Raw genomic sequence first — 144,179 nt, 5'->3', positions numbered from 1 at the left:
AATATGACCTCTGTTTCTAAGAGATGGCTGGACCGATTTGCACAAAGTTAGTCTCAAATGAAAGGTACAACCTTCCCATCGGCTGCAATTGAATTTTTATTGATTGGACTTCCGGTTCCGGGGTTACGAGTTGAAGAGTGCAATCACGCAGCAAATTCCCATATAAACTGAAATGAAATATTTTCAAAATCAAATTTGTATTTTTGATGCCAAATGACTTTAAAATGCATGAAACATTGATATGTTTGACAAAAATTGACTTTTTAGACTTTGGTACATGCTTGGTTGGTTTACGCAATCACTCTAAAAATCTTCAATTATACCGGACCGAAAGGGGTATGCAGTGAGGGGTTGCTACTTTAAAATTAAAACTAGTTTAAAATTTCTTAACAAGTTGAAAATTTTCGGCAGGACCTGGACCTCCCGGATCATTCTCCATGATCCGCCGCTGGTTTCAAGCGATGTTTCAGTATCACATAGTATCTCAAGATCGTGGCTGTCGATCCGTTGTATGTATGTGCAAATCGTACTGAACATGTAATATTCATTTCCACCATTGTATTGAATATAGCCAGCCATGGAATCGTAGTTTCGACAAATGAGAAAAGCACAATTGCACCACTAGGTGGATTAAAACAGGTTTTTATTGTGGGAATGCGTCGAGTTGAGACGAAAACGTAATATGATTAATAACGAGGATAACACTTTCCGAAAATTTATGAAAAATAACGATTTCCATTCGACTCTAGCAGGTTCTGATCGATTTTGATGAGCATTTGATTTTTGTTGTATGACCAATTATATGTATAGGTCAAATGTTTAAAAACAGTAATTTAAGGTCAAGATAGCATCATTTTGAAACCGCCAATTTCGGAGGTGTAGTATCTTCAATGAATTTTACAAACGTTAAACAGCGCATCATTTGATAAAATAATTTTGACGGTATATCGTCCAAGAAGTATTGCCTTTCTCAATAGAAAGGTATTGCAATTGCTCTGAAAACCGACTTTTTAACGGAGGCCCGGAGGGCCGAGTGACATATACCATTCGATTCAGTTCGTCGAGTTCGGCAAATGTCTCTGTGTGTATATATGTGTGTATGTATGTATGTGTGTGTGTATGTGCGTATGTGTGTGTATGTGACCAAAAAAGTCACTCATTTTTCTCAGAGATGGCTGAACCGATTTTGACAAACTTAGTCTCAAATGAAAGGTGCAACGTTCCCATAGGCTGCTATTGAATTTCTAACGTATCCGACTTCCGGTTCCGGAATTACAGGGTGATGAGTACGAACACGCAGAAAATGTCGATTTTAAGAAATTCTGCAATGAATGTATAATGGTGAAAATTTTTCCAAAATGTGACCACAACTGCTTCGATTTGCAGTACTAGGTCATTAATAGCCATTCAAAGTCTCTTTGGTCACATTGGCCACCATCATCGGTTCCGGAAGCCCCGGCGGAGGTATCCAAATTCAGACTAACAGTCACATCGGTTTCTCGGAGGTGGCTAGACCGAATCAACCAAACTTAGTCTCAAATGAAAGATGTTGCGTCCCCGTAAATGGCTATTAAATTTTATCCCCAACCGACTTCCGGTTCCGGAGTTACGGGTTGTGGCGTGTCTGGTAGCTTTTGGCTACCTTTTGGTTTTTTCGAAGGTAAGGATTGCTCGTCCCTAAGGTAAGACTAAGAATGTTTTTTTATTAATTCCCAAGGCTTATTTTATATGCGCTGGCATGTTGCGCGACATGTTTGTATATTTTGGTTATTCTGAGTAAAGCCAATTGGAGAGAGACAGAGAGGCTACCTAGAATTGGTCGCTACTCGGGCAGAGGGTGTGTGCCCATAGATAGCACTGGACGTAGGGAAAAACGCTTGTAAAGCGAAAGGTTCTATCAATAAACAATTGAATATATTTTGCTTTAGCTGGGTGTTTCTCGGCGTTCACGACACATGCGAACCATATGGACGGTTTCGCTAAGGCGTGTACCGAGCCGAGGTAGTTAATTTGAATGAGCTAGAGATAGGTGATTAGATGTATTACACCACCCTCCTTTTGGAAGAATAATGTAACTAAGTGAAATTATTCGAAAAAAACTTGTAGCTTTTGCTTCTCTCCAGATAGCTTTTATATTTTGGATGTACATTTGTGGTATGTGGTTTTTTTTTTTTTTTTTTTTTTTTTTTATAATCTGATTATCCTGTTTTTATGAACAATTTTGGATATTTTGGATGTACATTTGTGGTATGTGGTTTTTTTTTTTATAATCTGATTATCCTGTTTTTATGAACAATTTGTTTTAAACCTGTGGTATCTTCTTGTATGGTAATATTTGGATGCTGAATTGAAATAACTGTGTACGGGCCTTGGTATACTTTATCTAACTTTCTTCTATTTTCGTTCTGCAACATTACCTTATCTAGAGGTTTTACATCAATTGGGTTACTTATTTTCTCTTGACTTAAGTTTCGTATTTGCTTTGTATTATCTAATATTGCTTTTGTTTTTTGTGCTGCTAAGTGTAGTTTGTATTTTAGTTCTGCGTGGTATTGGTCAAAATTGTATATGGGTTGTGTGTGAGTGTTTTCGGAATACATGAGATTTTGTGGGATGTTTGCCTGTTTACCAAATACTAATTCAAATGGTGTGTATTGGTGGTTTGTGTGAGGTGTCGTGTTATAACAGAACGCATAGTAAGGCAGCCAATCATCCCAGTCCGTTTGGGTGTGATTGATAAACTGTCTTACGTATTCATTCAGACAACGGTGATTCCTCTCTAAACCTCCAATTGTTTCTGGATGGTATGCTGTAGAAAACTGATGGTTGAGATTTAACAATTTATTCATGTGTAAGAATACTTCATTTTTGTACTCTGTTCCCTGATCTGTTCTAATTAATTTGGGTGCGCCATATACAAGGATACAATTTTCGACAAGTGCCTTTGCTAGCGTATTTGCTTGTTTATCAGTAATCGCTTGGATTATTACATATTTTGACAGATCGCATTGTATTGTTATGGCATATCGGTTACCACTGTTTGATTTTGAAAATGGACCGATTGTGTCTACTGAGATACTATCTAGTGCTTTAGTAGGTGTAGGAGTATGTATGAGGTTTTCTTTAGTTTTGTAAGTATGTTTATTCTGTTTACATTTTAGGCAATTTTTTACATATTCTCTTATGTGTATTTTCATTTTTGGCCAATAGTATTGGCAACGAAGTTTTTTATATAATCGATATGATCCAACATGACCGCCTATCGGTGTGTCATGGTTGGCTTTGATAATTGCTTTTTGTTTTTCAGGATTTTCTATTATTTGCTGGCGAGTATATAGAATTATTGATACATTCTTCAATATTTGTTGGCCTTTATCTTTAAATTCTTGAATATTCATATCCTTAAGAATCTCACTATTTAGCGCTAGAGCTAAAGTGGTAATTTTTTTATTGTTTGCCAGTAATTCCACATTTTGTAAAATGTGACCTAGGTTTTTTGATAGCTTGCTAGGGACTGTTAACGCTGGAGTCAATTCCCTCTTGTAGCTTTTATCCATGATTTGTATATGGATTTTGTTGTTTTCTTGTGTTAACATTAATTTTGGGAGGTTATATGCCTCTTCATTGTTTAGCGACTCGTAGATTTTGAGTTGATCGGGCTCAGCATCATTCGATATCGCGTCTATATTTGAATTTGTTTGTTTGCGAGTATTTGCTCTAGTTTGCACCACGTATAAATTTAATTGTTTTAATTTTTCAGAGTCGATATTTATTCTAGAAAGAGCATCAGCACCTACATTCATTTTACCTTGTACATATTGTACCGTAAAACTGAATTCCTCTAGGTCTAGTCTCATTCTAGTTAATTTAGATGATGGTTCTTTCATTGAAAAAAGATAGACCAACGGTCGATGATCAGTTTTAACAGTGAATTTTCGTCCGTATAAATATGGTCGGAAATAGTTAATAGCCCAATGTATGGCTGTTAACTCTTGTTCTACAGTAGATTTATTTGCTTCGCCTCTCGTGAAGGTTCTGCTGGCAAATGCTACTGGTAATTCAATATTGTCATATGTTTGTGCTAGGATAGCACCACATGCAATTTTGGAAGCATCTGTTATTAGAACAAATTCTTTGTTAAAATCAGGAAATTGTAAAATTGTTGGGGAAATTAGTTGATTTTTAAGCATATCAAATGCATTTTGGCATTCAATATTCCAAACGAAGGTAGTGTTTTTCCTTAATAATTTGTTCAAAGGGTTTGCTATCTGAGCAAAATTTTTTATAAAACGCCTGTAATAATTACAGAACGCGACGAATCGTCGTACGTCATCTGCATTTTTAGGTATAGGGTAGTTGCAGATCGTATCAAATTTGGATTTATCTGGCTGAATTCCTTTTTCAGAAATGTGGTGACCTAAATAAGTTACGTCAGCTCGAAAAAAATTACATTTGGATGGATTTAATTTTAAATTGTGGTTTCTTAATTTCTGAAAAACTTTTTCCAAGTTTGCAAGATGATGGTTGATTGAACAACCGATGACTATGATGTCGTCAATATAGAGAAATGCGCACTCGGGACCTAGTCCGCTAAGTGCGATTGACATCATGCGTTGAAAGCTATTCGGGCTAATATTGAGTCCGAATGGCAATCGTTTAAATTGAAAATGTCCGCGTTCCTGTAAGGAGAATGCGGTGAATTCTCTAGATTTTTTCTCGATTTCTATTTGGTGGAAACCGGACTGTAGATCTAGAGTAGAGAAATACTTTGCTCTGCCAAGTTGGTCAAGAATGTCGTCAATTCTTGGTAGAGGAAATTTGTCGGCTAGTAATTTTTTATTTAGTTGCCGAAAATCTACAACTAGTCTCCATTTCTTTTCTGTGCTAGTTGTTTTCTTTGGAACAAGCATAATGGGTGAATTATAATTAGAAACAGATGGTTCTATCACATCATTTTTGATTAAGTCGTCCACTTGACGGCACATTTCTTCACGCTGGCTATGCGCGTTTCTATAATTTTTTATATATACTGGTGATTTGTCACTCAGGTGTATTTTTTGTTTATAGAAATTGTTTGCAGATAGTGTGTCGTCCTTTAGGTGGAAGATATCGTTATACTTATTGCATAATTTAATAAGGCTATCTTTTGCAGATGCCGAAAATTTTTTTAAATTGAGCTCCTCTTGGAGAGCATCATTTCGTTTAATATTCCGAGAATCAGTTTCGCTGATCGTCGCCAATTGAAAATTGGTTAAATGTTCATATTGTGGTAACAAATGTTTGATTAAAACGGGTTCGTTATTGGTATTTACAATCTTTATATAAGGAGATTCTTTATTTACAATTGCGTTGCTGCTAAATACTCCAGGAGCGATCTCTGAGGCAATTAACACAACGTCTCCTTCTGGATTAAAATTATTAATTATTCTATATGTTTCTGCTCTAGCTGGTAACCAGGTTGAGCCACCTAGATTATTGTGTATAGGTATATCTATATTTATGTTATGTACATGCATTGACAGCAACCATGCATCATAATTTATCGAGCATCGGTATGTTGCCAAAAAATCTCTTCCAATAATACCATCGGTTGGTATAGGAAAATCATCGTTAATTATATGCAGAGTACCCTCAATAGGTGTGTCTTGCATGTAAAAGATGCATTTGGTAATTCCATGGCTCTGCAGTTCACCAGGAATAATCCCTTTTAGTTTGTATTTGCGAGTTGTATCTATGCTTGTACCTGGCAAGATACATTCGCTTTTAATGAGTGATATGTCAGCTCCTGAGTCGACCAGGAAAGTGCACATCTTGCTCGAATTGTTCAATTTGAGCTTTATGAAATTCGAGGCAGCTACGTTTAATGTGTAGACTGCCCGTTTCCTAAAAAAAGATGGTTGGGCGGTGGTTGGATTCGGTCCGCTGTTGGTTGATCAGGTAGGCTGCTTGGTGCTGAGTCAGTGACATATATATATCGTCCCTGACCTTGCTTACTGCGGTAATTGTTATGCTGAGGAGTCGAATTATTTCTTCCTCGTCCTCTGTTATTGTTTTGGTAAAATTGCTGCGTGTCCCCGTTTGTGCTAAATCGGTTAGCTTGTGTATTATTAGGAGTATAGTGCTGCATGTTACCATATGTGTTATATCGGTTAGTTTGTGCATTGGGACGTCGCCTATCAAAATCTCTAACACGTGTATTGCCACGATAATTTCGTGTGTTGTCAACACGATCGTAGTGTTGACGGTGCCGGAAATGCATAATTTGTGCATTTGGTACGCTGTGGCTTTCGTGCTCCGAGTTCTCCAATACTTTTTGTGTGGCTATTTTTATTGAGGAAAAATTTCCTGCTTTAAGTATAGTACGTGTTTCATGGTTTTTTAAACCGTGAATTAGGGCATTAACTCCAGCTTTTGTAGCCATTGAAGCTGCTACATCACCTGGAATTTGCCTTTCTATATAAGTGTTTTGCAGTTGAAGTGTTAATTCTTCTACTTCATCACAAAATTTGTTGAGAGGTCCTCGCTGTTGTGAAAATTTCAATTTAGCGAGAACTTCATCTGGGGTTTTGATTGATGCACAGCGGGCTTTTACATCCGCTGTAAGTGCATCAATTGATACTAAGTTAATGGGTAGGCCAAGTCTTGCCTTACCCGTTAATCTAGTTCTAAGGAATTTTATTGCCATCGGCATATGTTCTGCCGATGTCATTTCTTTTAGTAACTGAGCCGAGTCGATAAATGCCTCCAACTCGTCAGCAGTTCCATCGTACTTTTGTACGATGGCTGTCGCAGTTTTAATATCAAAGTCAGGCATTTTTGGTTTACCTGCCGATAGCCGTCTGCAAAATATGGCTGTTTTAGCTAGAGTTTTTAAAGTAGTTTTCTTTAATATTGTTGTTGTATCCAAGATCTCTAATGATGCTTGGTACTTTGTTTTTAAATTTAGAAACTTATCGCATTCGATGTTCCACTCTTCGTGCGATATCCGATGTTTTAATTTATTTAATTTGCTTTTGTATTCATTATAGAGATCGGAAATTTCTTCCTTTTTCTCTAGAATACCTTGTAGGGTTCTAGCCCTGCCCTTGCTCTTATTTAAATTTAGCTGTATCCTGCAAAGGTGCGAGTCTATTTCTCGTAACCTTTGCATGAGCATGCAAAAACAAATGCGTATGTTAACTTGTCTATCTGTTAGTCTGTTTTATCTCTAATTTATGTGCATTCTAAATTTGGTCTATACTTGCAAGCGATTTCCTTGCCTTCTTAAATGCTTGGCGCTTGACGTATCTTGTGTACGTTTGATAAATTGTGAATATCAGTTGTATGGAACAAATGGTCAGTAATAACCAGTACTTCGTATCTTGGTTATCTTGCCAATTTGCGTGCTGTTCCAAGCTATTAATTATATTTATTTGCGGATCTCCGCTTACTGTCGGGGATTTACTTGTTCTAGACCCCATTTTTTTTTGAAATTTAATGTATTAGTATCTAATAATTAAAATTTAACATACAGTATATAATAATTTAATATCCATACATTCGGTGAACAGGTTGTGGTGAAACATTTTTGGGAGGAATTTGTTTTTGCAATCCCGACTATATCTCATGTCTTAAGAGCAATTTGGAAAATGGAAGGATCAAAATACATTATTTGGATTGTAATGTATCTTTAATAGATCTGCTTTGTAGTGTATCAATTTTGATAGACTATCTGATTTTGGTATAAATTACACTGAATAAGAACAAAAGCTAAAATAGAATCCTGACTTTATTTTCGTCGGATTATTGTACTATTCCTCAACAGAACAACATAGTGTAAATGTATTGTCAAATCAAAATAATTTTAACTAAAATCTTCCAAAATATGATTGTTTTCAAGATGACTTAAGTTTTGTTTAAAGGAAAAAAAAATCGTTAAGGTATGTCCTTTTTCTAAGTTATTCGTTTTTTTTGTTTTTAAAATGCGCATAAAATTTTCTGTCACTTTTCTGTTGACGTCAGGGCGATATTCTGAACCGTTTGAAAACTACACGAAATAAAAATATACAAATTATTCATTTTTGTTTGGTTTTTGACGTAAGTTCAACAATGCTGTTAAAATGAATCTTGATTTGCATCTTCTCCGGTGACATCTGTATTTCATGCATTGGAAAGAAAACAGCGTTTTCTGTTCATCGAACTCTTACCTCCGGATTCTGCTGCTGTTGCTAGTATCACCGTTACTCTCCGACAGTCATGCACCCAAACCGTCCGAGTAGGGAGAGGTACTGCTACGTGTCGAATTAATTTGTAACAACTCGTGGGCCTGTGGCGGGTGTGTAGGCATGTAGGCTGGTTCGGTCTGCCTGTGCGTTGCCCGGTTCTCGATCCGCCACCGGCGCAGCTGGTTTCAGTGACGACGGGGCCATCATCGGCGGCGGTGGTGGTGGCATAGTTACCAAACTGTTGCCGTACAGCTGCTTCACTTCCTCATGGTGTTATGCGGGTGTCTCCGTTTCCTTGGTTCTACGTGGCACTAGTTCTCTGTGTGGCACTAATTCTTCTTCGGTGTGGATGATTTCACACGTTTGTTTCATTGCCAAAAGCAAACTTGCATGCTTATCGATCACCAATCAGTAGTCTGAATTTGTTGCCACTGTCAAACACTTGAATGTCCTTATCCAGGTATAACCAGTTATTTCAAAACGTCACTTGTTCGGAATCGAACTTTTCTCGATTCATAGTTCAAAAGGAATGACATCAACAAACCGATCACGTTCAGGATCAACTTTAACTTCTCGTAAACATCCTTATAACGAACTTTTATCACTCCTGTTCAAAATTGATACATTCACATTTCCAAGTATATTATTCAGTTAGAGGCTATTTTTCTGTGGCACCCTTGCTCGATTTCATGCAACTGAGTTTTTCGTTTGTTGGTTTGCACCGTTTTCACTTTTTCTTTTTCACGGTCGCCATCTGGTAGCTTTTGGCTACCTTTTGGTTTTTTCGAAGGTAAGGATTGCTCGTCCCTAAGGTAAGACTAAGAATGTTTTTTTATTAATTCCCAAGGCTTATTTTATATGCGCTGGCATGTTGCGCGACATGTTTGTATATTTTGGTTATTCTGAGTAAAGCCAATTGGAGAGAGACAGAGAGGCTACCTAGAATTGGTCGCTACTCGGGCAGAGGGTGTGTGCCCATAGATAGCACTGGACGTAGGGAAAAACGCTTGTAAAGCGAAAGGTTCTATCAATAAACAATTGAATATATTTTGCTTTAGCTGGGTGTTTCTCGGCGTTCACGACACATGCGAACCATATGGACGGTTTCGCTAAGGCGTGTACCGAGCCGAGGTAGTTAATTTGAATGAGCTAGAGATAGGTGATTAGATGTATTACACGTGCGATCACATAGCAAATTGTGATTCAAACCGATACCCCGATGGAAGCAAAAAAGGTAAAAATTTCGCTAAAATGTCTCTCAAATAACTTAACTTTGCAGTTCTAGGTCACCGACGGCCAAACAAACTTTCGTTGACTACATGACCACCATAGACGGTTCCGGAAGTGCCCGGGAAAAGATGATGATGATGATGATGGTCCCACCTCATACCCCCACAAAGGTGTGAGCTGAACGAGTTATCTAGAAGATAATTAATATTTTAAATCATGACAAGACCAGTTAACAAAAAAAACGGACTGGTTCAATTTACAGACATAGCCTTTCCTTCAAAAGAACGTAACCAGATATATTTCGAATATTCCATCAACAACCAGGGTCCATCAAGAAAATTTCCATTCCGGGAAGATACTTGATAGAATCGGGAATTGAACCCAATAGCTTCCATTTCTGATAATTCTCTGTAAGACTCCTCCCGCCTGACCAAGACATTGGTACTACCACCTGCTAAGGTGAGAAGTGACGAGCCTAGTGGCAGTGCAGAGTCTAATCGAGTTATATCATCCACATCAGGCCCCTTTATTGAAAGTTGCGTACCACGAACCCAAGGCAACCCAGGGATATTCCTTTCCGGGAATACCCTGGATTGATCAGGAATTGAACCCGATATCTTGTTTTATCAGAAGAAATCACCAAGCCCCCCACTCAACGAACCAACTCCGTTATTGCCGCTATGGCAGCAATAACCGAAATTAACTCTATTGTCGAGCAAAGCCAACAAAGCAACTCCATCATCAAATCAGACCCTGATCACAACAAAAGTCTAAAAGCTTCAATTCAACCCGATGAGCTCTTAGTATTGGTCACCATGTTCGATTTCAAGTTAGTCTCTATCTGTTTATCGCGCGCGTGGCTCAGACTTCTGTAGACATCTCATTATTTTTAAAAACTATAATAAACAATTAACAAAAATCCATCATCATCATAGCGAATATAATAACTTAGTGTGACTAAATGCAAATAATAGAAGAGAAAAAAAAAATACAATCTTCGTGGTATTACATAGTTATTCAAATAACTCCAAAATATGAAAATTCAACAAATCTGTCTACAAAGCAGATTTTACGTGTGAAATACATAGTGTTTTGAACTCCGCTAATGTTGCCGCACGTTTAATATGTCTAGGCATCGAATTGAAAAAACTTATTCCTTTGTACAACAAGGAGTTCTGTGATCTACTAAATAAAAAGTTAGGTGTTCTTGCATCAGACGCGTTTCTAGTGTTGTACCTATGCACATCACTTCCTCTTTCAATTCGATCACACAAATATCGAGGTAGCATTCCATTAATAATTTTAAAAATGAACACCATTGTTAAGTAATAAATTCTTTGCTTCACAGAGAGCCATTGTAATGCGCTTAGCATGAAACTAGAGGAAGTGTATCTGTTACATTTTAAAATTAATCGCATGATTCTATTTTGCAATCGCTGTAACCTCAATATTTGTGTTTGATTGGCAAGAAACAAAATGGACGGGCAGAAGTCAATATGTGGTGAAACAATAGATTTATATAATAAAATTTTACTACTAATTGTTAAATCATTTTTCAGACGACACAATATACCATACTTTTTAGCAATCTTTTTGATGACATTGTCGATGTGAGACTTAAAGGTTAACTTATCATCAATGATTATTCCAAGATATTTTAATTCACTAACGCGATCAATAGTCTCACCATTTATTTTAACGTTAACGTCAGGCCTAGTATTAGCCGAAGAGATAATCATATATTTAGTTTTAGCAACATTTAACTTTAATTGTTTAAATTTTAACCAACGAGCAAGGGAATGCAAATCTTCGTTCAAATGCGCCACGGCTTCATCTATATCCTTAGCTGCAATGAACAGAACAGTGTCGTCAGCAAACAAATTTAGGTCACAAAATCGTAAAACTCGCCTAATGTCATTTATATACATAATAAATAAAATAGGACCCAAGACACTACCTTGCGGCACTCCAAGAGGATTGTCGAGAGGACTAGATACAAAATCGTTAAAACTAGTTTTCTGAGTTCTATCACATAGATAGTTTTCAAACCACTTATGTGCTATCCCTCCGATACCAAATCGCTCTAAAGTTTTCAAAAGTAAAGGTCTCGAAATTGTCTCAAAAGCGCGTTTCAGATCCAAAAATACAGCAAATATAGTCTCTTTAACCTCGATTTTCTCTTTCCATTTTGCTAACACTAGATTCAAAGCGGTTTCGCAAGAGTGTCCCTCTCGGTATCCCGATTGCTCCGGAATTAGCAAATTATTATTATTCAAATAACTCATCAGCTGGCCCTTAACAACAAGTTCTAAAATTTTCTCTAATGTGTGCAACATGTTAATGGGGCGGTACTCTTCGGCTTTATCCGTCCCAGTAACTTTGGGAATAGGAATCACAAGTGACTCCTTCCAAACTGTCGGCACGTGCCCAGTTTGTAGCGATTCATTTACAAGATCCAGCAGATCGTGTCCGATGACATGAAAGCAATCCTGTATCACTTTTGCATTGACATTATCGATACCAGCCGATTTTCCCAAAGAAAAACAAATATCTTTCAATTGTTCAAAAGTGATTGGGTGAAATCCGTCAAATCTACAGTTAGTATTAATCGGCTGTGTTATTTCCACAGGTTCACTGACCAGCTCAATACTTTGATTGATCAGTTGGACACTGTTAACGAAATAACTGTTCAATTTTTCAGCTATTATTTGTTCAGATTGTTCTTCTATCCCGTTAAAAGTTATGGACTGCGAGGAACTACGTTTAGGTTTAATTAAATTCTTTAGGATTTTCCATAACTCTTTGCTGTTGTTTTGATGTTGATCGATCTTCCTTTGAATATATTCACATTTGGTCTTCTTCAAGGCCCGTGAATAAATATTTCGCGCGTGTGTGTACCCATTCCAAAGACGTTCACTATTAGTTCTGCAAAATTTCTTGTACTTTTTATCCCTTTTACGTTTAAGACGCAAAAGATCTAAAGAGTACCAGCTGTTCGATTTATTTGAATTAACAAACTTTTGAGAAACTAAACTATTTGTACACTCTTTTAACACGTTAGTTAGAACAGCTGCCTTGTTATCCAAATTTCCATTCAATTCCGTAAAATCCATGCTTCTCGAAACCAGTTGAGACATAGCTTGTTTCGAATATCTTTTCCAGCACTTGATTTTAACTTTATCCTCTTCATGGTTAGGTTCATTCTCCAGTAAAATTGAAATTGTCTCATGGTCTGAAATTTTACAATCGGCCTCTACATACGAATGAACCCCATCAAAATTGGAATACACGTGATCTATCAATGTTCTACTGTGTCTGGAAATTCTTGTAAACTCACTAACCGTTTGCTTGAAATTGAAAAACTCTGCCAACTGCTTCAACTGATTCGAATTTTGATCATTGAGCCAATCAATATTGAAATCGCCCGAAATTACATTAAGTTTACTTAAGTCAACGAAATTCTCCCACCAGTTTTCTAAAATTTCTAAAAACCGTCGATCGCTTGAACTAGGAGAATGGTATACTACTGCAAAATTTCCCATCTGCATGCCTCTTTCAACTGATATACCCAAGAACCAATTATTATCAACTGCTTCGTTTAACCGAACGTTGAATTTAATCGATTCTTTGGCGTAAATAGCAACTCCACCGGTATGTCTGGAATGAGATAGGCAAAAAGCAACTTTATAACCCGGAATGCTATACTGATCAAATGCATCAGCATCAACAATATGTGTTTCTGATATTAAAACCAACAATGGACGTTTGTTTTCTACAAGATGTCGCATTGCGACAAAGTTTGTAGATAACCCAGCTATATTTAAATACAATGTTTCAGACAACCTCTCGTTTGTTAGTTGCTATTCACTTGACCAAACGTTGCTTTTTTTCAATTCTAGCAGTCTCCGATATACTGAACACTGCTTACTAAATGCCGCATGATTTACGTCCAAATTCATTTTACGTTCATTATTCTTTTTAATACAATTAACGCATTTAAAATCCGTTGACGAGCATTCAGATGTTCTATGTGCTCCATTACATCTGGAGCATGTTTCTTTATTCACGCATCCCGTGCTCTTATGACCATATTCTCCACAGTTGAAGCAGCGCAGCACGTTAAAGGCCTCAAAAACAGAACACCTATCCCAACCAATGTTTACCGCACGGGCTGACATCAGGCTGCTATAAGTGTCCTTATCAACTTCAATTATAACATTGTATTTGTTATATTTGAAGCGTGGATTTTGGAAATTGGCAACAACTTTAACATATTCAAACGGAATACCCTCATTCTGACTCTTCAATAAGTCAATGAAGACTTCTTCAGAGTATCGATCACTCATCCCCATTATTTTTATCTTCGGTTTACCGGGTATCGGTATAACAGCATTATACTTTTCACCCAGATTGCTTACAATGTTTTCTTTCACCGACTCAATATTATCCCGAGTTGCACACTCCACAATAATCGAGCCATCTTTACCGTTTTTAAAGTTGCTAATTTTGTGCACCTTTGGATCTAATTTATTTTTTAATTCATTCCTCGTGTCGTCACTCGATTGCAACGGTTCGACTGGTTTAATCACAATGACCGGGCGAGCCTTACGTTTCGTTTGACTTCTAGTTCTAATTTTATTCGTCCCTGTAGCTCCCGACAAAACATTCGCATAAGTAATTCTACTATTTTTATCAAAAACCTCGTCATTATTTCCATCATCGTCTATTTCAATTAACATCGGTTCATCTTCTTTATTCGTCAAAATTTTTCGTTTTCTACTGGGATTCCCGTCCGATTCAGAATGAACCTTCGTATTACTAAAATTCCTCTTTCTGTTCATTCCAACTAATTCAATTTCACGCTTAACATTTTCATTAAAACAACTTTTAAAATCTTCCAACTTTTTGGCAACACTGTTTTCCAATTTACTCTCGAGAGAGTTGTTGAAAGACCTGATCAGTTTTTCTATTCCGTTTTCTACTGCGATGTTTATCTGTGCATCGATGTTTTTTCGGGCATCAGTGAGAGATTCAGAAATGCAAAGACTTGCATTATCAGCCACCCAATTTACCATGGCCTTTGTTAACCCGGAACATTTTTGATGGTATTTATCGCCGCAAAAAAGGCATAGTACAAGACCTTCGGCGAGACTCACCGTGCCTGTACACTTTGCACACAGGCCACTCATTATAGGCAAATTAAACAACAGCTGGAGAAGCGGGACAAAACAAAAAAATATAACACTGCGTCACCTCGCTGCTGGGAAACGTACAAAGCCAGCCGATGCAGCGAAATGAAATCCGAAAATCACAGAACAATAATAGTCTGTATGACTACACACTATACTTATCTGAATGATATTCCGATTAGCGATTAGCGCCCACAAAGTTTTCAACGAAAAGCAAAGTATTTCTCACAAATTTAAGCGATTGCTTCCTGCACTATGTACACACAAGTTACCATATTCACTTTCACAAAAGCAAAAAGCGGCCATCTTTCATAACTAGCAAACTCATATCAGTTTCTCGGAAATGGTTGGGCCGATTTTCACAAACTTAGTCCCAAATGATAGCTATATTATCCCCACAGAGGTCTGTAAAATTTCGCACGGACCTCTTGTATGGTTCCGGAAATATAGACTGAACGGTCCGGTCACACATGAAATTCCCATATAAGCCGGAACTCAAAAAAATTTTCAAAGGGGGGACCCCATGAATTCGTATTTTTGATGCCAAACATCTTTAAAATGCATGAAACGTCGAGATTTTATGTTATCTCGAATTTTTTTTTTTAAATCTACTTTTGAGACTTTGCCGATTTCACACCTTTTTTCAGTTCAATATTACCGTGGCTGTTTTTTCTTTTTCAAAATTTTAGAACTCGAATAATGATTTATTTTCCTGTATATAGTTGTCATGTGATGTATAATAATAAAATGTAATATATGCATTTAAAAGTTTTTAATGAATATAAACAACGCACACATTCTCGTGATTCATGATTGAGAAAGGCACAATTGCACCGCTAGGTGGATTAAAATAGGTTTTTCAGTTCAACATTACCGTGGCTGTTTTATCTTTTTCAAAATTTTAGAACTCGAATAATGATTCATTTTCCTGTATATAATTGTCATGTGATGTACAATAATAAAATGTAATATATGCATTTAAAAGCTTTTAATGAATATAAACAACGCACACATTCTCGTGATTCATGATTGAGAAAGGCACAATTGCTCCGCTAGGTGGATTAAAATAGGTTTTTATGGTGAATTTTCTCAGGTTAATCTTCATGACTACAATAAAGTCTCAACAAATTCGCTAAAGACACGAACTCTGTTACTATTTTCTGAAAAAATAATTCTGCATAATTTTAAAACTCAAAAATTACGGTTTCGGAATTATGCCGTTTGGACAGTATGATTGATTTTCACCAAACCCCCACCAAACCGAATTTCCGGCTACGCCGCTGACTTCAAGTAAGTAGAAACAAAGTCGTTCTACACTCGTTCACAAGAAACTTCTTCGAACGCTGAATATCTATTATAATACATTGAAACCCCGATTTTATCAGCCAAATATGAACATATGTTTGATGGGCTCTAGCAGACGAACAAGACTGAATTCGAGTAAATCCTTTCTTGAGCATGTTTTCCTTATCATGAAAATGGAAATATGCAAAAATAAAAAGTTCATCATAATGTGATTTTTAATAAATAGTGACCCTCGCTTCACAACGTAGTCTATTTTTCATGGCTTGCGGTGAGCACGATCTCTCGAATTGCTGAACTGAAAATTATGGAATAGAAATTAATTTTTAGTATTCTTTACAGATTAAACTCGCCGCGCAGATAGCTCTGAATTAGACCCGCTGGTGCCCTAAGACGATTTCGCTAGATTTTCAGAGCACTGTGCACCCAGTGCATTAACGCAAGTGACGGAAGGTTATCGAAAAGTTTCGTGAAAATGAAAATTCCAGTAATGATGATGATTTTCCCAAACGGTTCGTTTTCGAGAGGTTTTTTATTTGTTCTTTGACATTAGGATTAACGATAATAATTCAAATCAAGGATACTACTGGGAAGTCACCTTTAGAAAAAGTTGATGTCAAAGTAAAATTTGTAACTATGCACGCATGCACTTCAGAGATAGCGTGATATCAGGAGCTGCGATTTCATTTCAACGCTTTTTTGTGAAAAGGGCGATACTTACAAATGTAAACATAAGGCTTTTTCATACATGCGAATGAGGGCTTTGAAACGCAACAAATTAACCTAAAAAAATTGATTCTACGATATTGCTTTCTTAAACTACAGCAAAAAATACAACGGGCGAAACTGTATTTTTGTTGGTTTATTTAAAGTTTCGCCCTCCACGCTCCATGAAAACAAACAGGGCGATACTTTTTTGCTAGCAGTTTAGAGGCGAAACTGTTATTTTCGTATTTTTTTTAGGATTATCAAGCTGGTACCAGCTGTAAATAGTAACAATGATCGCTATTGAAAAAACACGGACGAAATCGGTGGTGTAGAACGGTAATTATTGTAAAAAAAACGTAAGGGCGATACTTCAATGGTGATAGGTGGGACCGAAAAAGTAAACAATCGCCAAAGGGGCGATACTATCATTTTGTCAATTTCAATAGCAAAAACAAATTTCAATTTAATAATTTCAAATACTTTATGAAGTTTTAGGTTTCGATCACTGAATCATGCAATCTAGGATGTAAAAAACACAATAGTTCTTAAATAGGAAATAAAACTGGAAATATTCACTGTTGATTTTTTTTGAATGGTATCACTGCTAGTATCGCCCTTTTCAAGAAAAAGCGTTGATTTCTTAGTTCTCAGTCGCGTTGGAAATTTGAGTAAAGTATAAACTTCAAATCGATTCAAAAAAAATTCGATTTTTTTGGCTCAGTACAATATATAACCCCTTTAGGAAAATTCAGTTTTCCCACCACAATTTAGATATTTTATTAACAGAGCATTAACAATAATTCGTTGGTATGTCTCTTTTTTGTCCATTTTTTCGCTTTCCCATTGGTTTGAGATTTCTAGCACTGATGTTGTCCTATGCTGATTTGAGCGATTCTCTCAGTCCTGCCACTATCCCATGTAGTATGTGTTAACAAAAACATCGCGAAGCATCAAGTTCTAAATGTTCTCAAACGATATAATATCCGAAGAGAGTGATAAGAGTTATAAGAAATGTTTCATCACACTGTTAGGCGGATTAAAAGTGTTTTTGATTTTCATAAGGCCGTCTTATGAAAATAATAAGGGTAGGTTTTGGCAAACTTCCCCTCCATATCATGAGACAATATTATAAATTTCATTTATTATCCCCATGTCTGAAAGTCAAATCTTTTGTACGGAATTTCACAGTATATTTTTGTGGGTGTAGATTACACCCAAGTTTCACGGTTAAAAAATTATGCCCATTATTGCGTATTCTAATCCCCATCTCCGACAAAACTGGGAAAACTCATTTATTGGGTAAACATGACATACCCAATAAAGAATACCACCAGTATACGTCAAAAATTGGGTGAATTTTTAGCCAGTTGTTTTTAAATTAATTGAAAATGGGTAAAATAACTAATTTGAAGAACTATAAGTTTGAATAGTAAAAAATAAGAGTTTCGTCTAACAATTTATTATTTTCTTCAAGCATTATATATACAAATTAGGAGCTCTTTTGTCCCTTCCATTATCATCAACTTCATATACCTAACCGCGATCCATCTTTGCCTTGTACGCATTCCTCTTCTCAGATTCGGAAGTCAACGTTATCGTCATGATACGTCGCCTTATCACTGAATCTCGCTCCGTTGTCATTTCGTCGTTTTTGCATCCATTGCACTTTTTCCATACCTAAATGGTCAGTATAAAAGTTGACATCATATTTCTAAACAACTTTTATGCTATTTTCAGACTAACCTGAATATCTACTCATTGGCTCAAACCACGCACGTAGAGCTGGCTTGTTCCGTTACTGATCGCAATAGAACCATTCACTATCCGGGTATTAATTTAATCCGCTTTTATCGTCACATGCACTGGTAAACATTAAAGATGCTGAATCCCTCTGGATAGACTCGCCAACTCTATCTTATTCTTATTATTTATCAGTAAGTGTCATTCCAATCGAGCACGAGACCTGTCAAAAACCTCAATCCGAAGAAAATCGCTTCAAATCCTTCTAGAATGAGGGCCATTGACAGGTCTCGTGCTCGATTGGAATGACACTGACAGATAAATGGGGCAGCCCTAAGTTTGCGCCGCTAAAACAACAAAAATGATCCATAAAAAATTGAAAAACGATCCATAAAAAAGTTGTCCATGTTCCATAAAACAAAACTGAAAATTCATAAAACAGTGTGAATGATCCATAAAAAGGGGTGATTTGATCCATAGATTATGTAAAATTGTAAAATAAACCATAAAATGGTAGTAAAGGAGCACTAAAATAGTAATTAAAATCAACAATTAAAATCAACTAATGCCCCATAAAAATATTGGAAATGTTCCATAAAATGATACATTTTGCGCCATAAATTTACTGACATTGATCCATAGAATATTAACAATGTACATTAAAACACGTCGATATGTTCCATAATATCGACCAAAATGTTCCACGGTATTACAAAATGGAGCAATAAAATGTCAGAAAAAGTTCCATAAATTTGATAAAAATGTTTGCTAAATAATTTTTCTTGGTCGATAGAAGATGTAAAAATGAACATTCGAAACGATTCATATATCGAACGTTAAATTATGGTTCATGGATATTTACAAAACGATCCATAGGAAAAGAAAATGTAAAACGATCCATTAATATGTGCTTATGCACCAGAAAAATTAAATTTAATGGATTCATGCGAAATTGTTGCTATTCGAACTAATAATAAAGTTTATTACATTTGGTTGTAATATCAAAGTACAACAAACAATGCATACATTATAGTTAAACTTCAGCTTCCGTATCCCACTAGTCAGCTAACTGACCTTAGCTAACCTGAAATCATTATGGCAACTCTTTAAACGTCAGAGTATTTATGATATTAGAGCGCTGAGAGTTATTAGACCACTGATACAGGCTGGCATGAGTCGCTAATACTATCTGAATAACTATCTGAAACGAAAACGGACACTTTATACACGAACACTGACTAATGTGGCTACGCCACATCGCTTTCTAGTGCACTGTCCGACTTCGCTGCCGCTCAGTCGGCTTTTAACTAGCTATAGCCCCTATGTTTAAGTAAACCGGGCAAACGAGAGGACCACAGGTTTGCTTGCAATTCCAGCTACGGGTTAATCAATGCCTCGTCAAACGGATCCTCAGCGGCTTTGCGCCGCTTCGGATCCTTGGCCTCGGATATGCGGCCAAGCCGCATCACACTAGCTCCCAGTATAAGCTCACTTGTTAAAACACTGTCACTGTTATGAGAATTGTTAAGCACAACTTATTTTTTCAGTTTACCATAAAATTTCGCATGAATTCATTAAATTTATTTTTTCTAGTTGATAAGCACAAATTAATGGATCGTTTTACATTTTCTTTTCTTATGGATCGTTTTGTAAATATCCATGAACCATAATTTAACGTTCGATATATGAATCATTTCTAATGTTCATTTTTACATCTTCTATGAACCAAGACAAATTATTTAGCAAACATTTTCATGAAATTTATGGAACTTTTCTGACATTTTATTGCTCCATTTTGTAATACCGTGGAACATTTTTGTCGATATTATGGAACATATCGACGTGTTTTATTGTACATTGTTAATATTCTATGGATCAATGTCAGTTAATTTATGGCGCAAAATGTATCATTTTATGGAACATTTCCAATATTTTTATGGGGCATTGGTTGAATTTAATTGCTCTTTTATTACTATTTTAGTGCTCTTTTGCGACCATTTTATGGTTCAATTTTGCATAATCTACCCTCTAAGAACGGTTGGTTTCAAAAATGTCCAATGAAGGACGTTCGTTGGACCAATTTGGACAACGTCCAAATAACCGTTCAACAAACGTCCATCGTTGGACCCGTGTTGAACGATTTTGAAACAATTTTTTGGACGTCTCAGTGGGTATGGATCAAATCACCCCTTTTTATGGATCATTTACACTGTTTTATGGATTTTGAATTTTGTTTTATGGAACATGGACAACTTTTTTATGGATCGTTTTACAATTCTTTATGGATTATTTTAAATATTTTATATGCAAAAGTACATTTTCCCGATAAATGGTAAACAAACGATTGACGTGTCGAGTCTTTATCCAGAGGGATTCAGCATCTTTAGTAAACATAAACTTAAAAACCGCAAAGTGTTTTTCAACCATTTATGAGTAATCTTTCACTCATTTCTCTCTTCGAATAGAATTATTAAGATGGATAATTTTTATCCATATATTCGAAAAAGTACCCAATTCTCGACAAACATATGATTACGGCCTAAAAGCCAACTGTCAAAATCCATTTTGAATGGAAATTCCAGACAAACCGTTACTAGTCGAACACAGTTCACAACAGTTTATGAAAGAAAAAACGTTTCTCTTTCGTTTACTACCAACATCTCTGATTGGCGTGCGACGGTTTGTCCGGAATTTCCATTCAAAGTGGATTTTGACAGTTGGCTTTTAGGCCGTAATCAAATGTTTGTCGAGAATTGGTGACAGCTGAAATTAAACTGAAATAGGTAGTTCTGGTACTCATTCCTTTTTTTAAGTGTTGAATAGGTCCTAATAAAATTCTACCGGCAGTGAGCCGGAATTCTGGCTGGTTCTAGTTTGAATTTCAGCTCCAGTGACACAAACGATTCTATAGTTGGCCAGCCAGAATTCCGGTTCATTTTCCAGCTGATTTTTACTGGGGTGTAACACCGACTGCATCGGTGTAGTGCACTGTCAAAGACGAAAATGCCACTAATCTTTATGCAACGTTTTCATTTTTATCTCTTGAAAAATTGGCGATATAAATTATTAAATTTTAAAGTCGCCACCGTAGTTTATTACAAAAAATATAGGTTTTCTAATTATGTGCTAGTACCGAGTTAAGCTCAGCCGGAAATGAATCGGAATTCTGGCTGGTTCCAGTTCGCATTCCGGCTCCAGTGACACAACCGATTCTAGTTAGAATCGGTTGTGTCACTGGAGCCGGAATACTGGAACCAGCCAAAATACCAGCTCATTTCCGACTGAACTTTACTGTGTAGCGAGACCAAATTGCCGACTGAAAATTGTAACCTAAACAATAGGTTATGTTCTGACAAAAACACGCATATCTCAGAAAGTATGGGTTTTTGTTGAAAACACGTTAGCCGTTAATATTGGATCAGACATTGATGAAATAATTACACAAGATTAGTGAACATACATACAGACATACACATACAATTGAGGGAATCATACACATTTCCTTTATAAAAATATTGCAAAAATGAGTAAAATATGCAAAATAATCATTAATACTCACTAAATTATTTTAGCTGAAATAAACTAATGCTAGTCCCTCAACAATAATCGTTAACTTATATTTTCACACAACACTTTAAAGCAACGAGTAACGAGCATAAAAACGTGGCAATTATGAACGGTAACGACCAGAGATGATATATGCGCGAAGAGACACAAAAAGTTCCAATCGAACCCAAAGACGATGTTTAAATATAAAGACCCGCGGAGAGGAAAAAAGTATCCAGTCAAAAAAAGCGGACGAACATGGTCAGGCGATTTAAACAGTTTGACGTTTGACTCAACTCGCCTGTGCTAATTGCCCCTAGGAACAAATGCAATTTGTGAATGCGATTTAAAGGCAATTTCAAACTTAGACAAATTTACTGGCGGCTGAAATGGACTTGGTTGTTTTTCGCGTTTTTCTAACATGGCGGTTCATGTTTGGCTTAAGCTTACAATTGTTTTTTAAACGATTGGCGTGTTTTCGCTTGTATTTTGTAAGTCTAGTGCACTTCATTCAGCTAACGAATGTGGGAAATTGTGGAATCGTGTGTAAGTGTAGGAGAACAAGACCTTTGAGATTTTACCTTATGCCACCCAAGGGTATCAAAGAGCTCTTTGGGCCCGACTACACCATACTTTTCAGATCCCTAGGGACCTATACTAAACATCTAAACACCTGGTATTTCATTTCTACTGCGCCGACAAATTCCCTGGTCACTTCTTATGAACGATTTCTACATGCAAAGGGAAAAGCATTTTACCTTACGCCTCCCAATGGTATCAAAGAGCTCTTTGGTCCCGACTAAACTATACATTTCAGATCCCTATAGACCTATACTAAACATCTAAAAACTTGCTATTTCATTTCTACTGCGCCGACAAATTCCCTGGTCACTTCTTATGAACGATTTCTACATACAAAGGGAAAAGCATTTTACGTTATGCCACCCAAGGGTATCAAAGAGCTCTTTGGGCCCGACTACACCATACTATTTAGATCCCTAGGGACCTATACTAAATATCTAAACACTTGTTATTTCATTTCTACTGCGCCGACAAATTCCCTGGTCACTTCTTATGAACGATTTCTACATGCAATTGGAAAAGCATTTTACCTTATGCCACCCAAGGATATCAAAGAGCTCTTTGGGCCCGACTACACCATACTTTTCAGATCCCTAGGGACCTATACTAAATATCTAAACACTTGGTAGTTCATTTCTACTGCGCCGACAAATTCCCTGGGCACTTCTTATGAACGATTTCTACATGCAATTGGAAAAGCATTTTACCTTATGCCACCCAAGGGTATCAAAGAGCTCTTTGGGCCCGACTAAACTATACTTTTCAGATCCCTAGGAACCTATACTAAACATCTAAACACTTGGTAGTTCATTTCTACTGCGCCGACAAATTCCCTGGGCACTTCTTATGAACGATTTCTACATGCAAAGGGAAAAGCATTTTACCTTATGCCACCCAAGGGTATCAAAGAGCTCTTTGGGCCCGACTAAACTATACTTTTCAGATCCCTAGGAACCTATACTAAACATCTAAACACTTGGTAGTTCATTTCTACTGCGCCGACAAATTCCCTGGGCACTTCTTATGAACGATTTCTACATGCAAAGGGAAAAGCATTTTACCTTATGCCACCCAAGGGTATCAAAGAGCTCTTTGGGCCCGACTACACCATACTTTTCAGATCCCTAGGGACCTATACTAAATATCTAAACACTTGGTAGTTCATTTCTACTGCGCCGACAAATTCCCTGGTCACTTCTTATGAACGATTTCTACATGCAATTGGAAAAGCATTTTACCTTATGCCACCCAAGGATATCAAAGAGCTCTTTGGGCCCGACTAAACTATACTTTTCAGATCCCTAGGAACCTATACTAAACATCTAAACACTTGGTAGTTCATTTCTACTGCGCCGACAAATTCCCTGGGCACTTCTTATGAACGATTTCTACATGCAAAGGGAAAAGCATTTTACCTTATGCCACCCAAGGGTATCAAAGAGCTCTTTGGGCCCGACTAAACTATACTTTTCAGATCCCTAGGAACCTATATTAAACATCTAAACACTTGGTAGTTCATTTCTACTGCGCCGACAAATTCCCTGGGCACTTCTTATGAACGATTTCTACATGCAAAGGGAAAAGCATTTTACCTTATGCCACCCAAGGGTATCAAAGAGCTCTTTGGGCCCGACTACACCATACTTTTCAGATCCCTAGGGACCTATACTAAATATCTAAACACTTGGTAGTTCATTTCTACTGCGCCGACAAATTCCCTGATCACTTTTTATGAACGATTTCTACATGCAATTGGAAAAGCATTTTACCTTATGCCACCCAAGAGTATCACAGAGCTCTTTGGGCCCGACTACACCATACTTTTCAGATCCCTAGGTACCTATACTAAACATCTAATCACCTGGTATTTCATTTCTACTGCGCCGACAAATTCCCTGGTCACTTCTTATGAAGGATTTCTACATGCAAAGGGAAAAGCATTTTACCTTACGCTTCCCAAGGGTATCAAAGAGCTCTTTGGGCCCGACTAAACTATGCTTTTCAGATCCCTATAGACCTATACTAAACATCTAAACACTTGTTATTTCATTTCTACTGCGCCGACAAATTCCCTGGTCACTTCTTATGAACGATTTCTACATGCAAAGGGAAAAGCATTTTACCTTACGCCTCCCAATGGTATCAAAGAGCTCTTTGGTCCCGACTAAACTATACTTTTCAGATCCCTATAGACCTATACTAAACATCTAAACACTTGCTATTTCATTTCTACTGCGCCGACAAATTCCCTGGTCACTTCTTATGAACGATTTCTACATGCAAAGGGAAAAGCATTTTACGTTATGCCACCCAAGGGTATCAAAGAGCTCTTTGGGCCCGACTACACCATACTTTTCAGATCCCTAGGGACCTATACTAAATATCTAAACACTTGTTATTTCATTTCTACTGCGCCGACAAATTCCCTGGTCACTTCTTATGAACGATTTCTACATGCAATTGGAAAAGCATTTTACCTTATGCCACCCAAGGATATCCAAGAGCTCTTTGGGCCCGACTACACCATACTTTTCAGATCCCTAGGGACCTATACTAAATATCTAAACACTTGGTAGTTCATTTCTACTGCGCCGACAAATTCCCTGGGCACTTCTTATGAACGATTTCTACATGCAAAGGGAAAACATTTTACCTTATCCCACCCAAGGGTATCAAAGAGCTCTTCGGGCCCGACTACACCATACTTTTTAGATCCCTAGGGACCTATACTAAATATCTAAACACTTGTTATTTCATTTCTACTGCGCCGACAAATTCCCTGGTCACTTCTTATGAACGATTTCTACATGCAAAGGGAAAAGCGTTTTACCTTATTCCACCCAAGGGTATCAAAGAGCTCTTTGGGCCCGACTACACCATACTTTTTAGATCCCTAGGGACCTATACTAAATATCTAAACACTTGTTATTTCATTTCTACTGCGCCGACAAATTCCCTGGTCACTTCTTATGAACGATTTCTACATGCAAAGGGAAAAGCATTTTACCTTATCCCACCCAAGGGTATCAAAGAGCTCTTTGGGCCCGACTACACCATACTTTTCAGATCCCTAGGGACCTATACTAAATATCTAAACACTTGGTAGTTCATTTCTACTGCGCCGACAAATTCCCTGGTCACTTCTTATGAACGATTTCTACATGCAAAGGGAAAAGCATTTTACCTTACGCCTCCCAATGGTATCAAAGAGCTCTTTGGTCCCGACTAAACTATACTTTTCAGATCCCTTTAGACCTATACTAAACATCTAAACACTTGTTATTTCATTTCTACTGCGCCGACAAATTCCCTGATCACTTCTTATGAACGATTTCTACATGCAAAGGGAAAAGCATTTTACCTTATGCCACCCAAGGGTATCAAAGAGCTCTTTGGGCCCGACTACACCATACTTTTCAGATCCCTAGGGACCTATACTAAACATCTAAACACCTGGTATTTCATTTCTACTGCGCCGACAAATTCCCTGGTCACTTCTTATGAACGATTTCTACATGCAAAGGGAAAAGCATTTTACCTTACGCCTCCCAATGGTATCAAAGAGCTCTTTGGTCCCGACTAAACTATACTTTTCAGATCCCTATAGACCTATACTAAACATCTAAATACTTGCTATTTCATTTCTACTGCGCCGACAAATTCCCTGGTCACTTCTTATGAACGATTTCTACATGCAAAGGGAAAAGCATTTTACGTTATGCCACCCAAGGGTATCAAAGAGCTCTTTGGGCCCGACTACACCATACTATTTAGATCCCTAGGGACCTATACTAAATATCTAAACACTTGTTATTTCATTTCTACTGCGCCGACAAATTCCCTGGTCACTTCTTATGAACGATTTCTACATTCAATTGGAAAAGCATTTTACCTTATGCCACCCAAGGGTATCAAAGAGCTCTTTGGGCCCGACTACACCATACTTTTCAGATCCCTAGGGACCTATACTAAATATCTAAACACTTGGTAGTTCATTTCTACTGCGCCGACAAATTCCCTGGTCACTTCTTATGAACGATTTCTACATGCAATTGGAAAAGCATTTTACCTTATGCCACCCAAGGATATCAAAGAGCTCTTTGGGCCCGACTAAACTATACTTTTCAGATCCCTAGGAACCTATACTAAACATCTAAACACTTGGTAGTTCATTTCTACTGCGCCGACAAATTCCCTGGGCACTTCTTATGAACGATTTCTACATGCAAAGGGAAAAGCATTTTACCTTATGCCACCCAAGGGTATCAAAGAACTCTTTGGGCCCGACTAAACTATACTTTTCAGATCCCTAGGAACCTATACTAAACATCTAAACACTTGGTAGTTCATTTCTACTGCGCCGACAAATTCCCTGGGCACTTCTTATGAACGATTTCTACATGCAAAGGGAAAAGCATTTTACCTTATGCCACCCAAGAGTATCACAGAGCTCTTTGGGCCCGACTACACCATACTTTTCAGATCCCTAGGTACCTATACTAAACATCTAATCACCTGGTATTTCATTTCTACTGCGCCGACAAATTCCCTGGTCACTTCTTATGAAGGATTTCTACATGCAAAGGGAAAAGCATTTTACCTTACGCTTCCCAAGGGTATCAAAGAGCTCTTTGGGCCCGACTAAACTATGCTTTTCAGATCCCTATAGACCTATACTAAACATCTAAACACTTGTTATTTCATTTCTACTGCGCCGACAAATTCCCTGGTCACTTCTTATGAACGATTTCTACATGCAAAGGGAAAAGCATTTTACCTTACGCCTCCCAATGGTATCAAAGAGCTCTTTGGTCCCGACTAAACTATACTTTTCAGATCCCTATAGACCTATACTAAACATCTAAACACTTGTTATTTCATTTCTACTGCGCCGACAAATTCCCTGGTCACTTCTTATGAACGATTTCTACATGCAATTGGAAAAGCATTTTACCTTATGCCACCCAAGGATATCAAAGAGCTCTTTGGGCCCGACTACACCATACTTTTCAGATCCCTAGGGACCTATACTAAATATCTAAACACTTGGTATTTCATTTCTACTGCGCCGACAAATTCCCTGGGCACTTCTTATGAACGATTTCTACATGCAAAGGGAAAAGCATTTTACCTTATTCCACCCAAGGGTATCAAAGAGCTCTTTGGGCCCGACTACACCATACTTTTTAGATCCCTAGGGACCTATACTAAATATCTAAACACTTGTTATTTCATTTCTACTGCGCCGACAAATTCCCTGGTCACTTCTTATGAACGATTTCTACATGCAAAGGGAAAAGCATTTTACCTTATCCCACCCAAGGGTATCAAAGAGCTCTTTGGGCCCGACTACACCATACTTTTCAGATCCCTAGGGACCTATACTAAATATCTAAACACTTGGTAGTTCATTTCTACTGCGCCGACAAATTCCCTGGTCACTTCTTATGAACGATTTCTACATGCAAAGGGAAAAGCATTTTACCTTATGCCACCCAAGGGTATCAAAGAGCTCTTTGGGCCCGACTACACCATACTTTTCAGATCCCTAGGGACCTATACTAAATATCTAAACACTTGTTATTTCATTTCTACTGCGCCGACAAATTCCCTGGTCACTTCTTATGAACGATTTCTACATGCAATTGGAAAAGCATTTTACCTTATGCCACCCAAGGGTATCAAAGAGCTCTTTGGGCCCGACTACACCATACTTTTCAGATCCCTAGGGACCTATACTAAATATCTAAACACTTGTTATTTCATTTCTACTGCGCCGACAAATTCCCTGGTCACTTCTTATGAACGATTTCTACATGCAAAGGGAAAAGCATTTTACCTTATGCCACCCAAGGATATCAAAGAGCTCTTTGGGCCCGACTACACCATACTTTTCAGATCCCTAGGGACCTATACTAAATATCTAAACACTTGGTAGTTCATTTCTACTGCGCCGACAAATTCCCTGATCACTTTTTATGAACGATTTCTACATGCAATTGGAAAAGCATTTTACCTTATGCCACCCAAGGGTATCAAAGAGCTCTTTGGGCCCGACTACACCATACTTTTCAGATCCCTAGGGACCTATACTAAACATCTAAATACTTGGTATTTCATTTCTACTGCGCCGACAAATTCCCTGGTCACTTCTTATGAACGATTCCTACATGCAAAGGGAAAAGCATTTTACCTTATGCCACCCAAGGGTATCAAAGAGCTCTTTGGGCCCGACTAAACTGTACTTTTCAGATCCCTAGGAACCTATACTAAATATCTAAATACTTGGTAGTTCATTTCTACTGCGCCGACAAATTCGCTGGGCACTTTTTATGAACGATTTCTACATGCAAAGGGAAAAGCATTTTACCTTATGCCACCCAAGGATATCAAAGAGCTCTTTGGGCCCGACTACACCATACTTTTCAGATCCCTAGGGACCTATACTAAATATCTAAACACTTGGTAGTTCATTTCTACTGCGCCGACAAATTCCCTGATCACTTTTTATGAACGATTTCTACATGCAATTGGAAAAGCATTTTACCTTATGCCACCCAAGGGTATCAAAGAGCTCTTTGGGCCCGACTACACCATACTTTTCAGATCCCTAGGGACCTATACTAAACATCTAAATACTTGGCATTTCATTTCTACTGCGCCGACAAATTCCCTGGTCACTTCTTATGAACGATTCCTACATGCAAAGGGAAAAGCATTTTACCTTATGCCACCCAAGGGTATCAAAGAGCTCTTTGGGCCCGACTAAACTGTACTTTTCAGATCCCTAGGAACCTATACTAAACATCTAAATACTTGGTAGTTCATTTCTACTGCGCCGACAAATTCGCTGGGCACTTTTTATGAACGATTTCTACATGCAAAGGGAAAAGCATTTTACCTTATGCCACCCAAGGGTATCAAAGAGCTTTTTGGGCCCAACTACACCATACTTTTCAGATCCCTAGGGACCTATACTAAATATCTAAACACTTGGTAGTTCATTTCTACTGCGCCGACAAATTCCCTGATCACTTTTTATGAACGATTTCTACATGCAATTGGAAAAGCATTTTACCTTATGCCACCCAAGGGTATCAAAGAGCTCTTTGGGCCCGACTACACCATACTTTTCAGATCCCTAGGGACCTATACTAAATATCTAAACACTTGTTATTTCATTTCTACTGCGCCGACAAATTCCCTGGTCACTTCTTATGAACGATTTCTACATGCAATTGGAAAAGCATTTTACCTTATGCCACCCAAGGATATCAAAAAGCTCTTTGGGCCCGACTACACCATACTTTTCAGATCCCTAGGGACCTATACTAAATATCTAAACACTTGGTAGTTCATTTCTACTGCGCCGACAAATTCCCTGGGCACTTCTTATGAACGATTTCTACATGCAAAGGGAAAAGCATTTTACCTTATGCCACCCAAGGGTATCAAAGAGCTCTTTGGGCCCGACTACACTATACTTTTCAGATCCCTAGGGACCTATACTAAATATCTAAATACTTGGTAGTTCATTTCTACTGCGCCAACAAATTCCCTGGTCACTTCTTATGAAGGATTTCTACATGCAAAGGGAAAAGCATTTTACCTTATGCCACCCAAGGGTATCAAAGAGCTCTTTGGGCCCGACTACACCATACTTTTCAGATCCCTAGGGACCTATACTAAATATCTAAACACTTGGTAGTTCATTTCTACTGCGCCGACAGATTCCCTGGTCACTTCTTATGAAGGATTTCTACATGCAAAGGGAAAAGCATTTTACCTTACGCTTCCCAAGGGTATCAAAGAGCTCTTTGGGCCCGCCTACACTATACTTTTCAGATCCCTAGGAACCTATGCTAAATATCTAAACACTTGTGATTTCATTTCTACTGCGCCGACAAATTCTTTAGTCACTTTTTATGAACGATTTGTACATGTAAAGGGAAAAGCATTTTACCTTATGCCACCCAAGGGTATCAAAGAGCTCTTTGGGCCCGACTACACCATACTTTTCAGATCCCTAGGGACCTATACTAAATATCGAAACACTTGGTAGTTCATTTCTACTGCGCCGACAAATTCCCTGGTCACTTCTTATGAACGATTTCTACATGCAAAGGGAAAAGCATTTTACCTTATGCCACCCAAGGGTATCAAAGAGCTCTTTGGGCCCGACTACACTATACTTTTTAGATCCCTGGGGACCTATACTAAATATCTAAACACTTGGTAGTTCATTTCTACTGCGCCGACAGATTCTCTGGTCACTTCTTATGAAGGATTTCTACATGCAAAGGGAAAAGCATTTTACCTTATACCACCCAAGGGTATCAAAGAGCTCTTTGGGTCCGACTAAACCATACTTTTAAGATCCCTAGGAACCTATGCTAAATATCTAAACACCTCTGACTTCATTTCTACTGCGCCGACAAATTCCCTGGGCACTTCTTATGAACGATTTCTACATGCAAAGGGAAAAGCATTTTACCTTATGCCACCCAAGGGTATCAAAGAGTTCTTTGGGCCCGACTACACCATACTTTTCAGATCCCTAGGGACCTATACTAAATATCGAAACACTTGGTAGTTCATTTCTACTGCGCCGACAGATTCCCTGGTCACTTCTTATGAAGGATTTCTACATGCAAAGGGAAAAGCATTTTACCTTATGCCACCCAAGGGTATCAAAGAGCTCTTTGGGCCCGACTAAATTATACTTTTCAGATCCCTAGGGACCTATACTAAACATCTAAACGCTTGTTGTTTCATTTCTACTGCGCCGACAAATTCCTTGGTCACTTCTTATGAACGATTTCTACATGCAAAGAGAAAGCATTGTACCTTATGCAAACCAGCTACACCATATTTTTCAGATCCCCGGGGGCTTATGCTATGCTCTTACGGCCCGACTGCGTTGTGTTTTTTAGATTTGCAGTGATCTATTCTAGACATCTCAGTACATGTATTTTCATTTCTACTGTTCTGTTTACATATCTATGGTTTTATATATTTTGTAGGCCGCTGACAATAAAATTGTAATTTTGTGATATTTAAACTAGTTTCTCATTGGATTTAATAAAAAAAAAGTTGCCATTGCTTTATTATTTTTATTAAAATTGAATTTTTAAAAAATTGGTGGTTAGATTTTTGTGGTTTAATTCACAAGCTTACATATCTGAAATACAGGTGGCGCTGTTTTAGTTTAGCTATTTACCGCTAGATGTCGCTACTAGTACCTCTAAAATATTTTGGCGGATGGATTTTTTGGTGGTTAGTTTCACCCAAGTATTTCAGTTCAGTACTAATTATCCAGCCGTAGATTATAGAAGTGCTCTGTGTTCCACGGAAAAGTTTTATAGCGTTTATATTACGGCGAGCATATTCTGACCAGAAGTTCGTTTTGTGTATTCCAACTTAGTAGTTCCATTCGCAGTAACGCTTTGTGATGTCTTGGTACTACACCGTAAGTAAACTATATAAAAAAACATCAAGCTAACATGATATTAATTACGCATTTAATGTTCGGTTATGTGGCAGCCTCGCCCTACCGTGTATCCCGCGGAAGAGTTCGACGCTGCGGCAGATGCGGCTGCTCTGCGAAAGGCAATGAAGGGGTTCGGCACTGATGAACAGGCGATCATCGATATCTTGTGTGCGAGAAGCAACCAACAGCGTCAGGAGATTACGGAAGCTTTCACTAGAGAATTAGGCCGGGTATGCTCGCTTATCGTACTCGGACTGTTATGGTCTGATGACTAAACCAGTGACTTCTTTTCCAGGATCTAATTGAAGATTTGAAGTCGGAACTCGGTGGAAAGTTCGAAGATGTTATTGTTGGCCTCATGTTACCACCGGAGAAATATCTCTGTAAACAACTGCACAAAGCAATGGATGGAGTCGGTACCAATGAAAAGGCCCTTATCGAGATTCTTTGCTCGTTGAATAACGAACAAATCAAAGGGGTTGTCGACTGCTACGAACAAATGTACGATCGCCCCCTGGCCGAGCATTTGTGCAGTGAAACATCCGGCAGCTTTCGGCGATTGCTTACGATGGTCATTGTTGGGTCTCGTGATCCGCAGGGAACGGTAGATCCGGATTTGGCTGTCGAACAAGCTAATCAATTGTATAATGCTGGCGAAGGTAAACTTGGAACGGACGAGCAGGTATTTTACAAGATTCTTGCTCACGCCAGCTTCGATCAGCTAGAGCTAGTGTTCGAAGAGTACAAAAGTTTGACGGGTCGCACCATTGAACAAGCTCTTAAGACAGAGCTTAGCGGGGAGTTGTACGATGCCCTGAGTGCCATTGTCGAATGCGTACAGATGGCACCGCATTTCTTCGCTAAACGTTTACATAAGGCTATGGACGGAGTAGGAACTGATGATGCGACACTGATTCGAATTATTGTGGGACGCGCTGAAATTGATTTGCAGAACATCAAGGATGAATTCGAGCAAATGTACAATAAATCATTGCATAGCGTCGTTAAGGTTAATTGAATTGATAGTTGATAGTACGATTAGGCAACTAAAAGTTTATTTTTTCATTTTAGGACGAAACATCTGGCGACTACAAACGTGCCCTTCTAGCATTGATCGGTAATGCCTAAAAAGGGTCAACCAGTTTGCCTAGTAGTGCTAAAAGCGACGCCAGGAAGATTTTTCTATATGCATGCTGTAAGCCTGTATTTTGAGGGCGTAGCGCTCTCTACATAACTTTCTCTGTGCAAAAATCTATATGAACAAAACCCATCAAATTAACTGCCAAATCCGGGGATAAATCGGAACAAAAGGCCTTGAATCTCAAAAAGATACAAAACGCTCTAACTTATATATTTGTGTTAGTTTAAAAAAAAGATCATTGCGCAGCTTGCAAAATAAATGTAATACATGCCTGCATGTGTGCTTAAATAAAGACGCACTCTATTTCAGTGCGGAAACATAAACATGCCACCAAGGATGACAAATAAACGAACTGTTTGTTCCAATGGGTGCAATAAATTTTCATATGTATTTGCATGCAGAGTAGTGACGCGTGTTTCAGAATGTGAGTGATGGATTGCAGTGCACGCTGATTCCAACTGTACATCTATACTATTGAATCGATTGTTTGCACTTTGTTGCTGATCTAATTTCTCACATTTAGGTAGTAAAAGATGAATTATATGTTGCACGATGGAAGCTTTTAGAACATACACCTACTGAGTAGTCAACACTTGAAATACTCACCAGAAGGCGTTAGTGTTCTAATATACGGTATAAGTCGTAAACTTACAACTCGGGAAATGGGTCACGGCATTTGTGCCAGAATTTAATCAGGGAAAATTTTCCACCAAGATCTCTCCAAGCTGTCAAACTCATTAGAAGATAATTTTAATAGTCAAAAGAAATGACTATATTCTGTACTATATATATTCTGCTTGCCAGACATTGGTCCAATATTAAACCTTCATTCTGTCCGAAATTTTATTTTATATTCACCAAATTTTCATTTCCTAGTGCATTCACGACAAAATTTCACAGCTAACGTGAAGTACTTTGTGGAAGCACTACCAGTTAGTAACTCACCAGTATTTATTTTATATTTATAAAAATGAAATTACGCGTGATAATTTTTTAACAAAATTACACTGCTATAAAATGCACCCATGACTTTGTTAAGTTAGAATTTGTGGCCTTCACGTACAAGGAGTGGTTTCACAGAAAATTTCCCCCCTGGGGAGAAATTTTGGTGTTTACCCAATGTTTCCTCCTTAGGGGTGAATATAGCATAATGCTTTCGCATTGGCCTGCTAAACCAAGACAAGTTTCGGCTTCACTGTGTCTCATCGGCATAAACAGAGCTTCATCACGTTCAACCAGTCGTTCGATTGAAATACAAAGTGTGTTTCCGTTTTAGGGATTTAGCGTCAAGCCGGGGCTAATCTATTCCGACAATAAGTTAGTGCCGGTTTCTGATGAGACGAAGTCAAAACGTACCCAAGACTTTGCTAGGTTAGGATTTGTGCCCTTTACGTACAAAGAGTGGTTTCACCGAAAATTTTCCCCCTGGGGAGAAATTTTGATGTTTTTGGTGTTTGGTGGTGTTTTTTCTTCCTTAGGGAAGAATATAGCATAATGTGAAACATGCTACTAAATTACTTGTTCGCAGATAACATACAAGCAGTGTATAGTGCATAAATGAAAAATTCGCGATTGTTTCATGACTGTAGTCTGTAACATCATTGCAGTAGTGAAAAACGGGAATAGATCATAATCTACTACATTCGATTTTAGTACAAATCATGTGTGATACATTACTACCACCATCACCAGTGCTAAACCTCACGTATCACATAACAAGGGTTATGATATCGGTATGACGACTGTAGCACCGGTTTTTTTCAAATACACATGCACAAAAAGCAAAAGAAGAGAGAGAAATATGCCAGCTCACAACTTCCACTACTCTCTCGTGGCAGTTAAACGTTTTTAGTTTGGAATGTCGTATTTAGTATAGGATTCTACGTCTTGTTCATCAGATCGACGGCTTGATTCGGCTTGCGGCAACTGAATACATCAGAAACCGTAATTAAAAAATTATTGCTGGTGTTTAGTCATCCGAATTCCAAGTAACTAAGTTACTCGTAATAGCTTGTAATCTCGAAAGTCGTTCCCAAAAGCGATACTAAAACGATGTCGTGGTACTATACTGTAAGTATTCCAATTATTTTCCCTCGAAAAACTCTTGGAGGTGTGTCGATGATGACCAAATTTATCGATCACCTCTCTTTTTCCCCGCCGACTGGTGGTGGGATGGAAAAATAACTGTAAACTCGATTACAAATTTTCAGCCCAAACCAACCGTACTCCCGGCGGAGGGATTCGACGCCTCGGCGGATGCGAATGCGCTAAGGGCTGCGATGAAAGGTATGGGAACCGATGAACAGGCCATCATCGAAATTTTATGCGCCCGAAGCAATGCCCAGCGGATGCAAATTATCGACACGTATAGTGGTGAGCTGGGACGGGTAAGTGAACACATACCTACTAGGCATTATTATTATTTAATAAGGGTAGGAGTGTAGTTCTAGCGTTATGGCCTTGGTGTCTTTTTTCTGTTTATGATGCGATGATGAGTCATGCGAATGAATCTTAATCGTAGGCAAAAATAGTACAAACATGATATCACGCAGAGTGGAGCATAAATGGATTCTACTAAACGTGTGGAGTAAATTTCTCAGATACCACATTCATCGTTTCTCGCATTTTTCCTTGATTGATGCTTTTTGGATCGCACTGTTTTCTTTATTTTTGTTTGTCGGTTGCTAAATTAGTTAATGGCTTTTATCCATACTTCCATACTTAACTCTTTGCTGCACAAAATTTTATTTTGTTCAACAATGCAATTTTATATGACTTTTGTAATGAGAAAACTGAAAAACATATTGCCACTTCACGTAAGTTACGAATTTTTCATTTATTCCTCAAAATTTCCCAATACCGCCAACTGAAGGGTTAAGATTTTTTTCTAATAACTAATTTGTAGCGCATTCACGACAAAATTTCACAGGAGATGAATCACCGGCAGACTGGAAGTCCGACGATGCTGACGAAGATGATGTTGAAATAGATCTGTCCTATGATGGGGAGGCCAAAGGCTGACTTCCCGTAAACGTCAATGTGGCAGAATTTCTGTCTTCGGGCAAATATTAAACTGAAGACTATTCAGTTAACGTTGAATGGTTATACTGTTTCCATTCGTTCAGCAGGATGTCGATCAGTAACTGGTTCAGTTGCTGTTTCCTTAATTCAAATCCTGACGCAGATTGGGCCCTCAACTGGTTGATGTAGGACCGAATCAGCTTCTTGTTGTTAACCAATACGTTATACATCACTTGACCGATTTTCTCGACAATAACTCCTGATTGCCAAGTCCACTTGTGGTTTGCGTAGATCTTTGAGTGAATAGCATCATTCGGTTGGAACGACCTCGGTTGACTAGCAATGGTTTGACTAGCTGTTGATACAGGATTGCAAGGCGCTCGAAGAAGCTCTAGGGAAGTACGTAATGACCGATTGTACATCGCTTCGGCCGGCGTTGTTCCGTCTGGTACATTTGGGTTGGGCATAGTTCGATAGGTGAGTAGAAATATGTCCAACGTTTCTTGATTGATTGTGTTCTCTCCCTCTTTAATCTTTTTGATCGCTCGTTTGAATGTATCAACAAACCTTCGTTTCGTTTGACTGCGGATAAAAAGGGACCGTATTAAGATGCTTCCTCGCTACAAAACTGACTGAACTCTGTACTTTTGAACTGTGTTCCGTTGTCTGTGACGAGAAGCTCAGGCATTCCCTTGTTGGCGAAGACCAAACGAAATAGGTTGATGGTTGCTGCCGTCGTGATTCGTCGAGTTGCGAAGACTTCCAGCCATTTGGTATATGCATCGATGATCACGAGGTAGTTTTCACCGTCTATACTTACCTTACCGTTCAGGCTAGAACCTTGTTGTCTCTTGCTGTATGCAGAAGCCGTGGCCACTCCACTCGATCCATTGCTGCTTGTCGCCAGCCTCGCAGTCTTCGAAGGGTCCGCAGGTCGTCCTCTATCTGGTCGATCCACCGTGCTCGCTGTGCACCCTATCTTCTTGTTCCTGTGGGGTCGCCCTCAAGAACCATCTTCACCGGGTCGTCGTCCGACATTCTTACGACGTTTCCAGCCCACCGCAAACGTCCTATTTTTGCGATGTATGGTTCTTCCAGCAGCTGATGCAACTCATTATTCATTCGCCTGTGCCTGGTCTTCCAACTGCACGACACCATAGATGGTACGCAACACTTGTCGTTCGAAAACTCCGAAGGCGCGTTGGTCCTCCACGAGCATAGTCCAGGTCTCGTGGCCGTAGAGGACCACCGGTCAAATCAGCGTCTTCTAGATAATTAACTACGTGCGGCGGCGAATTTTGTTCGACCGGAGCGTCTGTCGGAGTCCAAAGTAGGCACGATTTCCCGCCAAGATCCGTCTCTGAATTTCTCTGCTGATCATTGTCAGCGGTTACCAGTGAGCCCAAATACACAAATTCGTCGACCATCTCGATTTCGTCACCGTCAATCCGAACTCGGGATGGGAGGTTCACATTGTCATCTCTAGAACCCCTTCCTCTCATGTATTTTGTTTTCGAAACGTTGATGGCAAGTCCAATTCTGCTGGCTTAATCTTTCAGTCTGATGTACGTTTCCGACATCGCCTCAAAGTTCCGTGCCATTATGTCAATGTCGTCGGCGAAGCCAAGAAGCTGGACGGACTTCCTGAAGATCGTGCAACTCGTGTCTATTCCCGCTCTCCTGATTACACCTTCTAACGCGACGTTGAATAGCAGGCACGATAGTATTCACCGTCTATCGTTCCCGCACAATCTGCATGAACACGTTGCCATGGACCAGTAGTTGACGGCCAAGATTCTGGTGTTGCTTTAGGCGGGGACCGTGCAACGGACGCACAGTGATGACATGCCCTTACGAAACTGACTATCATCTCATCCAATCCTTTCCAGTTCACATAGCTGCGTATGACTGCTTTCATTCAGTGTACTCCCGGATGGCCCTAGAGGAGTTGATTCAAGCTTTTCTTCCGATAGAGCTCGGTAATGACGATCCTGTCCCGAACATAATGCAGCATTGGACGATCGACAAATCGTCGCAGCTCCCAATCGTACGCCTTGAATTTGGCCAGCCGTCATGGATGAAGTGGTACCCCTTCCGAATAGCTGAATCGGACTTGATAATCTCCTTGATCATGCTGAAACTAAGAGGTAAATGTTTGACGTTACTGACCGCTACTGACCTCAAGTCTTCTTGCAGGGTGGTACAGGCTACGACGAAGTCTTCGTCTGGCTTGGCATGCTGGTTGATGTGTCGGGAAAGAACATCGGCATTCCCGAGCTTGGTTTTTGAGACGTATTCCACGGAGAAATCGTATCAGAACAATGTTTGGGGCCAACGCTGAAGCCGGTTGGCAGTGTAGACTGTTTGAAGTTGGAACCGCCTCCCAAAAGAAACTTGTAAAATTTTGTCACAGCATAGAGTTTCGCCAATCCTTCGCGATCTGGCTGAGCATATCGTTGTTCTCTGGCTGTGAGCGACCGAGACGCATGCTGAATCAACTTGATCTTGCCGTCGAGTGCTTATGGCTTATTGTCGTTCCAATTCCAATGGATGATGCATCTGCAGACACTATCATCTCTAGATTTGGATCATAATGGATCAGTAAAAGATCGGAGACAGAATCGATTTGAACTTGTCGAAGGTCTGCTGGCATTCTGGAGTCCACTGGAATGTCGAACTGGTTTTGAGTAATTCGTCTTAGTAGATATTGAAGAGTCCTCATGTTTGGAACGAATGTCCCGTAATAGTTTATAGCGCCGAGAAAGGAACGCACGCCGGTGAAGTCCTTTGGAGGTGAATATTCCTGTTGGCCTCAACCTTCGCTGTATTTGGACGGAGGGCGTAACGATCCAAACGAAAACATCTCTGGTCGTATGGTGAAGCTGTAGCCTTGAATCCGCTGTAAAACCTCTTGTAGATTCTGTTGGTGCTCTTCAGCGTCCTTGCCTCCAACGATTACATCGTCTACATAACCCGCAATACCTGCTAACATGGTGTCGATTAGCTGCTGAAGTACTCCTGGTGCAGCCTGTTGTATTGATACAAGCCCCGGTGGGCGTTGATTGTCAACCAACCCTATTCTGCATTACGACGGATAACATTTTCGAATGAATGTGGTTCGATCGAAGCAGACTTGTTTTTGGTTTTGCTGTCGTTAATGTAAAAGCAAATCATATTCATTCGAAAAAGCGATCCGTCGTAATGCGGAATAAGGCGGGACATTTTTCGACAACTTTCGTCTACTTCCACTTGTAAAAAGGCATCCAATAAATCTATGTCCTGCGGTAACGGGAGCGGGTATTGATGCGACTGAATCTGCTTGTTAAGACCGGTGGAATAATCACCACAAATGCGTATGCTGCGTTTGGTGGAAAATCTACCTGCGTTTCGGTGGAAAATCTACCTCCTCCCTGTCTCAACGGTTTGGATGACCGTTTTGCGCTCGAGCAGTAGCCCTCCTTATGGCCAAACTGCTTACACTCGACACATCAATGACTATGGAAACTGCAGTATTTTGAAAAGTGCATTCCACCACAATTCCAGCAAGGTGTTACAAGTCCCTTTTTGCCGTTTTGTAGCCTCTTCGAAACCTTTCGCTGCTCCTTTGATCGTCTTCCTAACTACGACTGTTGGAGCAGCCCACTCTGAAAAGTCAACTGGGGAAATAATTTGAAGCCGTTCTAAGCGATCGAGCTCTTGATCAACCGTCGCTAGAATGGCGTAGGAGACTGCCCAAGTAACAATTGAAGCTTTATAGCACGCTACAAGTGCAATCTAAGTTTTATGAGTGGCTACAAAACTACCATAAAACCTTGATTGTTACTAGGGTGGTCTTCATGGACGGGAAACAGGCCGACATGACTCCTGCAGGACTATTTGACCTTGGCCTTTTAACACAGTCCCAATGTGCTGCTAAAGAACTTGGGGTACGCTTTCTGCAGAGTTGGCATCGACCGAAACTCTGCTGACATCATTACAAAAGTTGGTAACGACCAAAGGTTGAATTTGTCGATGAAATCGATTCCGAGAAGATTGAGCAGACGCTTCGATACGAAAAGTCGTCCCTGGTGTGCTGAGCCGTTGAATAATACTTCACAGGCAAACTCGACTTGTTCACCTGACGCTGATTTAGCAATTTGCATCGCCGGAACTAAGCTGGGCTTCCGAGCTGCTTCCACACTCGCTCGGAAACTATGGTGGTGGTCGACGCTGTGTCCAAATGCAGGCGTACTGGGACGCTGTTGATTTCCACCCGTACGAAGTGTCGTTTGCTCTGAACACTTCCGACGGAAAGAGCTATTGTTTTGGTGGAAAATCTACCTCCTCGCTGTCTCAACGGTTTGGATGACCGTTTTGCGCTCGAGCAGTAGCTATCCTTATGTTCAAACTGCTTACACTCGACACATCGATGACTCCGGAAACTGCAGTATTTTGAAAAATGCATTCCACCACAGTTCCCTTTTTACAGTCTTGTAGCCTCTCTGAAACCTTTTGCCGCTCCTTCTATCGCTTCCGAAACTTCCTCTGCGGAGATGGACCTCCCTTTTATCGCTTGGACTTGTCCTGATGGACCATCATCGCCGTGTCGTTTTTTAAATTGATCAGACGCTGACAGTCTTCGATCATTTCCTCCAGGGTCACGTCATTGTTGTCTTCTATTTTTAACAGCAATATTTTTGACAGTAACAGTAACGAGTATCAGCCGTCGGAGTAACAATCTGACTTTCGCTCCATCGTCGAGTCTTTGCGCGTCTCTGGCGAAAAGGTTCTCATATCGCTCATACCAAGCAGCAATAGTGCAATGGTTTTCCGGTTCATACTGGAACTCTTTACCAGCTAATGAATCCAGAATAGCTTCCGGATTGGGCGGAACACTGATATGGATTAATGAAATCGCATTTCGAAACACCGTCTCCTGCTGCTGAAGAAATCGCTGCTGCTGCTGCTGGGTGGATTCACGCTGCTGTTTAAGTGGCTGGTTGGTGACAGCCTGTTGCTGCTGGAGCTGCTACAAAATTTGCACAATGATTGCATCTGTTGGCAGCTGGTGCTGCTGCTGCTGGAGAGGAACCGACTGCTGTTGCTGTGTTTGGAGTGAATGTCCATTCGTATGCTGATTTCGACCGGGTGCATTGTTTCCTTGAGCCGGATCCGCGTGGTTTTGTCCGTCCATTGTGCTGAAAATGTGATTCCTTCTTTTGTTCGTCGGCGGCGTGGTTAGGTTTTTTTTATCGCTGTTTTATAACACGAAATTTGCCCGCGAAACTAATCGAAGCACCAAGAAAAAACGAAAATGCTATTAGACTAGTTACCTTCAGCGATAGACTTAGACACAATCTTATAGCGTTTTCGTTTTTATCTGGTGCTTTAATTGTGATTCTCGTCAAGTAAAAGTCAAATGCTGTAGCAACTCTATTAAAAATTCGCTGAATTCCGGTAACTGCGCTTCGACGACCGTAGTAGTTGGTTCTCCTAAAACCTAGATGCAGAAGAAAGTTAAAGATCCAGTCGATCTGTTCTCTGTGACTAAATTAATGTTGCTTCTCAGTTTTGCACGACCCAGGGGGAACTTGGCCTTAAACCCACTGCTCTGTCACCGATGTTACGTGATATTTGTTATATAATATTGTTTGTTTGGGGGCCATTCATGAACAATGTCTAGCAGAAAAAAGTCCAACTGTCAATACGCCCCTTGGTGCTATCTTTAAAGCAGACAATCCAATGAAAAATAGGATTGACAGGATTTTAGTGCGCTTTTAGCACCTTGTGTGTTTATGTTATGCATAAGAAGAATATCGAATCATGTGATGTTATGACCGGAAGATTAGAGAAGAAACTCCCCCTTCCCCACTACACTAACACTAAATTAGGAATATTATGAATATTATATTTCCTTCTGTAATTTACTCACACCAACAGGACCTGATCGAAGACCTCAAGTCCGAACTGGGCGGAAAGTGTGAAGATGTCATCGTCGCTCTGATGTTGCCACCGGAAAAATACCTCTGCAAGCAACTGCACAAGGCCATGGATGGTATCGGTACGAACGAGGCTACCCTGATCGAGATCCTTGCTCCGCAAACCAACGAAGAAGTGAAGAAGTTGGTTGATTGCTACGAGGAAATGTACAACCGGCCACTGGCCGAACATTTGTGCAGCGAGACGGACGGTAGCTTCCGACGGTTGCTCACTATGATCATTGTGGGTGCGAGAGATCCCCAAGGAACGGTCGATGCGGATCTTGCTGTCGAACAAGCCAACCAGCTGTACAATGCAGGCGAAGGAAAACTGGGCACCGACGAGGAAGTGTTCTACAAGATCTTGGCCCACGCCAGCTTCGATCAGCTGGAGATAGTATTCGAGGAGTACAAGAAATTATCCGGCCGCACGATCGAGCAGGCCATGAAGGACGAACTCAGTGGCGAACTTTACGATGCGTTGAGTGCTATCGTCGAATGTGTTCAAATGGCGCCGCATTTCTTTGCCAAGCGCTTGCACAAGGCAATGGACGGCGCTGGAACGGACGATGCCAGCATGATACGGATCATCGTCTCTCGCTCGGAGATCGATCTTCAAAATGTAAAGGACGAGTACGAGCAGATGTACAACAAAACGCTGCTGAGCGCTGTTCGGGTAAGTCATATTGATAATTGATCTTGCTTAAGTAGAAGTACAGCCAGCGTACATGTGTGAGTGTTAATGAGCAATAGTTTAACAGAATATTTCTATGTTTTGTTTCTTCGTTTCTTTTCACTTCATTAACACACTCTCCACGAACAATGATTGTCGATTCGGAATGTTACGTGGATCATACCTCTCTCGGACGACAGGAGGTAATAATTAAATGTTTCTTTTGTGTAACTAACTCATTTAAGGCCATTGTTGAAAAGAATCAAAAGGGGCTGATTAGAGAACAATTTTACAATGCACAGAATCTCTAGTGCTCTGGGTATGCATTCTAGCAGTTTAGTGTCTTCGCAAAGTACCTCTGATAAAGTTCATATTTTCATAAGTTAGGTTTTGTTCTATATAAGTTTAAGCAAATTTAGATCCGCTCAGTCCTAGAAAACATTTTGTGAAAAAGTTGTTTGTTTTGAGTATCCTCATAGCGACCACCAGGCGATTTGTTACCGCATCGGTCAATTGATCCCTGCTACCGCACAGAGAAGGACGACCGGCAAGCAAAGTGGAAGACGAAAGTCTTCAACAAAAACCTCTTTGTTGAGTCACTTCGGCGAACAGCGGTATCAAGTACGTTGATGCGGCTGATCTAACAAGAAGGATTGTGACGCCTTGTGACGTTACAATGCCACGAAAACTGGAGCCATGCAGTAGACGCACAGCTTACTGGTTAAATGAGTAGCTCAATAACGCGCTGCTTGTCTCAGAGCCAGAAGGCGGGCTCAGAGCGCAAGATCGGAGAGTGAGCGAGAAGCGCAAGCGACGTATCTAGAAGGTAGGGACTCTTTAAAACGGGAGATCGAGCTTAGCAAGCCAATTGCCATAAGTAGCTGTGCTGAGAAATAAACGCCAATCCCTGGGGGACGCGTACTGAGTCGTCATGACGAAGACGAGGGTCCGTCGACACCAGCTGAAATATGCCCGAGTAAACTAAAGATAATCGTTGAGGGTCTCTTCCCGAAGCACTATCCAACTACCTGGTCACCGACACCGTACCACGAAGAAGGCGCGAACACAACCGAGTGGCAAGCGACTAACGACGAGCTCAAAGATGCGTCGATGCGACTAAAATCAAAGAAAACCAATCGAATACCAATCGTGGCACTGAAAGTTGGGATCCTGGCATATCCGGACATGTTCAGCAAGCTACTGCAGAAGTGTTTAAATGATGGCAATTTCCTCGAAATGTGAAAGGTACAGAAGCTGATGTTGCTGCCCAAGCCAAGGAAGTAGCCGGGCCAATGCCGCAGCGCATTGAAGAAGAATGAGCCAGATCCTGAAGAGCTACTTTCAGAGTAGAGCACTGCTGTAGGAGACGAACGAAAGGCAGAAGGCAATGCAAGTCGCAGAAGGCGTTTCTCAGGGCTCCATTCTAGCTCCAACTCTTTGGAACGGGATGGACGATGGGGTCTTAGCACAGCGACTGCCTGGGAAAGTGAAAATCGTGCGTTTCGCGTATGACGTACCACTAACAGTGATGAGTGAGACACTTGGAGAAGTGGAGAAGTCGGTGACGGAGACAATAGACGCGATCGAGAGCTGGATGAACGGAGTCAAGCTGCAAATAGCTCACCACAAGATGGGTATGTTGTTGGTCAGCAACTGTTAAAGCGGTTAAGCGGATACAGATTACCGTCGAAGGGCACGTGTTTGCTCTGAAGCGTGTACCGAATCAATTGGGAGTGATAATCGACGACCGGTTGAGCTTTAACAACCACGTTGATTACACCAAGCGAAAAGTCGGCCTGTTATCTAGTGTTTCGTCATCGATACTGCGATATGGGGTTCCCGCCTTGGGAGCGGCGCTGATTGCGTACAGAATAATATCTTCGGCGACAGCATGCGTTATCCCGAGACGATCCCCATCTGCATCACCCTTGTGGAGGATATCAAGTGCTACAATCAATGAAATGCCAGAAATGTGAGGAAGATGATGAGGATCGTTTCGATGGTGACGTGACAGCAGCAATTGGACAATACGCAGAAAGGAAGGTGGACCTACCAGCTCATCCCAAACCTGTCGACGTGGATCAATAGAAAGCACGGAGATGACCTTCCACCTGAAACTGCTCCCGGACATCAACCAGGATAATGTAGGCAACAGAATGACAAGCGACGTAAAGACGTGGAACGTCGACAGTTATGATGTAGATCATGACCGTCTTACAGCGGCAACGGTTTCGGGAGAGCAATCACCGCCATGGATCTTTCCGCAGGAATAAGCTAGATCCACCAACGAGGACTAGACGAGTAGACTGCAACAGAGCACCGAATATGGGTCGTCGAAACGCCATCGAACCGGACGCCACGCTCCATCCGGAATCGCCAGACCGACCACGGCACCCCACCTGTTTTTCCGATAGAAATATAGCGAAAACCAAAGGAGAATCGGTTTTGCCAGGGAAGACTTCAGCGCCAGCGAAAGCTAGATTCACCGCTGGGGACTAGACTGCGTAGACCGCGACAAGACACCACCAGTCGTTGATCATCGGGGCACCAGTGAACGCCGTGCTTCACCGGAATCGCCGAACCTACCTCGGCATCTAGCTCGCTGGGGAACTCTCTGTCGGAGTAGGTCAGGTCAATCGTCGGGGACTAGACCGAGTAGTTCGCGAACAAGTCGGGGAGCTGAATGGCTTATCAAGGAAGTAGTACTAAATGGCACAAGAGAGGAACTAAAGCGCTGAAAGGAATTTCGGCGCTAAATGGCATCGAACACGGAGCCAAAGGGCTCAAGAAGTTGTGGTACTGAAACCAAAGAAGAATCGGTATCGGGAGAACTTCTTTCGCCGGGGAGTTCTCCGTCAGCGTATAGTCAGATTCACCGCCGGGAACTAGACTAAGTAGACCGCGACGAGACACCACCAAAGGCTCCAGCAAACCGAACGCCGTACTCCACCGGAATCGTCGAACTGACCTCGGCACCTGGCTGGTTGGCTCGCTTTCGAACTTCTCTCGCTGGGGAACTCTTCGTCGAAGAAGGCTAGATTCATCGTCGGGGACTAAACCGACTAGTTTGCGAACAGCTCGGAAGCTCAATGGCACAAGGGAACCGAAGGGCTCAGTAAATTAGATAGTCTGAAGTTTGCCGCCCAGATTGTCCTCGTATGGAAGAGCACTTATTCTAGGCCCAAGGTTAGCTTTCCTACTACCATACCGAAATTGCAACGTTGTGTGGAGGTCGAAAACTGGTAGTGTGTCAAGGATGGGTATTGTAACCCTATTGAAAGAACTAACTACCAAGTAGTTGGATAGGAGTGTGTGCTGTGCATATAAAAAACCTCTTCCCGAAGTGAAACCGGGGAGAATCAAGTTCCGTGCAAGAGTAGTTGTATTAGCGGGTCGGGTCACTACCGAAACCTGTTCCCTGAGTTGTTGATTTTTGTACATGTTTTTCCTGTACAGATTGTTTTTGAGGATTTTACTCCCTAAGACTTTCATTTCCCCCCGAAAAAATTTTCTTTCTATGAAACTGCATAATGGGTTCTTGCCAACCATCGTATCCAATCAGGAAAGTGAACTACGTTTTGCTTGTCCGGTGTTCAGGCAATTAAGCATTTAGTCGCATCTAATAGTTAACAAACTTCTAGTTCAAGTTTGTCATTCGTTTGGACACTACCGTTTGCGTAATGCAAACTAAATAACATTTTTTTCCAATTCTGCTACCTACTCTTCAACCGAACATCGGGTCGCGACTGCTTCGAACACAGATTTCAAGCAAGCCGCCGATACCTTTTGGTCTGTTGATTATTATGTTGATTAGTTTTTTTTAGAACACCAGTTCACATGTACCTAAAATGGTAACCCTCTTTATGTGTTGTTTTATGCTTTTAGTTGCGTTTGTTGTTTGATTAAATACTAACACCTCCCCGGTGGATTTATGTTTTAACACAAACTAATACGTATTTTACTATTTGCAGGGCGAATGTTCCGGTGATTATAAACGTGCACTCTGTGCTCTCATCGGCGAGGCTTAAACCGAAGAATACATATGTTGCTGAAGAAAATACTATATACCGAAAACTAAAATACTGAGTGTTAAATTCAATATCTATATATGTCATACATAAGTGTTGCAGCTCCGAAAATAGGCATTTAATTGTAAATTCATGAATTAGGTTATACCTGGTTATACTAGTAATACTATTAGTCACACGATTTTGTTTAATTTATCTAAGTTTATAGTACTTCCAACAATCCGATTGGAGACAATAGAATCAACAATATGAATCTCAAAGGAGCTTTATTTTAGCATCCATTCCACAACCGATATTTTCAGCCTTGCAGTTCGGCAAGATATATTTATATTGTAATTGGAAGTGCGATTAGCTAAAAGCAGAAGGCCTTAATAACAGACGAATTTTAAATTGCAATAGATACTAAAGTACCGCACAGTTTTACCGAATGTTATGCATCAGATGAAAAATAAAAAACAAGCAAAGGCTTTGTTTCTAGGCTACCTCGATTTCTTTCTTTTCTATCCCTACACAACAGATGAATCCATAAAGCCAAATAGTTTTATTGGCAAATATTAACCATTAAATAAATAACACGAAAAACATGCACTTACCACACTAACTGTGGATCCAGTTGCTTCGGCTACCCACGCTTCCGGACCGTTTCTTGTGGCGCTCCGCCGCAGTATCCTTCCGACCCAATACCGGACTGCCGCCAGAGCTGATATTCTTGATAAGTGACTTTAATCCTCGTGCCTGCGATTCAGCTGCATTGCCGATGTTGTTCGACTCCTGAGCAATAATGTAGAAATCATCGACGATGTGGGTCGGTGGAGGAATGTCGAACGGAATGACGTCGTTGAGCGACTGTCCGGTACCGGCTGACCGCACGGTATAACGCGTTTTACCATCGACGGTATACTTTTGATCGTTGAAGGTCGACAACCTGGACTGATGAGTAGTACTGGTAGCCGATGATGCGGCAATAGCCTGCTGCTGGATATTCTGCAGTTTACAGCGAAGTTGAGCATTTTCTTCCTGCAATTTCCGAAGTAGACTACTTTCGGCTTCCACTTTGGAGATGGTTGGTTGTGGCATGCACTGGTAAATTGTGGAAAAAAAGTTGTGTAAAGAAATAAGCAGAGTATCCTGCCACTGTTTCGTGAAGCAAACGGCGAACGCGGAATGCTCTTCCGGATTTTTGCAAAACGGAAAAACTATAGGGAAACGATTAGAAGAGCACAAAAGTGTGAACTCAAATATACTCACAGAACCATTCCTTCCATTCGTTTTGAGAAACTAATTCTGAAGATAGCTTGGTGAAAAATTCATTTATTTTGTCCGGTTTGTTAGACATGTAAGCAATTACCAAGTAAAATTTCAGAATGGACTGCTCCAACTTCATCACAGCTGCAAAAATCACAAATTAGTGGCTCTAGTCCTATTATTTGTAGAAAAAAACTTACCACCAGTGAAACTATGTTCCAAATTACGGAACAGATGATTGTTCATATGAGCCCATAAATCGCGCAGGCCTTGCAGATCTTGCGTTTGGATCAGTTGCATTAACTGATCAATAATTTTGTCCACACGAAAGCTTTTGTCTTTGTCATTTTTCAACTCGGTATCGAACGATTTGAGCGTATTGGAAAAACCCCGGAAGAGCACATATTCGCGCACCAACCCGTCCGTGTATTGAATGTGGGCCATTGTCACCAGTGAGAAAAAAATCTGAACGAAAAAATGATATTGCACAACGTTTCACCAAAAAAAAATAAAATTATAAACGTCGAATCCAATTCCAAATCAAATTTTGTTTTGTTTTCCAAGTTTCAAGAGGTGGGCGTATCAAAACTCAAGGTGCGGGCGAATAGTGAGAAGAGTTTCGAACTGTCAAGCAAACACGCTAAAAATTACACTCGAAGGCTGCTCGCAAAGCTGATGATGTATTCTATATGGACAGTAGATACAGAACACTAGATTAGGATTGTCGCTGGTGTTCCCATTGTTTCCGCCTCGGAACATGTTTGTTTTGCTTCCAGTATATATCTGTCAAAGTATCGAAAGTCTCTCTAGTAATCTTTGGTTCGCGCTTTTGGTACACGCAGAAAAATATGGCCTGCTTTTAACCACTAACCGTTTAGTTGAACTTCAAATTGAGTTTGCCTATTTTTCAATTCAGTCTCGTTTATTCTGCTGTGATTTTTATGCATTCAAGACCGAAAACGTCCAATGTATAAAATTTGCAACAGAATAAACGAGAGGCAAACAGAAAAATGATGTGATATCTGCTATGTAACAAATTTATTTGTGGCATACTATTATAATATCATTAATTTTCACATGATATCTGTGCGTGACAGGTAATGTTTATCTGCTACTACAAATTGCAAAAAATTATGTGTGAAATCAATATATTCAATATAACGAATTTTCTCGGTGTAAATTTTCGACTGTTATTGTTATGAAATGAAAGAGTTTGTATATACCGCACAAGGAAATGAAAATTTATCAAAATTCAGCACAAGTTTAGACAATTTGTGCATTCTAATTAGTGAAAACACATAAGCCAAGAATGGCCATTGTTTTGCTGGCTAAAAGAAACAAAAATGATTAGTCGCTATGAAGCGACGATAGAGGATTATTTTTTTTATTTGGCCCATTTGACAGGTGTATCCCGGAATCAAAACAATGATGTTCCTACCACTGATGCCAGCGACAATCCTAATCTAGTGCTCGGTATCTACTACATGAACTGTTCTATTTTACATCACCGACTAAAAGCAAGTTTACAGTTCGGGAAATGGGTCACGGGATTTGTGTCGGGATTGGATCAGGGAAAATTTTCCGCCGAGATCTCTCCAAACTGTCAAAACAAAACTGTCATTTTTGTGTAGACTAATTTCCTGTCACGGGATTTAAAATCCCAAATTCCATTTAAAATACACAGGGTCCCAAATCCCGTGACACGTTTTCCGAACTGTGAACTAGCCTTTACCACTAATTTTTTTTACTTGATGAAAACCGGTTTTCGCTGAAAGCCAATTTTTGGATAGCTGGGGAGCAATTAGTCGAAGACCGGTTTTCAGCGAAAACTGGTTTTCATCCAAGTGTAGAAATTGGTCAACGGATTTGTTTTTCTACAGCTATCACGTGACCCAATTGAAACCGTTAAATGAGATCGCATAAAGCATAATGGTGTTGAAATACTGTGTGCCCCCTATAAAACTTATGTCGGAGACGTAAAATACCGCAAATCCGACCAATGCTGTTTTCGCTTTGTTTCCCTTCACCCATCAGAACATTATGACAGATGGAGGAAAACAAATCGGTAATCCAACTTACGCAGTTACAGATTGGAATATACTCTATAATGTGAATCCAACCTCAACTTTTGGTTGTTTCATTTAACTGTGTAGAGATTACCTTGAATGTGTTTACACAACTCGATGTCTACACGGAAACGAAAAACTACCTAAAATTGAGTTCCTTGGACTCAATCTCGTGGTATCGTGGGGGAACTTAAAATTAGGTAAACCGTGTTGAAGGTAGTTTCCATTTAACCAAAAATTACAACTCATTGATAGGTTTTTTATACTCAAATTTAAGTTGAATTTACCTAATTTTAAGTATACCCCAAACAACTCAAAAGTGCCTTCCTCCACGGAAGACCTCGACTGAGTCGAATCTCTCGTTTTGTTTTTGACAACACTAATAGGTGCGAAAGCGACGCACAACTCAAAAGTAAGTTAAAAGAACTTATTCTGCAGGTTGTTTTATTTAACCGTGTAGCGTATCTGGCAGCTGATGATAAGAGGGGTGGCGATAACTTTGACGTTATAGAGAGGTAGGAACAATCTGGAAAGTGAACAGAAAGTTTATTTCGGAAACGAATGATCAAAACAAGATTGTGCTCGTATTAAAATCAATTAATATATTATAATAAAATTCAATTGAAATTAGAAGATGGCAACGTCTCGAGTGAAAACACGCGAAACCAAAACAGGTGAAATTATTGCCTACAGCGAGACTGCTATCCGAAACAACGCTTCAGCTGTGGAATACTGCCGGACGTCGATGGCTGCATTATCCGGAAGCACGGCTGGTAAGTACATAAAAATACAGATACAGTATCCACAATACATATTACACCATTTCACTAATCATTCCAAATTTCCCATCACAACAGGTGTTCTCGGTTTGACCGGCATTCTAGGTTTCCTGTTCTACGTACTAGCCGTTCTCGGTCTGTGGTGTATGCTGCTTCTGAAGTCAGGCGCAAATTGGCAAAAATATTTCATCAGTAGGAAAAGTCTGCTGACAAACGGATTCCTCGGCGGACTCTGTACATACGTACTATTTTGGACATTCCTCTACGGAATGGTACACGTTTACTGAGGACCGCCACTACTTCAAACTAATAATTTCATTTTACTTGTGTAGATTGGTTTTTGTCTGAATAAATTGATTTTATGTTGAACAGGATAAATAAGTGTACTACTATTCTGCTCATAATCGCAAGTCAGTCCCATGTTCTATGGGATTCCCTACCTACATGGGACTGACTTCCGATTATGGGCAGTATTTTACAGTGTACGCTTGTCCGTGAGATGATAGAGCAATTGCATTGGAAAAAAATCCACATTTTTCCCAGTGTTACACACCTGCGTTTGTTTATATGCTTCATTGATCACCCTATCTGTTCGGAGCTTTATGCCTGCAAAGCAAACTAGGGTAACGCGAACGGCCCTGTTCTGTTAAGCAAGAGTGTGCACTGTTCATGTTTAATTAGATTTATAGACAGTTAAATATAAATTTGATTTTCCACCTGAACTAACAAATATTAGCATACCTTTCGACAGTAGATAATGAACACGTGTTTTGAATCTAAGTCTACTGTTACGGCGTTTTTTGAGTCTTACAATATTTGAAACTCAGTATTTAAATTTTGATAGTTTGATAAAAGGAATTAAAAAAGGGAATATAAAGCCTATTTCTCATCTTTTGAAAACACGCTGAAGTCTAGCAGCGGTTCTGTAGAGGGCGTGTTGGTTCTCCGGAAGGGTAATCGCTGGAGAGAGTAAAGCTAGAATACGGATCTTGAGGACCCAGCTGTACAATAATAGTAGAGCAATTAACCCTAGCAGACAATAAGTCCGAGACGAATGGGCATTTCCTCGAGGTGACGAGTTGATAGCGTCAACGTGTATTTATGGACACCGGTTTTCGTAGCTCGGCAGATGAATGTAGGGGATTGGGTCTAAAGGATTGAAGTATCGTCACAAAAATCTTCAGAAAAAAAATTGTAGACGTAATGTGATGTGATATGAAGCCACCATCACCTCAAGTTTTCCAGTGGGCCTTTGGTACATCTTGTAGTTTTTCTCAGCACATGCTGAACAATCCCACAAATCCGAAGAGTGATATAAGAACTGTTCTATAGTGCTACAAAGATAAATTTATTCTCGGAAATATTATACTGCATTTGTAAAATAGATTCCCAGATTAAGAAATATTGTAATATTCAATTCGTTTATTTTACATGACCCGAGATGTTAGCCGTGAATCTTTTATATTTACAATCAGTATATGTAAGCTTGTCGACTGCGGGAAATGGGAAATTTTCTCGGCTTAGCAGTCTCTAATAGCAGCGAAAACAATTGATCGCTTCAACTCCGACGTTTTGTAGTTGAAGCGATCAATTCTTGAGCGTTTTTTCAAAACGTCATATCTGCAATGAGTTACTCTCTTTGTTTACTTTCTCTTCTGTTAATAATTCGGTCACTTTAACATTTATCCCTCAACTCTTTGCATAATATGCTAGTTAAAACCACCGTCTTTCGATCTGTACTGTAAAATAAGTGAAAAGTGGTATAGTGACGCCGTAAAAATCGAAAGAGAAAGTATAAACAGAGAGTAACTCATTGCAGATATGACGTTTTGAAAAAACGCTCAAGAATTGTTTTGCTACCAAAGAGTGAATCGATCATTATTGCGACACATTCAAACTTTAACGTAACTTTAGCAAACTTGATGTTTCGTAAAGTTTTGTCCAGAGGGCCGAGAAATGATCCGAATTGAAAACGTATAAGGTGCAGAATTTCTCAAATCGGGAAGCCAAAACTCGCGCCCAAGAACTTTACACGACGCTGCTAACGAAATACCGGCGCTGCGTCATTGATGATGAGACATATACCAAAGCGGAATTCAAGCAATTGCCAGGACAGGAATATTTCACGGGTAAAGACAAGTTCTCTGTGGATGAGCGTTTGAAATGAAAGAAACCGTTGAAATTCGCCTCAAAGTACCTTATTTGGCAGGCCATTGGCACTTGTAGCAAACGAGATATTGTAAGTGTGGAATCGTTTAGTGTGTTCACAATTAGTGTTTCCTATTTTGGATTAGCGTCGGTCTGGTACAGTAGTCAAGTACCATGGCTCTGAAGAGACGTAGTCGGAACGCAAACTGCTGGACTTATCTAAAGCGGACCCTACACGAGCAGAAATATTGACAATAAATCATATATTGATCAATATATTGATGGTGTAAGGTCATTTTGAAAATATTGATTCTGTAGAATTTAAATGGGATTGATGGATTGAAGCAGTCTTGTCAATATAATTATTGACAATATTTCTGTCTCTTGTAGGGTCCGCTTAACTTCGAAATAATATATGCTTTCAGAAACGTTTTTATTGTACAGGGACGTAGTGAAAACGTTTTTATTGTACAGGGACGTAGTGAAACGTTTTTATTGTACAGGGACGTAGTGAAAATATGAACGCGTATTACGTGGTCAAAGGTTTATTAAAAAGTAAAAGATGAAGAGGGAAAACCTATTCTTTTCACAACTAGACGCGCTTTGTGCCGATCTACATTGCCATTTGCGTCGTACTTTGACCCACTTACACTTAATAGTTTTCCTTCCATTTGACAATTCAGTCAATGTCCAAGTGTTATTTGCTAGAAGCGAGTCAAACATAGCCTTTTTCAGTTTGTTGAGTCCTCCCGAGTTAGCGCTTCGTCGTGAGAAAGAGGATCGCCATCAACCGAAAGACTCCTGGCTCTCGATACAGCACAGCTCAATTTGTGCTTGACCTAACCCTGGGAATCGGGTCCCCCATATGAATCATACTGACTCGTCGTCATTGGGAACATCTGAGAAGGTTTCCTGTACCAAATTCGAAGGCGGCAAATCTCTGTATGAAACTTCAAAATCATCGTATTTGCCTGAACGTTTGTGCTCGCGGTGGATTTGAAGATGTTCACGTATTCTCTTCCGTTGTCGCTTCGTATCACTTTCAGTTTGCAACCAGATTGGCGTTCCACCACTCTTTGAAAACTCTCAAAACTTCTAGTTCCGCTTTTGTCTTTAAGAGATACACCCACATTTTTCGCGATCGGTCATCCACAAAGACAATGTAGAATCTGCTTCCACTGTTGGAGCTCACTTCCATAGGTCCGAAAATATCAGTATAAACTACTTCGAACACCTCCGACGCACGCGAACCTATGGCTAAACGGTTGCCGAAGGTGCTTACCCATCGGGCACACCTTGTAATCACCAGGATCAGCTCCTACAATCTTCATAACTTTCGCCATTCCACTAGCCAGTTTGCGTACACTGTTTAGATTCAAGTAACCTAGTCGCTGTAGCCAAACCTCCAAGTCGACAGCGAACGAACAAGTTAATCCGATCTTGGTATCCTGTGGCCGTTGTTCAACTTTGAAGAGGTCGTTTTCACGCTTACCTGTGTCAATGATATCACCATTCCGATTAATTACTTGGCATCCAACGATTGTAAATATAATTTTGCACCCTTCGCAGCCACTAGCATGTTCCCTCCGTTATCAGCTACTACTGTTCCGCACGACGGCTTTACACGTTGCAAAAACTCGCGGTGACTGGTCATGTGCACACTTGCACCTAAGTCAATGAACCAGTCCATTTCCTTTCCAGATGGAATCATCGAAAGCACTGTGAACAATAATTCTTTCGGCTAGTTAGCCTGCTTCAAACTTCTGCAATCGCGTGCAATGTGCCCATATTTTTGGCATTTCCGACACTTCGGCCCTTTGAGGAGATCGTTTTTGTGCTTGCTCCCGCCGCTGGATCGCTTAGTTGTCTATTCCAGCTGAAGTTTTGCATCCTGTTCACGGCCAGGCCTGACTATTGCGTCGAAAATTTCAGTTCCTGAAGCTGTTTTGTCTTTATGGCATCTCCGGTGATGTCAATACCCGAGTTTTCGAGAGTCATTATCATCGGACGATATTCTTCCGGAAGACCAGCCAACAACAATGTTCCGATCCACTCCTCTGATATAGGAAAACCGATTCTTTCTAGTTGATGTGCGGTGGATACAATCTGATTCACGTATTCATCCATGGATGAGCAGAATGTCAGATCTGCCCTAATAAGTTTATGTAGGAGTCCGACTTTTCGCGTCAGCCCTTTGTCATCGAGTTTTAACCAAACATCTCGACCCGTTGTTGTTTCTTCGACGTGCACCTAGTTGATCGGATTGAGGAGTAAAATAATTTATGCCCGCGCACGGCAGTCTTTCGCGACATCAACTGCTTGTCTGACTCCGATCACATTTTCCGTCGGTTTCACCGCACTCCAATGGTCCTCTAACTCGAGGAACGTTTCCACTGCAAACTTTCACGTGGATCATTTGTCGCGACCGGCGAGTCTTTCGATTTCCGGAAGATGGGAACTCATGTGAACTTTGTAGTCGGTTTCAGTTGTATCCGCAACACTCGTACTCATTTCGAGCGCAAAACTAAAAAACGACTTTTCGTGTATTATAAGTATAGGGGCGCAGTGAGCAGGGAAAAAAATAACGCGTGTAACGACTACACTAAGAGAAGAGACGACAACAGGCTTCTTGCTCTTCTTAATTTTATCTACCAGGCCCTGTCGTAATTCCAAAGACAAGAAGCATCCATCGTTGCCAGATTCCATTTGCATGACTTTCACAATTGCTGTACCTCAAATATCGACCCTCAGTCAAGAATTCACAATACTAGCTGCATTTAAAAATTGAATTTTAAGTTTATTTGTGTCTCTCTTAACAATACACGTAGTTATATCGTCATTCAGGGCGTTTATTCAATTTGCATGAAATGTTCATGTATATGAAATGTAGCCAAAATAAACTCAGCAGCACTGTTTTTCATCCCATTTGAAAATATTATCAACGCTCTTGAATGGCAAAACGACCAATCAGAAGCTGGTTCAATATTGAGGTTAGGACTGGATCAAATTGGCTACGCGATTCTCTTCTCTTAGCGTCTACAGTTTATTAAAAAATAAAAGATGAAGAGGGGAAATCTATTTCCTACACGGATACGAAAAACTACCAAAAGTTGAGCTCTTTTGACTCAATCTCGGGGCATCGTTGTATAAGGTAAAATTAGGTAAACCGTGTTGAAGGTAGTTTCCCTTTAACCACGGCAAAAACCACAACTCATTGACAGGTTTTTTTACTCAACCTTGAGTTAAATATGCCAAAATTTAAGTTGAATCTACCTAATTTTGAGTATACCTCAAACAACTCAAAAGTACCTTATTCCATGGAAGGCCTCGAGTGAGTCGAATCTCTCTCTTTGTTTTTGACAACACTAATAAGTGCGAAAGCGACGCAATACTCAATACTACCTAAATTTAAGTTAAAAGAACTTATTCTGCGGGTTGTTTAATTTTTCCGTATGCATCTGACAGCGATGTACGCTTATTCGAATATAAGCAATATTCTTGATCGATGTGTAACTCTGAGAATACAGATATACGACTAGACAAGTCGCAGCTTATTCTCCAACAGTTTTGCCTTATAAAAAAGGCTATGTAATCACTCCAAAAATTATTTTCCAACAGATTTGCCCGGAGGCCCCGATTCGATTCAGTTTGTCGAGATCGGAAAATGTATGTATGGATGTGTGCGTATGTATACACAAACGCACTAAAACGGAAAAAAAATGAAATTTTGTGTTTATTGAAGCGTTTTCGTGGGATTTTTAATTTTCTCTGTTCTATAGGAGCTGTTTGGAGTTTTTTGATTTTTTAAATATTTAGTGCTAATTAACCGATTTCGGCAATTTTCTCTATCATTATTTCAGAGAGGAAAGGCGCTATAACCTTGGCTCATTAGCCAGGATAGGGCTAATAACCTCTGCCCCACCCCAGGAATGTCAGATAAAAAAAGTGACATAAATCCTCTTAGCCAAGTCACTCCCAACGATTTATCAAATCCCCATCAAATTGAAACGGTCGGTACGGTTGTCCACGTTTTTTCTTTATTCAAGGTTCAGAATAATTCGTTGATTAAATCATCCATTAATTGAATGATTTGGTTGCCGTGTAATTTTGAATCATCTTCATTTTGTTCGCTGCACAGTTGGCCTGGCCGGTTTAATGATTGTGTCACAATGGCCACCTATGAGGGTTCTTGATGCCTCCAGGGAACTCGGCAAGTTCCTAAGCTAATGTCACACCTATTTCCCAGCGAATTCTTGCCCGATTTTTACAAACTTGATTTGAAATGAAGGACACAATAATCCCATTGACTGCCATTCAATTTTTATTCGGTTTTGACTTTTGGTTCCGGAGTTACAGGTTGATTAGTAAGGCCACACAGGAATTTCCCATATAAACCGATACAATCATAATACCTCAGAGGTTAAGAAAACTATTGGAATGGTCATCAAATTACATCGATTCGCAGGTCTAGATTACTGATTGCCAATCAAACATTCTTTGACAATTCCAGAAGTCCCGGTTTCTGGGCATCTTCCACCATTGAAGTCACATCGGTTTTTCGGTGAGGACTGAACCGATTTTCTTAAAAGCTAGTCTCAAATAGAAAGTATAATAGGCAGCTTGGTATGCATCACCCCCTTTCTCTTGGATCACCTTTACACCCGCATTCCTTTCATTCACCACGCATACCAAAATAAGATAAAGGATTTCTGACGCATCCTCCACTCTCGCTATACTAACCCTCTCCCCTTCCAAACCCATTCCTTCAGCATTTCAAAATACATTCATATGAAGATAAAATTGAACTCATACAGATTAAGCTAATTTTATATTTGTTACCTACGATGAACAAGGCTTTAACGGTAGAAGCGAATCTTTTGCTGGTATCTCAGGGTCGACTAGCTACAGGGTAATCAAGGGCTACGTGAGTAAAGAACAAAAATCTAAAACTTTAACTTTTCTTACACTTTTTATTTACTAATAATTGTGACGTGTGGGTGTGTGGGTGTGCGGTGTTACTTATAGTTTGTGGTTTTAATGTGGCGTGTACACTACTGTTCTTGCTCAACGTACCGTGCTTTGCTACTGTTCCTACTGGAATCAGGCATCAGAATATATTGGGAACTATAAATGACGCAGCATTATATGGGAGAGGGGAGAGTTTTGTATTTTGTGATGATGTGTGACGACAGGGGGGTAGGGGGTCATGCCATACTACGTAGCTTTTTTAAAGGGGAATAACTAACATCGTTTTTTATTTAAAAAAATTACAGGGACAAAAGGGGGGAGAGTTACCGTCAAGCTACGTAATTACCAGGGGGTATTTAGAGATTTGTGACGAAATGCTACGATGGGGGAGGGTGGCGTTAAGAATCACTCAAAAAATGCTACATCATTTATGGATGGTCCCTAGGCTTAAATGGCACGTTCCCCGTATGTAGTCAGGGATTTGTGCCTTGCCGTGTGTTCTCATCATTTTCTGAGCGGAAGGAAAACACAAGGAGGTTTGAGGAAGTAGAATTGGAAGGGTGGGAAAAATAACAGCACAAAAACAAAAATAGACAACTCGCCTGCAAGTAAGCCTAAAGCTCTTTACCACATTGAATAAGAAACTTTAGTATGTCTCTGAGTTTCAGTTGTCCAAACATGGTTTCGTCTATATAAGAACTGCCGAAAACTCGAAATCGCAATTGCGCTACCGCTGGGCAGTTGCATATCAGATGATATGAGGTTCCGTAGTTGGATTCACAAAGATCACATGAAAAAGACTCAGCGCGCTGAACAGTTGCCATGTGATAATTGTGTTTGCAGTGACCGGTTAAAGCCCTGGTCAGCATGCCGCAGTGGAGCTTCGAAAAATGTAGGAGATTTTTCGAAATCACTGGGAACGGTTTTTCTAGCACCGCCTTTGTTTAGCGACACGTTTGTAGATTTCTTCAATAATCGCGGTGCTCGGACGAAGCCCAGGACCGTATTTTTCCCTTATCCAACTTGTCGAAATTGGCAGCGCGGGCTCAGGATCAACGAAGTCAATGGCTGAACCTGCCCTGGCCAATTCGTCAGCCCATTCATTTCCAGTAATACCACAATGTCCGGGCCCCAAGACAAGGTAGATAGTTTTGGCAATTCTTCGATTTCGGTTCGGTGCGCGATCACTAGCTTGGACCGTGATTTGTCTGAGCTAAGGGCCTTGATTGCAACCTGACTATCGGAGCAGAAGTTTTTAACTCTGCCGGACAAACTCAGTTGAAGGGCCGATTGTACCCCGCACATAATCACAAAGATTTCTGCTTGGAATGCAGTACAGTATCTATCTAGTGAGTGAGATTGTTCCTATCTCATTGCACGACAGTAGATACAAGCACCAGCACGTCCCTCAATCAGAGAACCGTCAGTGTAATAGACCACTTGCGTTTGTTATTGTCTTTCCATATAGCCAGACAACCACTCCTCTCGAGAGGGGAGCTTCACGTGGAATGTCCTGTAAGGAAAACTACATGTGAGTGTAATATCGCTGGGAGCAAGAATATCTTTACCCGATGTAACCATTTGTGACCACAATCGTGTATGACTGGTAGCAAGATCAACATGGTTACTGCTCTAAAGCCCAGTAACCTGCAGTCTGTATGCACATGATAGTGCTTCTTGTTTGAGGTGTATGTGTCATGGTTTGATATTTAGAAGTGCCTCAAGAGCAGCAGTCGGAGTCGTGGTGAAAGCACCAGTCAACGCCATGAGCGTCATTCTTTGCAGATGGTTTATCTTTGACTGGACTGCCATCTCCTCTCCCCTCTGCCACCACACAAGGCATCCGTATGACAGTATTGATCGTACAATTGTCGTGTAAATCCAATAGATGTATTTAGGTTTGAGACCCCAGGTCTTTCCAAAAGTTCGTCTGCACTGCCCGAAGGCCATGCACGCTTTCTTGACTCTGAACTCAATGTGAGCAGACCAATTCAGTTTGGAATCGAATAAAACTCCAACGTATTTGACTTGATCTGCACACAGAATCAATGAACTGCAAGGGACGAACTCCGGTTATTATTCGCTTCTTCGTGAAAAGAACCATCAAAGTTCTGCTTGGGTTAACTGATTTTGCATTAAGTCAAAGATTGTTCCGATGCAAAATCCAGTAATTAGTATTTGGTAATCGCCAGCAAACCCGTAGGTTGAAAATCCAAGCTCATTGAGTTTCTTCAACAAGCCGTTGGCTTCCACAATAGACTGGAAGGACACATTGTCAAAAGCACCCTCAATATCTAGGAATACACCCAAGCTAGATTGTTTGAGCGAGAAGGCTTTCTCAATGTTGTAAACAACATCGTAAAGCAGAGTGATCGTGGATTTCCCACACTGATATGCATGTTGCATTTTGTGCAGTGGATATTCAACTAAACTAACGTTCCTGATGTGATGATCGATTATCCGTTCCAAAGCGTTCAGAAGAAAAGAACTTAAGCTGATAGGCCTAAAACTCTTGGTTTCTTCATAGCTTGAGCACCTCCCTTTGGGAATAAATCTAACAGTTATTTCTCGCCATGCTTTCGGGGTATACCCGGTAGCAAGACTGGAAAGCATAATCTTTTTCAAGACATGTTTAAGAATATCAAATCCCTTTTGCAGTAGCACGGGAAGTATTCCATCTTTTCCGGGTGATTTGTGTGGAGCAAAGTTGTCAACTGCCCACTTGACCGATTCAGTGGAAACCAGTGTGTGTATTAACGCCCACGAGTCCGCATCACCAGAATGAGAACATCTGTTTCGTCCGTCACATAAACACCATCTCTGGTTCTTAAGGAGTTCATATGAAAATCATTCGATTTCGAGAGAATTTTATTTAACCTGCTAGCCTCGTTCAGACAAGAGACATTAGTGCATAGGTTTTGCCAGCCAGCCCGCTCTGCAGATCTAAGACATTTCTTATATGCACTACGAGCTGACATGAAAGCCCTGGAATCATCACACTGACGCCAGCTCCAAGCTCTTCTCACACCCTTCTTCATTCTTTGAAGCTCAGCCCTCCACCACGGGGTTCTCCTAGTCGTTTTAACAGTACGAAGTGGACAAGCTTCTTCGTATGAAGGTACTATGAATGAGTTTGTCGTATCCACCACGTCATCTAGGTCGTCTAGTTGACTAATTGTTGGAAATTTAGTCGCCAAGTTTTCCAAAAAGAGGTCCCAGTTTGTAGATTTAGGATTACGATATGTTACCACATGAAAGGTGACATCAAAATGATCGAGAAATATATATTTATGGTCGGATAGAGACGGTTCAGTTTCATTTGAAACCTGCCAATTTTCCAGCTAATGCAAAATTCTATCAGAGCAAAGCGTTATGTCTAACACCTCCTCCCTTCCAGACCTCGCAAAAGTTGGTCAGTTTCCCACATTCAGAATATGGATATTTGTACTACTTATGTACTCCATCAGTTCAGAGCCTGTCAGTTCCCACCCCAAAGAAAGAGGAGTATACTACACTTAACCAGTTAACTTCAGGACACGGACGCCTGATATTGAAAGGGACCAGAGCTGGGATCTGCTGGATCTTTTACATGAATTTCAATTACATTTCCCAGGCCATCCGTGATAAGACCCATACGTTATCGTAACGATGGCAAACTCTTGTGACAGCGGTACGAACCCTTTAGCTACCCTATTTACTGTTGTGTATTACATAACACGTGAATGTTCAACAAACAACACATATTATTTAAAACAAAAATCTAAATGATACAACCGATGGAACCTACGGTTACATATGACACTTTTTGTTTAAAGTGTGTCAGCGTCGACTTGGACTTGGTAGTCGTGGGATACGTTCGAAGTATGCTAAGTATGTATTATATTTAACCGTTGTATAATAGACATTTCTACAATTATATTGAAATTAACCTGCCGATGAATCACAGTTTTGATAAATGAGAAAGGCACAATCATAACCTATAAGTAAACAAAAACAAATTATCATAAACTAGAAAGAAAACGTCAAATCAAACGCTTTTTACTATTTTTGATAAAAAACAAAACAACCACTTCAACTCACGTTAGGTAACAAATATCACGATCAAAATTTCTATCATCCTAGTTCTGAATCATGCGTCGATTGGAGAAATTTATTAATTTCAAATTGAATTGATAAATCGTCCTGCGGCGCCCGTCATTGTTCATTTCTGTTGATATTAAATTACACTAATTTCAATCGAATTATCTTGTCATCCTAATCGTCAGACGGCGGATGCGTCGTCCACGGGTATTATTTACTTTTCCCATCGGATCCTATCGCTTCCTTCCGTGTGGTGAGATAACATCGCGTCCAGATCGGTATAAACACTTCCTTCCCGCTTCCTCGATTACATCACTGTGGCCGCTGCAGCGACCCCCAATCAGTGTAGATAGGTATAATTTTCTCGGCACGAAAACACGTGCTTGACTTCATATAAAGCCATCAAAGAAGGCGATGATCTGGGCGATTACCCACTCCGCCCACAATAGCACAACAATATACCACCCAACAGAAACATATTCACTCCCACCATCCTCGTTTTAGATGGCCAATCTGAGATGTGATGATTGATTAAATTGCAGCATTATCCCTTTTCATCGCTGCTGGTATGATGCTGATTAGGGTGGCGCATTTGCTAGCTTCGTTTTATAATATTACGCGATATTTTGCGATATATAAGAATTATACTTATAGTAGCTTCCCAAATATAAATGTAAAGTAACAAAACCATGATTTTCACTGTGACAGTACAGTAATTTTACAATAATTTATAGTAAGTTTTAGTGTTATGCTACAATACAAAAACAATAAAATTTAACGTTTTTACAGTAAATTTCAATGTAAAATAGACTTTTACAGTGAAAAAGGGGGTGGTTGTGTATCTTAACATTAAAAAAATCAATTTTTCTCTATCCATTTTTTCACGAAAACAGTAAAATTTAATGTGAATGCACTGTCTCAGTTTTTTGCTGAACAGTGAAATTTATTGTTACATGAAATTTTATTGTAAATCTACTGTGAGAACTTGGCATCGAACAATATTGAAACAGTAATAACTATAATATTTATTGTTTTATTATTGTTTGTAGGGTAAATGCTATTGTAAAATTCTATCCGGGTTTGGAAGCAACCACTAACTGCATAATTTGAAGCCGCAATAAGTATTTATATATCTGAAACATCGCAGTTCGCTGATAAAAATAGTCCCAAATTGACACTGATACCATTCATAAACATCAAAGCATAGTTATTTCGGTCACCCTATAGTAATGAAAGCTAGTGTATCCTGCTTTGGCGGTCTATAGTGTGATTGAGAAAAATCGTAACCAGTCATCGCTGCGACGACGCACGAGGGAAGGCAAATAAGGATGATTAAAAGTTCAGTCAGCGTGAAGGCGTAGGGATGATGAAAAGGGATTAGCTACCGCAATGAATCTGAAGTGACGGGGAATTTGAAGGGATAGATAGAAAAATATGCTAGCTATTAATTGTGTGTAAATTAATACCGTTCCAGTCGAGGCAGAACGACTGTGTAAACAAAAGATGCTAGAGATAACAATTTTTTGGATGGTTTGCGATGAGTAAGAGGGTGATGCTTGTGGACAACTGATTCGCGTTCGTTAAATCAGATACAAGCTATTTTTAGCGGCTACAGTAAGAGTTAACTCTAGTTCTATAATGTGATAGATTTAAAATCTGGAGGAAAGATTTCAATTATATACCGAATCGTCCTAAAGTACACTCAAAACTTGATTCACATGCATACAAGTACGATTTTAAGGTTGGACAGAGAATACGCAAAAGTCGTAAACGAAAAAAGCAGTTTTTTTCCACACCGTGTGTTAGATCTTCATAAAAATCAATCAGCCGTACTGTATCAACATTCTACATAAGCTGATTGATTTTTATGAAGATCTAACACACGGTGTGGAAAAAACTGCTTTTTTCGTTTGCGATTTTTGCGCATTCTCTGTCTAACCTTAATGTGAAATAGTCATTATAACTGGTAGAATGCTTATACAACAATATTGGTTTAGAACAATGCGCAAGGCTGCCACTACAACTGCCACAATTGAAAATGTATCAATGAGTTGAACGTTATCAGAGTATTGGTATTAAAATAACCCTTTACTAATGCACATACAAAGGACACTTCTTTCGTATACATGTGCTTTCTTATGTATAAGTGACTCGCACTCTGCAAATATTAATAAATGATCACGGAACTTATTTCAATTTTTACAGTAACATAACCTGCTCCATATTACAGAGAGCAACTCATGCCAATCTTCGAATCGTTTGGGTGATGTTTACATTATGAATCCGGCGTTTTTTCTCAAACTCAAATATAACAGCGATGTGTGGGTTGCTAATAGGCTTGCAAATTTGACCGGAAGATTAGATGAAGTTCCTTGGCTATACTCTTTCGAGCAGAAGTATCATTGACCATATTGTTTGAATTTTCTTCAGAAATGACATACCTGTGCCCTCCACCGCACTTTGGAATGACCATCGAAAATCAATTCGAGCACTGGAGCACAAACCATTTGTTTACACTCTTTGCTGGATCGATGACCGAAAGAGTGAATAAATAAATCACACACATCCTCGTGAACAGGTTGAATGTGTACCAGGGCATAGCATGTATGAGATTGAGTTGATTGCAGACAAAACAACGTCACTGTGTGCTGTGATAGAATCTCGTACAAACACCAATGAGACATACATATTAGGTTTGTTCCAGTACACGGAAGTTAATCCGGAGTAAACAGGCGCAAAAAATACTTGCTCCATTTTACTCCTGTTTGCTACCAGAAGAAGAAAAAAGGGAAGGAGAGAATACAGGAACGATTTTTTCCGGAGTACTTCCAGTTTCTCCTGATACTGGAACAAACCTATTCATGTCGAATTGACCTTTCCACTCCCGTTAAAAAAGAAATGGTGCCGCATTATTTCGTGAGGAAAACAAAACATTTTGTACTGCAAAAACCGGTTGAAGTCGTGAGGCAAACAAACCAAAATCGTTTGTAATACTTTGCGTCTGTGGTTGTAAATCAGCTGTCAGAAATTTTAATACTCCTTGTCAGGCAAAAGCAAAGCAAGCAAAATGGACTAAAATTTTTTCAAGCGAACTTACGGATACTGTAGCGTGTATTCTCATTCAATTTGTTTGTTGTGTTGGTATGATGCCGAGGCTATATACACCCAAACAAAAATCTCTTGCAATAATTGTAAGCGACAATCACTTGCAAATAATGTTAGCATCGTTTAAAATTTTGCAGTCAAAGCCGCTGCCCGCTTGCAATTTTTGCAAGCATATAAAACACTTCATCTCTTGCTATACGTACATACGTTTATTCATCACACTGTCGAAGGATTACCACCACATTCACGTGCCTATGTTGGTTGTTATAGCAACGCACGCCGAGTTTTTATTTACCGTCTACTTTTTATTCCTTCCTCACCAACATCACCAAAAGCAGGCTTGTAGCTTATTCATACAGATGTGCACATTTTTTTCTGTGTATGAGTGCGGTTGTCATTTTTCTTTGATGAAACCGAAAAATAAGAGGATATGAAGAAGAAAAGCATAACAATTGACGTAGTGGGCCTTTCTGTTGCCATAAGCGTTGTTTCGGTTCGGTCATAGTTAATTTAATCGGTTTTTTTTTCGAGTTAAAATGTGTCTATAAGTGTTCTAATCGGTAGATCCGAGGTGAAGCTCGGCCTTTTCTCACTTTTCATCGTGCGCCAAAGAATCAGGATGCTCGTTCAAAGGGTCCCGGCCGCCATGCTTAATTTTGCAAGTATAAAACTAATACACTCAAAAGTGTCAAATGTTCCCACCCTTCTCTCCATCTTGACACGAGACAGCATCGAATTGCGGATGTGCTGATTGTACGAGTTTTAATGTCCTTTTCTTATGTGCAAGCCAAGATCAGTGCTTATAGTCTGTGCTACGATGCGCACGGGCATGAGTTCAAATCTGGGTGTGTCCTTTACTTTTCTCATTAATCGTGAAATCATCCAGTGTTTATATGACTTTTATTCACTCATAATTATCTCGTAGCATGGTTTGATGGATAAAGTATTGGTTAGTGATCTGTTCGTGCGGGACTCATTTTTCAATGCCAGCATTACTAGATTACTAGAACGCTTGCAATTTTCGTTCGTATTCATCGCATTGATGTAAGCGAATCTTACCGGGTACGTTTTGGGTGTAGATTGAAATCTGCGTGTGTTATAGCAAATATGCGCGAGGAATGCATGGCTGTTTAAAACAAAAGAAGTTCAGCGTGGCCACAGAGATTGCGGGAGACTATTCTAGAGGTTCAATACTAAAAATTAAGCGGATAAAGAGAAATCGATTTCACCCACTACACCAGACACCCCCCTGTACTGGCTGTGGTCCACTAGAAGGTTGATAACTCTATTATCTTTCTCCGGACAAAACCAGCCTAGAGGCCGCGTGGCATCCGGCGGGTTTGAAGTATGTCAGTTATGGAAATAACTGTCAAATTCATTCGCAAAGGTGGCCGCGTCTCTTATAAGGAGGCTTTAGACCGATCAGTCTGACCTCCTTCCTTCTCAAATCAGTGGAACGTTTAATCGACCGCTACATTCGGGATGGTAGCTTGGGCGAGCACCCGCTGCATGCAATGCAACATGCATATCAGCGGGGGAAGTCTACTACCACCTTGTTACACAATGTTGTCTACAACATTGAAAAAGCTTTTTCACAAAAGCAATCAAGTTTAGGAGTTTTTCTCGATATTGAAGGTGCTTTTGACAACGTGTCTTTCGAATCCATTTTGGAAGCAGCACGAGATCATGGAGTACCTTCATATATCACGAACTGGATACACGCAATGCTTAGCAACCGACATCTGTGCTCATCGTTAAGACAAGTAGAGATGAGGAAACTGAGTGTCTGCGGATGTCCTCAAGGTGGTGTGCTGTCACCACTTCTATGGAACCTTGTCGCCGATAGCTTGTTGAGAAAACTAAATGAGCTTGGGTTTCCGACGAATGGTTTCGCCGATGATTATCATATAATGATCACCGGTATTTGCATTAACACACTTTTTGATTTGATGCAACAAGCCTTATGTGTTGTTGAGCGGTGGTGTCCTCATGTTGGACTATCAGTTAATCCAAATAAAACCTCAATGGTGCTTTTCACGCAACGAAGGATTACAACCGGAGCTCGTCCATTGCAGTTTTTTGACTCTGAAATTATTGTCGAAGATCAAGTTAAGTACGTTGGGGTAATTCTCGACTCAAAACTTAATTGAACAGCTCACATCGATTTCAGGATCAAGAAAGCTTGCATGGCCTTTGGCCAATGTAGACGGGCTTTCGGCAAATCTTGGGGACTCAAACCCAAGTACATTCAGTGGATCTACACAACAATTGTTAGACCAATACGGGTGCCTTGTCTGGTGGCAGAAGGGAGAAGTCATGACAATCCAATCAAAGTTAAACCATCTTCAGAGGATGGTCTTGATGGCGATGACTGGTGCGTTCTCGACAACACCTACTGCTGCTCTCGAGGCACTCTTGAACATAAAACCACTACATGTGTTTCTGAAACAAGAAGCACTTTCTTGTGCATACCATCTTAAGGTTACTGGGCTCTGGAACAGTAACCCAATAGATCGTGTAACTATCCACACAAGACTGTGGCCCTAAATGGTTACATGGGATGAATATACGCTTGCTCCCAGTGACCTTACACTCACATGTAGTTTTCCTTCTAAAACTTTTAATGTGAGAATTCCTCTTCGTGAGGAATGGCTGTCTGGCTGGATGGAGCGACAACTTGAAGAATACGTAGTTTGTTATACGGACGGTTCTTTGTTGGAGGGCCGAGCCGGTGCTGGTGTCTATTGTCATGAGATGAGATTAAACCAATCTCATTCGCTTGATAGATACTGTACCGTATTCCAAGCAGAAATCTTTGCGATTCTGTGTGGCGTACAATCCGCACTTCAACAGGGAATTTGCGGTAAAAGAATCTATTTCTGCTCTGACAGTCAGGCTGCCCTGAAAGCACTTAGTTCGGCAGATTCGAGATCGAAATTAGTAATCGCATGTCGAACTCAAATCGAAGAACTTAGCATTTCAAATGCTATCTACCTTCTATGGGTACCCGGTCATTCCGGTATTACTAGAAATGAATGGGCGGACGAATTGGCTAGAGCTGGCGCTGCGACTGATTTCGTTGGTCCAGAACCAGTTCTACCACTGTCAATAAGTTGGATAAAGCACAAGATTCGCTCTTGGGCTGCATTCGAACATGCCAACCGTAGCTTGCAAACTTGGGTTCAAACAAAGGCTTTTCTGCCGGATGTGAGTCCGAAAATGTCAAGAAATTTGTTGCATTTTTCCAAGCACAACTGCAGTATTCTGGTCAGGGCACTGACTGGACATTGCAAACTCAATTATCACATGGCTACTATTCAGCGCGCTGAGTATTATTCATGTGATCTTTGTGAATTCGATTACGGAACATCTTATCATTTGATATGCAATTGCCCTGTATTAATGCAATTGCGCATCCGGTTTTTTGGTTATCCATACATAGATGAACCTATGTACAGAGAGCTGAAATTTAAGGATATGCTTTTGTTCCTAACCCAGTGTGGTAAAGAGCTATAGTTTTTTAGCCGTATTTGAATGACAATATCTCTTCGGGGGTGTTGTCGTTCTGTTATCTCAATATCCCCTCGGGGGTGTTGATATATCTGCTCACTGTTTGAGTAGAGGTTCTAAATCCCTCCGGGGGTTGGAAGTTTTATTCCTGCTGTTGTAGCACCTGCAGATCGTTCAGCATCACTCCGGGGGTGCAGAATGCTCTGTTTTAATTGTTCTGTGTCGTTGTTTTCCTTACCTCTAACCTTACCACTTCCCCAATCCTTCCCATCAGGAAAATGATGAAAAGACGATTCTTGGCAAGGCACAAATCTCCGATCAACATGGGGAACGTGCCATTTGAGCCAGACGCTACTGATTCCTGATACTACCCACTGAGACGTCCAAAAAATTGTTTCAAAATCGTTCAACACGAATCCAACGATGAACGTTCGTTGAACGGTTATTTGGACGTTGTCCAAATTGGTCCAACGAACGTCCTTCATTGGACGATTTTGAAACCAACCGTTCTTAGAGGGTAGATTACTAGAACGCTTGCAATTTTCGTTCGTATTCATCGCATTGATGTAAGCGAATCTTACCGGGTACGTTTTGGGTGTAGATTGAAATCTGCGTGTGTTATAGCAAATATGCGCGAGGAATGCATGGCTGTTTAAAACAAAAGAAGTTCAGCGTGGCCACAGAGATTGCGGGAGACTATTCTAGAGGTTCAATACTAAAAATTAAGCGGATAAAGAGAAATCGATTTCACCCACTACACCAGACGCCCCCCTTAACCGATTAATGGCTAAATAGGATATGATTGATTCCGTTCCAATTTCACATTAATACTCCTATATTAAATACTGCACTGCAGAATATGACCTATGGAATCTTTTTGGTTAACTATCAAGAATCGCAATAGATTAGCTTCGCAACATTTTGTAAACAAATCCAAACTCCAAATTGAGTCAAGTTGAGTCCACATCCCGTATATTTGAAATATGAAATGTGTATGTCAATAGGCTCATTACCGTGCGTACCCACAATGGACTGACAATAGTATTCCGATTTCTATTCATTTTTACGAGTTTTTCAATAGTGTATTATTGACATACATAAACTACATAATTTTTTGAAATTGTGTTCTATTGTTATATAGTATACAGCAATAGAACATAATTTATTAAATTCAGAATTGTTTGGTAGTAAAAAGACGGAAACCATCCATAAATAATAAGGATATTAGTGTTTGAAAAAGTGACGCGAAACGTGGCATCGTTTGATTTTAGAATGTCAATGTCAAAAAAGACTAACAGGTAGCATCAGAACTAGAACTGATAAACATCTCCTCGTTAAAACATCTCTTTACACTCTCGGCCGTAACGACACATGATTACTAGTTCTTCGAATGAGTTATATAAACTTCACATAATTGCAGCAGCGATCATAAGTGGGACTTCATGGAGACGTGGGTATGTATTATTCAAATTAAATATGCACTGTGTAGCCAGCGATGTGTAGCTATGGGGCTCATTATTTTATTGAGCAAGTATGAGGTTTGTCGAACACTGACTAATCATTAAAGAGCTTTTCGATCACAGATTCAGAGCGGAAAAACAGATACACTTGCACTACAGGGGAATTGTTTTGGGTGAAATTAATTATATTTACAAAAAAATGTAAAATGGAATATTTTCTGTCGTAACATACAACGTAACATTGTTCCTTAGGGACCAATCATTAATTACGTAACGCAAAAATTGCCTAAAATGGACTCTCCCTCCTCCCATCTAACAAATTGTCAAAAAAATTCTATCCCCTCTCCCCTATTACGTAACAATTTTTTTGGAAAAAAAAAATCTTAAGGAAAATTTGTCGTAAAACCTCCCCCTTCCATTAAAAGCGTTACGTAATTTATGAATGGTCCCTTATTTCATTTAGAAAAATCGCCTTCCTTTTCGACAACTGTTTTAAATGTTCATTTACCTTTTTTATCGAATTTACCTTGATTTCATGTTCCAACGACCTATTGGTATCCTGCATGATGGCGCCCCACACAAAAAATCCAAAACCATTATATCAGGACTGCCAGGGAACCATAACCCCGGTATATTTTCAGCAAGCCATTTCTGCGTTTTTGTAGCATTATAAGCAGGTACTTCGACTTATTGAAAGGTACTTCGACTTATTGAAAGATGAAATGACGGCCAGTAGTAACCTTCTTCGTCCAATATACAACGTAATGGAGAACCTTCAAGTATGCGTCGGCTGTTACATTTAGTTCTTTATCAAAAAATGCGACCCCCTCGCTGGATACTATGCCTAGAAACATTACATGAGTCGGAAACTTGGTTGACATGACGATAGGAACCTGACTACGGTCCGGTGCAAGCAACCTGTCATACCTTCGATTCTGGTTGAGGTTGTTTTCGTCAGAAAAAAAGATGCATGGATTTTATGAAGTCGATGCTTTAACCGACGCAGGAGTTTTTGACATTAGAAATGTCTTACTGCACTATCAAAAGATACACCAGTGTAGTGATAGTTGAGAGATCCAGATCTATGTTGTTTTTTAAGTAAGGTGAACTGTTCGAATAATATTTTACCTATTAATCTAATTTTCAATCTCAGCTATGCACAAAGGAAAATCCACGCGACTGCGATGCTTTTGTACCCACTGAAACATGCGGGGCTACGCGACTTTCGACGCGCTACATTGTATTGCAGTAGAAGCTGAGCAGTTGGACATGTTTTATTGGGAATCGAAATGAAAATGGAGGAAGCCATAATTGCGCGCACTCGTGACGCCCACTCGTCGGTTCTTTCTGTCGCCTCCCTGGCAACCAGCGTCTCACGACACTTCCGGACTTTCCTCTGCTGCTTTCCGACTTGTGCGCCGACCCGTTCCACCATTCGTTCTCTTTATTTGTGTTTTATCCCACAATGTTGGCCGGCGAGGAATGTTCTGCTCGCTACTGGCATTCTGTTCGGGCATAATGGAAGCGTGAATAGGAAGCTTATTTGCCTTACTGTTGCCATAGGTTGCTGCTTTTCACGTATGGCTCCTTTGTATGATACTTTCTTCCACGAGGCGTCCGTGGAATTGAACGAGAATGTATTTAGGTACATTACGAGCGGTTATCGATTTGTGAAACCTTTCAAATTACTAATTTTCCCATTTTGGTGCTATTGAAAATTCAGTGGAGTTAATTTCATTGAAATCAGTGCTGTTGAAATGAGTTCTCATGGATTCAGGGCAATTATAAATGCATTTCATTATATTGGAAAATTCGTTCTGCTTCTTTTTTCGTGTATTATATTTTTGTATAAGGCGAAGATTCAATCTGCAATAAAAATATAAGATCATTCAACGAAACTTTAAATGACCGATTTTTGCCTTATATATTTTTATTTCAAGTGTTTCAACGTCGACGTAGCTCATAAGTTCGTAAATATCGAGCGCTTGTACATAGGTGCCAAATGAACTAATAAAGTAATAGACATTTCCAAAATGATATTGAACATAACCAGTAATGCAATCATAGTTTGAAGAAATTAAAAAGGCAAAATTCTTCGGAAGGACTTGATCTATGTAGTGACAACATTTCTAACATATGTTTCCGACATTTTTTCAATCAAAAATCTGTTCACCCATGACAAAGTAACCTCCATCAAAAAACTGTTCTACGGAAAGGTATCCTTTTGAATCGACTTTTCCAATGTTCTGAATCGAAAAGGATATTAAAGGACTCCCAGCCAATATAAGTATATGATTTCCAACTCATCGACAGGTAGCGGCTCTAAAGGATATTCGATATTCGTTATTCGTTTAAACCAGCCCCAGACCATTTGGAAGCACAAACTAAAATGATATTGATACTTTTTATATCCTTTCCTATTCGATTGTTATTTCAACTGTCCGGAAACGTCACGACATTTATACCGCTGGACACTGGATATGTATGTACTGCCAGACCGAATGTTTCGTTTATAGAGACTCACGCTTTTACTTCATCTCGCGAAAGTTGAGGTAGTTGTGAACATGTTGCTAAATATTTTGAATTATTTTCCATTTTCGATGGCTGTAAACGGAGTGGTAAAGAGTAGCAGGGCCAAGAGCAAGGAAGGCCCTATATTATTTCTACATTCTCAACATCAACTTTCATCTAGTGAGCTCTAGCATCGTTATTCGATTAACTTTTTACTTCTGAATTCGGTGAAATTTGCATTCAATGAATGTTTATTCTTTTTTAATTATACACACTTCATCGAATTCAAATGAGAAAGCAGAGGATACTCTAGCTATACGATTTGTAGTATTTTAACAAGAACTATGATTTGATTAACATTTGATTAAAACAAAGAGAAACCATTAGGCTTTTTATAAGGAAGGCGAAATACTATATCAAGAGGGATTCCAACATCAGAGTACCAGATACCGTATCAGGGAAAGTAACAATAATGACAGGAAAGAGAAGAAGGCAAACAAGTAGTTTTTTTGACAAACCAAATATCATTGCCATGACACCGCAGGATCGCCATGGAACCGCTGGGAACTTTTTGGGGAACAGATTTCCAGCATATCAACCAGGGATCAGTATATCAGAATATAATCTCTTAGATGGCACGTTCCCCGTATGTAGCTGAGATTTGTGCCTTGCCGTGTATTCTTATCATTTCCTGTTCGGAAGGAAGGGAGAAGGAGGAGGGAGAAGTAGAATTGGAAGGGTGGAAAAATAACAGCACAAAAACAAACAGCAGGTAAGCTAAACTCACAACTAGTTCAGATCGCCTGCGAGTAAGCCTAAAGCTCTTTACCACATTGGATAAGGAACTTTAGTATGTCTCTGGATTTCAGTCGTCCAAACACGGTTAGGACGGCTGAAAACTAGAAATCGCAATTGCGCTACTGCTGGGCAGTTGCATATCAGATGATATGAGGCTTCGTAATCGAATTCACAAAGATCACATAAAAAGGCCCAGCGCGTTGAATAGTAGCCCTGAGATAATTGAGTTTGTAGTGGCCAGTTAAAGCCCTGATCAGCATGCCGCAGTGGAGTTTTCAAAAATTCGTCAGCCCATTCATTTCTCGTAATACCGGAATGTCCGGAAACCCAGACAAGGTAGATAGTGTTGATAATGCTTAGTTGGAACGTGATTTGTCTGAGCAAAGGGCCTGATTGCAGCCTTACTATCGGAGCAGACGTTTATAACTTTGCCGGATAAGCTCCGTTGAAGGGCCAATCGCACTCCGCACATAATCGCGAAGGTTTCAGCTTGGAATACTGTATTCCAAGCTGAAATCTTCGCGATTATGTGCGGGGTACAATCGGCTCTTCAACAGAGCTTATCCGGCAAAGCTATAAACCTCTGTACCTACCTAACGAGTGAGATTGTTCCAATCTCATTTCACAACAGTAGACACCAACACCAGCACGTCCCTTGTTACCGTTGACACATGAACTATGACTCAGAACCCCATTTATTACTTTCATTTTTCCATTGATTTATAGTAGGTTACGTTAATAATATCTATTTTGTTAAGTTTTGCTTTTTTGTGTTTCGAATTCATCTCGTCAGTAACTAGCACCATCTGGGTGTCTAGTTAGACGATGTAGCATTGTAGCAAATTAGCACTAGTTAGACACAAAAAATTCCAAACAGTTCACACGACATATGTGAACGCCTAAAGCCACATGTCCCGAGTGATGTCCCGGGAAGCAAATATAGCTCTGGTTTGCTGACGAGAAAGCGAAGACGAACTCTTGTCTTTTGGTTCAAGAAACCAAACGCCTGGTATTATGCAATATAATTGGACTAAACCGTTTTGTGCGTTAAGGGCACTAAACCGTTTTGCGCGTTAAGGGCACAAGACCTAATATAAATTATGTTTTGCTTTTTTGTGTTTCGAATTCATCTCGTCAGTAACTAGCACCATCTGGGTGTCTAGTTAGACGATGTATGTGAACTAGTACCCAAATTAGCACTGGTTAGACACAAAAAATTCCAAACAGTTCACACGACATATGTGAACGCCTAAAGCCACATGTCCCGAGTCATGTCCCGGGAAGCAAATATAGCTCTGGTTTGCTGACGAGAAAGTGAAGACGAACTCTTGTCTTTTGGTTCAAGAAACCAAACGCTTGGTATTATGCAATATAATTGGACTAAACCGTTTTGCGCGTTAAGGTGAAGCGATGCCTAAAATAACAACAAAGGTTCGGTTATGCTCGGATATGTTCGGGTTACGTTTAGCATCTGTGTGCGGCTAGAACGTACTATACTGATAGGCTATGGCACGCACACAAGCGTATCGTTCAGCAATCAGCTGACTGATTTTTGTACCACGTGTTTGATTTGTTTTGAAAAATAAAAAGGTACAAATTTTCCAAACGAATCAAAATTCCGTGATGAGAATCTATTCATCTGCATGTGCTAACATGCTTACATACAGTGATACAATTTCTAAGCAATCTGAGATAAGACATTTAAGTCACAAACGATTGTCTTGCGCGCCAATGCAATGTTTTGATTTTGACGATGAAATAAAAAGAAGAAGCAGAAACGACGGCAGCCATTTTAGCTGCCACCTTGTAACTCTGTTCAGCATGTCCTTAAGGGCACAAGACCTAATATAAATTAAGTTTTGCTTTTTTGTTTCTTTTAGTTAATTTTTCATATTATTTTTCAAAGGCTCATCATATTTGTAATTACTTTTAGGTATATTTGTAAAATTATACTAACATAATATTATTTAATTAAAATATAGAAACTTTTCTAACTCGTTCACCTCTGATAACAATAAAAATCAGATATATTATTGTGTATTTATTGATCTGGGAAACCGGCTACCGTGAATTTGATAGATTTATCGTTTGTTGAATTAATTCATAAGTATGTCGTTTGAAAAAAAAAAAGTAACTTCAACTCCGGACAGCCGACCGTCGGGAGTGTTCCCACCGGCGAAGGTTAGGTAAACCTCAACAAACGGGAGAAATTAATCGCACCGCAGAACCACTGATTCCGATTTTGACGAAGGAGTGAAGGGAAGGCGAGGTAAGAAGGAGAGGAGAAATGATAGAAACTAGGATTCGTTGGAATCCATTAAAACGGACGTAGAAATAGATCCTCGAAGTTACATAGGAAAGTTGAAAACGAAAAAGTATCGCGGTTGGTGAGACCGGTGAAGACGTTCGACGAAAGGACGGTAGGAAAGACTGTGGTGGCGAGTTATAGTGTGTCAGAGGTTTGTTCCTTCTAAGCCAGATAGCAGATTCGAAGGAGGTTATCAGGACGACGCAGCACCACGAGGACCCAGCTACCGTCGTACGTTGGATCTCTGGTTTGATATATAGAAAGGCCTTAAGGGCAACAGTCGAAGTTGTGGTGAAAGTACCAGTCAACGCCATGGACACCATTCTTTGCAGATTTAGCTTTGACTGAACTGTCATCACCTCTCCACTCTGCCATCATACAAGGCATCTGTATGCCAGTATTGGACGTACAATTGTCGTGTAAATCCAAAAGATGTATTTAGGTTTGAGTTTCCAGGTCTTTCCAAAAAGTTCGTCTGCACTACCCGAAGGCCATATACGCTTTCTTGACATTGAACTCAATGTGAGCATATCAATTCAGTTTCAAATCCAATATAACTCCAACGTATTTGACTTGATCTGCACATAGCAACTCAGAATCAAATAACTGCAAGGGATGAACCCTGGTTATTATTCCCTTCTTCGAGAAAAGAACCGTTGAAGTTTTGTTTGGATTGACTGATAATGTAACTTATCGACACCGCTGTTCAACGGCTCTTAATACTCGTTGCATTAAGTTAAAGTTTGTTTTGATGTAAAGTTCAGCTATTAGTATTTAGTACATTAGTCAGCAAACCCGTACCTTGGAAATCCAAGCACATTTAGTTTCCTCAACAAGCCGTCAGCAACTAGGATCCATAGCAAAAGTGACTGAACGCCACCCTGAGGACAGTCGCAAATACTAAATTTCTTTATCTCTGTATGTCTCAGTGACGATGAAAGAATGCGATTACTAAGCATTGCTTTTATCTGACGCGAGATACATGCTGACACCCCATGATCGCGGCTTGCTTTCAGAATAGACTGGAAAGACACATTGTCAAAAGCACCCTCAATATCTAGGAGAACTAGATTGCTTAAGCAAGAAGGCCTTTTCAATATTGTAAACAACATCGTGAATCACAGTGATAGTGGATTTCCCACACTGATATGAATTTTGCATTTTGTGCAGTGGATATTAAACTAAACTAAAGTTCCTTATGTGATGATAGATTATCACTTCCGAAACATTAAGAAGAAAAGAAGCCTAGGCCTAAAACTCTCGGCTTCTTCATAGCTCAACCGCCACCCTTCATGACTAAATGAAAAAATAATTAGGATATTTATCGTGTTCAAAAATCTGTATACGAGAGACATATAGAGGTGATCGAGAATAGCCAGAATTTCTTGAACTGGAATGAGGCCAAAGGGAACCATTTAGCGATGATCTGGCGTCATAATACTAGGTGCACGGCCAGACAACATGTTCAATGTGACGATAACCGTTACCACAACCGCAGAGACCGCAATATACCGAATATGCGCATCTAACGTATACTGATTTAACATGGTCCGAGATATCACCCGAATGAAGTCACGAGCTTCATCCATCCCCTTGAACCAAGGTTTGTTGATACTTCCAGAATTCCTAAACTTCCTTTGTTCCACGAAACTTGTCAATTTTCGAGCGTCTTCTGATAAGAATTACTGAAAAATTCGTTGAAACTAAACGATCTATCATAAAGATTGCCTTCTAATGCCTAAGTGTCGGCCTTACCATTCTAATCTAAGCAATGTGAAAGAAATCAAATTAAGGTAATCTGGTATGAATTTTCAGGTCAAACACTCAGGAATTCCCATATTTTTTTCCGGGGAAATACAAGGAGTGCTTTCCACACGCCAGATCAGTTACCATCGTGAATATAACCCCATGACACACCGTGGGAGTTTAAGTCTTCTGTAACTAGCTAAGGTGCGATTGTCTGAAAGGCTTCGGTTATACACGGAAGCAATACACCGAATTTGTTTTTGCACGGGGGATGCGTCCCGTTAATTCCAAGAACAAAAGTAACTCGTTGAGTGAAACAATCAACATTCCCGGACGTTCCAGTCCTGCACTCCTTCCTGGAACCAGCTAACATACCCAAGGTCGACAGCTAGTAGGAGGCAAATGTATTCCCACCCAAGCGAAGTGATCAATTGACTTGTAAGTAGGAAGACTCATTCACAAACCAGTCATGAACACATCCGTACCAACGAGAATGGATCATTCCAGACGAAGGTTTGTTTGAAAACCCTATTTAATTAAAAATCACTCATTGGTTAAAAATAAAAATATGAAAAGAAGAAATGTTTTCCTTTATTTTACACAAGGTAAATTAAATTTGTGGGATTAAAAGGAAAACATTTCTGCTTTTTATATTTCTTTTTTTCAGCATTCCATCAAGACGCTCAAAAAGAAACTATTTACTTATTGTTTGATAACAAGAGACGTTAGTCGTTTCCTACTCAGACCAAGCAATACGTATTTTTCCTGCATATTAAAATCCCCGCTCACAGTTCCTAGCTTATCAAACTGAACAAGTACAATGCATATACTTTGTGCAGTGACTTGTCAATTTAGCACTTGGCCATATACCCACTGCTCTATTGCAGATGTAATGTGATATCCGAATCGCAATATTATTTGATGGTATCTAAAAACACACAATCCTATAAAAACCAGGACTGTCAGGTGTCACATCTCATTCACAGTCATACGTGTGAAGTATACTTATTACATGGTATGATTGTCGGAAGAGTACATAAGCGACTCTATACTATACGACTATACTTTGGTGAACCCAAAATTATTGTTTTACAACTGCATATTGCTTGGGACCAGATAAAAGACATTTAGGCTGGAACAAAATTTATTTAAAAACCTTTGTGAACTCAAATTGATAAACGTTGGAAGTCACCGTTGCACTCCAACTGCATCACCGAAAATCAGCAAGCAAATCTCACTTTACTGAGATATCGGTTTCCAAATTTGCTGACTACACGGCTGTTGGGGAATTGCCGAGCCGAATTGAGTCTGTAAGTTTATCGAATTCCGTAATGTAAATGTTGATTTGCCAGTAAAAACACTAGTATTATTTTTAATAAACGGGATCGATAAGAATACACTTTTAGCTTTATTTAAACAATAGACATTTAGATTCAACTTTTTTTTCGCAAAACTATATTACTGACCATGTCACCGCGATGGAGGAAACAGGCATTGTATTATACCTGCACCAATATACAAATTCCGTGTCATGTTGAGAGTCCGCCACATATCCATGGGGAATGCAAAACATGTCCGAGAGACAAAACAGAATATGGTTCGATTATTTGTATAGTAAACCCTCTGACATTGCCCCGTACTTTTCACTATTTTTTATTCTTCCTTCACAGGATCTGCCGGAGACTGTTCGGGACCAGAAAAAAAGAAATCGCAAAGAAGCCCAGCGATCAGCAAAAGACGGTGAATGTTCGTCTCTACTGAAGAAGGAAACAAAAAGGTAGCGCCTCCTGTAGGGTCTGTACGACTTTACGCATGTCATCTGCTGGGTGGTCACTCTCGTCAAATGACGCGCTCGATATACGCTACGAGCTCAAACCGGACGACGACGACGGGTTAGTTTTCAGATTATAACATGTATCCAAACGAAACGAGAGCGTTCTCCGGTGATCGACTGAATCTACCGCAGGATGGGGAGAATCGAGACCGGGAGATGGTATTCTGCTTGGTTCCGAGGCAACGAGAAAAAAGGAACTGATGTTCTCGTTATGCTTTTACCCAAGCGGGGTACAGCGATGGTCAGAATGTTTGATACACTTTTTTCAACTTCAACGTTCCACTTTTTGAGGAGTTTGCCATTCGTCTGCGCCAAGTCGAAAACAACGCCACCAAGGTGCTTAGAGTTCTAAGGTGATTCGTTTTTGGCAGTAACTAGGTGAGGAGTGAGGTAAGCGTGCCGCAAGCTGCGGGAAAAATGACAGCGAACAACTTTGTTTACATGCTGAAATCCAAGCAAACATGCAAGGGGATGTAGTAAACAATGTTGTTAGCTGTCGTTTTTAGAGCCAACATGGCTGATCGGCGATTTCGAGGATCGTATCACCTGAGAATAAAAGCTCCTTGAACGCCACGGCTTACATATACTAGGCTAGCTCGTTAAAGTGTAAACATTTGACGAGCGCGCGTCATAAAAATCGTCGGCGAAAACAATTACATGAAATTCCTATATTGTTTGCTGCTTACGAATAATCGACACCTGATAAATCCGATTTTTCCGAGAAGAAATTGAAGTTTTTGTTGGAAGCTACGACTCACTTGCGAGTGAAAAAATACAAACTGTATCACTTTGCCAGTTCATGGGCTGAATCATAGGTGTCGCATGACTAATTTTGGTTTTGCTGCAAATCGCCAATAGTATTTAAGATATTTTTCCACATATTTTCACATAATAACAATGTCAAAAATCTCAAGCGAAGTAGGCGGGGGTCTAAAATTGTCAAGGGATCTAAAACAGTCACACGATATATATGACTTCTCAAGTACTATGACTGTTTGGATATAGTGTCTAATTAGAGCTTATTTGGGTAATAGTTTAGATATATCGCTTAGCTGGGCTCCAAGTTGGTGCTAGTTACTGACGAGATGAATTCGAAACACAAAAATCCAACTTGTTGGATCTTGTGTACGTGATTTTTTTCTCAATCTTTTCTCCGGGCGAAACCTTTTCCGGGATTGGCAACTGCTGCTGGAAAGAACCCATTTTATTGTAGCTCGGACATATTCAAAAACCTTTGATATTCGCTTCCTTTACACCAAAGGCAAAGTATAGCTGGGTCAATATAAATATACAGGTAAAAACAAAAAGAAATTCATTGATCAAAAGCGAGAGGGAGTCTGTCAATGATCGTTATGGTTTAGTCCATGGTTTCGAAGAGAACCCGTTCTTCACTTGTCCGAGTAGAGGCACCCGGCAGTTGTGTCAAGCAAGCGAGTAAGAGCCACTGAAGTGTGATAATCGAAATTACCGGTCTCAAGCAGTTGTGAGAATAAGTTAATATCGTGGTGATGGAACCTTATGTTTTATATTGAACTGATGAGCCGTTTTTTTGCAAGTGTCGATCGCCGTCATTTTTTATAGGATTGTTACAAATCTTGAATGTTAAGGTCAATAACCGTTCCAATTTTACTCTTTTTAGCCCTCATGGCTAAAGCTTAACCAATAGGATAACCGATTCATTATAGTCCTGTTCATATTGTTTAAATCGTGATTTTGTGTCTTTTTGTGTCTGGTGAAAGCGGATGACTGAATCGTACGCTACCGCGATTACGTGAACTTAAATGGCCAATATTCCTCGAATCGACTTGTTTACAAATTAGTTTATTAAAGCTATTCGTTCGCATACATGACTAGGTTATCCTTGTAATTCGTCCCTTTCACACTTTCCGATGAAACCGCTTCGCTTGAGTGCAATCGGATTCACATCCAATAAGTCAATTTTTACCGCAAACTGTGCCTGCACGTATGTAGGTATATATTAAAGCAAACATTAAACAGCAAGTAAATAAAGGAAAAGATGATACGAGAACATCATGTCATCAGGTTGGGATTAAGTAGGTAGGAAGGAAAAATAAAACATTCAGACAGCACCGGTTCTGAAGTGCACAATGGAAGGAAAAAAGTATCAAATTTGGCTCCTGTCGTCATGGATGGCATACGGTTCGGTTGGAGGAGTAGCAGGGGACGGCCAACCTACACCAGAAGGATAGTTTGTATGGTAGGAGCTATAGTTATCGTCGTAAAACATGTAGCTGGTGGACGGCTCAATGGTATATTGATGATACAATTTGCGGATGTTTGATCTAAGCAGGCAATGCATGACGTTCTTATGGGTGTATTTGTACTTGTACGCCCTAGAGATGCTCGTGTTGGCCAATTCCATACATCGGAATTAAGTTATACAAGCTTAAGACTGAAGACATTGCAATAGAGTGGCCGTGACATTAGATATTAAATACCAAATTTTGGTTCCCCTAAAATCACATAGAATCTTCATTCAACTGTAAAAGAAGCTAAGATCTACATTTCTTGTTATATCTGTGTTTTGAATCAGACAAAAAAGTTACTGGACAAATTAGTTCCAAATCCAGTCCGGCAAGAGTCCTTACATCATTTTAAAAATCCCTCACAAAACTACAAGTATTCTGGCAGTATTCCAAAAAATAGTAATAAACGATACGAACGCATTGTTCGCCTAAATGCTAGCACCATATGTACCATTTCAGGAACTGTTAGCAGCGCGTTAAAAGTTGTACAGATAATGCTGTTCCCACATATTAAAATCTCAACCGCATGATAGCCACCATTGCCGGGCACTACCATCTCCATCGTTTACAGAGAATGATAAATTAGACGGGAAGTGCGTATGCTTCACCTACTTAACGGAAGGGCGACGACCCGTCAGACTCTTCAATAGGTGTCACGGAGTTTGAGATGTATAATGGTATAAGGTCTAGGATTGGACGGCGCCGGCGGTTGAGTGGTAAGCATGATCACCACCCATCCCAGTTGGTCTAGGTTTAATCCCAGCCGAGGTCGTTGAGATTTTTCTAATGTGAAAAAATCTACGGTCACGTCTTCCTTCGGAAGGGAAGTAAAGCCGTTGGTCTCCGGTCCATGAGTTGATGGGTCGATACCTAGTCCACATAGTGGAGTCACCTCTCTAATGTCAGTCTTTGGCTTCGTAGCGGAAACAGGCTGACCCCTACACTTACTAACAAATATCCTCCTCCCGTGATATTTGTGGAGTGCGCAGTAGTATATATGACCTCTAGCAAAAGCAAGTATCGGACTAACATTCCTTTCCTGTCCTTTCGCGATCTACGTTCGGGACTGCCCGGCACTTTTATTGATGAATAAACACTTTAGGATTCGCAGAAGTGGCACATTGAAAGCTGTATCGCTACTCCCAAGCATAATTATTTACTGATTCCCTGTGCAACTTTAGCTAGTCCAGATCGATACCGCAGTAGCAGCCAGGGGTGGTCGCACAAGCTCAAACTCAAGCTATAACGGTATAAGGTCTAGGATTCGCTCCAAACAAGCGATGCAACCTGTAACTCATAGTTTATTATCTAGTTGTTTAGTCGTGTACTACGTGTGGATAAACAGCATAATACAGGTATGCCCTTCAAGAAGAGCAAGAGCAAGAAAAAAGATCGATTATTAAACTCGAGAATTTTCGGTTTTCCGGGTAACGATTTACCGCTTTTGTAAAGGGTATGATTGGAATCTGGAGTATCAAATGCACTGAGTGGCGCATATAAGGGAAAATGGGTAAAACGCACCCCCAGGGCAAAATGCACCCCTTGCTTATATAGAAAACAGCTGAAAATTTTTAGAAAAGGGTAACACCATTCGGAAGTTCGCCATAGTAAGCATACACTGTTAAAGTTTGATAACCGTACATCAATAGCAACTCGAGAAATGAACAAAAAACAATAACGTGCTCTTCTCATGTAATTATTGTGGCTCGTGCAAGCTCTTATAAATGCTGTTTTACTATTATATCAGTGCATTCCAGTTCTGTTTGATTTTACTGGTTTTTTAATGGAAAGTGGAAAAATCGTTGTGAAAACCTACTAATTGTATAACCTAAGGCTATTTAATGGCACACTTCTGTGAAATTCCGTCAGAAATCAAAACTACTTACTTGTTCGCCGAGCATTCTGCCCCGTTGTTGCGGTGCATTCAGACCCGTTGTTGTGGTGCATTTTACCCCCACACAGGTGCGTTTTGCTCCGCTTATTTTTCAAAACGTAATTTTAAATGATTTTGAAGAATTGAATTATTTTCATGTTTTTGAATATTTTGCAAAGCGTTATGATTGTGATTACATAGGAAAATGTTGGCTAAACGATATCATTAATTCTCCCAATTGATGATCTATAGCTATTTCCTTAGGGGGGTCCGTTTTACCCTATCTTCCCCTTTGAATCAAATGATATTTCCGCATACTGTACGAGAATAGCTTGAGTCGTAACTTCCTAGACAGCCTGTTAGTGTGTAAGTGAAGGAATTAAGCCATACTTTCATGAAAATATTTAAGAGATTGCGCTGCTTCATTGGTAGCTGACGTGAATTAAAATGTATGGAAAAAATATTAAAAATTGGGTTTTTGGAGAAACTATGATATTCTAGTTGTAAAATAAGTACACGTTTCATGCAGAAAAATGTGGGTAATTTGAAATAGTTTATTTGGATACTTATTTATAATTTTTCAAATAAAATCTTACAAAACTATTTGCGCCCATACATTCTTCCCTTTAGTTATCACTAAGAGAAACGTTGAAGCTCTCTCTGTCTCAGTCATTTTCACAGAAGATTCCGCTCGTGGAATTTCAGCGCAAATGTAACAACCGATTCGAAAACCGATTCAGTCAGAATGGGTTGCTACATTCGGACTGAAATTGCAACATAAATCAGCACACATTCCCAATCTCATTCCGGATGTACTAGGCTTCTTGAGAAAGTGAAAAAGTTTCTGGGAGGTAATCAGAAATGTGACTTTGATCTGTCAAAATCAAATCAAATGTTCATGGATTGCTTACAGACGAATAGCATGTAGGTCCATTTGGGAAAAAAATTTAAAAATAGCCAGCAGAGCAATCAGTAAAAAGTAGTTTACCGTTGGAATTGCTTTGAGCATTATTCCAGGATCGGTGTTTAGCGTTAATTTCGACCGATTTCTTGTATGTTTTTGTAAGTTTCCTTTCAAGAAATCAGTTTGCTCTCCAGTGCATTGAAAAGGCAAATACGCTGCAGCGATGAAAATGCTACCAAGATCGGTTTCAACTTCTAAACTATCGATCACCAAGTTCAAAGAGACGGCAAGACGCATTGTTTGATTCGGCGATTAAGCGCTATTGTGATTCCTCCGCCGAATCTAATCGATCGATCAACTCGATTAATAACAAACTTACAGTTACTCTTCAATTTAAAATTTGGTTTTAAAAAAATTCGGTCGAAACGACTATATGCACACTATGTAACCTCAAAAAGTTGAAAAATTTATCTTCGCACGTTATTAACGAACGAGCATTCCAATTTAATGAAATTGAATGATTATTTAAATTCAATATTAAACTTTAAATTAATTACAATTTTGTTAGCAAATTCCCACGCAGTTCGGAAAGCTTCAAACATGGAGGTAGCATTTGCATAGCATTGCAGTCATCAACTGAAACATTGGTTGCTGTAATAAATAAATCGGTTGGAGCAAAGGAAGCGTTGTGTGAAAACGAATTTGGAGGCGTGGTAGTCACCGTCTTGGTAGCTGTGTTGCCTGCCACTGAAGCATAAGATGATGCACCATTGTAAGATGGTGTGACGGAGATAAAGGATCCTTGTAGGGGAACATGGGGAGACTTGACCAAGCGCAAAATTCTATTATTTGCTATGACGTGTTCTATTAGGTTCTTAAAAAAAATTCAAAAATATTTTTAAACTTGTTTGGACCCCACAAGGTAATTGTAAAAGTTTGGAATGAAAAATACTTTTCTTACAGAAAATATTCCGTAATTAATAAATTTGTGTTAAATGATTTAATTTTTATCAAACTTTGTATGGACATATCTACTCGATTAATAATTTCTCTTTTATTGCTCATACATCATCTTATTCCTTATGAAGTGGTGAAATGGTTTAATATAAATTGGAACATTGGAGTAGTTACTACTAACATTTGAACAGCATTTTTCGCAATAAATAATGTTTGGGGAGACTTGACCAAGATTTTATGGGGAGACTTGACCAAGCGGAAATAAGCTGAAGAAAGATTCAAAATTTCTGATATTTACCATGCTGTGGTACCTACTGTTAATGATAAATACGTCCCAAAAATCCCACCTCAAACATCAGTCTATATCTGTTAATACTAGTAAACAAAGTTAGCAGTAAAATGGCTGATTTCGTGACATGCTAACATACAATGTAAACAGTACAGTTAATCCTTAAAAGGAAATGCATAAAAAATCGAAATTTATTAAATGCAATCCTTTTATATTTTTTGCTGGTACTTAAGGTTCTCGACAGTATGTAAAAATATGAAGACTGCATGTTTTAGGTCCTAATTTATTGTTTTGATTTTACAGAATTCTCTTGGTCAAGTCTCCCCATGTTCCCCTATAGGTAGAGAAGTTGTATTTTTATTTTGAAGCGGATTAACACGTTTAAACTTGTTTTCTTGGGGAAGTAGGTAAATTTTTATTTGTTGCTTTTGAACGAGAATTACATACCTTTTTGTGCGGAAAATGTCAAGAAAGAATATACGTAAAGGCATAAAGCAATGAATTGATTACATCAAACTTACAGTATTTTGGTAGTACATTTTTCAGCGAAATAAACAAGCATAAATATATAAAAATATATTGATAATTGGCGGAGTTATGGCTTTTCTCCGAAACCCTTTTTGCCTTTCTCATATAAAGAAAGGCTATGCAATCACTCGGGGCCGAGGTAAATTGGCGGGATTTCCGCGTCACATATTTTTGTCTTTAAAAACAAAGACAATACAACAAACACTTTGATAAAATTCAGAGATATTGGCTACATCCGCATGTTCTATTTTGCAAGATCTATCTACATCAAAGCGGTAAAAAATGAAAACTGAAAACACCGCAGCCCCGGTCTCCCCTATACTTTTTGTTTAAAGTGAGTCTGCGTCTACTTTCGTAGTAGTCGTGGAATACGTGAAATAAGACTGTAATAGATATTTCCACAATTCTATTGAACAAAACCAGCTAATGAATCATAATTTGGATAAATGAGACAGACGCAATTGCACCACTAGGTTGATTAAAACTGGTTTTTATTTAAGAAGTTTGCGGTGATCACGGTTGACGACCAATAGATCAACTAAAATCCCAAAACTCAAAAAATTCCATTAGTATTTGAGAATTCCTCATACCTTAACGATTAGTTGAATAAATTATAATTTTTTTCCTGCATTCGAGAACGTTTTCCCTAAAATTCGCTGTTTTAAACTCAAAAAATTGTATTAAAAAAATCTCATCGACAAAACAAAAATTTTTGCATAAAAAACGAATCGTTAATGTGCGAGAAAAAATAATTGCGATCAATTGAAAAAAAATTGAAGAAAATCGGTTGAGTGGTTTTTCAGCGATCGTGATCACGGAAAAACAATTTTTGGAAAAACGACACTACGAGATAATCGAGTTTAAAATTTCAAGTTACCATTGCTCTTGGTAGTCGAAGCGCGCTGGGAAACGTTGTAACTTTCGATCTATTTTTCGGATCTCTATGAAAATTTGGGAAAATATTCTCAAGGATTTGTACTTTCAGATAAAGTAATAAAAAATCCAATTTTTTGAAAACCATTAAGGTATGTAACCCCTTAAGTGCCCCAATCGAAGATAATGCCTTATAAATAAACTATGCGCCATAAAATAATGTTCAAGTTGTCCAAAGGGTACGTAAGTCTAAAATAAAAACTGCAAAAGTTATAGAAATAAAACCGTTTTTGTAATGATCACCCTGAAGCTTACATTTCGATTATTCGTGCAATGGAAAGTATTAGAGATATAGATTGCGTGTCTTCAGAAAATTTGTCTAAAGCGTGTAGTTCTACAACTTCGTCGAAAAAGGTCACGCCCTATCTCGAAACGTTAAAAAGTCCAATTTTAAATCTTGCTGAAATTAGAACCACCTTAGCTTCTGTTTAAGGCTAAGTACAAAAGCTTTGATCGAATTCGCTTCACCCAAATTTCTGAAAAATTCGCGAAAAAAGTGTTTTTTTTTACGCTGAAACCCTTAGCCCTCCCCCTTAAAGGAAAAGAAGGGCTTTGTAAAGAACATCAATTTTCTTCAACATACTATAAGGCCAAGTTGTCCAGTTTTAGCAAAAAGTTAAAATTCCAACTAAATTTACATTCTGGCCCACTGTGTACTGGGGGAAGCATAAATGTAATTTGATCCCCTGAAATATCTGGACTGATCAACATAAACGTGAACTCAAATGAGTAGTGTAATATCTCCACAATCCTACTTTAACTTTTATTCGGATCAAATCCAGTCCCGAAGACACGGATTTCTAAAAATAAACCGGATTTCTGTTAATATTTTAAAATATTTTCTGGTCATCAATGTATCAATTCGATACCTAGTGAAGTATTCAGTGCCGATATACAGATGACGTCTCATATTTTGTTCTACTAAACCATGAAGATAAAATTTGGTCTGAAACTACAGTCACCGGTTTCAACGGCTCCAAAATTCAACGCTATTTGCAACATTGAACCGTACTGGATGCTCTGAATTGATTATTAAATTTCTTGTGTTTCGGTTGCTATTCAACTGCCTTGACCGTTGTAGGTGCACCTTTGAAAGTACAAGAATTCGACAAAAAGCAGAATTTCAACTTTGACCTAGTGCTTCAATTCAATAAAATATTTAAATTAGATGTAACAAGTTATGGAATCCTTAATGAATGAGAAAGGTAAAATTTCACCACTAGGTGAATTAAAACATGTTGATATCTGACTGTAGAGTAAAATTATCCAACTAAAATTTAGACAAATTGTTCGCAAAGGAACTTGAGTCGACTCTTCGAAAATGGCATGCCCGATCCAGATTCACGAGCATCCCTAGTGCCCTTCGAGACCACGATGCACTGAGGCCTATCCGTTTGTCTTTTCCTTTTGCCTTCTGTTTGGCGTGACTTGACGAGATTGAGGCCGAGTTAAAGAGGGTGTCTTTCCGCGCCGCGCGCTGTCCTTTCGTTCGTTTATGTTTATCCCAACCCAACCACCCGCTCGCTCCCTCTTTTCCCGATAGGAACGCGTATTCTCGATGTGTATGTTTTTATGTAAAACGAGGAGGCTAAACCTGATGAGGTTCCTGGCGGGTGGCGGTTGGTCGGCCGGACGGACAGGCGGATCGTATTATGTCGTTCGCTGATAGTTTGTAAGTTTTTGTAGTACGATTCAGTCCACGAAGTACCCTCAACCTATCGATATCGTGTCCCCCTGTCAGTCGCGTCTCCGGTGTTTGGTCTCTTTCTCTCGCTCTTCCGTTCCTATGACCGCAGCAACCCAACCGTACCCGGTTCAGCACAAGAAAATTGTATCCTCGGTCGGTACTGATCATTTCCACGTCGGGCGGATCACGATGTCCTGCCTTATCCGTCTGTAGCTATGCAGATCGCTGCAGGTTCCCGCGAGTTGACCACTTGGATACGGTGGATCCCAGCGAGGGAAGCGGCGTTCTTCGGTAAAAAGTTCAGGAATAAAGTGCAACAGAGGGATGCCGGCCCAGCTTAAGATCGCAGAAGTCGAAGATTTGGAGCTAACGAAGTGCTGCAAAAGTGTAACTAAAGTCATGAGAAACAAGTGCTACTTATTATGATACGAATGTGTAAATTCGATTGCATCAAAGCGGTTAACGCGTCACTGGAGGCTCTTTACAAATAAGAAATGTTTAATAAGCTGCTTTATACGTTGTAGCATTTTTGTTGTTTTGTCTGTGAAGTTTGTTTTATTTGCTCAAATTTCTATCTTATACATACTGGGTAAGTACGGTTGAGTTCATTTGATTTTTAATTAGGAATTTATGGTTAAGAGCTTAACTATTCTTGAGGTTCATGAGGAGAACAGTCAACACTAAGTATTATTGAATTTTAGATGTTTGTATTTAAGAGCCCCGCCCCTTTTAAAAAACTTTTCGTCATTACGAATATTCTTAGTCGGACATACAAAAATACATTCGTTTAGGAATTCAACCAAAATATTCTTTTTCTTCTTCTCATTTTTACGAATGAGTCAATAGTTTTGTATTCAAATAGCAAGGAACTGAACATATGAAACATTTTAATATTAAAAGCAGAGCAAGGCAGTGAAAAGGCAAGGATGGGATAGCACGGAATTGGGTCATATGAGCAAGCTTAGTTTCCCGTCGACTAAACCCTTTGTCTTCTACCGCTGAAAGCTGGATGTTTTGGCATTTTATCAAATTTGGCAGCATGTATAAATACAAAAAACATAGGATACTTCAGACAGTATTCAACTTCGAACTACAGGCACGTAGTCAGAGGGTAACTAGAGGGCAAAAGTGGGGGAAGCGTTTTACCCCACCCAATTTTTCTTATAAAAACAATCATAGAAGAACATGAATCTCGGCAATTCTTAACGAACTTGTCCCTTGAATATATATGTTTGCACGAAAATGTTGAAGAAAAAAAATTTGTAGAATGCTGAATACTACAACTCTCAACATCAGCACGTTTTTGTTAGTGATTGTCATTTTCAACCAAAGTTTTTGAACTAAACATATTTCGTAAATATGTTGAAAGTCAATGTCCTGCGCTCTTGATAAGCACACCAAGCCTATTTGCCTAGAACGGAATTTGTTCTCGCGTCATTTTAAAGGGTTATATATGTTGAGGTGCGGGAAAATAGGTAAAAATTTAAATTTTTGTGATGCTATGTAGCCAATTTTTTATTGAATACTTCTTATACGTCTTGCGTAATACAATGTCTAATTTGCAAAATCCACTTGAGAACATGAAAAAATATTAATAATTGTCGAAGTTGCAACAATTTCCGCAAAACCCATTTTTTCAAAGGGGTTTGCTGTGACTACGATTCCAGTTTAGCAGCTCAACCGAAAGCATAAAACCAAGAAAACGCTCTTGTATTACTTACAACAGCAATATGAGAAACAATCGTGATTTTGTTGATTCTTTGAATCGGATACCGATTGCTGCCAAATCACATAATAGTCAATCAATCGCGACAGTCAATTAATCACTTATCTATCAACGTTTGCTCTCGCTATTAGGCTCACACGGAACTTAATATTGTAACCAGAATTTGACTCGCTTAATATAATTGCCAATAGATGTCCATTTAGCTGTTTATACGACTCTACGAAACTGATGAGATGTCTCTCATTTATGAAGAGCGCCTAAAAGGTGGGGACTGATTGCATCATTAAGTTAGTAAGATGGGATCAACGTTTCCATTTCATTCCATTGCAATAAGACATTGTCAGTCAGTTGAAAAATAAAATAAATACAAATAAAATAAATAAATCTTCCGTATGTGGTAGCCTACTTGTCCGCTAATATATTTCAGTTAGTCATGAAAACGTTTGCTTAGGGAGCAACAGTACACCCAAAACTAAGACGTAATACTTTTACGGCAAATAGTACCATGCTCTAATAGCAAGATGGTTAATACTAAAATCACAGAGAACAGACATCCATGATCGAACAAAAATATTTAAAAAACGTGTGTAAACATTTGAATTAGTATACGATAAACACTAGCGCCGCCACACGAAGCTATCCCAACTATCCGTCAAATCCATTGCGGAACCGGTTCGAAATCCCAAATGGATTCAGTATGGAATCTTGCTCAAAGAAAACAACCGATTCCGACTCTATCGGTTGATACATTTGAGCTAGAATTCATGCTGGAAGTCCGAACCGGTTCCATACTAGTTTGACTGGGTAGAGGAATAATCGCTGTCAATTCCGTCGAACTCAGCCATAAAAAACATGACGACAGTGGCGCACCTGGTTGGGATATCCCAACTACCTTGGAAACCGTTAGAGATTTTACACAAGTTGAATGCTGAAGATGGACGTCTGTTCTCTGTGCTAAAAGTTAGAACGAAAAAACTGGTTTTGTTAGGAACACCCTACGTTGCTCAATTAAAATAGCTATAAAATAAAAACCTTTGGAGATACAACTATGACGTCTTCAGCAAAGTTACTTGGTGTAAGTTCCTGTACAATATTGCTGAAGACTGCAATATTCGATCTCTTCACAATCAGAAAATAATGTTTGAATCACCCTAACAATAAGAGCCACCCTAATACCATCTACATCTCGAGATGGCCTAATCAATACTGATTATTTGTCCTGAAGACATCATAGCTCTAAAACATAAGGTTTAGCCACAAACATTTTTGTCTTCCTAAATTGTGAATTCGGACCACTGTGCATTGAATTCTTGTTTCAAAACTTGCAAAACACTATTTTCATCATTTTCCTCTTCGCTATAATCATGATTACTACCACCAAAATGAAAAAGCTTGTGAGAAACTTTTCGTTTTCGAATAGGTGAAAATGCTATTAAAGCTAAACCATGATTGAACCTTCACTGAACGAGCAACCACTGATGCTCTAAGACGATTTCGCTAGTTTTTCAAGGCAGCGTGCACTCAGTGCACTAGCGCGACTGCCGGAAGGTTAATAGCATCAATTTCTGCGGACACCACCTCCTTTTCGTCCTCAAACGACATCGGAACTTGTTGGAAAATGTTTCGGGTATACGTCATGTGCGTTGAAATCAGAATCATCATCCACCTCATCCTTAAAAAATCAATTTTCACGTTCATAAGTAAAAATGTATTCAAAATACTATCAACAGTATTGTTTACCTTTTTTTCACTTTCCTTTTTCAATTCAGAAACTTTACGTCTACAAGTATTGCATATTTTTCGTTGTAGGGACTCGTTTGTCACGGGTAACTTTAGAACATCTAAATGTTGTTTTAAAACATGTCTGAGATGCTCTCGTTTTCGAAGACAGGCCAAACCAAAAGGATTGCAACATCGATTTTTCGGAGTATTCGGAACAATTTCAGATTTGATCGTGTTCGGCATTTTATCAAAGCTACTCTATTTCTTTAAATGTATAAAGCGGGACTATTCTTGATCATTCTCAAATCTGCTTGATTTATATGTAGGTCGCTTATCTTATGTGAATTAGATACCTACACGGTAGATAACATCATTAACGACTGTCATTTCGGCTGTTACCGTTGATCGGCTGTAGTAGTTGAGGAATTCCACGAAGATCCGTCCGAAAATCTTTAAAATCGCAACCGACCATCTTAGATTCCAATGAAACTTTACACGTTTCACCGTCATGCAAGACTAAATATTTTCCACAGGTAATAAGATTATTTTGACTCAAGAGCAACTTTTCAAAAGGGCGTAAACGTTTCTACGTGTATGAATTTCAAAATTTTTTTGTTCGATTACTGTATTTTATACAGCAAAACTATCTGAGAACGAGTTACAGGGAATGAATACTTCTGTCTGAAAAAAATATACACTGAAAAAAATGTTGTGTCATTTTTCAAAAAAACAAAAAATCATGAAAAAAATTAAAATTGCGAAAAAACCCATTTTTTTAAATTTTTTATATTTTGTTACCAAAAACCTAAAGAGAAAAAAAAACAATTTGATTGCATGATGGAGAAAAAATCGGTAAAAAAGTTTTCCTAACAATAACTTCGTACATGTTTTTAAATTTCATACTAATAAACATACAAAATTGTAATTCTATTACAGAATATAATTCTAAGCACCATTTAAAATCAAAATGCATTTAACAAAAATCTTCCAAAATGCGATAGTTTTCGAGATATTTGAAATTTTGCTCCTTCAAAAACAATTAATTCGTGTAATTATGCTCTTTTTAAAAGTTATTCGCGTTACCCCATCAAAAAATGTCAAAAATTTAATGTTTATCGTTTTAAAGACGTAAAAACAACTTTTTTAGTGTAGTTGGATCCTGGAGAAGCTTTCAATAAAAAAGTTTTCCTAACAACAACTTTTGACATTTTTTTATAATTCTTACTATTTGCAGTCAAAATACAATTTTCTTTTTGAATATGATTCTAAACGCCATTTTAAATCGAAATGCTCTTAACAAAAAATTTCTAAAATGTAGTAGTTCTCGAGATATTTTAACTTTTGTTTTAACAACACAATTATTTTGTTTTATTACGACCTTTTCATAAGTTAGTCGCGTTTCTCCATCAACAATAATAGGTTTTTCAAAAGGCCCGTAAACTTTCCTACAACTTTCTCTTTGACATCAAGGCGATATTGTGAAACATTTTAAAGTTACATGAAAACAACCAACATATGATTCAGCTATATAGTTTAATCAACAGACCCTATGGTTGAAATATATTTTGGTTGCTTTCATGTAACTTTCAAATGGTTTACAATATCGCCTTGATGTCAAAGAGAAAATTGCATGACAGTTTACGGGCCTTTTGAAAAACCTATTATTGTTGATGGAGAAACGCGACTAACTTATGAAAAGGTCGTAATAAAACAAAATAATTGTGTTGTTAAAACAAAAGTTAAAATATCTCGAGAATTATTACATTTTAGAAAATTTTTGTTAAGAGCATTTCGATTTAAAATGGCGTTTAGAATCATATTCAAAAAGAAAATTGTATTTTTGACTGCAAATAGTAAGAATTATAAAAAAATGTCAAAAGTTGTTGTTAGGAAAACTTTTTTATTGAAAGCTTCTCCATGATCCAAATACACTAAAAAGGTTGCTTTTACGTCTTTAAAACGATAAACATTAAATTTTTGACATTTTTTGATGAGGTAACGCGAATAACTTTTAAAAAGAGCATAATTACACGAATTAATTGTTTTTGAAGTAGCAAAATTTCAAATATCTCGAAAACTATCGCATTTTGGAAGATTTTTGTTAAATGCATTTTGATTTTAAATGGTGCATAGAATTATATTCTGTAATAAAATTACAATTTTGTATGTCAATTAGTATGAAATTTAAAAACATGTACGAAGTTATTGTTAGAAAAACTTTTTTACTGATTTTTTCTCCATCATGCAATCACAATCAAAATGTTTCTTTTCTCTTTAGGTTTTTGGTAACAAAATATAAAATTTTTTAGAAAAATGGGTTTTTTCGCAATTTAAATTTTTATCATAAATTTTTGTTTTTTTGAAAAATGACACAACATTTTTTTCAGTGTATATTTTTTTCGGACAGAAGTATTCATTCCCTGTAACATGTTCTCAGATAGTTTTGCTGTATAAAATACAGTAATCGAACAAAAAAATTTGAAATTCATACACGTAGAAACGTTTACGCCCTTTTGAAAAATTACTCTTGTATCAAAATATTCCAATTGCCAGAGAATATCATGGAGATTCATACAGCGAACACACCTGCAAAGTTTCGTTCGAATCGACGATGGTCATATTTTGCGGTCGGCCGGTTTCTCATGGAATCCCTCAGTTACGGCAACGTTTAAGGTTGCACAGAGAATGCGTAAAATACGCAAACGAAAAAAGCAGTTTTTTTCCACACCGTATGTCAGATCTTCATAAAAATCAATCAGCAGTACTGTAACAACATTCTACATACGCTGATTGATTTTTATGAAGATCTGACATACGGTGTGGAAAAAAACTGCTTTTTTCGTTTGCGAATTTTACGCATTCTCTGTGCAACCTTAATTGTGTTATTCTGCGAAAAGCCATTGTCTTTCAACCTTAGTACAGTTTTCGATATTTATGGGGTTACATACCTTTTTGTGCGAAAAATGTCAGGAAAGTTTGAATTTGCGTAAAGGCTTAAAGCAATGACTTCATTACATCAAATTTATTGTGTTTTGGTAGTACATTTTTCAGTGAAATAAACAAGAATAAGATCATAAAAATATATTGATAATTGGCGAAGTTATGGCTATTTCCCCGAAACCATTTTTTGTTTAAGAGGTTTGCGGTGATCACAACTGAAATCCTAAAACTCAAAAAATTCCATTAGTATATGAGTATTCCTCGTACCTTATCGATTAATTGAATAAATAAAAATTCCTGCATTCTATAACGTTTTTCCTAAAAAATCTCGTTTTAAGCTCTAAAAATTGTATTAAAAAATTCTGATCCATAAAACAAAAATTGATGCATAACAAAGGAATCGTTAAGGTACGAGAAAAATTATTACGATCAATTGAAAAAAAATTGAAGAAAATGGTTGAGTGGTTTTTCGGCAATTGTGATCACAGAAAAAAAACATTTTTGGAAAAACGACATTTCGAGAATATCGAGTTTAAAATTTCAAGTTACCACAGCTCTTTATAGACGAAGCGCGCTTGGTAGCGATGTAACTTTCGATCTATTGATCTCTATAAAAATTTGGGAAAGTGTTCTCAACTAGGGGCAGATCACTCTAAGAATGTATAACAAATTTGCATCAAATTGAAAAAATGCATTTAATTTCCATTTTTGCATCAGCTGCCTCGCAGAAAAAATTGTTTAACAAACGTCCTACGCTGATCCACTTTGTTCGACGTTTTGTTAAATGTAGGGAGTTTTTCTGTAGGGTTTTGACGTCTTACACGCAACGCAAACAACATTGCACGCAGCACAAAAACATTGCACGCATCGCAAAATACATTATGAATTTCTGTTTTGATGAAAATAAATGCATTTAATTTCGCTGATTTTTAAAAATGCATCACAAGTGATCTGCCCCTAGATTCTCAAGGAGTTGTACTTTCAGATAAAGTAAAAAAATATTGATTTTTTGAAAAATAAAAAGGTATGTAACCCCTTATGTAATTTAGAACAAATGTTATGCATCATTTCATGCCCAACTACACTCTTCAACCCATAACTCCGGAACCGGAAGTCGGAATGGAATGAAATTCAATAGCACGGGAACGTTGCACCTTTCATTTGAGACTAAGTTTGATAAAATCGGTTTGGTCATCTCTGAGTAACCGATGTGCATTTGTTGGTCACATACACACATATAAGCACACACACACTCAGATATTTTCCGGACTCGACGAACTGAGTTGAATGGTATGAGAGACTCAGTTGCAGGTTGCATAGCCTTTCTATATGAGAAAGGCAATAAATAATAGAAAATAACATTTTAATGTGTTTCCATGGACTCCTACACACGAGACTTACCTTTGCGAGCGAAGATTTTTTTTTCCTAGGTGGAGGAGCATTTCCGGCGTCGCCTGCTACCTTGATCGTCGCCTTTGTCCATGGTATTATCGTTGCTGTAGTCTTGAAGCTTACGGTAGACTATTTTGTTGTGCTTCTGCGTTTTGCAGGCTATGGTCGTGAAGCTTTCATCTTTGTTGACTGCATTTTGATTGGCAGTGTGGGACGTGTGAGGAATTGTAAATTGGTTTGTCCTGTGATATTTTTTTGTTCATTGGACGATATTTTGGTACCTTATATCTTTATTATAAATAATGCGACTGGTAATTTTTACACCATGACCAATATAACATAATTCTTCATTGCTTAGTGGATTACTTGGTGATATGTGTATTCATAAAATCTACCTCACGACTGAACGCAATGCTTTATCCAACGGGTAAATACATCAAGTCTGGACAAATTTTCACTGTGGAGTGAATTTACGCATTGTTTTGTCTTTAAAGTGAACTTGCATATTAATTTTTTATAAATAATTAATTTTTTTTTATTTCGATTATAGAGGTTTTAACCTTAAGGTCATTCGCCTCTTCGGGTTAGAAAAATCTCTTATGAAAAATTTCTAACCCTATGTGCGGGGTCGGGACTCGAACCCAGGTGCGCTGCGTACAAGGCAATCGATTTACTAACTACGCTACGCCCACCCCCAAATAATTATTTATTGAGTAAGTTCACAATATATTTTCGGAATAGAATTTATTGAATCGCGTAGACGTGCTTTGATACTACGATATTCAAAATCGGTTTAGTTTTCCTCCTAATACACCAGAAAGCAATACCCTGTATGTAAAGGTCTTATTTTTTTGGTTATTGAAAATTTGTAAGTGGTGTAAAAATATAAAATGTTTTATATCTCCGCCGTTCGTGAACGGATTTAGACGATCTATGGCTTGTTCGAAATTCGAATTATGCATTTTTAGATTTTTTTAATGTTAAAAAAAATCTTTGTAATCATACGGAACCTTTACCATCTTAGTAAGAATACGTGAAGTTGGGATTCTTGCGTTGCGTTGCGTTACGTAAGTACGGTATACTTTGTAGATTGCAGACTGATGACTCTCATTTCCAGCCAGACTACTTGAGGAGCATTGTTTGGGAATAACAATTGGTCCAGTCCAAGCGAGGATTTCGCCTGAGAGATACCATTGCGGGCCAAGACCATCTTTACCGTAACTTGGGATGAGAAAGGAAGTGTTGATGTGGTTGATCTAACGGAAGGCCCCGACTCAGTGATACTCCCATAAGTACCACGGATTGGGTAGTGGGTGGGTTGTTAGTCAGGATTCGCTTCAAGCAAGCGATGCGACTGAGAATACACTTTCGTGCATAAGATGTTTGAATAGTTTATTGACTGTAGGATTACAAATGAAATTGTCCACCCCGTTCGAGTAAACGTTGCGATATTACAATGAAAATGCGGAACAGAAAAAATATAAATGCTGCGTTCCTAAATGATATTAACATCATGCACGAATCAAACACCCACCGTTTCCTAATAGTACGTACTTATTCTTAGCTCAGTATAATTTACTGATTAGTTAATGGACTAAAAGTAAACCATTAAATATGCCCATAAAACATTTGTTTTTTTGTGTTGAAATGATTGCTGTAAATTGGTAATTGGATTTGAATTGATCTTGCTAACTGTCAATTCTCCATCCTCATACATAATTCAAAAGTCATTCATTCAGACAAGACAATGCGTATTTCCCACACGCATTAAAGACCCAGTGGATTGGTTGGTCAAATAAACACTAAACAAACAAATAAATTTGTTTGCTCAGTCTAAAGAAATGTCAGCTCGATTGGCATCAACCGGCGGATACGTGTTCCCTTACAATGCCATCAAATGAAAGTACATTTAAAATTACATACGACAAAATATGTGCAATTCAGAATATAACGAAATGAAGATTGCTTAATTATTTGCATTTAAAAAAAAGATCGCAAAAAATAGTTGCATAACCAAGGTGGTCAGTGGCGTAGCCAAGGGGGGGTTTTGGGGGTTAAAACCCCCTCCAAACCAAAATATTTGAATTGAAGAAAAAAAGTTTGATGCTGACTAGTTTGTTAAAAGGGGGTGGGCGTAGCGTAGTTGGTAAATCGAGTGCCTTGTACGCAGCGCACCTGGGTTCGAGTCCCGACCCCGCACATAGGGTTAGAAATTTTTCATAAGAGATTTTTCTAACCCGAAGAGGCGAATGACCTTAAGGTTAAAACCTCTTTAATCTAAAATAATAAAAAAATAGTTTGTTAAATATTCAAATAATAATTTTGGAAGTTTATTATCTGTTCATTACATTGAGAACCTAATATTTTAAACGTTATGGGGACTTTTTGTAAATTGTGAGAATGGGATCTTGTAACTAATATTTTAGTGAGGATCCTATAGTTGATAAATCATGTGAATATCAAGCAAAATAGCTCAATGAAAACGCCTACATAGAAACTGATGAAAAATGGCGTTTTATGCTTGTCTCTAACAGGTCAAAATCGGTTTTTATGTGCATTTATATAAAGTGCCACTAGCTAAAATTGGTAATAAAAAAAATTAAAATTTTTCACGTTTTTCGCTATTTATGATGTACATTTGGGTATCGAATTGAATGGCGACAAGATTCCATAATTTGGAAACCCTCAGCTTTTGGAGGTTTAGTATTTAGCACTTTAGCAGCATAATTTTATTGATTAATTTTTCCAGTTGGATGCATTACAAATTCCAATCAAATTTAGTTCGAGGCTTAGTGTCTTCAGCAACATTTTCAAGAATGTTATTGCAAATAGATTGGTTGAAGATATGAATGCAATCCGTATTTGTGCATTATAGGCCATATTTCACTACGAATTCCCTTACTAACGGTTATAGGCGGCAACAAAGAATTTGGGAGAACACCTTGTAGATGATTTTACTATCCTAGTATGTAAAAGTGACTTCAACGCCACCTTGGTAAAATTTAACTTTTTCGTATATATACTGAAAAATATACTGGATGGCGTTTATGTCACCTTTGCATACAACGGCAGTTCAGTAATGTGATTAATCGCTAATTAGTTGCAAAAATCCCGCTTAACACAATTTGTATAGATGGGGCATACTACTCCCTACATCCTATACTTCGGTAAAATCTTCTCCTTCCAGATCTTCAAAAGCACCCAGTGGAGTGCTCTAGTCAATGTACTCTGTGTTTGAGTAGCTCACTTGACAGTTGATCATTGCCAGCGGTTCAACCGTCCTATTTTTTCATGAATCTTAGGTAGATCCGGAATCTGTCGTCGACTGCGCGCGTCTACAAGCTGATTCTTGCAATACTCTTGTCGGCTACTGCTTCGCTATTTAGGTGTTCGTCATAATATACTTATCAATCGTAAGATTTCTGCACAAATAATGTGTACACCTTATAAGGTGTGCAGACTATCCTGTGCGATAACCGGTTTATACAATGCCCCCGGCCTATCAGGATGTTTATGTCACCGATGACGAGTTTAACATTCCGCCATAGGCAGCTATCATAGACATGCTCCAGCTGCGCATAAAATGCATCTTTCTCGGCTTCGTGAGGTCAATGCACATTGATAATGCTCTAGTCGAAGAAATGGCCTTTGATCCACACTACACATATCCTATCGCTGATCGTCTGCCACTTGATCACGCGTTGGCGCATTTTGCCCAGCTCTTGTGCCGTCGCTCGATCCCCGCATTTCCACACCTTCTGCCTTATCTATCAAAGCTCCTCCAATGCTACGGTTTCGAAGTTGCGAGTTTTCAGCTCATGCTTTTGTTAGTAAAGTGGTGTTTTTTGAGCCACTCGTTGAACTTGACCTAACCTGTCTCGTAGTCCGTCACCCGACATAACTGACACCTGCGACAGGTATTTAGTTCTGCTACGGTAGGGTTATAGCGCCCATGCCCGCTCATAACATCCCATTTCGCTATTACTGCAGAACACGGTAGTACCCAGTCGATCGCGGCCTACAGATTAAATGTCATTAATAGACCCGCCAACATTTTTGAAAAATCTAAGATTTTCCTCAAAACCCCCTCCAAACCAAATTTCTGGCTACGCCACTGAAGGTGGTTCATTTTCAAAGATAGCACTGCTGATGAATCACTTTATAAAAAGTGGTGATAAGGGACGCGGACGAAAATAGCTGACCACCGCCTAAGAATACGAGAAGTTAGGATTCTTAGGAACGAAGTAAAGATATTAATGCTAATTTACACGCATTCCATCGATTACAGGACGAGTAATAGTGCCAAAGTAGGCACATCAACCGACACAACGAGACACAACATGTGTAAGTTCGACCCACCATCATGTGCACTATTAGGCATCATTCGACGGAAATCAGCAATGTGAGCTTATGCTGATTTCGTTTTATGATCAGAGTCGCTAGTTATTCACTCGAAAGTGTCGTTTTTATATGGATTTTGTAAGCATAACAACGAACTTCGAAATCAGCATGAGACAAACATGAAATAGATTTTTAACCTTTTTGAAGTATGCTGTGCAAATGTTGCAAAGTTAGCAGCTTATTAATCTAATGATATTGGACTCGAATGATTTTTTTCATTCCAACTGTGTAAGAGCAATATTATACGAAAAACAAAAACTATCAATCCAAACTATATCTTTCAAACATTGTGAAGTCAGAGGAGTTAAAAATATACAGTTTTGCTATCATGGCATGATCCTTTCAATATCTTGCTATTTCGCATTTTTTTATTATGACAGATTCCAAAGATCCCATCCGCACGCACACCGAAACGGGGCGTTACCAGTCAGCAGTTCCCATGCAGTCGGTTACCCCATTTCACAAAAGCGCCACTGCGTGTTCATTCCGATTGCAAATGCTGCCACGTGATTGGTTGCGCGATGCCTGCAGACCACAGAAGTTGGCTGTGCCGTTCTTTACTCCGCGCCGATTGGTTCGCTGAAAGAGGAAGAATGTCGGCAGCCACAGACCACAGTCCAACATAAAAGGGGATTGTTGATGTGTGGGATGGGACGAGACGGGACGGGAATGGGAATACGAATCCAAATCGATGTGTTGGTTGTTGCTATGGTTGTGCCGTCGGCGTGCGAAAGAGCATAGCAACGAGCATAACAGAAAGCATTGCTGCGCTTTGTGGCGAAAGGGAATCGGAACCATGGAATTATGATGCTGGTATTATGATGAGAGGATGTGACAACGAATCTTTCGAATTAAGTTCAAACATTTAACGAAACTCGTACGGAAATGTATTGTAATTTTTTTTTATGTTTTACTTTTGCTTCCAGATCGTCATAGGATCAACGACTGCAACCATAACGACGGTAACGAACCTCAGGAAGGGGGAGCTATGTATATATCATGCGAGAGTGCCGGTAGTACAACTTCCATGGAGCCGGAAACGGGATACGTTCCGAACAATCCCCTGTTCGGAGTGCCCCTCGACAGTCCGCAGGTGAGTGATTCGCTCGGGTAGGCTAGGTGGTGATGACGAGAATTATGAAAGCATCCTTGTGGTAGCTGGCATCATAGAACGATGTCTTGCAGAAGAATTTAGTCTCAATTTCTATCCCGGACGATCCGGTTCAGTGGTTTTCTCGCGGATCTCGCAGATTATTTGTGAAAGTGAAAGTTGCAACATTTGCAGTGACAGGAAAAGGAATATCTAGTGCACTCTGAAACCCTGCACATGAGGATTAAACAAGTGTGTTTCGTCTATACCTATTGGATTAAATCGATATTCATGTAAAGTTCAACGGATAACTGACAGTTTAACTTGAACCTAGTGCCAAAGGATTTGAATTCTGAGGTGAACATGCACTAAACCCATTTTGTTCATGGATGGAATTCGAATGACGTGAAAATAGAATAAGATAAAATATTTGGTGAAATTGGGCAGCCTAAAGTTACAAGATGAGTCTGGCGTCTCTCAATAGTTGAATTATTTGTGTCAATAATGATTTGAATATTTACTTTATTACTATTATTATTAAAAACTGGGAGATGAATCAAACCTGATGCGCGAAACCTGTGATTTTATCAGTAATATTTTCTAACACTTATTAAGGTTTGTATTAGTACTTCTAGTTGAATTGGTCGTGTTCCAAAATTCTATACGCATGCAACAATGTTCCGAAAACCACATTTTCACCACGTTCCAGTTTGAGGCCAATTAATTGGAGCAGTGTATGGCGTCTCTATTTGACGTATTGGCTAGCTAGGGTGACAAAACCGAAGAATTTCTAATACCCGGTACTTACAGTATTGTAAAGCGATGAAACCGTATTACGGTATTGAAAGCGAAAAAAGCAAATCAACAGTATCAGAATAAGATGTTGGCGGTTTCACTCATGTTCCGACCTTAAATAGCGATTTGATTAATGAAATTTTTAATACTTTCACATATACTGTGTACGTTGTTCAAAAGTTATAGTCGATAACGAAACTATTTTTCGTGAATGAAACGAAATCTTCGTGGCGGATCCAGGGGAAGGGTCCTGGGGGTCCGAAATCCCCTCCAATTTTTTTTCAACTTGCTGAAAAAGTTGAAATTAGTTTCAATTTCGAAAAAATGGCAAAAAATATGAATAGCTCGAAACAACTTTCGTGGGTCGACGGCTAATCTATTTCAATAATAGTACGAATTGTTTGATAAAATACACAAAAAAGAAATTGTAGTATTTACGAATATCTTTCGTAGTGATTTTTCGAAGTAAAAAGATCGTCGCATAAAACCAATTCTGTGAGTTGAGTATGAAAATTATTCATAATATTTACGAAGCTTTTTCAAAATTATTTTTATCTTCATAGCGGATTGTTCGTAAATTCACAGGTTGATAACGAATATAATTCGTAAATTGCACGAATTAAGTGATCAAATAAACGAAAAACTAGAATTATTTGTAATATATTACGAACGTTGAATTGATGAGCCACTAATTTAAAAAAAGCTTCATCTGATAACATACAAACACGAGTTGATTCTACGAATCCTATTCATACCAGATTGACGAATAAATTCATTCAGTGACATGATTTTTTTTGTATATAAAAATTTTGGGGATTATTTGAAACAAAAATCATTCATATTATTAAAGGCGTGAATATTAGAAAAATTATCGTATATTTCATCAAACAATTAGTTTGACAAATGAAATCGATTCGTTAAAAAACCATGAAACTCGTTTCGCGATACTTATGAAAAACTCGCAGTAAAAGTAAAAACGTTTTCATGGAGCTAAAAATGATTCACCATATTTATTCGTATATTTTATGAAAGTTGTCTATACGAAACCTATTCGTAGTATAAAAAAGTATTTCTGACATTAGAAATGTCTTAACAGGCTAGGTCTAAAATATCTCCAATATTACGAAACTATGTAACGTTTGCACGCTTCTAACTCCGGTACGCTTTCATTGGACGGATTTCAATCATTTATACACCACCAGTATTATGTACGACTTTAGTATTGGTAATAATCTAATATCTCTGTAAAAAAGTAATCTACTGAAAATCGGTGCAATTGAAAAGTTCATAAAAGAGGGAAAATGCCATCCGTGAATCAGGATTTATAACCAGAACCGTCAATAGGAAGCATCTAAGGGGTTCAATCAAAGCGCTGAATTATTTCGTGATGAAAACAAAATATTTTGCACTGCAAAAACCGGCTGTGGTTAGATATTTCGTGAACCAACCAAACTTCTTTGACTTGACTTTGCATCTGTGTTTATAAAGGAGTTGTCAGAAATCTTAATAGTAGACGCTACGGATAAAAGAGATTATAACTACTAGAGAGATCAAGGCGCTACTGTCTCCATGTATTCACGAACTTAAACATGGTGTCTCGCTCTAGCATATTGTAGTCCATTACTTTGACATGCGTGTACCCGGGGCAATATGTGTCAAACTAATGGGCCTAGCATATGTAAGAGCGAGATGATAAATTATCAGTGTTAACAGCGACATGCGACCTCTAGTAGTTATAATCTCTTTTCTACGGATTCTCGGCAGTTGTGACATTAACTCGCACACAGTTTAACCCTGTGCAACTTTTAGCCGTTTCCTTACTGTGTGTTAAATTTGTCGTGCGCTACGCTGTACACACAATGATTTGCAATGTGATTGCGTAGGGTGGGTTTAGATTGAGTTCAACACTGCAGGGCACGACGTGTGTGAGTTCCCAAGTAACAATTGAAATGCTTGAAGGATTTACCATTGTTTTATCTTGGTTTATAGAAGGCACCATCGAAGCCGCTAGATTTGCTCAGTAATTATTCTATAAAACTCTGGTATGACTTCAACAATATAGCTTGAACTTTTAAGTTTTATTTGTGGTTGTATTAAGGTTCTGTGCACTATTTTAAACCTAGAATAAAACTTTCATAAAACAATCACGTCATAAGACAGTTTTATTTTAAACTATTACAAACCTTGAAGTTGCTCGATTTCTTTAATAAAACCAATTATTCGTACGTAAGGTATAGGGTAATTTGGGGAGAGGGGCCGCACATTTTTAAAAATCGATCCTGCATCAAAGTAAACCATTCAACAATTGATGAAATCATTTTTATCAATTGCGACAAGTCTCTAAAATACAGTGAAATGGTTTTTGTCATAAACAAAAAAATCATCAAATTTCCACGAACATTTTACAAAAAAAGGTCATTGCGGTAGAGATGCCGCATGTGCGGGTGAGACGCCGCACCGTGGTCACAAACTGAAAAATAGCGAACAAAAGTATTTTTTGGCTCTCATTGATGTTTTTGTGATTAAGTGTCTTCAGCTGAGTTTCATGAAGTTTGATTACACCTATAAATCGGCCAGCACCTTCACTTTTCTTAAGGGGGTACTACCATTTCCTGAAGCATTTTTTTATTCAATATTTAAAAAAAAAAAAATTTCTCAACCTTGTGTAACGGTTAAGTTGGAGTAACTTAATTCAGGGCACTATTTATCTATATGCTTGTACGATATACATATCTATGTGTTGGTAGCAGTTCCTTACAAGCACTGTTTGGCTGTTTCTCCCAATGAATTTATACAACATAGATTTGTTCTTGAAAGATTCATTTTGTAAAAGTATCAATTCGTTAAAATTTTCGCTTTTATCTCAATATTGACATCACTACAAATCAATGCGTTCACGAAAATTAGTGCCTGAAATTTTAAAGAATAAACCGAAGTAACTAATACTTAGATACATATTGCCCGTTTAAATATATAAATAAATAGACTCATAATCCTATATGTTACTGTGTTAGGTCCGTTAGTTTGTGGATATACCTTATTAAGAACCTATACCTGCCGCAAATGATCATTTAATGACATTCCGAAGTGAAAAAATACATTTTAGCTATGCATCCTCTTCCATTGAGTGCGGCATCTCACCCGCAATTTTGATGCGGCATCTCTCCCAAATGTAGGGGAGAGATGCCGCACGACGACATTTTCCTTTAAAATTATGGATGATCGTGCTCATGATCAGACTGCCTTCTAAAAGGTCCCAGCTATTCAACCGATACATGATTTACCCAAAAAATATCGACCAATTTAAAAAAACGAAATTTTAATGTGGTGCTGAAAAATTTTCGGCACTCCGTGATGCAACTGAACGCACAAAATCATGAATAGAATTTTCGTGAGCAATTAAAAAAAATTATTTTTCATCTCTAGAGTTATAATTCCATATTAAATTTGCAAAAGGGCGAATAAGATTTGTAAACAAACTTTTATTTTGATGGTTTCTCTTAATTTACTATACTTTCTAAGCAGAAGACAATTGAAATTACTTATACGAAGGGTAAAAATTTACATTAACGCATATTTTTCATGAAATTCCACTCTGCAGCAGACTAATGAGCAAAACAAGTTTGTTTACAAAAAACATTTTCGCCCTTTTGACGAATTAATATTGAATTCTTCGAAAGACAAACTCACAATATCATATTACCGTATAAAAGTGACCCCATATACGAGATATAGAGAGTGCGGCATCTCTCCTGATGCGGCATCTCTTTCGAAATTACTCTAAGATGAACTACGGAGTTACAATGATCGTCAAGATAAAATAAATAAATGGTGGAAGCTTTTTTTACTGATTCGTTGACCTGTTAATTCAACTTTACAAATTATGACTTGACTACTCAAGTTTGACAACAGCACTACGTACAAAAAACGAATACCTTTCTATTAACCGTCCTGGTCGCATACTGAAAACAATCGACACAATAAATCCAAATGCAATTAGGCATCGCTTTCATGTGCGTACTCATGTTAAAAAATAAAAGAAATGATTTCCCTTTGAATTTCACATGAAAATCCATTAAAAAGCATTTCATGTGGTGTTTCAAATGAAATTCAAACAAATTCCACGTGAATATGGCATATTTATCCATTGAATGTTCATTGCCATGCTATTGAGTCGTAAAGTATGAACTTTCCACATGACTTTCGCATGAAAAACATGTAGTGCATTCAGGAGCGGATCCCGGAAAATATTTCGGAGGGGGTCCGAAATTTCGATTTTGAAATGTTCATTGAACAATGCGTAATAATAAGTAATGACCTTGTTTAACCCTTCGGAAGTCGCGCAAATGGTCCACTGAACGAGCAGCCGCTGGTGCGCTAAGACGATTACGCTAGATTTTCAGAGCAGCGTGCAATCAGGGCACTAGCGCGACTTCCGGAAGGTTAATAAAAATCAGTTTTGGTGATCGAATCTGGTCTGGAATGATTTTGAGTTTAGAACGAATTAAAATGGAAACTGTTTTAAAAAGTCAAAACATTTCGGAGGGGGTCCGGACCCCCAAGACCCTCCCCCTGGATCCGCCACTGAGTGCATTTCTAAATGAAAAAACAATTGATTTCATCGATTCTTCTGCAAATGAAATGTATAAGTAAAACAAAGTGATATGCACGTGTAATTTCTTTGGAAATTTTATTCAAGGGTTTTTCTTATGATGTTGATGTGCTTTTTACACCATACTCGCAAGTATTTCATTTGAAAACCATATTTCCCAAACTTGAATGGATATTCAAGTAGCAACCGTATGCATTTCATGTGTTTGTAGATTGAAATAATTCAATAGATTTTCACATGATGTTAACGTGTTAAGTTTTTTCAGTGTAGTCACTGTTAAAATAATTATAACCTGCAAGCAGCGATTGAGTCTAGGGGCAGATCACTTGTGATGCATTTTTAAAAATCAGCGAAATTAAATGCATTTATTTCCATCAAAATAGAAATTCATAATGTATTTTGCGTTGCGTGCAATGTTTTTGCGTTGCGTGCAATGTTGTTTGCGTTGCGTGTAAGACGTCAAAACCCTACAGAAAAACTCCCTACATTTAACAAAACGTCGAACAAAGTAGATCAGCGTAGGACGTTTGTTAAACAAACTTTTCTGCGAGGCAGTGCAAAGCTGATGCAAAAATGGAAATTAAATGCATTTTTTTTTCAATTTGAAGCAAATTTGTTATACATTCCTAGAGTGATCTGCCCCTAGGATTGAGTTCAACACAAAACTTGTTAATCGCAACATTGACCTTTCTATGCCCGTTAAAAAAGAAAAGGCGATCAATTATTTCGTGAGGAAAACTAAACATTTTGCACTGCAAAAACCGGTTGTGTTTAGGTATTTCGAAAGAAAAACAAACCAAACTGTAAATGAGCTGCCAGAAATCCTTATAGATGCAAAAGCGCTGTGATAAACACACTAGCTATATCACTTGTTATGTTGTAACCAAAGACAAGACGTGACAATCTAAGGGAAGGGCTCGTGGATAGCGGTATCTGCGCTTGTGGCAACGGTTATCATGAAATCTAACATGTTGTCTGGGCATGCGCCGAGTACTGTTCTGCCAGATCTCAACTATTCGATTCCCTTCGGGCCCGAGGAAGATCACCCAATGTCCCGGTTCGAGATGTACTAGCAAGCCGCGATATTCTCTACATGTCTCTTATATACACGTTCCTCAAAACCATCAATATCCAAATTTAAATGCCCCTATCTTTTCTCTTATCATTCCCAGAAGTGCCCTCTTCCGCCTACTGTACCCCAACGATGGTCTGATACGACTCCAAGACGAGATAAAACATCTGTCGAATGAACCCCAACAACACGAGACCTACAGTACAACATCACACGCGCAACGCGGTGTGTTTCCGATCCGTATCTGAGCCGTACTACGAAATCGTCTGGAGGAACCCCTGCCGGCTCGAGGAAAACCGCCCGGCGTCCCAATACTTGATGCATCCGTTCGAATCTGTAATCCTGGCCGTTCATTCCTGATGCCGGAAACTGAAAGTTTATATCTCCCCCCCCCCCCGTTCAGCCTTGTCCACCCTCTCTCCCATGTCTCTGATACACAGATGTATGACTTCACCCCCTTCTCCCCTTGAATATCTTCCCAAAACTTATGTGCCCCCCTATCTTCTAGTTTTAGTTGATCAATATTTAATCTCGTTAAGAAATGCCCAACAGTACCACTACTTTAAAATAGCCCTAATTAATTCCCCCTAATCTTCAACCACTCTCTCTAGTTATTTCTAGTTAATAAGCTTGTAAAACGTTCCGCTTAGTTAATAATTAATTTCTCCTACAATCTCCCTTCTAAAAATCATAAAGTGAATTACTATACAAAGAACACACAAAATGACCCGTCCCCCTAATCTTACGAATATTATATTATCCCCTCTTTTATATGTATAAGTTTTTTTAGTTTCATTATATAAAACAAAATAATATTGAAATGTGTAACCCCCTAGTTTTAAGAAATTCAAAATGTAAAACAATGAAAAAATGGCACCTTTAAGCTAACGCATACGTGCCTTATCAAATAAACAAATTGAAAAAAAGACGTGACAATCGGCTTCTTATTTTTCCTTCGAAATTTTTCTTTTCGAACATTTTCACCCTGCCGAAAGCTTCTGAACAGTGTTGCTATTTTTATTAATGAAAATGGAGTCTTGTTTATTTATTTTATGCCGACAATATTTTATATCTTGAACCCACTATATTGATGAAGGGAACCGATTTTCCATGTCATGGGTGTTTAGTAAGGTTTGATGAAGCCATTTTCTGAATAATTTTAGATTCTAGTGTGATTTCTGTCGTATATTTGATAAAGTTAATTAACCACCTATACGGTAAATGCATGATAATCATTTGTTTCGCTTTGCCGCACAATTTAAGTTCAATTTAGTCATTTTTACTTTTTTAACGATAATAATTTTATTTGTCAAATGTAATGACAATCTTTACATATAAATATAGCAACACTGCCGAACATCATTTCGATATCCCTGCAGTAACATTGCATACGGTGCAAAAAGTCAGAATCAACCAATCAGGAGCTGGACCATTCTGACGTAAAATTGGAACAAAAACGCCCCCCCCCTATTGTCACGTCTTGTCTTAGGTTGTAACAAACTCGGGAGGACATGTCATATTAAAGTATTTTTTAGGTATATCAAGTTTTATTGGAAAAAATGTCGTCCGATACTAAAATTTTAGTATCGTAGCAAAACCCATTTTCGGCCGAATTCATGAGGCGCATTTATTTTGCGTTACTTTTGCATTATAGGGTAATGTGCCTATTTTCACCATATTAAGAAGGGTGCCTTACTACAGACCGCTTTTTAATTGGACCTCCGCTAGTTGGACCATTTCCAACTAAAAAGCATCTGAACGCCAAAATCTCGTGTCAAATTTACTTTGACAATCTATCTAACAATCTTTTACACAACTAACGTCTTCTTTGGAGTGTTTTTGACATTTATCAGTCGGTCCGACTAGCGAATCATATTCGTTAGTTGGGCAGAGGCTGTGGTCAAACCAGCGAATCACGACTGTAATTCATTAATTACTCGGTCTACATTCAATGAAATGCGTACAAATTGGTATCAACAGCTTTGCCTCCTTGTTAAGAAACAAGATAATAACACAAATTCTTTGAAAACGGTGAAATATTCTTGTTTAAGCGCAACCAAAAATCCGGAACGAGTGCCCCTATTGTTGCGCTAACATTAGACTTAATGCGTTGAACAAAGATGGTAGGGTGACAATAGAAACATGACGAAAATAGGTTCATCACCCTATTTCACCGTAAATATTTAAAGTTGAACGGAGAATAGGCGAAAATCGAAAACGAAAAAGCAGTTTTTTCCACATTGTATGTTAGATCTTTATAAAAATCAATCAGCAGTACTGTAGTTTGGTGTGGAAAAAACTGCTTGTTTCGATTTTTACCCATTCTCTGTCCAACCTTAACGAAATGCCTGGAAAACAAGTAAAACTGGGTCGTAAACAAGAATAAATATTTCGTATATTCAATATTTTGGGAAATATTATATTTCTAATAATCTTGCATTTCGTTCGATGATTTAAGTTATAAGGTGTGAAGGAATAAAACTATGGTAAAATTTTATTGAATATATCCAATCAATGAAGAAAAGCCAAGCTAAAGCTGTAACATGGAAAGCAGAAGAGGCTTTAAAGACTGTAATAAAACGATTACTCCTATGGTGGTTTGCATATCAAGTTCTACTGATCGCAACAAAACTAGGCCAACTTGTCATAACACGGGTTTATAGCGGCCTGTAGAAATGCGTCTAAACCATGAAGTATGCATGGAAGGTTTTAAGCATTAGTTGTAATGGACGCTATAAAACTTCAATATAACCAAAATTGTTATTTGGGGCAACTTCCATCTGATGCTATTTCTGTCAGGCCATGGCCGCTACTGTAATTATCTATACAGATACGGGTATGCGGAATCCCGTCTATGTCTGGAGTGCTAATACGTTGAAGAGACACCGGAGCATGTGGTTTTTGACTGCCACCGTTTCGCCTCAACGTGAAAGCGTTTTTTATTCACTGAATTAACACCATATGATTCAATCACTAGCCAGTATTTATTGACCATCCGCAGTTGCCTTAAATTCGTTCGAAAACTACTATACTGATATTTGGTCGGCGTTAAGTCAGACCGGACTAAGTCGCACAACATCAAAAAATGAGATAATGAAAGCACTGGATAAAGTATATCGTCAGCTACATTCGACGTTTGCCAGATTTGAAATATGTAACAATAAACAAGAATTATGTCAAAAACTAATTTCCAATCATAATGTAAAGGAAAGATACTGCGATTCAAACTTTAAACTCGTTTTTCTCGAAATCAATATTTTGTCACTTGGTCCGGTCTGACTTAACACCGACCATTTGAACTTGAAAGATACATATCTGCTTTTTGAGCTGGTGGTATATGGTTGACCATATTTATCAACAGATAAGGCACATTTTTTAACTAACCAAACACATCAACATGACTAAAAAGCTAAAAACCTATTTGTTTTGATTTCCTTACATTTTAAGTCTGCCTACTGCTATTGGGAATAGGTTAGGTTTTCTATCTTTTCTATGCTCTAGACTGCGAATTTAGGTTTATATTATTAGGGAATCCCATAGAATACAGCACGAATATTATATTATAAAATATTACATTACATGAGCATTTTACGCGGCTTTAGCATGTTCCATCATCATACATCGAATGATTTCAAGAATTTGCGTAATTCTATTACAACTCTTTTCCAAAATGCGACGGAAATCGAAATACAATTTTCCTCAAACAACCTTCGGTTAGCAATTAAGCCACTTTTTAATAGGTAATATATTTGAACTGTAATATTCAATTGTAGACTTGAATCGTGGAGAATTTAACACTTCCTTTGCCAGACTTAATGACAATAATTTTCGAAACTAACTGTCATCGAGAGGTTTCAGTCAAGCGGAACCGAAACCAAGTGAGCAAAAAGACAGAACATTTTTCCGCAAAGGCACTCACGTAGTATGACTGACAGTATATGTTGCTGTCTCAGTGTGAGAACTTACACGGAAAGAGAGTCGAATATGAGTGCTTGCGACCGTTTAGGAAGGTTTTCTGTTTACGGTTACCGAATGCAGCACTGCTTGGAACCACTGTTAGACATTGTACTGTTCGGCAAATTGCTTAAAACGAGAAGCCGCTCTCTCTTATACGAACTGTTGATGGGTAAGGTTTTGCAAGAAATATTTCGTTAAAACGACGTCAAAACCCCGCCATTTGAAATCGCCCTGCAGAAACATCGACAAGAATAATCGAGGGAAAGTGTAGCGGATCAAAAAGTTTTTTTTTCAGGAGGCGAAATCGGAATGAATTTCTATTGTAGTTGTTTTAATAAAAAAGTATTCTTTTTTTGGAACTACCCTCAACCTAAACTGGAGGTGTGTGCTGGGACATAATTTTTTAACAATATTTTTAACGGGATTAGGAAAACTGCAAAAATGTCATATTGGCAGCAGTGAGCAAATTTTTTAATAGGGAATTTTGGGGACAAACCTCAAAATCCCAACTTCGCGAATTTTTCAAGAAATGAACATACATCCGTTCAAATACTGAGATTTAAGCTATAATTATCAGAGAGGTAGCTCCATAGTTATATAGCATTTAACCCTTTCCTGCTTATGACGTCTGTAGAGCATCATAACTACCAACTTTTTTCACATTCTTGTACTCAAAATAAAAAAAAAATTATTTTTTTAAAATTGGATTATTACGACTACACCTTCCATTGAACTACATTGATCACAATCCTTTTGCTAAGATAATTGTCAAAAATGCTAACCCGTGTGGCCAAATTCGCTGACAAGGAAGAACGATAGTGTCAAACGAGGACGTGTTTACATTTTTTAGAAAATCAATTAAAAATCCTTCTGAAGTTTTAAAGATTGATCCTATACATTGTTATATTTAGAAAGAGGAGCTCAATCGGTTTATGAATTAAAAAGAGAGATTTATTCTTCATTTAATAATCCAATTGAATTGATTGGATTCCGTTGAAACAGTGCTTCCAAGTATAGGAATGATGAAGGTGGAAAATGAAGTTTTGATATAACTTCGTTGTTTTGCAGTATTAATAAAAACTGATAGAGCATAGCAATTTCGACTGTCCTCGACTTTTCCATACAATTGAAGTATTGTAAATATTCCAGGAGAATTGTATTGAGCATTGGAATGTAAAAGTTGAACAGATGTAACACTGCGAAAGAAGAACATAGCAGGTTTTTCATGTTTCATGAGCTTAACCTAAGGAAAAATAGTTTTGGAACCCTATATACGCTAGAAAAAAGTTTGTCAAGAGAGGGTTAATTTATTTTTCCTGCTTCCTTCTTAAAGTGGCAAACTTCAATCGCAGTGGGCAGGAATCCAAAATTTCCAAATGATGTGAAATTTGCCATCTGAGTTTACCTTGACATTTGTCCCAATAAAAAAGGGGGTGCTTTGAGAATATGCACTTGCATGAATTGCAATGCCCTAGTAAAGGTCAATTCAAGTTTGCCCGTTTTGTGATAATATGTTTAATGTTTAATCATTATCATCAAGGTGGTGCAATTAACACAATCAAACACGTATTAACTCGTAGTGTGATCGTAAGATTACACAAAACATTAATAACATTAGCGACAATCCGAATCTAGTGTTCTGTATTTAATTCCAACTGAATCCTTCCTGTTGAGGGTTTCGAATATATGACTGGCTTAAGAACTACGCTTCTTACCTCCTGCACAACAAAATCAGCGAGAATTATAAAATAGAGATCGGTTAAACCACAACTCTCCTAGCGCGTTTACCCGATTAACCCAAAGAAATCCTAAAATATATTCAAACAATCTTCAGATTAAATCGACTCTCATTTTTACACGGAAGTAAACCATTTTTCTTTTGCTACGTTTGTTACCGAAAAGTGCCACTTTTAATGCTCTAATATCGCATTACAACCATTTACTACACAATGTTGTCCAAAAAACAACAACCAACTAAAATCACATTTTCATTTTTTTTTTTGCAAAATCGCCACAGGAATGTCCATCTTCTTGCGGTGGAAGCGGCTGTTCTAGCTGCCAGGAGAACACATCTCTACCATTGTCAGGGCTACCCGGATCGGATTTCGTCGATTGCGGAAACTGTCTCGACCACAACGGTGCGCTCAGGTAAATATAATGATAGTAAACAGTCATGTCGATGAAATAATAGCCAAGCAAATGGCAACCACCTAAACACAGAAGGAGGCTGCTTCACCGCCGCGATGCACATTGGACACTGTTGCGAGTTCTTCAGTACGTCGTCGGCTGCATGGTTTTGCATGAAAGAGCGCAAAATGTTTCGAATATGCAAAACCGCATGTCTCCAATGTCTGCCGATTGTGTTTCGGGCTGCTTTTCAGCGTTTTACTGGGAAGCTGTGCCTCGTGTGAACCGCTTTTCCCATCCAGATCTTCAATGGAACATAATTATAACTGCAAGCATGACCATCATTGGTTTTCCATCGTCGTTACTTCATTGAATTGGTTCGCATGCTGCATTGGGGATAACTGCGGAGTCCCACCACATTTGAACGGGGTGGCCCAGTATCGATTACCAAGTCTGGTTGGGTCTGAGGACCGGACACCGATTGACTCGATGGGAACTACTCTGTAGGCTGATTTTTTTTTAAAAAGTGCCTTTTCTTCTCTTCATTGTCAATTTACAGTTCACAAACGAACCTAGGTAATTACTGGAGCGAAGACATGAGCTCATTCCCGGGACTGCCACCGTTGGACATCGATCCGCTGCCCAGCCTGTTTCCCTTTTCGCCGTGCGGTGCTAGTTACAAGTAAGTTAGTTTCCTTCCATATTTTGAACATTCTTCGTAATTCTATTATGTATCATTTAAGAACAACAATACAATCAATATTAGGGTTCAACTGTGAAAGCCTTTAAAAGCGGTCATGTCTGAAAACGAAAAGAAGCAGTTTTTTGCGCGTTGGCAAAATCTTCATGAATATTGATCAGTGTGTTTGGGGCATTGTTAGAATACCGTTGATTGATTTTCATGAAAAATTTTCGTTTTCAAGTATGGCCGCTTTTATGGGCTTTCTGAGTTTAAAATAAAAATTAAACTAATGTTTGAATCACGAAATCTTGTATCATAATTTGGAGCGAAGATAATAAGCATAATAAATATACCCAACGTTCGTGAAAAATTGGGTAATTTCTCGACAAACATATGATTACGGCCTAAAAGCCAACTGTCAATATCCACTTTGAATGAAAATTCCGGACAAACCGTTACTAGTCGAACACAGTTCACAAGAGTTTATGAAAGAGAAAACTTTTCTCTTTCGTTTACTACCAACATTTGTGATTGGCGTGGAAGGGTTTGTCCGGAATTTCCATTCAAAATGGATTTTGACAGTTAGCTTTTAGGCCGTAATCACATGTTTGTCGAGATTGTTTGTTGCCTGAAGCTGCCACCAAGTGCCAGTAGCGCTAGCTACGCTTCAAATGTTCAAGGTCTGTTCACATGAACTGTACGACACTGTTTAAAAGTTGGATTCAAAACAAGTAATTAATAACAATATATGATAAATCACGCTTTCTCTTTCATCGTTGTTCCTCCACAAAATCCGAATGCTTTTATCACCTCAGTACCAGTTAAGCGCATCAAAATGACGTTTGTTTGTATTCGATAAGTTTCATTTCGAGTTAACAACATTGGCTCCTAGTGATGTGAACGTTGCTTAAAGCGCGTTCGCTGTCATTTTTGGGAACTATCCGAGCCAGGAAGCCAGCTTATGTTGGCTTCACTCATTTTTCAAAGAAACGTCAAAACATTCACCCTCTTGAGCCGAAAGAACGACTGTCTAGAACTGCTGTATATTACAATTTTTCGTTTGTTTTCAACTGATGTCTAAAGCACTCTAGTTTGAGTGTGGCCAAGAGGCCATGACGTATCCAAACGAACATGAAATTTGACATATTCACAATAGAAATACGTCAGATTTCTGCTCGTTTGGATACGTCAAACGCGTCTTGGCCGCACTCTAACTAGAGTGCTATACTGATGTCTTGTGTTGAATATATCTAGACAAACATGACAAAAGATCCTTAGTGCAAAAGGGAATTTCAATTTGTTTAATTTTCTTTCGACTATTACGGCATCATCATTAAACTTTTCAATATTGCTTTAGGAGCTCTGATTTTGACTAGCATATTATGCTAAGAGTTAACGAACCAATGTGTAAAAGGCCGAGTTATTAGCAAAAGAGAAAGTAAACGAGAAACTGTCATTCCCGGATAGAATTTTACAATAGCATTTACCCTACAAACAATCATAAAACAATAAATATTATAGTTATTACTGTTTCAACATTGTTCGATACAAAGTTTTCACAGCAGATTTACAATAAAATTTCATGTAACAATAAATTTTACTTTTAAGCAAAAAACTGATACGGTAAATTCACATTGAATTTTACTGTTCCCGAGAAAAAAATGTATGGAGAAAAATCGATTTTTTTAATGTTAAGATACATAACCACCCCCCTTTTTTACTGTAGAAGTCTATTTTACATTGTAATTTACTGTAAAAACGTTAAAGTTTATTGTTTTTGTATTGTAGCATAACACTAACACTCACTGTAAATTATTGTAAAATTACTGTACTGTCACAGTGAAAATTATCGTTTTGTTACTGTACATTTCTATTCGGGTTTGCACTTAGGACCATTTGACATGTTATCTAGCCAGATAGGGTGATGAGCCTATTTTCACCATACTAAGCAAGGTGCCTCACTAATTCGGTAATTTCTTGCCTTACAATCAATGGAATGCTTCAAAATTGACATCAACTGCTTTGCTTCATTGTTAAGAATCAATATAATAACACAAATGCGTTGAAAACAGTAAAATTCTCGTGTTTGAGCACAATAAAAACTCGAATCGAGTGCCCCTATTGTTGCGCTACCATTTGATTCAATGCGTTGAACAAAGATGGCAGACACTGCTCTAACCAACGGCTTCAAATGGGTAGGGTGATAATAGAAACATGGCGCAAATAGGCTCATCACCCTATATCGAGTTAGACAAATCAATGTCAAGACATTTTAAAGAGATGGAATATAGCTAGGTGTCCTCACTGCTACTTAGATGTGAAATTAAACTCGACAGTCCGATGGAAGAAACCGTTAACCTGGTCGATCTTTAGGTGGTATTGTTGATCAATGCAGGGTGTATCTTTCGTAAGAACTTTAGCTTCTTGTATCACACCTAGCCATACAAAATTAGTAACGTTATACTAATCGTTTCGGATAGGGGAATTCGCGATGAAATGAACTCGGCAAGAAACCACTAAGCTATATTCACTATGTAACAGCTTTTCGATGTTTATAGGCTCTATGTAAGTTTTGCAAATGTCTATAAACTTTAAACAAGTTTTGCTATTGCTTATAAGCACTACGAATATCAAAACAAATATGATATGAGGCACATTGTAAACATAGAAAACCTTATCAGCACCCGAGGTTTGGGTATGTGGTCGTCAACAAAAAAGGGCATAAAACCTTCGAGTCATAAACTGATATGGTACATTGCGACGATTTGTTTCAATTTAGTATAGAACTGATAACAGTTAAAAAGTATGATCTAAACTATGCGCCTGTTTATAAGCGTAATCATAACGCGCTGTAGCAAAGTGACTCCCAAATCTGCTAAAGGCAAAAGTTCGAGCCTGGAACGTACAGCGTACACTCCTCCTTACTCTTTTTTCGCCCTTCTTTTCCGCGGAACTACATCAAGGTGTTATCGCGGCTCGTTGTGTTTTTTCGCACCTCTTTCTTCTGCTTTATCTTGGAGCCTCACTTGGTCCATGAAATGGCTCGATCTTTAAGCCTTGATTTAACTCTCAGCCCTTTTCTTGCTTCTTGTCTCCATACAATACGTCTCCATTTAGCTATCGTCCCCATGAGCCGTTTAGATACTGATTCCATGAGCCATATAACTCCTGTTTCTGTGAGTCATTCAGCTCCCAGCCTTATCAATCTACTCGGATAGTTCCCGGCGGTGAACTCACCCTACTCCGTGTGAGAGTTTCCCGACGGAGGAATTTCGTTCGACACCGATACCCGCGTCCTTGAGCCATTTAGCTCTCAGCTCTATCCAGATATACTCGGAAGTTATCTGGCGGAAAACTACCCTACTCCGACTTAGAGTTCCCCGTCAAGGGAATTTCTCTCGGTACCGGTATCTGTTTCGTGAGCCAGTTAGCTCCCATTTTGTCACAATATAGTCGGATAGCCCACGACGGTGAATCTACCCTATCAGGTAAATTACCCGGCGGTAGATTTCTCTCGATAACAATGTTCGTTTCCGTCAGCCATTTAGCTCCCCGCTTCGTCCCGATCTATTCGATCTGGTCCTCGGCGGTGGACCTAACCTATAGCCAGTAGGTATTGAGGTCTGTCAAGCGGTTCCAGGTGTAGCTTCCGGTTCACTGGCGCCCCAACGACCCATTACTAGTTGTTAGACGCGATCTACTCGCTCTAATCCCATGCGGCGGATCTAGCCCACTCACGAGCTACCCAGTGAGATATTGAGATGGGTCCTGTGATTCCGGTGAAGCCTGACATCCGGTTCGCTGGCGCCCCGACGACCCGAACCTGGTGCTGCGTCGCACACTACTCCACTGATCCCGGGTGGTGCACCTAATCTACACCGGCGTAGAATTCCCCGGCGATGGAATTTCTCCTGAGATTTATGATTCCACGGCAGCTTCCTAGCCGGTAGCGCTACTTTGTTGATCCCTTCACCACTTTCTTTGCAGCTCGGAGAATATACTCGTAACCACTCTGTTGACAGCGTCCCAGATATGCTCGTCGTGGCACATCTCTTCGACCATATTATCAACTGTCACACCAGGCATTCGAACTTCTTCGAATCTTGGGCATTCGAAGACCACTTGTTCGGGTGTTTTTTGCACGTTCACACACTCCGGGCAAAGGGTTGACGAAGCATGTCTAAACCGATGCAGGTACTTCCGGAAGCATCCTTTCCCGGACAAAAACTGTAGAAATTCACCTTGCCATGCTTTCCATGCACCCAAGTCGATATATTTGGGATGAGTCGGTGGGTTCACCTTCCTGTCTCCACGTTGTCCCACTCTTGCTGCCACTTGGCCAACGAATCCGCTCTGACCAGTCTTCTTGCATTTCGTGCATTTCTCCGCTGGTAGCGTTCCACGTCATCAGCAAGAGTGATGCAGATGGGGATCATTTCGGCAATTACGCATACCGCCTCCGACGATATTGTTCTGTCCAAACTCGCGACACGGCCAGCGATTAGGCGAAACGTGCTTGTCCACTTCGTCCTGGTCACCAGACCTCAGTATTGAGGATGAGACACCCGCCAGGAGACATCTCGTGCTGCATATTGCTCCTCCTATCTTCGGCATGGTTCTTACCAATACGTTAGTTGTCTTTGCAGGCTTCTCACATACATAGTCGACATGTCTGTTGTAATTTAACCGATCATCGACCGTCACACCCAAGTACTTCAGCGCACGCATCGATGGAATGGATTGTCCCCCGACGCTAATCACAATACGTTGGATTTTTTACGGTTTCTGGCCAGCACTACCTCCGTCTTGAGGTGAACCAATTGCAAGTTTTGCCATCCAAGCTAGTCTCTGTCGCCAACATCTCCACCTCCTCAAGGGTTTCGCTGGTTATTGTCAGGACAACGTCATCTGCAAAGCCGACAATCTCAAGTCCCCTAGGCAGTTCTGCTATTCGTTCCGTAGACCAGAATCCGCATTCTGTGCAGCGCTATGGCGGTCGCCACCCAGATGCCACTGTTGAACGCGTTCTTCACGTCGATCGTTTCCACGGCGCAGTAGCGATTACCCTTTCTCCTTCAGTTTACTTCCTTCCACCATCGAGATCCCTTTCCGGAACCCGGACTACCTCTGCGATAGTCTGTTCTCACTTTCAGTGTAGTTCGTCAGCCTGTTGAGGATGACCCTTCCCCAGAAGTTTACCAAGAGTATCCAGTAGGCATATATCCCGATACGATGCTGGATCTACTGGTGGCAACAACACAAGCGTCTGGATCTTCCATCTCTCCAGAAAGTAGCCATTGTCCATATATTTCTGTAGGACTATCTTGAACATGTCCGGAAATGTCAGAATCACGGTTTTCAGTGCCACGTTGTTGGTGCCGTCCGGAACGGGAGTTTTCTTCGCTTTCAGCTCTTTTGCCACTATAAAGAGTTCGTGGTTGGAGACTCGATTGTCACCAGCATTTCCACCGTCTGCATCGACGTACAGTGTAGGTGGCCATGTGGTTGAGCCATGCTTCGGGAAAAGACCCTCCACGAAAATCTACATTTTGTCAACGCACATTTCAGCTGGCGTTGTTGGACCCTTGATCCTGACCAACACGACATGGTGAGCATTACACCCGGGGTTAGGGTCTACTTCTCTGCACAGCTCATTCTGGCAGGTGGACTTTCCTGGCACTATTTGGCGTTTTAAAGGAGTCCTGGCCGCCCGGATTATCACCTTACACTCTTTTCAGCCTGTCTCAGATCTTGCTCTCTGAAAACGCGTCTTCTGACTGCCTTTGGAGGATGCCTTTTGTTCCACTAATACGCCGGACGCCGGCAATTCCTCGACATGCCCTCGATACTCTTTTCGACAGCTCCTCGGCATTGGTGCGAGACGTCAGCACGAAGTGCTTCCACAAAAAGATCCTTATCGAAGTCCTTCCACTCGCCAGTCCTAACTCTCCGCGTTACAATACAATACCGCGGACCAACGGTGTAGTGCATCGCTTGGTGGTCGCTATGTGTGTACTGCTCACTAACTCGCCCATTCATGTTATCCATCAGCGACGGTCTGCTGAATATTATATCGATGATGGATTCCTGACCGTCTTTAGGGAATGTGGTACCGGAACCTTTGTTGCACAATTTACCGCTTCTGATTTGTAGGGGGTAGAAAAGAAAGGTCAGTCTGTAACTGGCCAGCCGAACCGCTCCCCGCTGTTAAGTGGGTGATTTAAGCGCCATTCTCTAATTGAGAGACCACCCACCAGATGAAGGTTTGCCCGGCCTGAGACCTTTCAAGGGAGGGTTCTATTTATCCCTAATACGGGAAGGGAAGCGAGCTAGCTGACTCAAAACGTGTCCGATGTACTCGACCTAAAGACCTAAACTGCAGTCAGGATGTCCGTACATTCAAACACAATGTCCGTCGCCACGGGTTTTCTCATCACTGGCAAAGTACAAATCCCACCCCAGACTAAACCAATGAAAAGAATTGGGATTTGTACCGGTTGTTCTCGGAGTCAACCTCTCCAGTAAACAGCAAACTACAAAAAAATAATTAGACGAAAACCGACGACATGAAAAAACCAGCACAACGAACTAAGACAAGACTACTTCACGTAAGGTAAATCTAATGCATTATTGGCGCATCTTAAAACGAGACAAAGTTGTTCAGGGATGCATTTGTAAAGTTTCAAAAGTTTCACATGAGCTTTTACAATTTTTATTTTTCGTTCCTACACATACCTCTTCTTTCATTCATTGACTAGGCCTAATCTCATGTCCTTTCCTTTCCCTTTCCCATTGTCTATCTCCTACATAGTTTTGTAATCACAGTGTGGCGTCTATTTTCGTGCCTCGTGTGTTCTCTGTGTGTGCTTTGTTGCGGCCGGTTAACCACAAAAGGCTCGCTTTGAATTTAGGGTAGCGGCCCTGTTTTAGGTCACATGCGCATGGACAATCACAAAACGGAAAACGTGCATTTATTTTACTCACGACCTTTTTGTTACGTGGTGCTTACTGCATTCTGCGGGTGACGACGGAGCTGTTTTTCTGCTGTCAGTCTTCGTGGAACCTGTGCCAAAGTCGTCACCCCAGATTCGCTCGACGTGGTACGGACGCCGCAAATTCCGGTCGCAACCGAAAACGTAGATGTTGTTGGTTGCCGATCGTAGCGTGTCGGCTGATCTGCCCTGCCAAGGGCGCGTTGATGACGTCAGCGACCCTCTTCCGGCCACGTGTACTGCCGGGAAACCTTGAGAGCTGACGGTGGGGTCAGAAGCTGTCACTAGCGGTATTGTGTGGTGTGTTGGGCGTTTGACCGTTGCGAATCTACGAGAAAATTAAGATCGCACACGACGCGACAAATAAGCACAATGCACATTGGATGAGAACACGAGGCTTACCTTTAAACTCACAAATACGCACACGACACTGACTGCCACTGAATGGGATTCTACCTAGCTGTTTGGGAAAGGAAACGTAACGTTTTAGCAAACTGTTAAGGAATTTTCATGGCACTTTGCTACCTTTTTAAACACACCACGACGCGAATTTTAGAAACGGACAACTCTTGCCTCTTCCACTAGTCAGACCAAAGTGAGAAATCTAGCATTGGGAATCCTCAGATTAACCGGGCATTTGGTAATCTTCGTACCGGAACTTGCTTAGCGAAGTTCTTGAAAATCGTATTCAAATGCACGAAATCCCAAATTGCAGCAAGGGTCATCTTTTTCTATCGGACAGTTTTAATCATACCAAGCCGCTTCCCTCCCACATGACAGAGCGAAAAAGAATCTCTCCCCGGCACATTACGTAAGGGTCAGTGGCCTCAATCGGAAGCAAATCTTCATCGTATCAGCGGGTGCGTCGGTAGCAGTCTCATTGGTAGACGAATGCTAGGAACTCATTTGCTTATTTTATTATGGCAAGTCCTATCCTATATGGGAGCGAAGTATGCGGTAATCCCAATTAAAGATTTGTGTCGAATTAATACTCGACCAAATCTATGAATTTATTTTGGAATTATTTATTCCATATTTATTATCCATTTAACATGCATTTTATAACCTAAACAATAATGAACAAAAGTTAATATACCAAGACTATTTGTATACAACATTGCAGAAAATATTTGTATACAACGCTGAACACAACCTATAGGCAAATATGTACTCGTTACATCATTCCCCACTAAATTTACGAAAATTTGATTGGCATTGGAATAATCATCAAAAAACCAATCAAATTTTCGTAGGCAAACAAATCGTATCTCAAAAATTGTTTCGATCTTCGGGGTCATATATGGTCATCACCAACCGAAGTTGGCTCATTATCTATTTACAGATCATCATCCATCACAGACAAAGCCTGCCACTGACTATCATCGACTTTCGTCTCCAGTCTCCAGCAAAAATATACTTGCAATTTTCTAATATACGACTCCAAGCCGACTATAACATATTATATTACACATGAAAATAGAAAAGACATTAGAAGCAAAGGACTACAAAGGAAATTAAAGAATTTAAGACGAATCAGTTTTGGTTAGAGATGAACTCATTCACTCTACTCATTCATTCATCCCTATTATGCCCACATTCAAAACATACAACATTAAAATGGCTTCAACTCGAAGTTGTCGACAAACTTCGAGCAAGCTCACGAAACATTTAACTGGAGTATTGTCTTCTACACCTGGACGTACCGATTCACGAAAACAATACTCACGAAATAATTCATCTACGTGAAAAGCCAAAACTAGCAGGTCCAGTTTGGTGTCCCTCCCCCAGCACGTAGCGAGATATACAGGACCCAAATTTCTCCACAAAATAAGCCCGTTCCTATTCGCAATTCACTGCCACAGAGAAACATCTTTGCGATATACGTTCATTGCGACCTTGGAACAAAAATTGTACTTCTTAAGAGAATTTTTAAACACCGGAATAAATCCGACAACAAAATTCTCCAAGAAAAATAATTACACAAAAACACAAACTCATTCAGACACCCCTTGCACTCTGCGCGCGTCAGAATCCATCTCTAGAACGAACTCCGACAACGAGTTTTACCAGTCTACCATACATACAAGTTCAACTATACCTTCTATCCCAAACGTCAAATGAAAAAAACCGTGATCGCGTGCGCAACCAAAATGAGTTCGGTCGGAAAAAAACTAAGAGTGGAGAAACCCCCGTCGGAATCGAGTGAAACCTGTGAACATTATGGAAGTGAAGAGAAAATAGTGCACTAAGGACGTTTTCGTACAATAGGATAGTGAAAATATTAATTCGTTCCCCTGTTGGGTGTAAAGGTTAGTTTTCTTCTTTTTTCAGGTTTCTTGGTCAACCGCTGATGAAACAAGAGTACTGTACTAGCAGACGAAGAAATGACAAATTGGATGAAAAGAGGACAAAGGAAAAATGAAAAAAAAATCGAAACGTATAAAATTTTCGGAAGAGATTTGCCATGAGATGAAACTAACTGAAGTAGGAGCTGGAAATTTTAAAGGACGGTTTGGATAGATGAAGCAGGAAAAACTAAAAGGGAAATGAAAAGGAAAAACTGTATGAAAATGTGGAGAAACTAAATGGATTGGAGGATTCTAAAAAAAACGGCGTCAGATTTGCCATCAAGGACTAACTGAAAATGGGATGCATGGTTATAAGGAACGCGGACGGGATGCTGGATGGCTGGAAAAGGAAAACTGGAAGAAAAGCGAGAAATCAACTGTCGTCCACTTCATCAGAATAAGCTGCTATCAAGGAATATCGCGCAATAGAAGAGAAATATAATAAGGTAAATATTTTATATACAAATCTAATTCTAATTTTTTGAATAAATAGGAAGACGATAATGAAAAAAAACAAAAACCCACAACGAAAAAATAGTGAAACAAACAAAGGATTTATCCTGCAACCACCCATTCAGAAGGAAGGACGTATGCAAATCATTAAGGGTTTTCGTTGGCAAATATCCCCTCATAAGGAAGGAAGGATGCACTTTGAATGGGTTTCGACCAACGATGGAAAACCGTGAGTGTTCTGTGTAGGACTAAGCACTAACATAGATTAAGTACTAATACTAAGATAAGGGTTAGGAATTTATGTATAACTAACAAACTAAACTACTATTTACAATTTATGTACAATTTCCATTGAATATGGAATAAATACTCGCGTATTCGCGGTTACTTTGTCGTTTGGTCTTATTGTGTCGTTGACTCTAACAAAGTTCGGCCCATTCATGGTGTTTTCGTGAGTTCAACTCTTCGTCACTTTCAAGAAGTTTATTCATAGCTGGCAAACTAATTCGGTTTAGGTTCAAACTTGGTACACTCAGTAGCAGGTCCGTCAAAGGACTTTTCTGTACGAGTTCAAGTTTGTCCGTAATTACCCTCGAAGGTGTTTTCTTGCTCGTCGTAATCTGTGGTCACTCCTTACGGAGGTTCATGAATTTGTTCCCTCAATGGCTTAGACGAGAAGAAGGCATCTTCTTCAGCCTATTGGCAAAGTAGACTCCAAATCGCTTTCCCGACAGATCTTCCAGTTCGTAGGTGTTGGAACCAAGGATTTTACGAACCACTGCGGGTTCGTACTTCGGAGCTAGCTTCTTACAGAACCCTTTCCCTTTGTCAGAAAGGTCAAAGGTCTGTTTCAGTACCTTCTCCCCGACACCGTATGTAGCACACTGAGCATTGGACCGAAGGTTGTAGGTCTTGGCATGCCGCTTATAAGCTGCCGTTAGGTTGCCCCTAATCTCCTCGAACAACTTTTTCCTCCTATCGGCCACCGCATTGCTGTCTTCTTCGCTCGGCTGATAGCTGTCCCGTACCCAGCTGTACTCTCTGCCGTCGGAAATTTTGTTCCGACCAAACACGACGAAGTACGGATTGTACTTGGTGGAATCATGCACCGCGTTTCTTATCGCATTCGCGATTTCTTGGATGTCGTCTGCCCAATGGCTGTGATCCTTCTTCAGCGTTGCTCGGATGGTCGTGGTAATCACTCGATTCACTCTTTCGGTGTTATTGACCTGTGGGTGGTAGGCTGGTGTTAACCAGTGCGACACGTGGTAGGTTTCTAATAAGTTTTTGAACGCTTTGGACACGAACTGAGACCCGTTGTCAGTCAGGATGATTTCCGGGACTCCAAATAATCGGAAGATCATATTCTCTACGAATTCTACCAATGAATTCGCCTTTGCTTCTCGGAACGGTTGGACTAGCACAAATTTGCTAAACACGTCGGTGGCAACAAGCAGACAAGTATTGCGATTCCTTCCCGAGGGTGGCAGTGGACCGATATAGTCGAGAGTTACGAATTGCCACGGATACTCGACGGGTTTTTGGCTTCCCATCGGAGGGGTGACGTTTACGTTTCCCGATTTGCTCACCTGACACCTCAGACATTCCCTGCAGAACTTGCGTACTTCCTCGTTCATCTTAGGCCAGTGGAAGTGCTTCTTCACGGCTGCCAAAGTTTTTTCGAAGCCGTGTTCCTTCTTGACAATTTCTTCTCGCTTATCTCTTGGAGGATAGTATTTCCACGTGAACCGCGGGTCGCTCTGACGGTGTTCTGTTTGCACATATCGGAAGATTTTCCCATCGACCACTCGCATATCACTGTGCTTTGCGGGGTTATCTCTAATCTTCTCCAACAACTCCTCGTATTCCGGATCCGGCTGTAGAACCATGATGGACTCAACTTCTATCGAACGCGATAAGCAATCGGCAAGAACGTTACTTTTTCCATTCCGGTACTCGAGGTCGAAGTCGTACGCCTGGATGCGAAGAGCCCATCGAAGTAACTTCGCATTTCCCGTCTCTGTTCCTACGTTGAATAGCCATAGTAGACTTCGGGCATCAGTAACGACGCGAAATTTTGTCCCCTCCACGTAAAAAAAACGGCGAAAGTGCTGAATGGCTGATAAGACGCCCAAGCACTCTTTTTCGACTGCAGCGTATCTGCGCTGTGTCCGATTAAGTTTTTTGCTAAAATAGCTGATAATCCGTGTCTCACCATCCTGTTCTTGTACGAGGGCTGCACCTACCGCTCGGTCGGATGCATCCGACTCGATAGTGAATAGTTTCGTGAAGTCCGGGTTGCCCAGGATTGGCGCCGATGTTAACACGGACTTCAGCTCATTAAAGCCTTCTTCTGCTTCTTTGGTCCACGAGAATCGTTTGTGCTCTTTCGACAATAGATCAGTGATCGGGGCCGTGATCCTACTGTAGTCTTGGATGAATCGCTGATAGAACCCAGCTAAGCCCATCAATCTCCGGATGTCTTCCTGTGTTTTTGGTCGAGCATAATCCAAAATCGGCTGGATGCGAGAGTTATCTATAGCCACTCCGTTCTCGTTTAGCAGGTACCCCAAATACATGACCTGTTTCCGGCAAAATCGAGACTTGTCCAACGAGATCGTTAGTCCTGCTTTCCGAAGTCTCTCTGCCACTATCTTCATTAGCCTAAGGTGCTCCTCGAACGTTTCCGCTGCAATCACAATGTCGTCCAGGTAAACAAAAACTTTCGGCTCTAGGTCAAAGCCGATCGCCTTTGCCATCAACCGCGACATGGTGAATGGAGCGTTCATTAGGCCGAACGGTAGAACCTTAAAGCGAAAAATTCCCTCTGCTGTGCGAAATGCTGTCAAATTCCGACTTTCCTCTTTCAGTGGTCTTTAAGATCAATCACCAAGAAAAAATTGGCTTTACCCAATCGACGAAATATGTCCTGCATATTTCTCATTGGGTAGGAATCTTTAATAGTTAACTTATTAATCTTTCTCGAATCTAAGCATACTCGCACTTTCCCGTTTTACTTGAGAACAGGTACGAGGGGGTTTGTCCACTCGGAGTAACACTCTTCGATCGCGTCAAGCTTCTTGAAGCGCTCCACTTCTGCGTTGATGGCTTCTTGTATGTACGGTGAGCATTTGTACCTGGGTGGATTCCGCGGAATTGCTCCCTCCTTCAACGTGATCTCATGTTGCATGAGGTACGTTCTCCCTAGCTTTCCAGCACCTGTTAGCTCGAATGACTTGATCACTCCTGTAAGCTGCTTGCGCTGTTCTGCTGTTAATGGATGTTCAGCTTCGATTGCTTCGGGATCCAGTGTCAACTCCGTTGGACCTTCGTAGACTGGAATGTCTAGAGTATCGTCATCTTCCGACTCTTCTGCCATTGCTGGAACTCCAGATGGCTCTATGGTGAATCAAAGAAGATCACTTTTTTGTTTATTTACCGTTTGAATTTCCTCAGGCCCCTTTCCTAAATCAATCATAGGCTTGATCTTGAAAGCTTCCCAGAAATCCGCACCTAAAATTAACTCCCTAGAAATGTCGGGTACTACAATCGTCGGTATAACCTTAGTGATGTTCCTGTATGTGTAAGGAATGTTAAGGCAACCGAGACATTTATAATTGGTACCATCTGCTGTTGATACTCGAATCGAGGTAGGCTGCAATTTTAACGTATATTTCGACACCACGTCCGACGAATTCATAACGCTAATCCCCGCCCCCGAGTCTAACAACGCTTCCAACTCCGACTCAAAAATGTTGACTTTAATGTGGGGGCATTTACCCACCGAAATTTTAATATGGTAAACCCGCGGATCATAATTCAATGTTTTGGGAATCTCTTTTCCAGATGGGATGCTCAGATTCCCCGTTTCACACCCCCCTATTCGTTTAACTGAGACTCTCGACCAGTTATGAATCCTCCTGATCTGGAACAACGTTCGCAAGTCCGCGTTGTCCTCCCAAGATTTCCACAACCATAACAGAAAACTATCTTCGGGTTAGGACATTGTCTCCATTCGTGACCTTCTCCTTGGCAATTCCAGCATTTCAACATTGGTTGATTCTGCATCGCTCGACCAGCTTGTTGTGTATCATTTTTCTCCTGTTTCCTATTTGGTCTCGTGATCGTTGATGACCTATCGTTGTTCGCTCTTCCTCTGATCGCGTTCACCGATGCTGAATGGTCGCTACCGTAGTCGCTTTCTTCTGCTTCGATTTGATTAATTGAGCGGCGGGTCGGTCCATCCATAGGTTGTTGTTGTAAGTGGGGATCTGCTGCATCGATGCGATAGTTCAAGCAGATCAAGTGTTGGAGATCGTTCACTTCCACTATCGAAATTTTTGATCGATAATGCTGACGCATGTTATCCCAAATCACTTCAAACTTTCTTCTTTTAGAAAGTGGTTGGGACAACATACGGTTAAGCTTTTCAATCTCAGTAATGAAAGCAATGAATGGTTCTCCTCTTTGTTGTTTCCGTTCCTGAATTTTCGACCGTATCCCTTGGTCTTTGTTGGGATTTCCAAACCGATATATGATATTGGTTTCGAACACCTCCCACGAGACAAAATCGTCTACGTATGTGAAAAACCAATCCGACGCGGCTCCTTCCAGCAGGATGTGGATGTCTCTCAATACAATCTGCTGCGATACTCCCTCTCGTTCAGCGAGTTTTTTGGTCTTGTACAAGAAGTTTTCAACTGGCATTGACCTTGAATCTCCGATGAAGCGTACTTTCCACTTTTCGACTCGCCCATAGCCCTCATGTTGTCCTCGGTGGTAGTATGTTCTTCCTCCAACTTGTGCTCGTCTGCTGGAATATCTGGGCGTTGGGTATCGTCCGCAACTGACGTTTGATTCCTCTGTACTGTCCAACTCGTCCTCTTGAGTGTTTCTGAACCCGTTTCTGTATCCGCGTGAACTTTGACTTTCGTCCTCGCTCGAATCTGTGTCTCGGTATCGTCCCGAAAAGCTGACTGTTTGGTATGGTAGAGATGTTGCTGACTGCTGGTTGTTTCGTTTCGCTCTAACGTCCCGTCGAGAGTTCTCAGTCGTTCTTTCTGGTCTCAGAAACCTATGTGACGTGTCCCCCTGGATTTTGTTCGATATACATCCCACCAATTCAGCTAACTGATTCTTCATCTCCTCCCATTCCACCCTGGATACCATGACATTTTCATCCGAGTTTTGCTGTTGCTTGGGGATGGCTCCTTTCGACGCATTTGGAGTAAGCTGGGCACCACTTTCACCTTGCATGCCCGTATTTCCTTCGGCTCCTTGAATAATGCTGCTAATATGCTCTTTATACGGTGACAGCGGTGGACCAAATTGGAAATCCTGCATTACTTTTTCAATCTTCCTCGTTAATTCCCTTCTTACCATCTTTTCTTCTTCATTAGAAGCTATGCATCTCTTTACTCTGTACCAATAATGTAACACTCTCGATTCCAATTTTGGCTCCACTTTCCTCTCCAATGCTTTCCGTAAGTCTCCGATTCGTCCCTCAATGTGGAGAGCTTCATCGGTAATATTCAAAAACGACCGAAAATTCCGACCTTCAGTTTTATCCGCCCTAAATAAATTCCTTAGCAGTCTCTGCTTCCCAGTCAAATCCAGATTGAACACATTTTGGGGTTGATTGCGGATCATCAATTCGTAATCAACCTCTTCCTGTGTAAGATCTTCCGCATGTGGGAATAATCGGTTCATTTTGTGTGTATGTTTATAAGATGTTATAGTAAGTAGAGAATTGATGTGTTTGTACCAATTAAATAGTAGTTGCCAATAGGCTAAGTGTCTTATATGGCACAATTAGATAATAAATCACATGCAATTATATGTACCAACAAATTAACGAATAAATGTAAATATGTATATGAACTGCTAGATAAATAAATATATATGTGAATAAATAAATAAATAACAGATAAGGACAAAGTTAGGAAAAAATATATGAATATATACGGAAATGTTGCAAATGTTTGAGTTTTATTCCGGAAGTATGATTGAAAAATGTTCCCTTTCTTGGAACCGAATAGAAGGTTTTGAAACCGTAGCGTTCGTCTCAGAAAAGTTTCAGAAAATCAAATTTTTTTTTGGGATGGAAGGTGCCAAATGCTATTTGACTCGGAAAAAAAATACAAAAAGATTTGTCTTGTCGGTCCTCAAATTTAATTTGAGCGACAATGTAACAGGTTTCAACGAAACAGAAAAGCCTTGTATTGTTGGGCGCCAATGTAACTGGCCAGCCGAACCGCTCCCCGCTGTTAAGTGGGTGATTTAAGCGCCACTCTCTAAATGAGAGACCACCCACCAGATGAAGGTTTGCCCGACCTGAGACCTTTCAAGGGAAGGTTCTATTTATCCCTAATACGGGAAGGGAAGCGAGCTAGCTGACTCAAAACGTGTCCGATGTACTCGACCTAAAGACCTAAACTGCAGTCAGGATGTCCGTATATTCAAGCACAATGTCCGTCGCCACGGGTTTTCTCATCACTGGCGAAGTACAAATCCCACCCCAGACTAAACCAATGAAAAGAATTGGGATTTGTCCCGGTTGTTCTCGGAGTCAACCTCTCCAGTAAACAGCAAACTACAAAAAAATAATTAGTCGAAAACCGACGACATGAAAAAACCAGCACAACGAACTAAGGCGAGACTACTTCACGTAAGGTAAATCTAATGCATTATTGGCGCATCTTAAAACGAGACAAAGTTGTTCAGGGATGCATTTGTACAGTTTCAAAAGTTTCACATGAGCTTTTACAATTTTTATTTTTCGTTCCTACACATACCTCTTCTTTCATTCATTGACTAGGCCTAATCTCATGTCCTTTCCTTTCCCTTTCCCATTGTCTATCTCCTACATAGTTTTGTAATCACAGTGTGGCGTCTATTTTCGTGCCTCGTGTGTTCTCTGTGTGTGCTTTGTTGCGGCCGGTTAACCACAAAAGGCTCGCTTTGAATTTATGGTAGCGGCCCTGTTTTAGGTCACATGCGCATGGACAATCACAAAACGGAAAACGTGCATTTATTTTACTCACGACCTTTTTGTTACGTGGTGCTTACTGCATTCTGCGGGTGACGACGGAGCTGTTTTTCTGCTGTCTGTCTTCGTGGAACCTGTGCCGAAGTCGTCACCCCAGATTCGCTCGACGTGGTACGGACGCCGCAAATTCCGGTCGCAACCGAAAACGTAGATGTTGTTGGTTGCCGATCGTAGCGTGTCGGCTGATCTGCCCTGCCAAGGGCACGTTGATGACGTCAGCGACCCTCTTCCGGCCACGTGTACCGCAGGGAAACCTTGAGAGCTGACGGTGGGGTCAGAAGCTGTCACTAGCGGTATTGTGTGGTGTGTTGGGCGTTTGACCGTTGCGAATCTACGAGAAAATTAAGATCGCACACGACGCGACAAATAAGCACAATGCACATTGGATGAGAACACGAGGCTTACCTTTAAACTCACAAATACGCACACGACACTGACTGCCACTGAATGGGATTCTACCTAGCTGTTTGGGAAAGGAAACGTAACGTTTTAGCAAACTGTTAAGGAATTTTCATGTCACTTTGCTACCTTTTTAAACACACCACGACGCGAATTTTAGAAACGGACAACTCTTGCTTCTTCCACTAGTCAGACCAAAGTGAGAAATCTAGCATTGGGAATCCTCAGATTAACCGGGCATTTGGTAATCTTCGTACCGGAACTTGCGTAGCGAAGTTCTTGAAAATCGTGGTCAAATGCACGAAATCCCAAATTGCAGCAAGGGTCATCTTTTTCTATCGGACAGTTTTAATCATACCAAGCCGCTTCCCTCCCACATGACAGAGCGAAAAAGAATCTCTCCCCGGCACATTACGTAAGGGTCAGTGGCCTCAATCGGTAGCAAATCTTCATCGTATCAGCGGGTGCGTCGGTAGCAGTCTCATTGGTAGACGAATGCTAGGAACTCATTTGCTTATTTTATTATGCCAAGTCCTATCCTATATGGGAGCGAAGTATGCGGTAATCCCAATTAAAGATTTGTGTCGAGTTAATACTCGACCAAATCTATGAATTTATTTTGGAATTATTTATTCCATATTTATTATTCATTTAACATGCATTTTATAACCTAAACAATAATGAACAAAAGTTAATATACAAAGACTATTTGTATACAACATTGCAGACAATATTTGTATACAACGTTGAACACAACCTATAGGCATATATGTACTCGTTACAAGTCTTCTTGATATGTCGTCTTCACTAAGACCTCACAAAGGGTGTTACGATTGAAAATTGGTCAAGCGAAAATGCGTTTAAAAGTTTTAATATTATTAATAAACAAATCGATTTTTTTTTTGGTTTTCAAAATTCAATTAGTATTTTTTGATAGTGGTTCAACTCTAGCTGTACAGCTGGCTTTGGGGGATCCCTGTCGGAATCACTCCCAACAATTGCAGACGAGGCGGGAGATGTTACCAACTACAACTCTGCTTAAAGGTTCCCCCACACTGACGCGATTTTGTCGCAGCGACTGCGAAAATTTCGCGAAGCGACTTGTCGCTAGCAACTCTGCTCATGGCGACAGATGTGCGCTCCCATACTGACGCGAACTTTTCGCGTCGGCTGTTGCGAAATTGCAGCGATTTTTTAACAATCGCTGCGTGCGAGGATTGTGTCGCAGTCGCTGGGTGTTCGCCAGATATTCAAGATGGCGCAGACTAATCAACTATTGTCATTTGGCGCATCTCAACTTTACATAAATAATAATACTTTCAAAGTAGATTGTTGGTTGACTTTGATATCCCTTTTTCGGTCAAGTTGACCAGAATTCCGGAAAAAATGAAAATAGTTATACGAAAAAAATTGCCTAAATTTCAAAACCAAACTGATGGGCGCTACCAAGTCCAACAAAACTATTTGAAAAAGAAGATTACATACCGTATGAAAGCCAGGTAAATCAAATGAATACTGGAGCGGTAAAATTGAATTGAAATTAGGGTGGTTAGAGCTATTTACTATAATCCAGTGCTTCAAGTCTTTCGAGAAGAAAAAATATTCCAAAGCGGACTCATCTTTCCAAAGAGCTGATCGAAAAATAGTTCGACAAACAGGCTCTTAATCCCAACGATTCGAACGTAGAAGAATTAGTGAAAGCATTAGAAAAACGATACGTCGGTAATAATTCGGATGATGAGAAAGAAGGCCTTCCAGAAAAGGACGATCATTTCTTGTTCAAGGAAGATCTTTTAGCATTTTGTTTGAGGGAAGAAATTAACGCCAATGAACGGTTGAACATGTTATGCCAAAGACTCCATAACAATCTGAAATATAAGAATATAAAGTTCATACCGCAAATCGAGCGGGAGATTGAAGTTACCGACAAAATAAAGATAAATCGATGAAATCTTGGGTACGGAATCGATCGGAATTCCCATGCAATCAGATGATAATCATGTTTCTTCAGCTGGACGGAGAAATAGCAACCTCTCGTCGAGCAAGTTCTGTATGTTGGTTAACGGTATAACCCAATAGAGCAAGTGCACATCAAATCAAAATATACTCACACTGATAGCTGCTCAATTTCTCAAGAGTACATGTATCTGTCCGCCTAGATTGAGGGAACATTCGAAATCAAAACCCCACTGCTTCTGGTCGGATATACGCGCAGCCACGACGAATCATCTGAATACACCTCTATGCAAACCGGATCTAATCTGCCGCATATGCGAGAGTTAACTTACATCTCCTTGTTTATAATCCTGGAACCAAATGTGGAGACTCCCAAGTTCGGCACCAACGGACTGGAGTGTGTGGAGTTGCAGCAGACTATGGCGCGTATTTATCTGTGAGCAGAGGCGTACCGCAGTGAGTTTCCTAGGAGGGGATGCTACCGCTAGCAACGTTGCTCAGTGGCGAAAGGGTCTGCGTTACAAGGCTGCTTGGTCCGATCAATGTTCCCTTTGTGATCGATGAAAACGTGGAGCTAATGATATATAGGCGATATGTTTCACTACAACATGGATGCATGTTCACAAATTGGCGGAATTCGGTCCACTAACCGAGTAATTTTTAATCGGTTCCAAAGATAGACAATATTTATGCAGCCAAGTTTTTTAGGAAATCATGAATATGATGTGCGCTTCGCCGAAGGATTTAAATGTTTTATTAGCTTGTTTTTACATTTTTTTGGAGCACTATGTGTATCTTATCTTAGGACACAGTCTCCTAACAGGTGATAGTACTTTTGTCATTATACGAGAGAACAACGATTTCTACTTTGTGGATCTACAACCAGCGGTAAAAAATACTCCAGCTCCGATACGTACTGTCCTTTATGTAGAATTTACTACTTTGTCAATCAGGACAACGTCTAGGGAAATATTCCAAAAGAGAACCGGGTGTTCCTGACACAGCTAGATGTGAACAAATCAGCCTACTGGAGACCGCTATTCAATCGATCTCATGAAGCTCCCACTAGGGTTGTGGTACCGGTAATACCGGTACCGAAAATCCCTGGAATACCGACCCATTTTTGGTACCGTAATACCGGTACTGAACAAAAGCCAGTACCGGTATTTTCGGTACTATACAATTTTTTATGACAAATATCGGTCTGCCAGATAACGTTTAATTATATTAATTTGCCTTCTAGATAAATCGTTGAGATGACACCTTTGTGTGGGAATGAGGTCATCATAATAATTCTAGAAGTTAGTTTTATTAGCGACATTCTGATTGGTTTCCATTATTGACTGGGTGGCGCGTAATAAGACTATGGTCTAAGTCATGTCTGCTGTATTTGATTTACTCTTAAACCTTTATCTATAAAAGAACGAACAGCGATTTAGTAGCTAACAGTTTTAGACTTGGTGAACCGCTTCAAATGGGGCGATTATTGGTGATCGGAAAATTCAGCAAAACTCCATAGTTTACAGGAAAGCAAGGAGCCTTGATATGCATTAGAGAATAGTAGGCAAAGACATAAAGGTCGAAACCAATTTTCAGAAAAGCAAGAAAGGAAATGCGATTGACCTGCTCGGATTTACTGCGATTCTCGCTTTGATTTACTGTTGTTAATAGGGTTTCATACATTTACCATCTGTTCAAGACGACGAAAGTCGCACCACTTAGCAGTAATTGATTTCAAAGTGGTCTAGATTTCGAAATAAAAGAAGGTGCCCTTTACGAAAAACATCCTCTGTGAAATGAGTCTTGCCATTCCGAAGCAATTAAAAACAATAAACATGTTTTTTTGATCAGCACAAATCAATCATCTGAGAATAAGATCATCAGTTTGAGCATTCAATTTCAGTTTGAAGCTTTTTTCGAATTTTTTAAAAAAATATTCGAGTACCGGTTCTTTACCGGTACTGAGGGCTTCAGTACCGTAGTACCGGTTCTTGCCAAAAAGGGTGCTGCGAACGCTACCCACCGGTTGTATTCACGATGGAATTTACTTGTACAAAAGTGCACTGAATGTATGAGATTTGTTAAAAACTTTTGAAAAAAAGATTGTTAAGAAGATTGCAATTTGGAGAACGCACCGTGAAATTTCGAGCCACATCTTTCCATTTTAAGAACTATATTTGCTCCACGGATAACATTTCCGAACACAACGTGTTTACTATCCAGTCAATCGGTTCTAAAAATATACCGTTAAAATTGACGCTCGGAGTGATATATGTGGCATCTCAATTACTTTTCCGGACACATATAAACAACTGGGAACCATTCATATTAGGACCGGAATTAGCCATCGACAGTACTCCAAACCCAAAGTGTTTTAAATTAAAACTTTCATCGACAAACTTTTTTCCGAATATAGATTTTCCACCCATTCCATTGTTTGCAGCAAAATCCCCACCTTGGCACATCTAAAACGGAAAATTGGCATTTTTTTGATGCACTACCAGAACAAAAAAAACTTGCAAACTCCGGAATAATCCTATGAAACGTAGACCCTTTATAGTCACAACCTTGCTCCCCAGCGCACAATGCTCAAAAATTTTCCACCGTCTTCGGCACAATATCTGCCCTGAGGGACATTATAATGCTTTCCACGGCATTGCTGCCTACTTGAATACACCGGATTTCGTTTTTTCTCTTCCGGTGCGCCATCGGCTGAGTGGCCTCGATACTTCCTGGTCACCTCGAAAGCCATCAACGTACTTCATCTGCTCCATTGTAAATTCTTATTTAATCCGCCCAAGACCCCAAGTATTCTTTGACTGCGTTCGCCCTCTTCTATGTTGGTACCTGTGATCGATCGTGACAGTCGAACATATTCCACATCATTCCAAGTCATTAACGTCCAGTTCTATAGCTTCTTGTCCTGTCTCATCAGGTTGCGTCAAAATTATTCTAATCTGTGAACCTGCAACTTCTTTCTTTATGTGATAGATCATCTCCAGGAATCGCTTTTAGTTTGCATAGAGTTCCATCTAGGTGTCCATGCTCTTAGTCTTAGTCTAAGCTCCTACTGTACGAACCGTGAATCACGAAAAAGCAGAACGTTTGGAATATCATTCATAACCGTTTTCTCCATTAGCTTGGACAGTTGGTCGGTGTTAAGTCAGACTGGACTAAGTCGCAAAATATCAAAAAATTGTGATAATGATAGCACTGGATAAAGAATTTTTTCTGCTACATTCAACTTTTGCCAGATTTGCAGCAATAAACAAGAATGATGGCAAAAATTAATTTCCAATTACAATATAAAGTATGCTGCAATTCAAACTTTAAACTTGTTTTTCTCTAAATCAATATATTGTCACTTAGTCCGGTCTGCGTAACTCCGACCAGTTCGCTCTCAGCAGGACTTATTCATTACCAGCCATCGAAGTTTAGTCTTTGGTCGTGGTTGCCGAACGAACCATCGCAGATCCGGATCGCAAGAATCTGGGGGATTTGTGTAATCCTCTATTTTCTTCACAGTTATTTCCTCCAAACCTTATGACACTGTTGCTATAATCTGTATTTTTCGTAATTTTGTAGTTTTATTGCGAACGAAAATCTGTTAGTTTACACTGTACATCAGGTCAAGGAAAAGCAGTTTTGATTAAAGTTAACAATTAACATAAGGAGCAAATAATTATTTATAATCCTTTGCGCAGCGAATGCCTGCTCAGCTTTATACTCGTCGAAAGCCTCTACGAGGACAGCCCGCTTGATCTTGCTACATCTTACGAAGTAAGATAGCTCATTTAGAATTTTATCCATTGTATTGCTCCAAGGGGGCCTCCGCAGATCATTGTTCTCGACAGTTTCACCGGCTGTCCGACGGTTCCGTACAAATCGCTCAATTGGACCCACAGTACGATGTACGGGTGATTGGTGGTTAGTTTGCACCGCTTCTCCTTCTATCGCTATATTGTAGCACAATATGTATCTGCTTCGTCAGCGGAACCACTCACAGGAGCAATGGTACTCACCCAGCCCAGGTGGTACTTTTATATCGCCGTTAGTAGTGTGCTGATGAAAAAATTTGTATCCTTAATGTCGGCCAGCAATAGCATCTGGTTGAACAGGTAAGTGGAGGGTTTCTATCAAGCCTACCTGGAGTAACTGCGGCTACCTGTAGCTTGCGTTTTCGGCAGTTATTCTTAAACGACACAGCATTGATTCAAATATACTCATGTGTTCCGAGCTAAATGCTTCAATTCCCTGCGGCATGTCATCGTTTAGTTGAACGCACAGCACAATTCCTAGACGTGCCTTTTTGTGAAAAGGTCTCCCGTGATATTTGGTTGCAGTGGAAAGAACTTCCCCGCTAAACGCTTTTTGTCTAGTAAGTACTATGGTTTCACTATACCGTCGATTTTTACCACCGGCGCAACCATCGCTCGCTGTCACTTGATTGCTAATGTTCACCGAACCGGTCGTATTGAGCTCGTCATCATGCCCCACGTGATCGGCTAGAGTGAGTCGGTTTTCGAATGAGATGGAAAGATTTTTCAATACACCTCGATGAAAGCTGCCATTCTGACTTCGTCTGAGTCGTCTAAACTTGTGCAATTCAGAAGCTGCGGAATATCAATACTGGTATCTAAACTAAGTCTTCGAAAACACTCGAAATCATTAGAAATTGATGCTAGACTGTTTCAGTGCGATGGCGTGGTTGACTTGATGAAAACGCCCAAGGATCCGTTCCACCATACCCTGAGTCAAGGTCACTGTTGGTTGAAAGTCTCAGATCTGCCAGATGCTCCAAATACGCAAACTCGATTGGCAGTGGTGGCCTTTGTCTGTGGTTGTACGTCGAAGTGGACGAAGTAACAGTAAACGACCGTAGCGACGTTGTATCTATGGAGCTAAGATCACTTTCCGACGTATGTCGGCCGTTGTATAGTCCACTCTGACCGATACTTGGCAGTTCAGCGCCCAAGTAGGTGAAAGTGGATACTTTTTTACTGCTGTTGCTGCTACTGTTGGTTGCATGCTGTGCCGGCATAGGAAACACGTAAGCATACTTAATGGCTTTTCGAGTTTTCAATTAATGTACCTTCAAACTGCTGTCCTGGAATACTATCGGTGCAGAACCAAAAATCATTTCGGCCATCGACGTGGTATCACTTTTGGTTTAGCTGTTGTGCTGATATAAAATTTTGCGATGATAAAATTTCCCACGCTGTTGGATCGCTTTGTGGCTTTGTATTGCGGTACTGCAAGTGGACGTTGTTGCTGCATTGTATTCGCCGGAAATTTTCTCGACTGCACTGGAATCAAACAGTAGTTTACGACCTCCGATGTCACATTCGCGGACAAGAACACGAACCTGTTCAGCGGTGAAAGTTGATTCTTCTGAGGTATATTTCTCTGTTGCTGAACTAGCGCTGCGCTTCTTGGTACACTATAGTTCAAAACAGCTTATTGAATAATGCAATATTATAGTCAACTGATTTACTATCCTCTTTTCTTGCTTGTTTTCTTATGTGGTTTTTATGTGTTTGTTTGTGTTATGTTATGTGTTTTGGTTGGTCAAAATGTATGAACTGACAGCGGTTGGGGTTAGAACCCGACTCAGTTTCAGGTTCAAGCAAAAACGCTATTACTGTGTCGAACAAACGACCCAAAGACGATGTTTTAAATATAAAGACACGCGGACAGATAAACTCTCGACAAACATATGATTACGGCCTAAAAGCCAGCTGTCAAAATCCACTTTGAATGGAAATTCCAGACAAACCGTTACTAGTCGAACACAGTTCACAACAGTTTATGAAAGAGAAAACTTTTCTCTTTCGTTTATTATCAACATCTGTGATTGGTGTGTAACGGTTTGTCCGGAATTTCCATTCAAAGTGGATTTTGACAGTTGGCTTTTAGGCAGTAATCATATGTTTGTCGAGAACTATTCTCACTGAATGACTGATAAAACAATCGAAAAATATTTTTTGAAATTTTAGGACAACATACGTCGTTTACCATGAGATTAAAATTGAGGTTGTCCCATCTAGCTACTATAGTTTGCAAATGTCACTTTGTGTCGCTTGTAATGCGAAATTCGCGCCGGTGTGGGCACACATGCGAATCGCACTGTCGCAGGAAGCGCGACGAAATCGCTAAGCGAAATTTTCGCAGTCGCTGCTACATAATCGCGTCAGTGTGGGGGAACCTTAAGGCCAGTTACAGCGCACTGTGATTCTGATTGTGATATTGAGTATACGTAATTTTGGGGCGTAGAGATTTCACGATCCCATGGAAATGAGCGTTGATATGTTCGCGAGTGAGACTGGGTTTATAAATTGGAAAAAGTCACAAGTTGAGCAAATTACCAGATGGTTGTTATGGTTTTTTATGGTTCTGACATCACTTCTCGTTACGGTTGGGTTTTGCTTGATGAAATCCGAATATTTCTCGTTTGGGCTAGAACGCCGCCCAAGCGAGAAATATTGGGATTTCATCAAGCTGCGTGTTGTGAGAGTTGTTGTCCGTAGGCATGATGTACACGTTGTTGGCGACGTAACACTCCCTGAGATGTTTTCAGTACTGGCAGAATGCCGAATACGGTGAAAAGAACTAGGTGCTCCTTTGGGAAAGACTGCAGTCCATTTTCAGACACTCTTTCGTGTAATTTCACTGGTAAACGATGCCGTATGTAACAAAACTGTCGCTTTTAAAACCATAGGTACAAATAGACTGCCAAACAAGATATTTAAACTTTAAATAAATATGTTTTATCAGATGTTCTGCAAAATGAAACAAAAATAATCCGTCATTTTACAGATTAATAGATTCAGCAATACCTTTCTCTTCATATTTTCCCCTCTTTTCAGTAGACCGGAACGGCCAACGCACGACGTCGCGGATGTGCTGCTGTCCCTTAAGCATGCTGTCCTGAAGCAAAGTCCTGATCCGCAGCAGATGCAGACAGCGTCTCCAGGATTTGTCCCTCCGCAGGCGTCACTTTCGTACACTGTTCACCCGCAGGTGCTTCTCTCGCCCGTAGGCCATCATAATCACAATTCGCACTACAGTCAAGCTCAATCTCAGAGTGGATCGTACCCCTCGAGCTACTACGAATCGTCCTGTGCACAACATCCGGCGCCAATCTATCCGAGCATGAGTGTGAACGTTAGCATGAACATGACGATGCACGGTTACGGCGCGGACGGAACGATGCCCATGCAGTGTCCCCAGGTTCAGTGGGGCCATCAAACGCCATCGTCCTCGGTTAATGTACTTTATCCGCCGCTGCTCAGCCCAGTGCCATACCCGGCCGGTGCTACTTACTCGTTCACGGCGGACTTCAGGCCACAAAGTCAAACGCAGAATCTGTCCCCTATACTGGAAGCATCCAAAAGCTCTAGCCTACAGTCGCATCATCAGAAGCCATACTACCAGCAAGGTGCCGACTACTCCCCACCAAAGAGCCCACAAGAATTCGAACAAACTGATTTTCATCTGAAAATGAAGACAGAGAAGTCTTTGGGCATAAGCTTTGAAGACGAAGATGGAAGCGGAAGTGACGGCCAGAACGGTGACAACAAACCTAACCTATGTCGGCTGTGTGGGAAAACATATGCTCGACCAAGTACGCTTAAAACGCACCTCCGAACGCACTCCGGAGAACGACCCTACCGATGTTCGGACTGTAGTAAGAGTTTCAGCCAGGCGGCCAATCTTGCCGCCCACATCCGAACCCACACCGGACAGAAACCGTTCCGATGTCCCATATGCGATAGGCGATTTTCACAGAGTTCCAGTGTGACGACGCACATGCGCACCCATTCAGGCGAACGTCCGTATCGATGTAGGGCTTGCAAAAAAGCATTCAGCGATAGCTCAACTCTCACAAAGCACTTGAGGATACACAGTGGCGAAAAGCCCTACCAGTGTAAACTGTGTTTGCTGAGGTAAAATGATTTACTGTTAAACATCAAATAACACCATGATCTTAATTTGATCTTTTGCCCGCTTACAGATTCTCCCAATCCGGCAATCTTAACCGACACATGCGCGTTCATGGAACCAATGGTCAAGCACTGGTAACATGACAGCAGCAAAAACAAACGCAGCAACCGCTTCACCCACCCGGGATCTTTGCCCATCCGTACGCTCAACCGCAGAACACTCTTCACCACTACAGTCGCACATCGTCTACGTTGACTACCGCTGGGGAATCCTCCGCTGCGGCATCGGCAGGCCAGTCAACGGCCACAAACTACTCAAGCAGCGCTGGTTTGTTCCCACCGAGTGCGACAGCAGCCAGTGTTAGCAATAGCCCCTATAATGGTTTCAATTTCAAACCATTCCCACCGCCACCATCCCACCATATGTCCTACTTTGAAGAGTATCACCATTATCAACAGCAGCGCAACAAGTACGATGATATGAACCTGTTTAGGAACAATTTTGTAAATATATTTTAAGCTCTACCGATTTCTTCTCACCATGTGAGCATCCATCACTCCATTTGCAGTCCCTTATACATATTCTAGCAGCTCTGATTGTCAAATATTTGTCCGCCAACACTAACCGATAATTCTAGTCAGCTATTGCCAACCATAACCGTATAAAATGCAGACACTCACACAGCAACACATTACAAAAGGCTAACTAAAATCGATGAAGCAAAAATTTGTAGCGTAAGCACGCAGCTAATTGTTGTCTGTATGTTTCACTTAATGCAAGTAAATGGCAAAAAAATGATGGAACAATGTGTGTGGTTCATACCATCTTTATCGGAAATAAAACTGATATTTAACAACAATCGTCGGGTTAATTCCAGAAGATATGGTTCAAACCGACATTCCGAAAATTCCGTTAATCAAAATTTGTTCTCTTCCATCAGATGTAAAGAAACGCAAAAGATTTTATTTTATTATATTATTTATTTTGTGCTGGAAAACCGAAGTTTTCCAGTATATTTCAGGCAGAGCCATCAATTTGGAGCACCTAAGAAACAATCCAATATTGGGAGGATATATAAGTCCAGCATATATTTCTGTGCTTTATTCGACTTTTGGAAGTCGAATGAAAAGCACACTGATCTGGTCTGATGCGCGGTGGGGTAAGAAGGCAAACTAAACTTGCGATGCCTATTTTTTGGTGCATAAATTTGTTTTTGTTAATCAGCCTTATTCTGAAATTTGAGCCTTATTCTGTATGAACAAAACTGAATATTTGTGCGATGCGCTATATTTTGAAGACCGGTCCCAATATTTAGTGTTTCGCAGGTTCGGTAGCAAAACTCTTTTACTGGGTACATTACATACGGTGATAATAATTAATAATTAAACTATTAATAATTTCAAGTATTTCATTCTGATCCGACATTCGGTTCCGGAGTTGATGATGACATGATTTTAATTATTATTACGTCTTCGGTGTATACCATAGAGATTACACTTAATGCTACTGTTGGTGTCAATGTTAAAAAAGTCTAATTGCTAACCTATAACTAGATTTAGTGGTATGGAAACCATAAACTAAAGCAGTTTCTTTGATTTTGCTACGACATCTGTCTACCGAATTATTCTGGCTATATGTTGAACGATGCCGGTACCGCGAGGAGGAACAAACAAATTAATCCTTGAGAAAATGTCGGGACAGTTAATAATGTTCGAC

At 39.7% G+C, this 144,179-nt stretch overlaps 5 protein-coding genes and 1 long non-coding RNA gene across 7 annotated transcripts; 4 read left to right on the top strand and 2 right to left on the bottom strand.

Annotated features, from left to right (window-relative positions):
* The first annotated feature begins 31,800 nt into the window (after window positions 1-31,800).
* LOC131677692 (annexin B10-like) lies at window positions 31,801-33,514 on the top strand. Its single transcript, XM_058957659.1, has 4 exons — window positions 31,801-31,970; window positions 32,045-32,221; window positions 32,287-33,000; window positions 33,063-33,514. The coding sequence occupies exons 1-4, from the start codon at window positions 31,953-31,955 to the stop codon at window positions 33,117-33,119; spliced, it is 966 nt and encodes a 321-aa protein (XP_058813642.1). The 5' UTR covers window positions 31,801-31,952; the 3' UTR covers window positions 33,120-33,514.
* A 1,479-nt stretch (window positions 33,515-34,993) lies between these two features.
* LOC131677691 (annexin B10-like) lies at window positions 34,994-47,293 on the top strand. Its single transcript, XM_058957658.1, has 4 exons — window positions 34,994-35,202; window positions 35,343-35,519; window positions 42,073-42,786; window positions 46,755-47,293. The coding sequence occupies exons 1-4, from the start codon at window positions 35,185-35,187 to the stop codon at window positions 46,809-46,811; spliced, it is 966 nt and encodes a 321-aa protein (XP_058813641.1). The 5' UTR covers window positions 34,994-35,184; the 3' UTR covers window positions 46,812-47,293.
* Window positions 47,294-47,337: 44 nt separating this feature from the next.
* LOC131677690 (WD repeat-containing protein 91) lies at window positions 47,338-48,651 on the bottom strand. The gene is made up of 3 exons (XM_058957656.1): window positions 48,257-48,651; window positions 48,060-48,200; window positions 47,338-48,007 (listed from the first exon to the last, which is right to left on the bottom strand). The coding sequence occupies exons 1-3, from the start codon at window positions 48,498-48,500 to the stop codon at window positions 47,409-47,411; spliced, it is 984 nt and encodes a 327-aa protein (XP_058813639.1). The 5' UTR covers window positions 48,501-48,651; the 3' UTR covers window positions 47,338-47,408.
* Window positions 48,652-50,633: 1,982 nt separating this feature from the next.
* On the top strand, window positions 50,634-51,282 carry LOC131677698 (ER membrane protein complex subunit 6). Its single transcript, XM_058957666.1, has 2 exons — window positions 50,634-50,895; window positions 50,980-51,282. The coding sequence occupies exons 1-2, from the start codon at window positions 50,757-50,759 to the stop codon at window positions 51,186-51,188; spliced, it is 348 nt and encodes a 115-aa protein (XP_058813649.1). The 5' UTR covers window positions 50,634-50,756; the 3' UTR covers window positions 51,189-51,282.
* Window positions 51,283-70,726: 19,444 nt separating this feature from the next.
* Window positions 70,727-71,382, bottom strand: LOC131677700 (uncharacterized). Its single transcript, XR_009303415.1, has 3 exons — window positions 71,301-71,382; window positions 71,100-71,204; window positions 70,727-71,016 (listed from the first exon to the last, which is right to left on the bottom strand). It is a non-coding gene; the product is annotated as an uncharacterized LOC131677700 (long non-coding RNA).
* A 17,418-nt stretch (window positions 71,383-88,800) lies between these two features.
* Window positions 88,801-143,322, top strand: LOC131677685 (protein glass). 2 transcript variants are annotated; one of them, XM_058957651.1, is made up of 6 exons: window positions 88,801-89,396; window positions 101,915-102,081; window positions 114,532-114,662; window positions 115,201-115,323; window positions 141,389-142,465; window positions 142,534-143,322. In XM_058957651.1, exons 2-6 carry the CDS (start codon window positions 101,977-101,979, stop codon window positions 142,604-142,606), a joined length of 1,509 nt encoding a protein of 502 aa, XP_058813634.1. In that variant the 5' UTR covers window positions 88,801-89,396; window positions 101,915-101,976; the 3' UTR covers window positions 142,607-143,322. The 2 variants fall into 2 exon arrangements, with proteins under 2 accessions (XP_058813634.1, XP_058813633.1); XM_058957650.1 differs by having other exon boundaries at window positions 141,386-142,465.
* Window positions 143,323-144,179: the final 857 nt, after the last annotated feature.

Source organism: Topomyia yanbarensis, chromosome 1 (genome assembly GCF_030247195.1).
Source record: "Topomyia yanbarensis strain Yona2022 chromosome 1, ASM3024719v1, whole genome shotgun sequence".
Taxonomy (NCBI): domain Eukaryota; kingdom Metazoa; phylum Arthropoda; class Insecta; order Diptera; family Culicidae; genus Topomyia; species Topomyia yanbarensis.
Note: the sequence above shows the minus strand (reverse complement) of the source record. Positions and strands in the feature narration are given on the sequence as shown.

What these genes read in the sequence shown, in the direction of transcription:
- LOC131677690 (XM_058957656.1), bottom strand. Translation starts at nt 48,500, where the DNA reads ATGGCCCACATTCAATACACGGACGGGTTGGTGCGCGAATATGTGCTC. An exon ending in GGAACATAGTTTCACTGGTG is followed by an intron (nt 48,201 to 48,256) that starts GTAAGTTTTTTT and finishes TGATTTTTGCAG; the next exon opens with CTGTGATGAAGTTGGAGCAG. An exon ending in CGAATGGAAGGAATGGTTCT is followed by an intron (nt 48,008 to 48,059) that starts GTGAGTATATTT and finishes GTTTCCCTATAG; the next exon opens with TTTTTCCGTTTTGCAAAAAT.
- LOC131677698 (XM_058957666.1), top strand. Translation starts at nt 50,757, where the DNA reads ATGGCAACGTCTCGAGTGAAAACACGCGAAACCAAAACAGGTGAAATT. An exon ending in ATTATCCGGAAGCACGGCTG is followed by an intron (nt 50,896 to 50,979) that starts GTAAGTACATAA and finishes CCATCACAACAG; the next exon opens with GTGTTCTCGGTTTGACCGGC.
- LOC131677685 (XM_058957650.1), top strand. Translation starts at nt 101,977, where the DNA reads ATGTATATATCATGCGAGAGTGCCGGTAGTACAACTTCCATGGAGCCG. An exon ending in TGCCCCTCGACAGTCCGCAG is followed by an intron (nt 102,082 to 114,531) that starts GTGAGTGATTCG and finishes AAATCGCCACAG; the next exon opens with GAATGTCCATCTTCTTGCGG. An exon ending in TGTAAACTGTGTTTGCTGAG is followed by an intron (nt 142,466 to 142,533) that starts GTAAAATGATTT and finishes GCCCGCTTACAG; the next exon opens with ATTCTCCCAATCCGGCAATC.
- LOC131677691 (XM_058957658.1), top strand. An exon ending in ATAGTGGTGAGCTGGGACGG is followed by an intron (nt 35,520 to 42,072) that starts GTAAGTGAACAC and finishes TCACACCAACAG; the next exon opens with GACCTGATCGAAGACCTCAA. An exon ending in CGCTGCTGAGCGCTGTTCGG is followed by an intron (nt 42,787 to 46,754) that starts GTAAGTCATATT and finishes TACTATTTGCAG; the next exon opens with GGCGAATGTTCCGGTGATTA.
- LOC131677692 (XM_058957659.1), top strand. An exon ending in TCACTAGAGAATTAGGCCGG is followed by an intron (nt 32,222 to 32,286) that starts GTATGCTCGCTT and finishes CTTCTTTTCCAG; the next exon opens with GATCTAATTGAAGATTTGAA. An exon ending in CATTGCATAGCGTCGTTAAG is followed by an intron (nt 33,001 to 33,062) that starts GTTAATTGAATT and finishes TTTTCATTTTAG; the next exon opens with GACGAAACATCTGGCGACTA.